Here is a 132,593-nt window from a genome sequence, read left to right as displayed (position 1 = left end):
AAGGGGAAACTATGGGGGGGAGGGGGAGGGGATTAACAGTAGCAAATATCTGTCTGGGGCTGGGAAAACACCTCTTATCAACAGGGTGTCTGAATGAAACGTAATTGTACACCTAACCCTTTAACTGTACCCCACAAAACTATAATAAAAATACTGATTAATTATTAAAAAAAAAAAAAAAAATACTTATGATCATATAGTACATATGTTTCCGCAGCATGTTTTTTAATCAACATTATGGATGAACATTTTCCTGGTTATTATAAACTTTGAAACATTATACACAACTGTATAATACTCCATCATGTAAATGTATCAAAATTAAGCACTTTCCAAACTAGTTGAAATGTAGATTTCCACTACAATTCAGATTTAGACATTTCTTAAATTCACTCTTCTCAAATAAAGAGAAATACGCAAAGGCATACCCTATCTCAAAAAAATAAAGACATCTTCCAAAGCTATACAAATTTACATATTACTTACAAATTATTCCTATACCTATAAAAATAAATGCGCTCATTACTGCATTCATGTTGATAGAGTGAAGAATTATTTCCATAATACAGGCATATTTGTTTCATAAAGCATGTTTAAGGAACCTAAAGGTCCCTTTGCTCTTCTAATTTTAATAGTGTGATATCCTGCTTTGAAATGCTCAACTCAAAACTGTACCAAAAAAGTGATATTTGAAGAGGAAAAAATTCAACACAAATAAAAAAGAGCTATATCTCAGTAAAGACCCAGGCCAGTGATTCCCAAACTTGTAGAGTTTTCAAAATAAGCATTTCCGGACTTGTAAGCCAGTTCACAATCAGAATCTTTTGAGATGGAGCCTGAGAATTTGTATTTTTAAATCCCCCCCCATCTGATAAAAGGGCTGATACGAGAGGAACACAGCTGGTTCCTACATCTATCATGGGGGGAAACGGGCCCTGATTTTTATTACCACCCATAAATGGTACATTTCTTCCCCAATTTCCCTCAATATTTTGTTCAAATGTCTCAGTATATTTAATTAATGAAGTTCTCTGGACAACAGATTCTAGAAGTAGTCTTTATATCACCTACATCCCAAATATTTGGAATGATTAATTTGAAAAATGCAAATTGCTGGGCCTATGGCAAGGTTACTTAATTGGAAATCTGTCCAGATATGTGTATTTCAAACATATGCCCCAATGGTCTAGGGGTTCTTCTCAGAGATAGTAAAGTTTAAAATCCAATTCTATAAATGATTACTATCTCACCACATTCACTTTCCTTAACTATAATTCAACAAATCAAAAAGATCTATGTGGAGTGTATGAACATTTAATCATTTATTCAATTCATTCTTTCATCAAATCTTTCTTATTCCTACCCAATTATATTGTCACTGGTTAAATCCTCTTACCCCTGGGGTCTATTCTCGTTGACACTACCAGAAATGATGAACCAAAGGGCATATTTTTTAAAGTCAGCAGTCTAAATCAAACTTTTCTTTCTTACATTACAAAAAACAAGAAATGTGTTGGAACTCACCAAGAGAAATAAAAAGCATAACTGAGAGCAACAAATAAAAAGAAATACAGAAATTTATAACCTCTGCAGAACAGCCAAGGTCTCGCTAACAAACATTTTTTTTCCATGCAGAAAATTGTGCTCGCTGTACCTGACATTGGCGAGTATGTTTACTGCAATTTAATATCCACACAAGCAGGAGAAGAAATTTAATAATTTTTCAACTGGAATAAATTGACAGCCAGTGTTAGAAAACTGCAGACTCTGCGAAATCAATAAAGGCTGCTGGCATCACATAGTAGTACTTCTGCCCAGAAAACATCTCACAAAGGTCAGGTTTACAAACCACCAGGTAGCAGTATCACTTTCACAGTTTTCCAGGGCTATTAAAATTCCATTAAACAACTTTCCAAAACCAACTTGCAGCCTTTAAAGTTCACCAACATCATCCCAGAGACAGATCAGCTTCAGTTCAAATGGGAAAACAAACACTTGGTTAACTTTAGTCCCTTGTCACCAAAAATTGCTTGTAGAATTCTATTAAATAGAAGAAAAATATCAAAGCAAATGTATATTTATCTATAACTATAAATATGTGAACCTAAGTAGATACACCCATTTAGTAAAATAAAATGTTAGATATCCATTAGGAAGTCACTTCCCAAAGTAAACTATTTCTCCTTTGCATATCTGGGAAAGCCACCACCACTAAATATCTGGTGTCATAAAACCAAGTCCATGTTATAAGACACAGTATTCAACTGTGCTGAAAGAGCAGCTGAAACTAAGCAATATCTCTTATCTGCTTTAGAAATATGGCTTTCTTAACCTATATTTTCATGATAGGTTCTAAGTCATATAGGGAATTTCATCAGACATAATCAATTCTAGATTAGCCACTCATCATTCAATATTTACTAGGTCCTGACTGAGCCCATATACACATGCCACACATGCCTGTTACCAATCCCCTGTTGGTTCAATCTTACAGTGTCCCAAAGCACAGACTGAAGTAGTAGGGAAAAATACGCTCCCCAGAAAGCAGTGTTTTTCTCTACCTCAGAGCAGATGCATGGCTTCCTACAGATACACTCAAGAGTCTTCATTTAGTACATCAGTTTCCCTCCAAAGGGCATAAACTTCATTATTTGCTTATTTGATCTCAAAAGCAGCTGAGTTTGTACTCAATCAAAACAGAGTAACAGACACCTGAGGATCTTGATAGAGAACACAGAAGTCTGCTACCCTATTCAAATAAAATGCTTGGATGAAGGAATTATGTTTAAAGTGGAAAATGGACAGGCTACTTGTTCCTCTAATTCAGTGGTCTCCACATTTTAAAATACCACTTTCCTGAATTGGTTAAAACTTAAAAATGTATTTCCATAGACGTATATTTATTAATTCTATTCATGCACTATTATACTCATATATAACATACAATATGAAACATACACACACAAAAAAAAATTTAAAGGATGAGAAAACACACCAAAAAAATGCTAATATTTTCCTCCTGCATCCCAATATATTGCCTCACAAAATGGCCTATGGTGCACAAACCACTAATCTATCAGTTTCTGTAACAGGGATCCTTAATGGTACCTAATGGCTATGGAAGGGGCCAGATAACCAGTGAGCTCCAGATACTCTGTACTGTCTTTGCCTCCCAAGAAACCCCTTCTGGGTGTTGTGCTTTTCAAGACACATCTGCAAGTTTTAACAAGGAATGCCAAAATATACAACTCTTAGAAATACAGTGAGAGTTAAACGGATGCTGTTGAGACCTACTCTATCCCTCAGTACTCCCTACATGAACTCCTATGTGAAAACACTTTCACATCCAATGCCAAGTCAATATTCTTTCCCCTTAAAGACAATAAGCTTTCCAGAAGTTCAGAATCAAAACTGCAGCTTGATTTTAGAAATCACATATGTGATTTCTGATTTTCCTGCATTTCAATTTCCCACCAAGTTTCAAATTTCTATTCTTATCTGTTTTCCCAGGGTGTCACTATTTTAAACATCTTTTATACTTAATTGCATATTTGTAAGTTGTTTTATAGAACACAACAGAGGAAGAAGTAAATAAAACTCATTAATGGGGGATGATTACACCATGATTTTCATAAGGATGGATACAAAAAGGCATTTCCAGAAGCAGTAGATTTTCTGTACCTTGGATCATATGTACTCTGAACTACAGAAACTCAGAATTATGAAGACATGCTATTCTGTAAAACAGCCTTGGGATCATGTCCTTGTTTCTCACAGCAAGGATAAGCTGTTTGCTCAATTACCAGCAATTCTTGCCTGCTGTCCTCCCCACCTTATGGGCAGAAGTAATCAAAGATTGATTGTAACAATGTATTGTTATCACAGTTTTTCTAAAGCATGTGCTTATTAGCAGAAACAGAAACTGCTTCTAATAAATGCTCAATAAATATTTTTTGAATAAAGGGAAAAATAAAAGTTCCAATAGTTACTTTGGTTACAGAGCCACTGTTTGGTTTCTTTCTTTCATAAAACTCTAACATCACTAAGCCTCAGGATTCGAAATGACAAATTTCATCTTGAATACTAAGTTTAATCCAATGGCAGCGGCTAACAAGAACTCTGTAGTGAGAGGAATTCTGAGAAGGAAATCTGACTGATTTGTAGAGAATGATTTTTGTTATCCCAAGACTTTGTTCCTATTTCTGTATACTTTAATTTTCATTAGTCTAACTTGTTGCTCTCTCTCCTTCTAAACTAGGAAGAGCTTCTTGAAGACAAGGACCACATAGTTTTCATCTTTTTTATCTTAAATCTGTAGATGCCAGCTGATCCTTTTGTGATGCTTTGGTTAATAACAAAAATAATTGAGCCTTTTAACTTAAATATGCACCTATGGATTTTGAAACCATCCATTATCTATCTAGAGTAGTATCAGCAAATCAACAACACTTTTGTCCTTCCACTTTCCCTATAAGAGCCATTGACTCAATTAATCAACCAGGATCCTGCCTCAGAATCCCTCTCACCAGAGTTGGGAGTGTCAGCTCATTTTATAGCTTCAACCAAAAAATTATCTAACCAGTGGCTCTCAGTTGTAGTTCTCAACTCTGGCTGTATCGTAGAATCACCTGTATTTTAGAAAATGCAAAGTCTCCACCCACAGAAATTGTGATTCAGTTGTCAGGAACAGAACCCAGACATAAAAAAAATTTTTTTTTGGCTTTGAAATATTTCTAAGTGATCCCAAAACAGCCAGACTGAGAACACTGATCTATTCTATATCAACTTTAGTTCATAAAGATTTTCTCATTCTCCTATGAATTTATAATATATACTGGCATATTAGAGACAACAGGAATTTCTGACATAAAGAATCTTGCTTAATTTGTTTACGTTAGCTTTCCACAAAGTTGACCATGAAACCCTTTCACCAATAACTCCTATCATAAATACAGTTTTATTGGATCACGGCCACACCCATCATTTACATATTGCCAGAGACTGCTTTCACACTACAAGGGCAGAATTGAATAACTGCAGCAGAGACCTTAAGGCCCACAAAGCCTGAATTAGTCACTGTCTGGCTGGTTTAAAGAACTACCCATCTACCACGTATGGATTAGGGTGTTAAGGAATATACCAGAGAAAATCTAACCTAAACCACCAGATTCTGACTGGATCCTAAAAGTTCTGAGGAAAGGCCCCACCTCTATTTTAACCAGGACAGTTAATCTCTACTTTTTCAAATTTCATTTGAAGAAAGGGTTCACTTTGTTGCTAAGAGAAGTTTGAATACTACTTACAGAAACTCAGATATCCGAATAAGCAAATCATACTCTGTTTTTGCCGTGGATAACCTTAATTAACATTCCCTGAAATCAAAGTGATTAATCTTAGCTTATTTAAACTGGGTATCTGATAAGTGACTATTCAGTACTGTGTCCCCTATCAAGTTATGCATGTTGTTTACATTACATTTATCTAGCTCTTGTTTTAAAATGTCTTTTTAAAGTTACATTTTAAAGTTACAATTTAGTATTATAATTTTGGGTCTTGCAAGAATCAACAGATAAAATAGCCATATAAAGAGTACCTCCAGCTGGGCTCAGTGGCTCAGCCTGTAATCCCAGCACTTTGGGAGGCTGAGGTGAGTGGATTGCCTGAGCCCATAGGTTCGAGACCCGCCTGGGCAACTTGGTGAGACCTCATCTCTATAATAAATCAAAAATTAGCCGGGCGTGGTAGCGCGTGCCTGTAGTTCCAGCTACTTGGATGGCTGAGGCAGAAGGATTGACAGAGCCCAGCAGGTCGAGGCTGCAGTGGCTAGGAGTGGCCACTGCACTCCAGTCTGGGTGACAGAGTGAGACTCCAACTCAAAAAAAAAAAAAAAAAAAAGAGTACCTCCAATTTCTACAAATCATACTATTTTCCTATTTTTCTGAAGAGCCAGGATTCACCAGTTGATGAAATTATCTTCCCTCTTTCAAAATGCAATACATTTTATACAGCTTTTATTTTCAAGGTCTATTACATATAATCATTTATTGCAAGATGACTAAACTCCTTTCTGGAAGTTGACAATGTATAACAAACATGTAAATTAATATCATTAGAGCTGGTGTGGTGGCTTACACCTATAATCCCAGCACTTTGGGAGGCCAAGGTGAGAGGCCAACCTGCGTGAGCCTACAGGTTTGAGACTTCATCTCTACAATAAATCAAGAAAAATTAGCCAGGTGTGGTGGCACAAGCCTGTAGTTCCAGCTACCTGGAAGGCTAAGGCGGAAGGATCACCTGAGTCCATCAGGCCGAGGCTGTGGTGGCTGTGAGAGTGCCACTGCCCCCCCAGCCTGGGTGACAGAGTAAGACTCCACCTCAAACAAAACAAAACAAAACAAAACAAAACAAAAAAACTCATTACCCCTGTAGAAAACATGGACTTCTCAATTTTGTTTGAATATACAAGGGGAGCTCCAAAAACCAGAATTATCTTTTGAAGAGTAGGTCCCTGTAGTACACTCGAAATTTGTTCTGCCAGATCAAATGATCAATCAAAGCTTTTAGCTGGAAGTTTTGAGAAGTTTGCCTCATGATTTGCAGAAGAAGCATCCCAAATTGTGGCAAACAGGTAACTGGTTCTTCCACCATGACAACCACCTGCCCACACAGCACTGAGTGTTCAGCAGTTTTTGACCAAAAAACGACATGACTCCGAGCCCCTCCCTTCCTATTCACCCAATCTTGCCCCAAGTGACTATTTTTTTAAGTGACTATTTTTTTTGCTTCCCCAGATGAAAAAAGTCCTCAGAAGAAAATATTTTGCCGATGTGGAAGAGGTGAAACAAAAAATGACAGAAGCACTAAAAGGCATCCAAATTGACGAATTCTAAAACTGTCTTGAGCAGTGCAAAAAGTGTCTCTATAGTGTATTACATTAAGAGGAGAGTACTTTAGGCTGGGCGCAGAGGCTCATGGTTATAATTCCAGCACTTTGAGAGGCCGAGGTGAGAGAATTGCCCAAGCCCATGGGTTCAAGATCAGCCTAGGCAACTTGGCGAGACCTCATCTCTACAATAATAAATCAAAAAATTAGGCAGGCATGGTGGCAAGTGCCTGTAGTTCCAGCTACTTGGAAGACTGAGGAGGAAGGATTGCCTGAGTCCAGCAGGTGGAGGCTGTGATGGACAGGAGCGTGCCACTGCCCTCCAATCTGGGTGATAGAGTGAGACTCCAACTCAAAAAAATAAATAAAATAAATAAATAAATGGGGAGTACTTTGAAGGTTATTGAAGTTTAAATATGTAAGAATTAATACACAATTTTTATAAATAAATTTTGGATTTTTGGGGTCCCCCCTTGCAGTACAAATGAAAAGATAAAGAAATTAAAGAGACATTTAACTGCCATACAAACTAATAGGATGCAATTATCAGCCCCCTTTTTGATCTGGGATAAAAATCAATATATACTAATCAGCACTGAAGTCAAATCGGGCTATATTAAAATGCACAACTGAAAAATATGAAGCTTCTACAACAGAAAATTAAATACTGCTCATATCATTTCCTATGTAAAAAAGGAGGAAGCAATGTCCTACAGGTACATATCATAATTAATCTTATATACAATAAACAATATCTTTCAAGACTTGAAATATAGCAGATTTCATTTTTAAAATTCCAACACTAATACTGAAATCACTAGACATCAAGAAATTTTCTTCCTGTTCTGAATATTTTATCTTAATGTATTTCACCTTTCCATAACTAGTTTATGCCACTTGTCTTGCAGGGGCTTTTCAGATTTATGAGGGAGAAAAAAAAGTAGCAACACACAAATGAGATCTAGAAAAGCACACGATAGCTATAAAAACAGTTCATCCATCATCTCTACATTTTGATTCCAGAGACAACAGTGAAAGGTGTTGTTTCCACACCACTCACCCAGCACACTTAAATAGGTTTGCTCCATCACTTATACAACTGAAACTCATTGATTAACTGCTAGAGAAAAATCAATACAAATATCCTAGAAAAACTAGCTTGTAAAATCATTCTGGTCCCAACAAAGTCCTGGTCACTGCTTGACATGTATTTCTAGATATCTAAAATGCAACCATGTCAAACTCAGCAGTCCCAGCCCCCAGATACTGTTAATCCTAGGAATTTTTAAAACCTGAGACTCAGTTGAGGGGAGGAAACAAAGAGGAAGGTTTCCCAATGGTCTGAGAAAACACTGGGATAGAACCCTGAATTTACCTGGTCAATCTTAAACTCATATGCAGAAGTCTCTCCAAAAATGAAAAATACATTGAGAAGGTAAAAATTGTCAATGAAAATGTCAAAGGGACTAGATTAAGAGAGAGAAACAAACAAAAAAGCTACGCAACCAACTAAATAGATATATTCTACGTAAAAAGAAACTGAAGTTACTATTTAAAAATAATTTTTACTTTAATGCTGTCCATTCAAAAGTTAACGAGCTCTCTTTCTCATTTTTTGGCAGCTGAATGCATGGTTGCATATCTTTAGTACTTTAGGAAACCATTTTAAATTCTGAATGATTTCATGATTATTTCAGAACCTCTTCTGAATGCTTATGTGCCTTTGGGTTGGCCTTTAGTCTCTTTATTCATTAGACCAAAAGAAATAAATTTTTATGAATATAATATGTCTCATAAATATGCTATTCAGAACAAAATTATGATCTCATTGTATATTCTATCATATGACAGGCAACTTGGGTTCTAATCCCCATTCTACAATTGGTTTACAGTTTTGAATAGGCAGGCGATCTAATCATGATAGAATACAGAATTTAAGCGTTTCTGGCCCAAAGAACACTTCTACCTGAATTAGCAAAGGACTAAATATGCAAAAATCATAGAAGAAAATGGGTTACTTCTATTGTATTTACTTTATAACTATTTTCTACAATTTTTAAGCTCAAACTTAGGACTCTTATAAGATCATTAAAATCCCGAAAAAAAGAAAAAAAAAAAGATAACGCTACTAATTCAATGTTTTTAAAATGTAAAGTTATATACTGGTATTTTCCATGGTGGAAAAAAATTATAAGGCCATCCTTAGTACGAATTTGCATTCCTTAAATTTTGAAAATGAAAAATAACCATCATACTAGTTTCTACCTACAGAAAAATTCTTCATAAGACATATTTTAGAATCAAAAGAAAAATATGTCATTTAATCTGTTATTCATGTCTCTGTTTTGGTATTAAAATATTCTAACCAAAAAATTAAGACTTCTCTTCCTCGATTCCATTTAAATTCCTTTAGTTTATATAGCATGTCTTCTTCATAATCTAGACACAGTCAGTTACTTCACTTATGTCATCTCAAATTTTTATTACAAAAAATACTAAGTGCTATTGTGATAAGAAAGCCACAGCTCGCAGAAGCCAGATGCCTTGTTCAGATCATATGATACATAAGCAACAGAGCAGTATTTCAAATCCAAACCCTGCCCTTAGCAGAGTACCAAATACTTGAGGATTGAACACACTGGCTTACCTCGAAAGTTAACTCACCAGTTCAAAAACTAGCATTCACATTCAACTCTAATACACAGATAACAAGACAACAGAAAAATCTTACACAGCAAATATTCCATGGTTGAGAATAAAAAGTGCATATCTTATTTATGATGATAAGAGTAATCTTCTAGTACAAATAGCCACTAAATCACTCCTAACCTCTGATATGCTCTTTTGAATCACTGACCTTAACTGGCCCAACTCACTTGGCTATGGCTATGACAAGGTTAACTATCTAAAGTCCTAGGGAAGCCACACTATACCCCAGTTGCTCAGAGGGAATTTTTAAAGATAACTCAGAGTGCTAAATTGGATATCTTTAGAAAAATTCTGTAATCAGTTTATAAAAACCATGGTTCTGTCTTTTTTTCTCAAGTCACAAATAATACATACATGTGTCCATATGAATCATAAAACAAGCATATCAAAATGTTAGCATAAATTATAGGTGAGGACAGATATGAAGAAGTGAAGGAAATATTTTCACTTCCTACAAAGTAATTTTATAATTGTATATTTTCTAAATGAATTTTCAGGTAAAATGAAATAGAAGATTTAAAGAAATTACATGCAGCTGCACTGAATGTTGGAAAAGTACTAATTTGTATGCCTTCCAATTTGCAGCATTGACAGATAGATCATCTATATTTACTATTCCCATTATCTGACAGATAAATGAAAAAACAAATACCAATTAAGAATACCAGTAAAGATATCATTTTTCAAATAGATTAGGTCTCAGGGAAGATATTTTGTCCCTTATTTTAAAAATCCTTAAAGTAGTAGTCATGTTGTAAAAGCAGTAACTACTGAGTCTTTTCCTTAGGACAGACAATAATCTGGCTCTAAAAATAGAACTCTGACAAGAGTTGATGAGTTTCCTTTATTTGTCTTCCAGTACTAGTTGAACATGAATGGAAGAGGGGGTTGGGTTTGAAAAATAAAAGTAGAGAAAAAAATATTGGAAGGAGCCAATAAATCAACCAAGGGTATATTTCTCTCATTAAAAGGAACATTTCAAATTCGTGTTGCCAAAAGCCTTATACAGACCATATTTAAAAAGTTTAGAACTCATAGTTTCTGAGATTCAGGGTTTGAAGTGCTGAAGGTAGCACTCCAAGTTACTTGCCAGAAGGAAAATTGCATCGCCAATAACTATTAACCTACAAGATTATGAGACAATAGGTTATCTCATGTTGGGAGAAAAAACATACCACTGTTACACAAATATATTATAAACAAAGACAAACGCGGAAGTTATGGTTTGAGCAGTTATATGTCAACACAACTGTGAGTCATGTTAAAGTAGGTCTTATTATATGCTGAGAGAGACCTAGATAATCGTATTTTCCAGCAAATGATGACTCAGAAGTAGCTGGCCACCCCATACAAAGCATTATCTCATTAGGACTCTCTCCCAACACCTCTTTTTACTGGCCTGGCAGTCCTATATATAAAAAGGGTAGTCTCCTTAATTAGGAAAATTTACCTTCTCCTTCAAAGACTCCTGGAAACACAAATTAACTTTCAAAATGGTCCAAAAATGGCAAAGAAAGGGACAAGAGATTGGAGTATTTCACTCAGTACACAAAAATCTTAACAGACACCAGAGGCTCATAGATTTCATTTTTAATTTTTGTCTTTCCCATGGAGTCTAGAGATGGATGATAGTGCTTGAAATAAGTCACTTATCTTAAAGTGATAAGAAAATGGAAGACCAGTAAAAGAAGAGTAATTAATGTAAATGTAACCTCAGTAATTAAATCTAGATACATTTTTCATCAGTAATACTGAAATATTTGTAAACTTTTCAGAAAGCTAAACAAGCAGATTGAAAGACTAATATAATTTATTAAGAAGAATAACTTCACATGTAATTCTAGAAACTCTTACCTTGAAAAGATTGCTTGGCTCTATCCACTAGTTCATCAATTGGATAACTGGCCAGATTTCCTCTGGCGTGTTTAGTTTTGCAATAGGTACAAGCATTGAGACACCTGTTGAAATGACAGCAATAAATGAAACTCAAATTTTTAAATACAGTATATACTTATGTTAGGGGGTGAGAACCCCCTCAAATTTACACTATCATGCAGTTTCAGAAACATGTGTTTAGTTTGTATAGCTACTATATCTCATATTTATTTTATTTCTACTAACAATTCAGAAATGTGCAGTTCTTTTCAGTTTCAATTACTTAAGAATGGCTGTACAAATCACATAACATTATCTAAAAATACACACATCAATGAAGAAAAAAGTTTAAAAAGGTTTACAATGGCTGGGCATGGTGGCTCACGTCTGTAATCCCAGCACTTTGGGAGGTGGAGGCAAGAGGATTGCCTGAGACCCTCGGGATCATGGCCAGTCTAGGCAACATGGTGAGATCTCGTCTCTACAATTAAAAAAAAAAAAAATCAAAAAAATTAGCTTGGTGTGGTGGCAAGTCTATGGTTCCAGTTACTTGGAGGTTGAAACAGAAGGACTGCCTGAACCCAGCAGGTCTAAGCTGCACTGGCCATGAGCCGGCCACTGCACTCTAGCCTGAGAGAAACAGTGAGGCTCAGACCAAAAAAAAAAAAAAAAAGGATTTACAATGATTAGCTGATCAAAAGAAATTCAAGGTCAGGCATGGTGGCGCAAGCCTATAATGTCAGCACTTTGGGATATCAAGGCAGGAAGATTAAGATCAGGAGTTCGAGACCAGCCTAAGCAACATAGCAAGACCTGGACTCCATTTTTTTTTTAAAGCAGAAAAATTGCCAGGTTTGGTGGTGTGTGCCTGTAATCTCAGATACTTGGGATGCTGAGGTAAAAGGACAGCCTCAGCCCAGGAGGTAGAGGCTGTGGTGAGCTGTGACTGTGCCACTGCACTCCAGCCTGGGTGACAGTGTGAGACCTGTACTCAGAAGAAAAAAAAAAGAAAGAAAGATCCACATTATTCGTTTGTGAACCACTGACGTTTCTTTGGTCATAATATAATGAGAAAATTTTAGTATCACTTATACATACTGTACTATTCAGAAATAAAGAAGCACACTCATTTAACTTTTAAAGTAATGATGTAAGAATAAATAGGTAACTTAGCATTCCCACAATACACCTTTTGAAATTTTCAGATAATATTTCTCACTCTTTGAAATCAGAGAAAAAAAGCATGTCCAATGAATGTTCTCAGGGATTACATTAGTCAAAGTAAAAAAGTAGAATGACAATATTAACTTTAAAAAATATTTTTAAAAAAGACTTATTTCCCAATAGTCTTTAGCATGATAAATAACTGTCTTTTTAAAACTAAAATTTTGGTTCTATAACTTTATAATCTAATTTAAATAAATGTATTACTTCAAAATAAAAGAAATAATACTTCTATGCCAAAAAGACATGGTTCAACAATGTTGAACAAAAAATAAAAAAGAACATCTCTTCAGTGATTCAACTGCTATAATGAATAGCAAGGTTTTAAAAGAACACCATTATATAAATGCTTTACATTTCACACTGAGAAAAACTAAACTTTTAATAATTGAACCTGATCAATGAAGAATTTTATTAAAATATGACAAAGCAGGGGTCCCTGGGCTACACAGCAGGAGGTGAGCAGCAGGCGAATGAGTGGAGCTTCATCTGTGTTTACAGCGGCTTCGCATCACTGGCATTCATGCCTGAACTCTGCCTCCTGTAAGAGATGGTGCCATTGGAGTCTTATATGAGCATGGACCCTATTGTGAACCGTGTGTGCCAAGGATCTAGGTTGCGTACTCCTTATAAGAACCTAATGCCTGGTGATCTAAGGTGGAGCTGAGGCGGTAATGCTAGCACTGAGGAAGAGCTGCAAATACAGATAAACATCAGGAGTGAGGTTTGACTGCACAGAGACCATAATAAATCAACTGCTTGAAGACTCATATCAAAACCCATTCAGTGAGTGGCAAGTGAGCTGATGTAACTCAATTGTACATTTGCATTTGGTGGTGGCAGGCTTTAAGTTAGAATTCAACACTTATTTTAGTCTGTAAGTGACCTGCCCATTAATTTATTTACCACTTCCGTCCACTTCTCTTTTTTTTAATGGTATTTTATATAGTTATTTCATTATATATTACAATGTAATAGTAACAGAAATAAAGTGCACAACAAATGTTATACACTTGAATCATCTCGAAACCATCCTCCTCCAGATCTGTGAAACAACTGACTTCCAAGTTCCTGATGCCAAAAAGGTCGGGGACTGCTGATTTAAATATGAATCACTATCCTAAGCAGTTAAATATGCAATGCTTAATTTCTGATCATTCTGATCACACATTCTGAAATGTGTTTTACTATTTAACTGACCACATAAAGCTTAACTGATGAGACTTCTTTCCTCCTAAGAAATATTTTTCAAAAAGCACAAATTGTGACCTCTCATGAATAGAGGTGCTCATCTCCCAGTTGATGTACGTCTTCTCTGCATAATCTGTTCTTTCCATAACAACAGGAAGGAAAAAACGTTTGTGTTGTCCTCTCCCTGAGAGGGTAACTCACTTTTGTTTAGCCCCAACAGAGCACTAGACACTATTATTTATATTTTACATACATTATCTTATTTAATCCTTCAGAGTTAGGTGTTCCTATCTCTCCATCTTACAGATAAGAATCTACCTCATTTAATCTTTCAGAGTTAGGTGTTCCTATCTCCATCTTATAGACAAGAATCTACCTCAAAGTATTCAGATAAGTAGCTTGCTCAAGGCTATGTAACAGCTGAGATTCAAATCCAGGTCCATCAGATTCAAACTCCAAGCTGCCTTCCCGTCCCCTGAATACACGTGTGTCAAACATCCTAGCTACATAAACATAAAATGCAAATAAGACAGGCAAATCATCTGACATGAGATATAAAACAATATAGCATATATATTCAAAGATTTGGATGGTACATATCTTCTTGTGTATGAAGATATTTATTTAAAATAAGTGCTTCTCTCCTTTATTCTTTGGAAACCTAAGGCCAGGCTTCTTGTCCAAACCTGCCATTTTCATACTTGTTGTTTGCCAGTTGTGTTTTTCAACCTCTTGCTGGTTCTGTGGCAAATATGCCACTTCATCTGACTTGCCAGATCATTTTAAATTCTTTTTCATAATGTTTTATAATATTTTTCTCATATTTATTTTAGACTTGGGGGTGTAAGAGCATGTTTGTTACATGGACAAATTGTGTAGTGCTAAGGGTTGGCTCTCAGGTGGCCCATTCTCCAGAAAGTATACACTGTACCTGATAAGTATTTCTGAACCCTAACCCTCCCTCTTCACATCCCCACTTTTAGTATTCCTAGTATTTCTACTTTTGTAGCCATTTTGTTCTCATATATAAGTGAGAACATGTAGTATTTGTATTCTCTTTCTGAGTTAGTTCACTTAGTTTCCATGCTGCTGCAAAGAACATGATTTCATTCTTTTTTATGACTGCATAGTATTCCATTATGTGCACGCGTGTGTGTGTGTGCACGAACAGGTATATCGTAAATATAATTATTTATTTTCCTTTGGGTAGATCCCTAGTAGTGGAACTGCTGGGTTATATGGTAATTCAATTTTTAGTTCTTTAAGAAATCTCCACGCTGTTTTACATAGAGGTTGAACTAGTTTACAATCCCACCAAAACTGAATGAGTATTCCCTTTTCTCTGCAACTGCACTAATATTTAACGTTCTTTGACTTTTTAAATAATAGTCATTCTGCCATGTCATGTTAAATTCTCCAGCTCAGGCTATTAAAGCTGTCTGCTACATACACTGGAAGACCAGTGTTCTCACAGCTTTTTCCTCAAAGGGTCTCCATGGTCCACTCAATGAAGCAGTCCCTGTCATTCGTCCTTGATTCCCACTCATGACTGGCATTCACACAAGTTAAATCAGCACCCTTCCATGGTATCTGCCATCTCTACCTCCTGATACTACAGTAAGCCCCCTACATACAAACAAGTTCCATTCTGAGAGCATATTTGTAAGTCCAATTTGTTCATGAGTCCAACAAAGTTAGCCTAGGTACCCAACTAACACAATTGGCTATGTAGTACTGTATTGTAATAGGTTTATAATACTTTTCACACAAATATACATAAAAGGCAAACAAAAAATAAAGAAAACACTTTTAATCTTATAGTACAGTACCTTGAAAAGTACAGTTAGTAAAACAGCTGGCATATAGAGACAGCATCAAGTAAACAGGCAAGAGGAGTTACTGGCTGGAGGAGGGAGAGGAGGTGGAAGGTGGTAGAGCCGAAGGATTGTCAGCAATAGGAGACGAAGGGCAAGCTGCAATTTCACTCATGTCTGATGCTGACGGCACGTTTGCATCTTTGAAAGTTAGCAACTTGAAGGCTCAGATGTCAGGGACTTACTGTATTTCAGGTCTTGGGATCCCGTTCCCTTATTTATCCGATTACTGAAGAAGAGCTCCATAAAGTAGGTGAACATTCTTAATGGAAACTACTGGCTGAGCATCCTTGATCTGAAATCTTTCAAAATCTGAAATTTTTTGGAGTGCCCATGGGACACTACAAGTAGATAATTCCATACTTAACCTCATCTGATGGGTTGCAGTCAAAACTTTGTTCCTTGCACAAAATTATTTTAAAATAGTATACAAAATTACATTCAGGCTATGCATATAAGGTGATATTAAACATAAATGAATTTTGTGTTTAGACTTTTGGACCTCATCTTATCTTGAGTATTCCAAGATATTTCATTATGTATACTTAAACATTTCCAAATGTAAAAAAATCTGAAATCCAACACACTTCTGGTCCTAAGCATTTCATATAAAGAATATTCAACCTGTACTAATATTTCTAACTTGGACTGTTTCATAAAAGTAACTGTCTTAAGGGACACCCGCAGTGGGAAGGGGAAGGGGAAAGAAAACAGGAAGAAGAAAGGAAGGGAAACATATTTTAAACATTTATAATACACATGAATTGATACACGCAAAACACTTAGAATAGTGTCTGTATTTATTAAGTCACCTAGCAAACTAGTTGTTTAATGTGATTAATATAACTGTTATTAAACAATTCTGTAAGGAAATAGTTATGCTTTATCATGTTCCAGGTGCACTAAACTTTATGGAACATATGTGTTGCTGAAGGCTGGCTTAAAAGTCAAATCATATTTTCCTTCTGTCTTACTTAATAAAGGTGGAAATGTATCCTCCATGGAAAATCATTCTTGAAAAATTTCTAAAAATTTTAAATAAAACAAGGTAGTTTTCTGAAACATTTATAATACTCAAAATAAGCCCGTAGGTATAAATATTACAATAAGAATTCAAGATATTCTTCACTGAACTGTTCCCCTGGGGTTATCGTTGATGTGATAGTTTTGAAGCTTTAAACTCTGAGTTGTATAAGATGGGTTCACCCTTATCCATAGTTATCATAATACTTTAAATTATTTTGAGAAAGTGAAAATTTCTAATGAGTATATTTCTTTAAGCATACTATAACAGTATCAACTCAAGCATTAAATCTGCTATATCTTACTTTTAGTAAAGGAGGGAGATGTTATTATACACAGAAAAAAAACTTGCAGTACAAAATCAGGAATTATGTTGACCAATTGTTTCAACATGACAACTTCCCATAAAATAAAGGAATTCATAATAGAAACCTTTAGTAGATAGTTTCAGTTACCTGTAACAATTAAATAATTGTCTAAGAGTAAGAACACTGAGCCAGTTTCTTCAACTGTCAAAAAACAAAAGATCTTTGAAGGTTGACTGTTGAAAGCCAAAACCAAAATGAGATGTTGAACTACAAGGGAGATGCAAAATTCTAAATAGACCTAGATTGTTGTGATGGAAGGACAATGCTAGCACACCATACCTACAAATCTTTGCACAGGCTGTTACAGAGTCAGAGATCAAGAATGGCTAAACATCTTAAAAGCAGAGACAGCTTTAAGTATTTAATTCAGTCCTTAACCCTGAAGTCTTAAAAAGCATCTGTGGTAGAATATTTTTAAATTACATAAATGAAACAAATAAGGTCAGTTTTCACAAAATAAAATATTTTCAAAGTTTTAAACACAGAATAACATGTCGACTTAATATCTGAACCATAGAAGGCAAATAAAAACTTAAAGTTTGCTGTTTTTGTTTTTTCGAGTCTCACTCTGTCACCCAGGCTGGAGTGCAGTGGCACGCTCACGGCCACCACAGCCCTCAACCTGCTGGTCTCAGGCAATTCTTCTGCCTCAGCCTTCCAAGTAGCTAGAACCACAGGCGCGCGCCACCACATCTGGCTAATTTTTTGATTTATTGTAGAGACAAGGCCTCACCATGTTGCTCGGGCTTGTCTCAAATCCCTGGACTCAGGCAATCCTCTTCTTTCTGCATCCCAAAGTGCTGGGATTACAGGCGTGAGCCACCACACCCAGCGAAAATTAAAAGTTTTAACACACCTATCCTTTTTGTAACAAGAACATCTTTAGATAGCACAAGTTCTGAAATAATTTAAAATTTGGAGTTATACACTTAAAAATTCACCATTACTGTTATTTATTTATTTTCTTATGGGGAAGAAAAAAGTCTAACGTGTTTCAGTCTTCTAATTCTTTATGCTTCAGGTCAAAGATAAATTGAATATGCAAAAAACTATTTGGACTCAAACATTAACACTTAAGCAAGCAGCTTCCTTTTCAGCCATATAGTTTAACCATTTATTTTTAATAAATTGATAGATTTTAACCTTTCCTAATACTTCAAATATTATAAAATAATAACTCATTATTAAGAGCTAAATTTTGGGCAAGGAAAAAACCATGCTGTGTCTAGTGACATTACTCCATATTGAAACAGCATCAAGCAAAGAAAAAACAACCCAAGAAACAAAGGTCACACAATGTAGGCTGTGCCAGACTTGACTGTTAAATATAGCCTATTGTAAACCCTCATCTTGGTTTTAAACATTTTTCCAGGAAAAGTACTTTTTAATCTTTCAAACAAATACAGGAGATACTCATACCAGCAGAATCTGATAAGATCTCCAAATGGTAATACCTGTTTGCCACAATCAAAATCCTGAACAAGCAAAGGAAAAACGACACACTTGAAAAGCTAACAGAATATACTTCTAAAACCCTACATTCTTTAAACTTCCTGTAGTCAAAACTCTTCTTACCTAAAATGAATCCTTCTACCTGGATTACTGACTCAATCTTCTCTCCAACTCGAGTCTTATCCTAAATAATCACCATCTCTACATCTTCAATTATGTCCTCTCTGGAGATCTTAACCTTCTGCATTAAAATATCTGTACTATATTTAAAAACAATTGCAGCTACTTTTTCCTTATTCTAACCCCATTAGCTACAACCTTTGCTTCAAAAAGATGTTCCAGTGTATTTTACCTCCCTACCTTTGTTTATCATTCTCTTTATTTGAAGGTGGCTCAGCCTGTAATCCCGCGCCTTTGGGAGGCTGAGGTGAGTGGATTGCCTGAGCCCGCGGGTTTGAGACCCGCCTGGGCAGCGAGACTTCATCTCTACAATAAATCAAAAAATCAGCTGGGCGTGGTAGCGCATGCCTGTAATTCCAGCTACTTGGAAGGCTGAGGCGGAAGGATCGCCAGAGCCCAGCAGGTCGAGGCTGCGATGGCCAGGAGCGGCCTCTGCACTCTAGTCTGGGCGACAGAGTGAGACTCCAACTCAAAAAAAAAAAAAAAAAAAAAAATTATTCTTATCACTATCACCCATCAATTCCTGTAAAAATCATCAAAACCTTTAAAATTTGTTTGAGGGGAAAAGTCACTAATAGTAGGAAAACATGGTTGCAGAGGGCTTGCCAGAGATTGTTATGTATTTTACATTAATTGTTTCTTTTACCCACAGAGCAATTTTGATCTAAGTATTATTATCCCTAACAACCATGGAAAAAAATTAAGGCTCAAAATGATTAAGAAACTTCCTCAAAGTTACACAGACAGCCAAGTCATAAACATATCAAATGTCATCTGAAATTCCTTTATCATCAACCATACTCTGTACTTTTCTTAAGATGCACTAACCTATTCTGTGTAAGAATACATGATTGAATGATTGGTTGTGTACTTATCTTAATATCCTCATTAAATAACAATTTACTTAAAGAACAGATATGTACCTTATTTTATTATCTGCAATAGCATTTAACACAGTGTCTTGTATACTACTAGAACACCAATAAATACTCAAAACTATTGGTGATTTCATAATGGATCACACTAGTTGCTAGGTCAATACTTGGTTACACAGCTAGGAGGTATGCTAAGCAGAAAGGAATCCAACAAATTACAACAAAGCAAGGAAAAAGAAGACAGGAATGTAGAAGGCACAGAGCAATGATAAAATCTTGCCAGGCAAAGGGATCAGCATCTTGTCTTAGAAGTCAGGAAGCTGGGAACAGGAAACTAAAGATTGGAGACTAGAACTGTAAGATAGGGACCCTATACCAGATAACAACATGCTAACATCTGTGTATCATTCCAAAAGACTAGATGACAAGGTAAATGAAAAGGCCCGAGTATCTGTCAAAAATTATGCATTTTCAATATTACCTGCCTTTCCAACTTCTATCAGTAGTTTCCAGACCTTGGGATAACACAGAGCAACACATTTAAAATGCACATACACAAAGCTGGACACCAAATATTTTGCCAACTGAGGACAGTTTTTAAAAAGTTAAACTATCTTGTACTTATCATTACTAATTTACAAAAAAAAGCACTATTTTAACACTAAAACAGGAGAGATGATATAATGAAGGCTCACTCATGTAGCTTCATGAAAATCTATATGAAAAACTATATTTTTCTTATATTTTTAATTTTTCTGCTGGACTTCAGACCAGCAGAAATCCATCAAGTTGTACAGAAACTGGTGCTAAAGACGAATCTTTAATATCTTTCTAAGTTTTCCTTACATTTCTATAATGCTCTTTAGAACTAAAGATGTACAAAAGAAGCAAGAAAATGGTTTTCTTTAACTGAATATTAGTCTGAAACAGCTAATATGTCAATAAATACACAATTTTAAAAATAAACAAAATTAATAAGTGCAGTGATAATTCCAGTTGGATTTTCAATGAGTTCTATTTGTAGCTAGTGTTTTACTCCCTGAGAGACAAAGTTTGACATCCATAGTAGCAACAACTGCTTTCTAAATGTGTTTACTAAAATAGCACGGTGAAAGACGATGAAATTCTGTCAACCATAAAGCTCATACTTTTCTAAAAATTTTCTTCTGTTCCACCTATATTGTTATTTTTAGTTTTATAAAGCAAAGACACCAGGCAAAAAATTAAGGCTAAGATATTATCTACATCTTTCAAACACAGTAGTGGAGACAGTTGCAGTTTCTAAATACTTCCTGGTGAAGCAAAGAGATCTGGGTGCCCATTCAAACTGGAGACCCCATACAAAGTAATATTGTGCTTTGAATTAACTTGTGAGTTTCCAAACTGAAAAAGAAACAGGGACTATGGATGCAACTAGACACCTTCTACCATAGTAGAAAATTTTATTTATGTAGTGTGTACATAAACCATACATTTAAACAGACATATAGTTTATCCTTTAAAAATTATAATAATTCTGCCATTAAGACATATCCACAATACTGTAAAGTTTAAAAAGCAGTAACAAATATCCTTTAAAACTGATATAACCAAGCAGATGTATATTTATAAAAATCATATGAATTCAAGTACACATATATACACATTTTCTTTCCACGGTCCCCAAAACGCTCTTAGAGTCTGTTTCTTTAGTTTTTAGATTGGATTTTCTTCTTTTTTTAGGTACAGATTCCTATCCCCTTTTGCCAGAGTTACTGAATCAGAACTGCAAGAATGTAAACAAGGCATATATAATTATAAAATGCAGTATTATTATATGTTGAGCTGATGCCAAATTTGTATGATGATAGTATTAGAAATAACATTTATTTCTTGTGAATTAACAGTTAACACCCATCTGCTATTACACCAAGCAAAATCAAATCTATACTTTCAAGTATTCTAAAGGTCAACATATAGGAAGTGATCTGTAACAGACTGATCTAAGGGTTAATTTGAAGATTTGACTAAACCATAAGCTAAATATACCAACCAAAAAATCTGAATAATGGATCACAAAATAAAGTTTGAAAGTAAAAGAATATCAGTGAGTAAAGCTATTGTTTTTGCTTTCTCAGTGGCTCTAGAAGCTGACGTCTGCTGAGGTGAAATCTTACAGGAAACACTGGTTGAGGCTAATTCTATAACATATAACAGGTACCATATTTTGGCGCCTGGGATAAAAGGTATTGTTCTAACGCTGGTCAAAACATCCTGGGAAAAGAAAAAAAAAATCTTATATTTCCAGGGTGTTGAAACTAGAATGCTAAATTCAGATAAATTTCTAACCTGTGTGTGGGAAAATAACTTAAATTGTTTGGGTCAAATAATGGTGTGAATAATTACATAAGAAAGAGAGATGAGGTATTTTAATTGAAATGAAAAAACAATGCCTGAGCAATTTACCCCTGTCTTAAGATCAACAAGTTCTCCAAATTTGAGAGCTATAATTCTAATTAACATTATAATAATTTCAGCAAAACTCAACTGCCCATCTCTTTTGGAGATTACTGCCTAAAACAGGGTCAAGAAAAAATAGCATTTACCCTAGAGAAAAAATGAGGGAACTAGCAAGCCCTTAACATACTATCTAGCCTACTATCAAGACATGTCCATGAGAAGAAAGCTTTCCCACTTAGACCTCAGATGCATGAGATGAGTGTTTCTTCTCCATGCACATCACATCTTATTTCCTTAGCTGACAGAAGGAAAGAATACCTGTGGATTTTGTAAGTTTTTGTTTTGTTATTGTGGTTTTTGTTTTTGTTTTTTTACTGGGAGAGTGGGAGGGGATGACAAAAACAAACAAACAAACAAACAAACAAAAAACACCCTCATTAAACACAGATTTCAACCCTTAATAAAGAACCATGCTGTTTTCAGAAACATTAGGATGGAAAAGGGAAAAAAATGTCTCTGATGGAGGAAATATATTAATTTAGGAACTTGAATGGGAACACTAAAGAACAGTATTTAGAGATGAGCATGCAATATGCCAGTCGAGAACTAATGAATCTAAGCAAACACTGGCTGCCTAGACCGCTTTTTCTTTTCAACTGTAATCCCAGTGAACTTGTAACAGTATAACGGCAGTTTAAGTTGAATTTCTACATATGCTGACCTTAGTAGTAGTGCTGCTTTTTAAAAAAGGGAAATATTTTTATACTGTGCAAACTTATTATATTTGGTACTATGTTGGCTAGAACTCAGCAAATCAAACAGCCTTTGTAATACAATCATCAGTTTGACTTACTTCAGTGCTTTTCTTTTCCCATTGCTAGGTCTTGAGGGCATGCCCAAGTTAATGACACAGTTTCTCTACACCAAGGCACTATCAAAAAGAACAGGTGTGGCCTATTCATATGAGATACATCTCATTTTCTCTTTTCATCTAAGTAGGAAAGGGGAAAATAGAGGCCTGAGGGAGCAGAAACAATCAGGAGGGAAGAGAAGAGAAAGAATAGTGGGAGGCCGAGGTGAGAGGACTGCCTGAGCCCAGGGGTTTGAGATCAGCCTGGGCAACTTGGTAAGACCTCGTCTCTACAATAAATCAAAAAATCAGCCTGGCATGGTGGCACATGCCTGTGGTTTCACCTACTTGGAAGACTGAGGCAGAAGGATCACCTGAGCCTAGCAGGTTGAGGCTACAGTGGCTGTGAGTGTGCCACTGCACTCCAGTCTGGGCAACAGAGTGAGACTCCAACTCAAAAAAAAAAAAAAAAAAAGAATAGTTGTAAATTCAGAGTACACAAAGCAAGTTCCCTCCCGCACATCTCGAGTTGAAATGTGCAGTCTCCTTACAAGGGATCTTTGGTGCAGGTGGTAGAAGCTCCATTTTTCAGATGAGAAAACTGAAACTGAAAAGGGGTTACAGAACAAAGACTAATTAGGTGCAGGTTTCATGTCTGCACTTACCTCTTCCTTATTTGTTTGTTTGTTTGGTTTTTATAGAGATGAGGTCTCACTATGTTGCCCAGGCTGGTTGTAAACTCCTGGACTCAAGCAATCTTCTCACCTTGCCTCCCAAAGTGCTGAAATTAATTACAGGCATGAGCCACCATGCTTGTCCCTTTCCCTACTTAAAAAAAAAAACCTCAAGAGGCTCTTTGGGGGGGGGGCAGGGTGTGTCTTGTTCATTGCTTAATATGTATTGTTTTAATAAATAAGCTCATTAAGAATCTTAACCAGTTTATTGAGGTAAATTCACATATAGCAAACTACATTAAGGTGTGTAATTTGTTGACATTTCAATGCATTTGTGAAACCATCATCAAAACCAAGATAATGAACATATCCATCACCTCCAAAGGTTTCCTGTGTCTCTTTGTCATCCTCCCTTCCCAGGACCTTCCACTCAAGTACCCAGGCAACCAATGTTCTTTTATCCCACTATAAATTAATATATATGATAAATTAGTTTCAATAATTTTATATTATGCAATCACAGAGTATGTACTCTTTTTGTCTGGCTTTTTTCACCTGCACTATGGGGTGTATTGGGTTCATTCACTTTGATTGCTGAGTACTATTCCACGAATTCCATGCTTTGACAACTGTTCCTTACGCAGCCATGACAGGAGGAGGAGAGTCAAACAGAAAGGCAGGACAAGAGAGAAGGAACTGCTTTTTCTCACTTGCCTCCTGTCTTCATTTATAATACCAATTTCTAACTCTGATGGGAGAGTTTACAACATCAGAAATCTTAAACAGTGAGCCGATACCTAAATTTCATGATTACTCCAAGCATTTTTTTAAATGGCTGCTTCAACTAAAAAAAAAAAAAGTAAATGTTAGAAAAATTAAGAATGATGGAATATGTTGCCTGTTTCTTCTAGTCTAGATGAAGCTAAGCTTAGGCTGATAGAGAAGGGAGAAAATATACCATGGATATGAGAGATCCTCTTTGCCTATATAACCCCCCAATGCTAAATATCTGGTGATGTGGACTCCAGTAGATTTTTTTTTTAAAGCAAACCAAACAAACAAAAAGCCAAATCACAGAACTCAAGCTTAGGTCTGTGAAAACAGAGGCTGGGAAGTTAGATTCCACACCACAGGAGATGCGATTGGAGCCCAGAGGACATCTAACCCCCACCCCCACAGATGTCCTTTCCCAAGCACAGCTAGGTATACTCTTGCCTAACACAGACAAAACAGTTCATTTTGAAAATACAGCTGAGATGTGGCCTAAAGGCAAGGGACAAGCAGAGGCCAAGACAGGGCAGTGACCTTTCAATTAAGGTCCTAGAGTATGGCTGGAGGCTTTCTACTATGACAGAAAAATTCCCAGGCTCAGAAAGGATGACCAGGCAAGGTCTCTGGCTATGGGTACTGCAAATGGAACTGACCATAAGTGAACAGAATTAATGGAGTTGATTTGTCAAAGAACCACAAAATTCTGCCATATGTCTAATGTTGGCATATGTCAGCATATGTTTGTGTTCTTAGACTAGTGCATTGGATACTCTGGGAGTTCTTGTCAAAGCAGTCTTGCTGGATCCCCTGTTCTCGTTCAGGAGAGCTGAGGTGACACCCCAAAACTTGCCATCCAAATGATGTTAATGATAATGTCCTGGGACCATGCTGAGAGCCACTGTTCTAAAGCAATCTGAGATCTCTCCTGTCCCACCTTGCATTGATTACAGACAGCTGCTAAAAGTTGCAGGTTCCAGATGAATGATCCTTCCCAAAATTAGCTCAGATGTGATATGGAAAACAAGGAAAGGGGAGATGATTCTCAGAGTTAAAAATCAGTTGTTATCAAATACACTAAGAAATTAAAAAATTAACTTCCAGCAGGGCTCGGTGGCTCAGCCTATAATCCCGCGCTTTGGGAGGCTGAGGTGAGTGGACTGCCTGAGCCCGTGGGTTCGAGACCCGCCTGGGCAACTTGGCGAGACTTCACCTCTACAGTAATACAACTACAGGCGTGGTGGCGCGTGCCTATAATTCTGGCTACTCAGAAGGCTGAGGTGGAAGGATTGCCGGAGCCCAGCAGGTAGAGACTGCGGTGGCCGGGAGCGGCCACTGCACTCCAGTCTGGGCGAGAGTGAGACTCCAACTCAAAAAAAAGAAAAAAGAAATTAACTTCCTACCAAGTATAGGGAGTTCTTAGCATTCCTGAATTATGAAAGAATGACCAGAATGTGTTGTTTTTTATTATGCTCCTTTTAAAATGGGAAATTTTATTGTAATCACCTTGGTTTTGCTCCAGCATTATAAATAGGCATACATGAGTCATTCTTCAGTTAGATTGCAAAACCATAAAGAGTCCTACCAGACCTGACAGAAAGGACTATATATGCTTTCTGTCACATATCACCCAGAGATCCTGGTCTTGGAACTGAATGAAACTTGGAGAGTCTCTGTTTAAGGAGGTGGTGAGGATGTTTCATTTGTGGACATGTATATGTACATGTATCCTTCAGAGGAAGGATGTATATGGATACCTGGGAGTAAAAGGAGTGATTATAACGCATGTAGCTACCCAGGACATATCCCCACTCCTTTTCCAAAAGAATACTGATTTTGTTCAGGCATCTACCCATTCTCTCATGCAGTCAATAAAGTTCAAGAGAAACTAAACCTAGAACCAGTTAAAGATTTTTTTTGAGTCAGAGTCTCACTCTGTCACTCAGGCTGGAGTGCAGTGACACATTCACAACCACCGCAGCTTCAACCTGCTGGGCTTAGGTGATCCTTCCACCTCAGCCTTCCAAGTAGCTGGAACTGAAGACACACATCAACACATCCAGTTAATTTTTTTTAATTGTAGAGACAAGGTCTTGCCAAGTTGCCCAGACTGGTCTCGAACCCATAAAAGCTCAGGCAATTCTCTCACTTCCACCTCCCAAAGAGCTACCACACCTGGTTCAGCATGATTAATTAAAGGGACATCTCTTTTTCTTTTCCAGTAAGTAAATGCTTAGTTCAGGAACTCACACCTATGCCAATGAGCACATAGCATTCTCATGGAAACTGGGATTAATTCTGAAATGTGCATGAGACAAAATTCCTATCAATGAAATGTGCTGAGGATTCTGGGGAAAACATTGCTTCACACTTAAAATAGAACGCTTCTCTTTTTGAGATTGCAATAAGTTTATACTTGGGACCATTTGATCCCCAGACTAAAAGCCAGAGGAGGTATTGCCAAGGAAATCACAGAAAAATGGAGTAAAGCCACTGGTCTAAGCAGCTCCTCTTAGCTTCAACTCATGTAAGTCATTATATTTCATTATCATCAGATTATATGTGATATGTAGTTAAAATATAGAAATCTAAATAACCAATATACCCACTAAAATCATTAAGCACTTCAAAGAACTACATGGTATTTGCCGCAATAATTTTATATCCTTAACCTGAACTATTTTCTTTGCATCTGCAATCTTTCTAGATGTCAGCTTCCAGAAATATCTCGTATTGGGTCATAATAGAATTTACAAGATGAATAGCTAGTAACTAGAAAAGTACGATAGGGTAGACATAATATAAAGACTCTATAAAATAGATTATGCAGGGAAATCTGTTAGGTTTCTGAATTTGGGGTTTGGTTAAGACTCAATAATGATTAAAAAAAAAACCCAAAGTTAGAAAGAACCTTAAAATATACATTTTTCTAGTTCAACCTTCTCATTTTACAGATAGAAATAAAGACTGAGTGATTTGGCTAATTAGCATGAATAAGCAAAGCCCAGGTTTTCTGAAATGCAGTTTAATACTTCCACACCAATAGTTCTCAACCTTTCTTCCTGGCCAATGACAAACACTGAGCTCTGACCCAGTCCCTTCAACAACAGTCCTTAATAGGCAAGAACAGGACAAGGGATGGAGAAGTGAAGAGAAGTGGAGTGGTACAGTGAAGAAGAGAGAGAGATGGAAGGGTGAAGTGGTGAAAAAAGAGAAGGAGGTGATGGGAGAGGAGGGTGGTGGGGGTAAGGGAGGGTGTAGTGGTGGAACACTAACAATGCTCTTGGGTGAGACAATTTTGTTTACCATGGCCTTATGACTTTAAATGTTAAATGTAATTTTCTGTGAATTTTCATTGGATTTTTAAATTTGATCCTAAAACAGATAATTCTAAAATTCATTTATTTTAAAAAATTGTGAAATATATTGTAGAAATTCTTTACTTTAGGAAACAGCATAATGAATGGATTGGTTAATAGTATCTCAGATAATTGTTCTCAATTTCATATAATCGTTATAAAGTACTATAAAGATAAGACAAAAGATACTGTTGTACTTTTATTTGTAATTGAATTACTTTTATTCATTTGACAAAAGTAAAAAGGAAGTCATACCTCTTCTATCAATTTATTTATTTATTTTTTGATAGTCTTTATTCTAAAGTTAGATTCAGGTCTAGAACAGTGGCTAACACCTGTAATTCCAGCACTTTGGGAGGCCGAGGTGAGAGGATTGCTTGAGCCCCAGAGTTCAAGGCCAGCCTAGGCAATATAATGAGACCTCATCTCTACTAAAAAAAATTAAAAATTCAGCTGGGCATGGTGATGCATGCCTGTACTCCCAGCTACTTCAGAGGCTGAGGCAGAAGGATCATCTGAGTCTAGGAGGTCGAAGTTGCGGTGAGATGTGATTGTGCCAATGCATTCTAACCTGGGAAACAGGGTGAGACCTTGACTCAAAAATTAAAAATTGAAAATAAAGTGTAGGTTCAAAAAAGGTTCAGCTATGATAATGTACCTGGAAGATAACAACTCACTTTAAAGTAAACAAACCTACTATAAAAACTCATTAGTATAAATTAATTCACATTGAAAACAGTTGATCAGGCAACCCCTTCAGGTCCTCTCCCACTGTGGGAGCTATTCTGCCATCTCAATAAATTCTGCTTTCTAAAAAAAAAAAAGAAAAGAAAGAAAATAGTTGATCAAAGTACCTAAAGGTACACACAGTAGTGTTTGTAGACCTATATATCTTCCATGAATCTGAAAAATCAAAATCAATGCCAGTCTGCCCCCAAACACTCAGTATAGAAGGATCTCAGATAAAACACTTGGTGCTACTTTTTGTTTCATCATCTCAGTCTTTTGAAGAGCTTAAAAAATAATATAGTGTTTTTCAAGATTCCCGTACTTGATTCCAACTAATCCTGAAGTTACATATTTGATGTTAACTTATATAATTACCAAGAAAGTTTGGGCAAAATAAGGAAACAAATATATAGGTCCAATATCACTAAGATCTGTGATATTCATTGTATTAAACATACAGGAGTCAAAATGAATCTACTAAGGACTAAATACTAGCACAGTGGGTCACTCTGAGGCTTTAATGGAATCTAACGATAGATTCTCAAGAAAAATATACACAACACAAAATTCTACACACAGTGGGAAGGAAAAATGGTACAGCTGCTATGGAAAACAGTATGGAAGGTCCTGAAGAAAATAAAAAATAGAATTACCACATGATTCAGTTAAATCCACTGCTGGTTAAATGCACAAAAGAATTGAAACCAGGGACTTAAACAGAGATTTGCATAGCAATGATCATAGCAAACATTATTCACAATAGCCAAAATGTGGAAGCAACCCAAATGTCAATCAACAGATGTATGCATAAACAAAACGTGGCATATACATACAATGAAATATTATTCAACCTTAAAAAACAAGATCTGACACATTACACCACAGATGAATCTTGACAACACTGTGCTAAGTGTAAAAAAGCCAGTCACACAATAACAAATACTGTATGATACTACTTATGTGAGGTACCTAAAGCAGACAAATTCAGAGACAGAAAGTGGAACAGTGTTGCCAGGGCTTGGAGGGAAAGAGATGGGAGTTACTGTTTACTGAGTACAGAGTTTCAGGTTGGAAAGGTGGAAAAGTTCTAAAGTTGGATGAAGGTAATGGTTGTACAACAATATAAATGTACTTAGTGTCACTTAATTGTATATTTAAAATGGTTAAAATAGTCAAGTTTACGTAATGTGTATTTTACCGCAATAAAAAAAGAAAGAGTAAGAGACTGTTCAATAATAGCACACCATAAAAGCTTCAAGAAAAAAATAAAATTACAGACAATTTCAAGAACTCTCTGCTTACTTCTAGATTGTCAATGAACCCCCAAGTTAAAAACAACTGTTCAATTTCAACACAAATATAATGAAACAGGCATCATCGTACTTTTTATAGAAATTAGCTTTGTGTTATAATGATTGCCAACTAAATCCCAGGCCTAAACATATTAAAAGTTTATTAAAACAGCAGAAATTGTTCTCTCTATCCTGAAGTTGTCTTTCCCACACTAAAATAGAGCAACAGCAATTCCACATTTGTTGTTTGTATTTCATCACTGTTTTCAGACAGAACAAGAGATCAGCTGCCTACACACCATTTCTCAGCATCAACACCCATTTTCTTATGCAATTTTAAGTTCTGTTGGCAGGTTAAAGACATTTTTTCCAACCACAGACAAAACTTCTTTTGATACTCTAAGTGAATGTTCAAGGAAATGTTCCCAATTAAAAAAAAAAAAAGACATTTAAAACAATGTGGAAGTGTATCAACAGTCTTCAGAAAATGTAAGTGGTAACTCAATGAAAACTTCAGTGCTAAATGGAAAACATGTAAGACTTTGTAGCTACCTCATTGAGAAAGCACCTATCTTTATGTCTTCACTTAGGAATGTAGCAAATGGTAAAAGAACACAGGCCAGAATGATGAAAATGGCAGAACCACATTGTTCTTCCATGCAACTCCATCTGTAACCTTTTTTCTTTGATGTTTAAAAAACTGCTCTGCAATAGCCCTAAGTTAAAGTGTTTAGTTTTAATTGTTCATCTAGTAAGAGTTACAGAAAACTAGCTTTTGCTGGAAATGTTTAGCTTAAAAAGACTTAAGACCTCGTACATATATTTAATATCTCATAAATAAAGGTTTCTTTCTTGTTTCAAAAAAATTGTGAAACAAATGGAGACAATCACAAAGACCAACAATAGCATCCAAGACTTATATAGCATTTACAGAATTAAGCCAGACACTGTTATAAGTACTTTACATATATTAATTAAGCTAATCCTGATAAACACCCCATGCGGTAGGGACCCCTGTAATTGCCCATTTTACAGAGGTGAATCTGAGGCATAGAGTGGTGAACTGATTTGCCAAATATTACAAACATCACAGCTGGTTAAGTGGTAAAGTCCAGACAGTCTGGCTCCAACATCCATGCTCTTAGCTATTACACACACTACTTGTCATAACATATTGGAGAAATAAAAGTGATTTTGATAATGCTGAACAAGCTCTATAATAAAAATATAATGTAAAATATTTCAATTGCCTTTTGCTCATCATATTGTTTTTGTTTTTTAATTATAAGTCACTGTACTATGAGAGTGTAATTCACATGATTAAATACACTAATAAAATTTAGATTTTTGTCCATGAATTAGGAGAAAGTGAGTCACAGATTAAGGGCTAATAGTTTTAAATATTTTGATAATATTGTGATCAATATGCAAGTACAAAAACAAACCATCAGGACTGGTAGTTTGTTCCACAAAGAAATAAATGTATCAACCTATAAGGAAATAAAAAGTGTATGTGACTAATCAGAACTTTGATAAACAGATATACAACTGAAATTTTCAACATATTAGCTTCAAGACATTGAAGTATAAGTAAACTGTCCAAAACAATCAGAGGTTTGAAGGAAGAACAGAGTTCAGGGTAAGTATGACTCACAAGCATCTCACAGCAAAACAAAAAACACCAGACGTTTATCTCTTAAAAACAAAAGACACTGAGTCTGGCACCAGCCTGCAAAGCAAGAAATACCATGTGCGAGTCAGACACTCATGTGCTGTTTAAAAATAAAGAAGTGAGCTAGGCACATGATGCGTGATGACTTCCAAACCTGACCTTCTCTGAACTATACAATTCCATTTATAACTTCCAAAAAAATTCAAAACACCTGAAAATAGCAAGTTTCATAAGACAAACAAGAAAGAAAAACTAAAAAGATAGTTTAGAAGTCAGAGGATAAAACACATTATAGTAAGAAAAAACTGTATTTAAGGAGAAAAAAACTAAGAGGATTTTTGTCATATTGACTGTATTCATGAGTGGGTTTGCCTCCTCCCCTATTAACATGAACTCAATGAGGTAAACCATCGCCTCATGAAACCACCTAGGTTAAGTCCACAAATATGGAAAATTTAAAAAAAAATTATTTTAGATTCAAGAGGTACATGCAGGTTTGTTACATGGGTATGTTGCATAATGGTAGAGTCTAGAATCCTCCTTCTCCCTCTCCCTCTCCCTCTCCCTCTCCGTCTCCCTCTCCGTCTCCCTCTCCATCTCCCTCTCCGTCTCCCTCTCCGTCTCCCTCTCCGTCTCCCTCTCCGTCTCCGTCTCCTTCTCCTTTTGAATTGGCGTCTTACTTCGTCATCCAGGCTGGAATGCAGTGGCATGCTCAAGGCCACTCCAGCATCAACCTGCTGTGCTCCAGCAATCCTTCCACCTCAGACTTCCAAGTAGCTAGAACTACAGGCACGTACTACCACACTGGCTAGTTTTTTATTTACTGTAGAGATGAGGTCTTGCCAAGTAGCCCAGGCTGGTCTCGAACCAGCAGGCTCAGGCAATCCACTTGCCTCGGGCTCCCACAGTGCTGGGATTACAGGCTGAGACACCAGCCAGGTCAGGTCTGGGCTTCAATTAAGCCCATCACCCAAGTGGTGAGCATAGTACTCAATGGGCAGTTTTTAACCCTTTCCCTCTACCCCTCTTTGGGAGACCCAGTGTCTTTTTTTCCCATCCTTATGTACATGTGTACCCAGTGTTTAGTTCCCACGTGTGAGAACGTGGTATTCAGTTTTCTGTTTCTATGTTAATTTGCTTAGAATAATGGCCTCTAGTTACATCCATGTTGTTGCAAAGGACATAATTTCAGAGAACAGACTCCTGCTTAGATAAATTGTTCCTCAAAACTCCCATTTCTACCTTAAAGGAGAAGAGCTACAGTCATATCTATTTAAACTTACATGCTGTCTGAAGGGGGCATGATATATATTAAATGTAGCAAGGACACTTCTTCTGGGGCCGAATTCAGATCCTCTTTGAGCAAAGAGAAAGTGGCTCATCTTCCAAATATGTAATGTAATGTAGTAATCTCCCCAGAATGATGTACTAAGAAGTAGAATGGAGAGGAGATACAAATTCAACAAAGAAATGTCATAACAATAAGACTTCAGGGTGCCTGGGAAGAACCTGACTATGTAGCCTGCCCATATTTGGAATTTGGCAATATTTTATTGTCACACCTAATGATCAACCTGGGTTAATATCAGTAAACTGGGACCATTTAAAATTCATTCATTATACTCTTATTGTCAGCAAGTTTTTAAAGTATTTACAGTAAAGATAGCCTGTCACTAAGGGATATGCTTTCAAGTCACAAGCACTGCCAAAAAGAATCAAGCCATACTTTATTTTTATTTATTTATTTATTTTTTGAGTTGGAGTCTCACTCTGTCACCCAGACTGGAGTGCAGTGGCCGCTTCCGGCCACCGCAGCCTCGACCTACTGGGCTCCGACGATCCTTCCGCCTCAGCCTTCCAAGTAGCTGGAACTACAGGCGCGCGCTACCATGCCCAGCTCATTTTGATCTATCGTAGAGATGAGGTCTCGCCAAGTTGCCCAGGCGGGTCTCGAACCCGCGGGCTCAGGCCATCCACTCACCTCAGCCTCCCAAATGCATGGGATTACAGACTGAGCCACGGAGCCTGGCTCAAGCCATACTTTAAAAGCTCAAAGGAGCTGCTATAAAAGCATAGGGTATGATAAAATATTTATTATTATGTAAAACTACAGTACAAAAAAATTCTCAAAAGTTTCTAATCTCTTCTTCTCTATTTCCATCTGTATCTTATTTTTGACTAGTAACAATCCTTCACAAACCAGCCCTAGTTCACATTTTGAATAGCACCAATGTACAACTCTATCTGCTTAGCTTCTCACTTCTAATCTCTAAAAACCCTGCAATCTCAACCAAATCCAGTTTGAAAACCTCAGGCTTACTAAATCGAGTTCAAAAGTATTATCTTGTCATTTACATCATACATTCAACACACAGTTACTGAGCATATAAATTGTGTATGGGGAATATAAAAGTGATTACACTACAATAATAAAAGAATCCAGGAGAGAAGAATGGAAAGGAAAAAACAAAAAGGAAAAACAAGAACCAGAAGAGGAGCTACCTGGAAGATAAAGGAAACAGTTAAAGATAGAAGAAGTAATCACAAATTAGACCATACCATGAGGTCAAGATCTGGTACATCCTTCCTCCTGCCAACTCATTAGAAGAAATGGTAGGAAACAGAAGAAACATAAATACAAATTCAACTAAAATTACTAATTAACTATACCCTGCTAGGAGAGCTAATATATCTTGCTTCTTTTACTAATTATCACAAACATACCATTTTAACACTCAAGAGTTTTAAAATAGAAATAAATGAACCACAGCACTTCTTCTAGATGAATGACTCTAATAAAAATATGTTAAGCTTACATGGGCTGCTTGACAACAGATTGTAAAATGGTCTCTATAATCCTGCCTCCTGGAATTCATGTCCTTGCATAATCCCTTCCCCTTAAGAGTGGGCAGGATCTATGACTTGCTTCTAAGTAGTAAAATATGGCAAAGGTGATAGATGTCACTTGCATTATTACATTATATAAGACTGTAACATCTGTCTAGCAAGGAAACTCTCCTTTGCTGACTTTGAAGAAAGCTGCCCTGCTGTAGGCTGCCCTACAGAGCAGGCCACATGTCAAGGAACCAAGGGTGACCTCTACCAGATAGTCATAAGAAACAGAGGCCTCCAATCCAACAGCCTATAGGAAATTAATGCTCCAGATAACTATGTGAACTTGGAAGAAGCTCTTTCCCCAGTAAGGTCTTCAGATGAGACCCTAACCCTTGAAGATACCTTGATTGCAGCTTGACTGTAAACTGTACTCAGACTCCTAATTCATAGACATAGTGAGGTTATAAATGTGTGTGGTTTCAAGAAGCAATGTCTGTGGTAATATTTTATAGTTATAGGTAATTAATTCAGGGCCTTTAAATTTGTTAAGCCTTAAGAGAAGAACATGGAGCTTGTGGCAGAGGTTCAAGAGACTTCACATAGTTTTAGTGAACTACAGACTAGACAACCTAAAAAAAATTAGTAGTGGTGGCAGCAGCAGCAGCAATATTAGATACAACACTTTGGAAGGTCTTAAATTCCCACTCTTGAATACACTTGGGGACAGACTCACAAGGGATCACAAAACTCACAACCATCCATCTTAGCCAAACATAAAAATACTTTAAAGCAGTTTTCTAAATTGTGAGCTATCAGCATTTTATTTTTTAATTATTTCTTTTTCTTTTTTTGAGTTGGAGTCTCACTCTGTCATCCAGACTGGAGTGCAGTGGCCGCTTCCAGCCACCGCAGCCTCGACCTGCTGGACTCCGGCGATCCTTCCGCCTCAGCCTTCCAAGTAGCTGGAACTACAGGCACGTGTTACCTCGCCTGGGTAATTTTTATTTATTTATTGTGGAGATGAGGTCTCGCCAAATTGCCCAGGCGGGTCTCAAACCCGCGGGCTCAGGTAATTCACTCACCTCAGCCTCCCAAAGCGCGGGATTACAGGCTGAGCCACCGAGCCCAGCTCTTATTTTTTAATTAAAATAGGCTAGAAAATATTAGAATGCATCACACATAAACATTGTTTTTTTCTTTTAAGATTGGAAAATATAGTTTATTTAGAAAGCAAAAGAGAGACAGAGGAGATTCACCTCCCCAAAGAACAGGAGAGGGCCAAAGCCAGGAAACATGGTTTGGCCAGTTCTCAAAGAGCCACGTGGTCACAACAGAGTTTAACAAAGCAATGGCCTACACTGGATATTTCAGTTCAATCCCATAATTATTGAGGATCCATTCTGTACAAAACGCTATGTCATCAGTTAGAAGAGCCTAATGAGATAGAAAAGTCAAGTGCACAGGTAACTCTATATAAGGAAATATGACATGGACCATAGGAACAGCCAAATCAAGTAAGGAAACCATCCTAACTGGAACCAGAAAAGCCTTCATAAAGGAGACAGCATTTCAGATAGGCTTTAAAGTATTTTTAAGAAGGTAGGATTTCACAAATAGATACCAAGTGTAAGGAGAGGAATGATACTCTCTCTTCCCAAGAAGACAGAGGTAGAGGCACATGCACTTAAGGGGAATATGAATGAGAATGTGAGTGTGAGTATGAAAGGGATCCTACCTCCCCCCCCCAAAAAACAAAACAAAACCAAAATTAGCTTTTGGAGGTTGAGTCCCTTGTAGTGTAGGCTTCCTCCACTAGGTAAGTGTTCTTGAAACCCATCAGTATACTGGCTAGTGTTACTGTGAGAGGCCGCATGTGGCTTCAGTGATTTTTCTGTGTGGATATTCTTTCAGTGTGCTTGCCCATTTCATGATGAATGATTTACGAGTGCACCTGCCCACACCGCACTGAGTGTTCAGCAGTTTTGGGCCAAAGATGGCATGACCCCCATGCCCCATTCTCCCTGCTTACCCAATCTCATCTTGAGCAAGGGCTTTTCTTTTTCTTTCTTTCTTTCTTTTTTTTGTTTCCCCAATTGAAAAAGTCCTCAAATGGAAAGGTTTTGCCAGTATGGAAGAAGTGGGGGGGGGGGGGGCAAAAGCACTAAAAGGCACCAAACTCGACAAGTTCAAAACTGTTTTCAGCAGTGGAATAAATGTCTCAATAGATATATTGCATCAAATGGAGAGTACTTTGAAGGTTAAGCTTAAATATGCAAGAATAAATACACAATTTTTCATAAATAAATTCCACTTTGGGGGGGTCCCTTTGCATATAAGAGATTAGGAATTTGTTAAGATACAGCCAAGCTGGAGAGGAGATTGAACAGCAGACTGAGAAGTAGGACACATTACAGTACAAATCAGAAAACTCCCTGCCCTCAAGGAGTTTGTGTTCTGACAAGTGATAATAAGTCTAATAGATGAACAAATGATACAATATATTTGCAAGTGAAAATGCTATAGAGAAAACAAACAGAGAAAAGTAACCCGGCTTGGGGATGGTAGAGAAGAAGGGGAGGGGCAATTGTAGAGTGTGGACACGTTAGGCCTGGGACATCTGGGTTTCCAGGCAGCAACTCTTCAGAGGAGGGGCTCACACTCGGATGCTAATTCCACCCTCTCTCACCTAGACTATTACAGTAGCCTCACATTCTCTCTTCCTCCATTCTGAATCCACTACAGGTATTCTTACACAGCAGCCGAACGATACTTCTAACAGGTCCATCAGGTCATGCCAATTCCCACTGCATAGTGAATAAAATGCAAAGTCTGACCTGGTTCCTGATTAACTCCCAGTCTCATTTCCTATGGCTTTCCCTCACAATACTCTGCTCAAAGTGGCTTCCTTGTATTTCCATTCCAAGGAAGCATTTCACCCAAGACCTTCTGTCTCTGCCTGAGACACTCTTCTCTGTGGTAGTGCTCAAGATATCCTCCCTCATTTCCTTCATGTCTCAGCCCAAATGTCACTACTTCAAGGGTCATCCCTAAAACTTCTCTGTCCCAAATAGGTCTACATCACCCCAGCCTGCTTTATTTTTTCTAATTACATTTTTCATTTCTGGCATTTTTATCTAGTCATCTGTTTATCTGCCTCTGCTACTAAAAACTAAACTTCATAATGACAGGGACTTTATCCTCGGCATATTATCCCTAACACCTCAAATAGTGCCTGACATATAATAGGTCCTCAGTAAACATTTCTGAATAAATGAGGAAATGTGGTACTATTTTATAAAGGAGGAATCAAAACTTTTCCAAGGTTACATGGTGAAAGAGTAGCCACGCCAGGATTTGAGCTTAAGATTGTAGACACCAGGGCCACCACTCGTCATCAATAGCCTCTTAAGGGACGTTCTTGGGTTACTCTTGAGAAGTCATTAATGAATCTATGCACATATACATGGCTAAGTCATGTTAGGAGCAAGTCAGCTTGGTGGTTAAGAACATCAGTCTCCAACCATGCTGCCCATCAAAACTGGACTGGATTTTTAAAAATGTGGTACATATAGATGAAGTCATAAAGGACAAACATACGGACTGCACATAAGTGAAGGATATGAATGAATTTAGAGTCTATAATACTCAGTGATCTATCACAGAAACAAAGAACTGATTACCACATGTTCTCAACCATAAGTGGACCCTGAACACTTATAATACTATAAGGAAGTGATTGACAGTGGTGGGATACTGCAAGAGGAGGGTGAGGAGGAACACAACATCAATAAGCATACCTGATCTCAAACCAAGCAGAGGGGCCCAAAGGAAAGCCCAAACTTTACCTGTACAATGACCACTTGTTTACCTAAACCTGAATTGCACCCCACATCTTTTAAATAAAATTTAAGCCGGGCTCGGTGGCTCAGCCTGTAATCCCACACTTTGGGAGGCTGAGGTGAGTGGATTGTCTGAGCCCGCGGGTTCGAGACCCGCCTGGGCAATTTGGCGAAACCTCATCTCTACAATAAATCAAAAATTAGCCAGGAGTGGTAGTGTGCGCCTGTAGTTCCAGCTACTTGGAAGGCTGAGGCAGATCGCCAGAGCACAGCAGGTCGAGGCTGCGGTGGCCGGGAGCGGCCACTGCACTCCAGTCCGGGTGACAGAGTGAGACTCTGACTCAAAAAAATAAAAAATAAAATAAAATTTTAAAAAATAAAATAAAGCTTTAAGGGTATTTAAATTAAAAATAAAAATAACAGTCTGGTATTGCTCTATGCTCTTAAACAAATAAATTACGGAATTGTTATTTGCTTCATCTACAAATTCAGAGTAATATGAGTCCTTAACCTCACAGGGTTATTGGGAAAGAATAAACAAGTTAATATCTATAAATTACTTAGAAAAAGTCTGAAACAGTATAGGTAGACATTAAGTGCTTAATTATTGTTATTATTAGAGAATAATGGTTTCTGGGCATGAAAACTTGGTTCTAACCAGACTGAATATACTGACGTAACCACAGGCAGCAAAAGCAAGTGTGAAGGTGTGATCACAGTCAGAAGTCTACACTCTCTTCTGCCAGCACCACTGCAATCCCTACGTGGAAGGAACTGTGGGAAGTAACAATGCTGTCAACACACTTTTAGACTCATGTCTCTCTGCTTACTTTAGGGAATTCTGGGGAGCACTGAGAGGAAGCAAGAACAAATTCTTAAAGGGAACCAAGTGGCCCCAATGGCAGGCTACACACTAGACTGTGGCCATATGAAGAGGTATACAGGAGTTCCAGATAGAGGAAACCTCCTCCAGGTGAGGCGACCATGGTTACTAAGCATGTCTCTATATCTGTGAGAGGCATTGCAGATAGGGGTTGGCACTATTATTGCTTGCTTCTAGTTCAGGGGGTGGCCCACAAGATATCTTCTTAAACATTTAACAAAAATAATAACTGTTATCTTTCTATTTCTATAATAAAAATCCATTTGTAAAGCAGAATACAAAGAAACTCATATATGCTATAAGACACCTTCATACTTTGCATTTATTTTCAAGTATAGAAAAGAGCTTGATTTGTTTACCAATCAAAACTTTCAATATACCTAAGATGACTGTGTGTTATGATTTTTAGATCACTGCATGCTTGAACATCTGGTTACCTTAGGTTAAAATCTAGCTGGTTAATTTTTTCCGACACTAAAGGTGTAGAACAAACTTCGGAAACAGGTTTGACCATCAGGAATACAGGAGACAGAAACCTAAATGAATAAAAGCCAAAACCCATCTTGCCAATAACAATATACTGCTACACTTCTTTTAGAAATTGAAAATCATCATATTCATAGAGGCTTGGAGGCAGAAGAAATCTACAAGGCACACTGAGCAGAGAGCCTCAAAAACTACACTTTAATTCTTTTGCCTATCAAAGTAAGAGAATGTTTGCTTAAAACCCAGCTAAGAATTTTTTTTTTTTTTTTTTAGTTGGAGTCTCACTCGGTTGCCCAGACTGGAGTGCAGTGGCCGCTCCCAGCCACCTCAGCCTTGACCTGCTGGGCTCAGCCTTCCGAGTAGCCGGAATTACAGGCATGCGCTACCATGCCCAGCTGATTTTTTGATTTATTGTAGAGATGAGGTCTTGCTGCCCAGGCGGCTCTCGTACCCGCGGGTTCAGGCAATCCACTCACCTCAGCCTCCCAAAGGCACGGGATTACAGGCTGAGCCACTGAGCCCGGCTCCAGCTAAGAATTTTTAGGACAGCCCAGAAGACTATCATTTTGCCAAAACTAGCCGTTACTACAGGTCAAAAATATATACTCTAGATAAGCATTTAAGCTTGGAAAATAAAGCAGCAGGCATTAAATCAAAGTACTGCAATCATGTATGTTAACTACATGGAAGGGGGAAAAATAAAACACCATGTGAAAATGGTACTCTCAGAAGTTGTTCTAAACAACCAGATCAAGTGAGCACCCTGCGAAACACAAATAACTCTATTTCAACAAAGTGATTGTTTTATTTTAAAGCATAAATCAACCAAGCATGTACTTCATCTATGAACTAAAGAAATACATACTTGCATATCAAATAAAGAGAAAATAAAGAGATTTTTTAAACATTTGTCTGTACAACCTAAATTCTAAACATAATGCAATAACCAAAATGTGTCACAAGGGGATGAACAAAGAACCTCTCTTACTACTTTCTAGAGAATTACATATGTACACACACACTGGTATGGTATAACACATTTATAAAAACCTTATGAATCCTTAAATGTTTACTTATGTTTGATGTATCTGTTCTAACTAAACCTTCTTTCATTATGAATGTTGCCTTAGAAAGCCATTGCTCTGAATGGGCAATTATAGAATCACACTTCATTATATTCAGTGGTCATAATATAGATCTTTCTTTTTAAGTAACTGATTTTAATTATAGAGGTAATGTTAGCTCAATTTTAATGAGAATAATCTTATCACTTTTCTTCAAGACAAAACACTAAAAAAAAAAAGATAATTGGTTCAAGCTGGATTGCTATTTATAATACAGACAATCGGATAATGTTATCATAACTTGAGTATATTGCTTCATAGTATATGAGTAATAACTGAAGCAACAATGTGAAACACATGATATTACTATCATTGAATAGCTAATAGAATTCAATCCAGAAACACACCTCAAGTGAAAAATGGCTCACTCCAATCTGACCCATATTTACCCAAAAAACAATAAACTGGCCCTTCACTGTGACAGTTTGCATTTGGTCCCATAAGACCATATAAGAGGTTGTGAAAGCTCTGAAATAAGCCATCATCAAGGAAATGACTCACTAGTCAGAGAGAGCACCTTTGGGCACAATGGCACCACACTATGAGCCACAGTGTAAATGAAGACTCGGTAAAGAGGATTGATGGGATTGAAAGAGGATGGGAAAGGGCAAGGCGTCTTTTCAGGAAACGGAAGCTGCGCTGAGAGTCAGACGCGTCAGGTAATACTTGTGTTCACGAAGTCTGCCATTATTATCATACAGCACTCCAGAAGGTCAAGAAAATTTTTTCACAAAAACTCTGTGATAAAAATTTCTTATTAATGCAATTCATAAAAACTCTTAGTAAATAATATTAAATCTGTGCTTTTGCGGATCACACCAAGTTATTTAGACAAATGGTGTATTTGCATGCTTGCTGGAGGTAGAAGACAACTTTATGTCACTATACCCTTCAAACAAGAATAATTAGTTAATTCTTTTTCGATTTTTAAAAATTCCTCATATCATACAATGCAATAATACAGAAAAATTCAGTAGCATAAAAATATAGCATCTACTTTCCCTGACAGCTAACAAATAGAGAATTTCTTAAAACTTATAATTTACAGCTGGGCTTGGTGGCTTAGCCTGTAATCCCGCGCTTTGGGAGGCCGAAGCGAGTGGATTGCCTGAGCCTGTGGGTTCGAGACCTGCCTGGGCAACTTGGCAAGACCTTACCTCTACAATAAATAAAAAATTAGCCAGGCGTGGTAGCACAGGCCTGTAGTTCCGGATACTTGGAAGGCCGAGGCGGAAGGATTGCAGGAGCCCAGCAGGGAGAGGCTGCAGTGGCCAGGAGTGTGCCATTGCACTCTAGTCTGGGCAACAGAGTCAGACTCCAAATCAAAAAAACAAAAACAATAATAACAACAACAACAAAAACTTATAATTTACTATGGCAGGATAGTACATAGGTGAGAATTTAAATACTTAAAAGGTTAAAAGAAAAAAAATCTATAAAATTAAAATTCCACTTTAATTTTTTAAAATGGATTGTCTTATAGAAGACTTTATAGAGAATATTTATATATATCCCTTATCTTTACATTGAACCCTGCATGTACATACAATAATAAAAAGAACTAGCACAAGGCCGGGTGCAGTGTGGCACAAGCCTGTAATCCCAGCACTTTGGGAGGCCGAGGTGAGGGGATTCTCTGAGTCCATGGGTTTGAGAACAGTCTGGGCAACTGAGCGAAACCTCATCTCTACAATAAACAAATAATTAACTGAGTGTGGTAGCACACACCTGTAGTTCCAGCTACTTGAAGGCTGAAGCAGAAGGATTGCCTGAGTCCAGCAGGTCAGTGCTGGGGTGGTTGTAGCATGCCACTGCACTCTATCCTGGGTGACAGAATGAGACTCCAACTCAAAAAAAAAAAAAGAACTAGTGCAGGCCAGGCGTGATGGCTCACATCTATAACCCCAGTACTTTGGGAGAAGGTGAAAGTATTGCCTGAGCCCGGGGTTTGAGATCAGCCTGGGCAACTTGGCGAGACCTCAACTCTACAATACATCAAAAAATTACCCAGGCATGATGGTGTATGCCTGTAGTCCCAGCTACTTTGGGAAGCTGAGGCAGAAGGATTGCCTGAGCCCATCAGGTCGAGGCTATGGTAGCTATGAGTGTGCCACTGCACTCCAGTCTGGAAGACACAGTGAGATTCCAATTAAAAAACAAAAACAAAACTAGTGCTACCAGCAAAAATCTTGGAAAATTAAGGCCTGAGTTCCAGTTCCAATTATACCAATAGTTAATGATATATGATTTTGTTTTCATTTTTCTAATATTTAAAACAGGTGTAATGCCTACCTTTCAGACGAATGAAAACTAATATGGAAATGATAGATAAACATTTGTTCAATAAATGAGGAAAATGACTAAAGGATATTGTAGTTTATGTAAGGACTAGTAAAAATTCACTAAAAAGAGCCAGGAAGGGCTTGTTAATACTAAACACCAAACAAAGGCACTCAAGTTGTTTTTGTTTTGTTTTGTTTTTTGCTTTTAAGTTTTCTGATTCAATTTGACTATTTGTTTTTTTCTGAATCTTAATTTTGGTTTGAAAAAAATACCACATTCATTCATCATCCCTGCTTAAAGATATAATGTAATTAAATTATTTTCAAGAACAATGCAAGAAAGAACATTCTCATCTTCTAAAATCAACCAGGATATAAGCTCTAAAAAATTTAATGAGTTCTGATTTTCTTTCTATAATGTACATGATGGAAATGTGTGTTTATGGATAAACTGTAAGTATAACTAACTGCTAGCACATCACAATGCTGATATACTCTAGCACTGATTTCACCTAGCAGCAGACCCTGAAATTAACTTAGATAAAAAGTGCAAATCAAGATTTAAAAATCAACAGACGGGAAAATAATAGAATATTATACTGGATTTGTTGGGAGCCGGCCACGGAGGCCCACTGATCCGTTAGGGATCAGGAAGGGCCGTTGACACCGAGACCACTAGGATGCGTTCAGGAGCTACTGACCCCATTTCCTCCCCCTTTCTACTCAGCACTAACCAGATTAAGCTCCTGTGAGCTCAAAACATAAAAACTCTTTGACCGGGACAAAACACAATCTAACTTTATAAGCTCATTGCTCCCATTCTTCCACAAACTGCAGTTTTGACTTTCACACAACTTATAATTCAAACTCGGGTCACATCTAAGAGCCTTAGTATTGGTCACAGGCTTCTGGGTCATGATCTTAGGATTTATTGAAGGTGTAAATTGTAGAATACAGTTTTAGAAGACAGCCATTTTGTTGAAAGAATGTGGCTGGGTTACTTGCAGGTAGCCCACTGTGAACTTTGGACTGGGCCACATTCCAAACATTCTGGGACAGGCCACTTTCACTTGTAAAGTAAATATTTAAGCTTCTATAGAATTGTTTAACTTGGCATAAATCAATCAGCTTAGGATGAAAAAGGTTTATAGAATATGTCAGTCACAGATTAGGTTATCCTTTGTTATGGGATTTTTAAGATTATCATATGAAAAGGGTTTAAAGGCAATCATTGATTAAATTTTCATGGATTAAGGTTTCTGGTGGGTGGGGGCCGCCCCTCCCACATCTGACTTTGTGTATAAAAGACCCGTTGTAATTCCCAATAACACACATTGCTTCTGCACTAGACTGGAGTCCAGTCTCTTTCTTTCTCTCTCTCTCTCTTTCTCTCTTCTTCCCCACAATTGCCAACGCCGTCTCCACCTTTGGGGTACCCTGAAACCAGCTGGAGGTGGTCTCCGGCATGGATTGAGTAGTATCCCTCCAATATTCACATTTGCTCAGACCTGTGCATGTGGCATTATTTGGAACAGGTTTATAATCAAATAAAATAAAGTAAAATAGAAATAAGGCAGGACCCTAATCCAATGACTCTTGTCCTCAAAAGAAAAGGAAATTTAGATATATAGAGAAAAGAAGGCCATGTGAAGATGAATGCAGAGAAAGGAACTGTGCTGTCAAAAGCCAAGGATCACCAAGGCTTACAGGCAAGTAGCAGAAGCTAGAAAAGGCAAGGAAGGATCTCCCTAGTGTCTTTGTAGGAAACATGTCATTCCCTACACTTTGGTTTCCAGTTTCTGGACTTCAGACTGAGAGAATAAATATCTGCTATTTTTAAGCCACCTAGTTTTTGGTATAGGAAATAAATGTAAGTATGTGCACAGAAAACTGATTTCAATTGTGTTAAAATTATATGCATGCTAATATATGAGAAGTTACCAAGCTGTTAATAATGGTTATCTTTGGGTGGTAGACTAGCTGTGGTTTTTCCAAATTGAGTAAACCTTTTCCTATCAAACATGCTTACTTTCAAAATCAGAACAAAACCAATAAAGATGATTCTATTTTTAAGAAGTGTACAAAGCTAAACTAGTCAGATATAAAGAGTAAAGAGAAAGATATAAAGAGAAAAACACAAAATTCAAATGGGCAAGAAGGAAATAACAATCAAAATAGAGAAAATAATTTTAAAATAAGAATTTATTTCATATATACTTGTGTAAATGATTTTGAAAACCAAAAAAAATGAATATTTTTATAGACAAACACAATTTGTCAAAATGGATCTGTGAAAAGACATCTGAAATGTACAGTTCCTACAGAACAAACAGAAAATGTAATGCACTTCTACTCAACCCTTAAAGATAGAGTGATACAAATGCCATATAAGCTATTCCTAAAAACAGAAAATATCCAATACTTTTCTTATAAAATAAGCATGATAATAATTGTGAAATCTGAAAAATTAAAAAGACAAAAACCTGCAATCATTCTTAAATATACCAATGCAAAAATGTCAAATAAAACATTGGCAGAAGACTTTTGCTTTTGGCCAAGATGGAGTGACTGGCATTGGGTTTACCCTCCCACATTTAATAACGAAAAATCGAGACAAAACATGAAAAAACAGTTCCAGCCACTGGACAAAAGGCAATGTGAAACAGTGATAACTGAGACATGGGAAATAAATGAGATGAGTTTACCAATTCTCCAAAAGACTACCTAAAGAGAATTTCAAGATCTCAACATATATAAATGGGCAACCCAAACAGAGGCTGACAGAAATGTGAAAAAAAGAGTCAGATATCAACAACACTAAGTCAGTAAGGTTGTAGGGAAGATGAACAAACTTTAATAAACTCTGGAGACTATAAAAAGTTTCTCTTAATTACTGACCAGTCAGTGCACTTGAGAAAACTACAGAGGCCAGAAAAAGAAGTGCTAGAAACAGGAAGAATAATTTCTCACCAGCATGAGGAAAAAGATTTCCTAATACATAGAACACTGAGCAGAGTCGTCAAAAGGGTTTTGCCTTAGTAGTAGAGGAATATCAGCCCTAGACAAATTGCCATTCTCTATGTGCATAACACATTATTACAAGCAAACTTTAAAAAGGCCAAACAGTTTTTCTAAGTAACTTAACGGTGCCCCAAAATATTTCCTAGAATATTTAGGGAAGTAAAAATTAAGTAACAATATACAATTTACAAAGTTTTGATTCTGATAAAAAACAACGAGGCACGCAAGAAGTAAAAAAAATGACCCATAATGAGAAGAAATATAAGTGGATGGAAAGAGAATGAAAAATGACACAGAACTTGTCATTTTTAAACAGTTCTTAACTATATATATTGAATTATGTGTGTGTGTGTGTGTGTGTGTGTGTGTGTGTGTGTGTGTGTGTGTATTACTCTATGTGTTCAAAAAGGTAGAGGAAACTATGAGCAGAATGAGAGGAATAAATATAAAAAAGACATTAAAAAGGTCCACATCAAACTTCTAGAGATTAAAAATACATTAGTAGAAAAGAAAAATACATGGCTGGGATTAATAGCATATAAAACAATACGCAAAAAGGATCAGTGAACTTGAAGACAGCAACAGAGACTATTTAAAATGAAATATGGGCTAGGCCCAGGGGCTTATGCATGTAGTCCCAGCACTTTTGGATGCCAAGGTGAGAGAACTACTTGAGCCTGGGCATTTGAAACCAGCCTAGGCAACATAGCAAAACATCTCTACAAAAAATTAAAAACTTAGTTGGGCATGGTGATGCAAGTCTGTGGTCCCAGCTACTTGGGAGGCTGAGGCAGAAGGATTTCCTAAGCCTAGGAGGTCAAGGCTGCAGTGAGCTGTGACTGTGCTACTACACTCCATCCTAAGCAACAGAGACCGTGACTCAACAAACAAACAAACAAACAAACAAACAAAATATGGAGAAAAAAGACTAAAAAACAATTAACATGGTATTAGTGAGCTGTGGGATAACATCAAGCAGACCAACAAACTATTAACACACAATTGAAGTCCCAGAAAAGAAATAAGTATTTGAAGAAATAATACCACAAAACAGCATTATTTTCAAGTGCCACGAAACATTCACCAAGGCAAAAAAAAGAAAGAAAAAAGATTTGATAAAATGAAATATAATGGCATAATAGACATTTTCTGAACACAAGAGAATTAAAATAGACATCAATAACAGAAAGACACCTCAATAATTCCCTGAAAGCTTAGAACTAAAAAATACAATTCTTAGTAACACATGGGAAAAGTATGAAATCACACAGGAAATCAGAACACGCTTTGAACTGAATAAAAATGAACACACATATCAAAAGTGTGGAATGCTCTAACAGTGCTTAAAGAAAAATCAAAAGCCTTAAACGTGTACATTAGTAAAGAAGTCTCAAATAATCTAAGCATCAACATTAAAAAACTAGAAAAAGAAGTAGTGAAATAGAAAACAAAAAAAGAAAAGATATCAATAAAACGAAAAGGTAGTTTTTTGATTAGATCAATAAACTGATAAGCCTGTAGCCAGACTGACCAGGCAAAACAGAGAGAAGACACAAAAGGCCAACATCTGCAGCACAAGCACTTACATAAATACTGAAAGAGGCTAGTAAGAAAATATTACCATTTTCTGCCATTAAATCTGACAATTAAAATAGATGAGTTCCTTGAAAAAAACACAAACTACTCAAAATGAAACAGGTCATCTGAATACGTCATATCTATTAAAAAAATTAGAACTGCTATTAAGGAAAACTCTAACTGGTGAAGAATAATACTAAGTTTACACAGATTGTTCCAGAAAAAAGTAGGAGAGGGAGCATGTCCGAGTCCATTCAATGAGGTCAGCATTTCCTTTATGTCAAAGTAGACTTTGGGAAAACTATAGATGAGTATCTCTAGTAAACATAAATTTAAAAATTCCTCGCAAACGTTTAGCAAACTTAATCCAAAAATATATAAACCAACTGAGATTTACACCAGTAATGCAAAGTTGCCTTTACATTTACGAAATCTATCAATGTAATTCACCATATTAACAGACTAAAAAAAAAAAATGCAAATGATTATCTCAATAAATACAGAAAAAGTACTTGACAAAATTAAACATTCACTAGTGATTAAAATTCTCAATTAGGAATAGAAGGAAACTTCCTCATTCAGATAAACCCCACAATTAACATCATACTAAATGGTAAAAGACCAATAATTCCCACCCAAAAACAGGAAGAATGCTAGAAAGGCTGCTGTTACAGCTATAGAGATGATAAAGAAACTGTCTTTATTTACAGACAGCATGATACTGATACAGAAAAGTCTATAAAATCTACAAAAGCCACTATACATAATAAGCTTAGCAAGTGGTAAGTAGCAACATCGACATACACAAATTAACTAACTGTACTTCTATGTAATAGTAATGAACATTTGAAAACTAACCTTTCTAAAAATACCATTTATAATAACATGAAAAGATATGAAATGCTTAAAGGTAAAACTGAAAAAAGATTTGCAAGACTTGTTAACAAGAACTACAAAACACTGTTGAATTTTTAAACAATCTAGATAAATGGAGAGATATCCATGTTTGTGGATGAGAAAACTCAATATTGCTAAGATGTCAATTTTCCCCAAAATGATCTATAAATTCATTATAATCCAAATGAAAATGATAAAAGAAGCCTTTTTTTGGTAAAAACTGGAAAGATGTTTCTGAAAAGTACAAACATTTAAATGATCTATAATTTGTCAAAGGAAGAATGAAGTTGGAAGACTTAACACTGTATGGTTTCAAGCAACATTGATCAACACAGTATGAAATCAGTATAAAGAAAGACATACAAAACAATGGAACACAATAGAGGGTCCAGAAACAGACCCACATATATAGTTAATTGATTACCGACAAATTTCTAAGACAAGGAGAATGCATTCTCTTTCAACAAATGGTGTTGGAACAATTGTATATCTATATGCAAAAGAATAAACCTCAACCCTTATCTCATACAACATGCAAAAATTAACCAAAAATGAATAACAGATCTAAATGTAAGAGCTAAAATTATAGAACTTCAAGGGTTAAAAAAAAGGAAAAATGTTCGTGGCCTTGGATTGGATATAGAACACAAAAAGTACAAATTATATTTTAAAATATGGTAAACAGTACTTCATCAAAATTTTAAATTGTTACTTTTCAAAAAGCAATGTTGGGAAAACCCAAAGACAGGTCATATGATGGAAAAAAATAATAGTGAAATACATATCCTATAAAGAACTTATATTCAGCATACAAAAGAAATCTTAGCACTAAATAGTAAGCCAAAAAATCCAATAAAAAGAAACAAAAGATTTAAGCAGGAACTTAACCTAACAAGATGTGGATTTTCTATCTCACTAATCATTAGAGAAATCCAAATTAAAACCACATCAAGGTATAATTAGATACCCACTACAATGGCTAACATTAACCGACCACATTAAGGGTTGGTGTTGATGTGAAGCCACCAGATCTCTCACAAACTGCTAGTGGAAACATGAATGTTACAACCAACTCAGCCATCTCATTCCTAGATACTTACCCAAGAAAACTGAAAGCATATGTCTACAGATAGATTCACAAATGAATGTTCAAGCGACTGTATTTGTAATCAGAAAATAGAATCAAACCAGGTATCCATCAATAGATGGATGGATAAACAAATTTTGGTATATCCCTGTCATGAAATACTACTCAGCAATAAAAGGAATAAATAATCATATTTACAATAATATAAATGAATTTAACAACCTAGGCGGCACTGAATAAACCAGAAAAAAAGGAAATATATTATATGATTTTATGAAAACTCTAGAAAATGCAAACTAATCTATAGTGACAGCAGATCAGTATTCTACAGATAGGGATGGAGAGAGGAATGGATTATAAATATACATGAAAAAATCTGGAGGGTGAAGAAAATACTCATTATCAAGATTATGGGGATGGTTTTGTGGGGGTAAATATGAGTCCAATTCTTCGTATCGTACTCTAGAAAGACTACTGGGACCAGGTCAAAAATATCTAGGAGACAACTTGAACAAGCCCCACTAATCAACATGCAATGGTTTGAAGCACATCAAGTGTGCTTTTCTAAAGAAAATATGTAAGGACATAAAAATTTCTGGTTGAAAATTAAAATAAAAAACAAAAATGCTTAACAATTACTTTTGGAGAATGCTAGAGAACCAATTCATTTTTTTTTTTAATGAAATGGAAAGAATCAGGCATTCATCCTGCCTTTCCTACAGCAACTATACAGCAAAGTAACCAAATAATTGGAAAAAAAAATATTTTCAGGGCAACATCAACTAAAAGATGAAGAAGCAATATAATTAAAATGTCAACATTTTGCAATCCTTAATAAAGTAACAGATCCAGGCCAGAGGTCGGCAAACTACAGTCAGTTGGCCAAATCTGGCATATGCCCTGTTTATAACTAGGGAACTCAGAATAGCTTTTATATGTGTAAAGGGATATAAAAAAACCCAAAATTATCTGACAGAGATTTATGTGGCCCACAAAGCCTAAAATACTTATGATCAGAGGCAGAAAATGTTTTTCTGCCTCTGATCTAGCCAACAGCCTAGCCTTTTTTTTACCATTAGGTAAAAGATAAAACTTGATAAAGACTAGCTCAAATTAACAACACATAATCCACAGATCAACAAAAGATGACAAGACATGAGTCTCCAGTTATGATGTAATAAGTAGTACACAACCCCAGCTATTAAGCATTTTTGTCAAAACTCTGAATTCTGATCAAGTGTCTAGACGAAGTTCCAGCTTACAGCAGAAAACAGGCATAAAAAAATACACTAAGTAACACCATGAGGATGCGATCAGCAAAATGCAGAATATGGAAAACTAAAGGACTAAGGAAATTATTTCCTAAAAGAAATTCGAGGGTGGGGGGAGAAAGAGGAGAAGGAAGAGGGATGGGGCAAGGGAGAGAAAGAAGGGGAAAAAATGAAACAACAGATGAAAAGATATTTAAACAATGTGAGGAAAGGGTTAACATTAGCCAGGGCTGATACCGACTTTCCAGAGAATAACCTCAGCATTCCTCTTCTCAGACTACTCTCTTTGAAAACAGAGTTGAGATAAATGCAGGATGTTATGTCTGCCTCATTTGCTGTATAGAACTGCCCCTGACGGAGGAACCTGTGAAATGGCATGCAGGCCTTGGGCCTATGTGTAACTAGAATGGTATTTTAAAAACTGGCAAAAAATTGAGGTTGGGTCTTCAATGTGTCAAGGTGACAACAACACACCTTGGCTCTCATCAATGGTAGTTGAAATACACAATTCAGGTAAAGGACAAACAGGTCTATATAATACAGTTAACTGCTATATTTTCCAATGAGATAAAGAAATTGTACTGGCTATGTCTCCTGCCTATAGTCCTTATATAAATCTAAAGGAAAATAGTATTAAAGCCATTTGAGTCTTACTAGTCAGATGGCCAACTTAGACACAGAGCAGAGCTGTGGGGGTGTAGACACATCAACCAAAGTCTTGCAAAGATCTAATTTGGATCTTGATTCAAAATAACAATTGCAAAGACTGAGGATGGGGTGGGCAGAGAAAAGAGGGAGAAGGAGAATGAACAAGACCCCCAACTGCATAAGATTAGTGACTAACTGGGTAATGTATGATATTAAGGAAATGAAATTAATTTTATTTGACAATGATATTGGGTTGTTTTGTTATTCAGAGAGAAGGAGAGAGAAAGAATGAACAAAAAGTTTTCTTTAGGGATATCACCTTTTCTACAGTTTCCCTAATTACAAAAAATAGAAGATTAAAAAATGTAGAAGAGTAAAAAGTAGAAAAACAGAACATAAAATAAAGAACCACAATCAGTCTATAGGGTTGTACAGCTAAAAGTTTAGATGTGATGCAGTACATCCTCAGAAATGTCTGCATCTATCTTTAAGCCTACTTGCTGTATGCCTTTTCATTTTGTATCTATTAAAAAAATGTTCATACTATAAAATTTGAACACTAAATATAGAAAATATTTCTGAATAATTTCTATTCATAAGATCTGAAAAATAAAAATATCCTTCTTCAGGGAATTACATGCCTTAAAAGAGGCAAAAAATCAGCTAAGAATACATAAAAATTGAGAATGAGCCAAATCAGTCTCTGGTTTTCTATCACATGATAAGAAGTAGACAACTCATCTGTATCTCTTTTCTTCCTTTCTAAAATTTACTTATTCTTTAGTTGTTAGCCCTCTATTTTGTTGATTTTATTCACTTCAACTGAACAAATATTTCCGGAGTATTCACTAGAATGACGCATTCTGAGGAGACCAAGTAAGTAAGAACTGGAAACAAAGAAGAGAAGTATGCTGACTCCTCGGGCGGGGAGGAAAGGGCTTCATCTCTGCCTACTCCAGGTTAAAAAGTTGTTCTTACTATACTAAAATAGCAACATATTAAATCCTTTGCTCACAGCTGGCTAACAAAAAGAGATACCTATTTGGCATATTGCATTTCTAAATTCGGTTTCAGAAAAAAAGCACCAAAAAAAGTTGAAAATCATTAGTGATATAAAGTAAAGCAAAATTCTTCATCATATTATTTTAAGCTAAGAAAGGTATGGCCCCTGGATGCTGACTAATAACTTGAATACACACTGCACTAAGGAAGGAATGGCCCTGTGAGTCATGGCAGGGACTGGGAGCTCCGGCTGAATATTCCTAATGAGGAAATACTGACCTTAGATGTCTGTTACAGTAAGTTGTTTTGGAAAGAGTCCTCAGGCAAAAAGATCACAGATTTTGTTATGCTTTCCATGTAAACAAGTTTTTGCTTTCCCTCTGATAAAAACACTGTGGTTTCTGCAAGCAATATTAACGAAGCCAAAATGCATGTATACTCTTTGCCTTCAAAAAAGATCTTCTGGGCTGGGCTCAGTGGCTCAGCCTATAATCCCAGCACTTTGGGAGGTCGAGGAAAGTGGATTGCCTGAGTCTGCGGGTTCGAAACCAGCCCAGGTAACTTGGTGAGACCTCGTCTGTACAATACATCAAAAAATTAGCCATGTGTGGTTGCGCGTGCAAGTAGTTCAGGCTACTTGGAAGACTGAGGCGGAAGGATTGCGGTGCCCAGCAGGTTGACACTGGGGTGGCTGTGAGCATGCCACGGCACTCCAGCCTGGGCAACGGATTGAGATTCCAACTAAAAAAAAAAAATCTTCTGGATTCTAACTCAGTATCTTAGTTAAGAATTAAAGTTTCATTTAGTGAAAAAGAATTATGCCATATACACAGTCAATAATAGAATGAAATCACCCTCAGTACAAAATCATAAGGCAGCAGTTAGGGACGAGAGTCTATTTTAAGAGCTCAATGAAAAATTAGCCTTCTTTCAAAATAGAAAAGAGGGTAGAAAACTGTATTTATTTTCTAAAGGAATGCATAATATATTAAAAATCTCACCCACAGTTTCTATTTCCATCTTGTACTAATGATAACACATCCAGTCCCAGTTTCTCTCCTGAAATCCAGATCCAAATTTGTAAATGACTGCTGAAAATCTCCCACAGGCATCTCAAACGTTGATTCAAAGTTCAACTAACTCGTCTTTGCCTTACCAACAAGCCTCCTCTTCCCTTTGAACTCTCTGCAAGAATAGTACCGTAATGTTCCAGCCAGAAGTCATGGGCATCATCTCTCCCTGTTTCTATTACCCCCTTCCCACCTCCAATCAACTAACAAAGTGGTAGCAAATTTTTTCTGTAAAGAACGAGACAGCAGATGTTTTCCTCATCGGTTTCCCAGGTCAAAATGTAGTATGAAAGTAACGGTAGATTCTTACAAATAAGAGTGAAAACAATGTTTTTCACAAGCTTTTTACTGACATAAAAAATACAGAAATAAAAATTTTAAACAGGCCAGGCACGGTGTCTCAAGCCTGTAATTTCTGCATTTTAAGAGGCCGAGGCCAGAGGATTGCCGGAGCCCAGGGATTCGAGATCAGACTGAGAAACTTGATGAGACCTCGTCCCTACAATAAAAAAAAAAAAAGCCAGGTGTGGTAGTGCGTACCTCTAGTTCCAGCTACTTGGAAGGCTAAGGTGGAAGGATGGCGTGAACCCAGCAGGTGGAGACTGTGATGGCCATGATCATGCGCATGCCACTGCACTCCAGCCTGGGCAACAGAGTTAGACTCCAACTCAAAAAAACAAGCAAGTAAGTTGGGGGGAAAATTGGAATTTTTTCTTTGTGGAAGAATAATATTTTACTTATTTGGGATCAAAGGTAAAGTCCTCTATCCACAAAATTAATTACAAATGCTCATCTGTTAATACTGGCATGCAAAGAGATTCTACTTAGGCCAGGCATGGTGGCTCACACCTATAATCTTAGCACTTTGGGAGGCTGAGGTGAGAGGACTGCCTGAGCCCACGGGTTCAAGATCAGCCCGGGCAAATTGGCAAGCCCTCAACGCTACAATAAATCAAAAAATTAGCTGAGCTTGTGGCGCATGCCTGTAATTCCAGCTCCTTGGAAGGCTGAGGCAGAAGGATCTCCTGAGCTCAGCAGGTCGAGACTGGGGTGGCTGTGAGTGTGCCACTACATTCCAGCCTGGGTGACAGAGTAAGACTCCAACTTTTAAAAAAATTGATTCTAATTAGTTCATCTTTAAAACCGTTTTTCACACAGATAGGCAATGCCAAATACTGATAACAATCAACAAGCATGTGATTTTAATTGAGCAAATTCATCATTGGGAAGGCATTTATAGAATTCTATTCTTGATATTTGCCTTTTAGCATGTCATTTACAATGCAGATTAATCACTTCCAAGAAAGGTTAGGTGAGAGCTCCTGTGGCACATTTAAATAGATTCTGAAGTATGGAAATTTACTTTGCTCTTGCATTAAGGTCCAAAAAAGAATGCTGCTAGTACTACAGTTTGAGCTCAGAATATTTATCTGCTGCAAATTTGGAAAGGAATAAAGAGCTTGCTTCTTGGTTTAACTTGAAGTATAGAAAGCAGCTTAACATTTTACAGGATACAAACATTAGTTGCTATCAAAATAACATCACTATAATAAATGTTTTACACAGAAGTGTCATTTTGCCTTTTAATTCTGGATTAATTTAATTAAGAAACAGCAACATTTCAGCAAAACCTAATTTCCAAAGCCATTTAGTGCTCAAAAACAATAGCTGAGGGCAGTTCTCATTCGGAAAAATTTCAGTTTCATCCCTGACATGGTGAGGGAGGGGATCACAGAAAAACTTTGCCATTCCTAAGCCACCAAACTGCTGTGTGTGGTAGGGCACATCAAGATATTCAGCTTTGATGTCTGACAACGATTCATGGAACTTAAAAAGTCTGTCTTCAACAGCAAATGAAGTTCACCAATGACATTATTGGTTCAACACACAACAGATGCAAGTATTTTCATGAATATCTGCTGATGCAGAATACAATGATCACAAACACAGTGAACAACTCTTTGCCTTAAAGAACCAACATTTTCACAGATACATAATCTGTCTAAAACTTTTTCTGTTCCACACATATTTTTACCATATCAGTTGTAACATATCACAGCAGATTCCACTTCAGCTTGTATAAAATTCATGTTTCAGTTTCTTTTAAATATTCTCACCTGTCTATTCAGATAAACTATTTTTCATTCGCTTCAAACTTGTCATTCACTCCTCTATTATATAACAATTGAGCAGTAATGGAAATATCTGCTGACTAATCAAGAACCAAAGAAAACCATTTGAAATCATTCAACTTGTTTTTATTTATTTATTTATTTATTTATTGAGTTGGAGTCTCACTCTGTCACCCAGACTGGAGTGTAGTGGCCGCTCCTGGTCACCGCAGCCTCGCCTGCTGGGGCCCGGCGATCCTTCCGCCTCAGCCTTCCAAGTAGCTAGAACTACAGGCATGCGCTACCATGGCCGGCTAATTTTTTTTTGGGGGGGGAGATTTATTGTAGAGATGAGGTCTCGCCAAGTTGCCTAGGCGGGTCTAGAACTCGCGGGCTTAGGCAATCCACTCACCTCAGCCTCCCAAAGGCACAGGATTACAGGCTGAGCCACGGAGCCCGGTTTCAACTTGTTTTTAAATTAGCTATTGATATATCTCCTCATATCCTCAACTCTTTGAGAAACTGCTCTCAATGGCTAAAAGTCTTGAGTTTATTTTTGCTGAACATATTTCTTCAGCTGCTATCACTAAACACGATTTAATAAAGTCACTATTGATAAATGGCTTTCCTTGCTTGGCTAACAAATGTGCCAATCACAAACTTACTTTGGTTAAAGTTCATTTTTTTGTATTTATTATTTTTACTATTATTAATTTTTTTATTTTAAAGATGTGGGGGTACAATTCAGGGTTAGGTACACAAACGTTGATTATTCAGGTACCCTTGTTCATGAGGTGCGCCCCTCCTTCCCCTAGCAGTTCCCTCAACTGCCAATCCCACCCCCTCTCCGGCAGTTTCCCACTACTGCCAATCCCTTTCTTATAGTATCATGATAATTGTTCAAGGTCCACTTATGAGTGAGAACATATGATATTCTGTTCTTTGTTTCTGTGATAGATCACTGAGTATGATTGATCCTAAATCCATCCAAGTTGCTGTGAAGTCCATATGTTTGTCCTTCTTTATGGCTGCATAATATTCCATTGTGTATATGTACCACATTTTTTTTATCCAGTCCAGCTTCGATGGGCAGCAATGGTTGGTTCCATGTTTTTGCTATCGTGAATAGAGCTGCAACAAGCATACGTATGCAGGTATCTTTTTTATAGAATGACTTGAGTTCTTCCGGGTATATTCCCAATATCCCCAGTAGGGGAATTGCTGGATCATATGGAAGGTTGATTTCTAGTTCTTTCAAAAATCGTCACACTGTCTTCCAAAGAAGTTGCACTAGTTTGCATTCTCACCAGCAGTGTAGAAGAATTCTTTTTTCTCTGCATCCTCACCACCATCTGTTGTTGTTTTATTAATGATGGCCACTCTTACTGGGGTTAGGTGGTATCTCAATGTGGTTTTGATTGGCATTTCTCTGATGATGAGTGAGGCTGAGCACTTTTCATGTGTCTGTTGGCTGCCTGTATATCTTCTTTTGAGAAGTGTCTATTCATGTCTTTTGCCCACTTTTTAATGGGGCTGTTTGTTTTTTTCCTTTCGGCACCTTTGAGTTCCTTGTGGATCCTAGATATTAGGTCTTTATCAGATATACAGTTGGCAAAAATTTTTTCCCATTCTGTGAGCTATCTCCCTGCTCTCTTGACTAAAGCTTCATTTTCATTTTTTACTTTTGTGAAGAAATTCTACTGTGAATATATTTTCCACTTTAAGTTATCTAATTTTTCTAACTATTGGCTTCCTGTGAATTAGGAATATTGTGATGCATGCTTAAGTCTGCTAACACTAAAGCACAATGTATTCTTTTACCACAGTTTAGTCACTTCAAATTAAACATAATGCTTGGCCATCTAATTTGACAACAAAGTAATCCCCACTCCATTGTGCCTTACAAGTGAGACATTCAAGGCATACTTTTTTGGTGCATGATAGGTACACCCTGCTGATAAAATAATAAAGTAAAATAAAAACAGTGATATACATCCACTCAAAACACTGTTGAGTTAGTTATAACTGCCATTTGTAGTGTACGGAACAGCAATGCAAACACTGAAAGCTCCCGTCTCAGGGCTCCTAGACAACACACGTTTGATGACTCACTAGAATGACTCAGACTTAAGAAACAGTTGCACTCATAGTTATGGTTTATTACAGGAGTAAAAGCAAGAGATGCATCAGGTGAAGTCTGGGGAAATCGAGACATAGGCTTGTATGTTTTTCCTCTCAGGAGGGGCATATAAAACATACTCCTTCCTCCAGCAGTGAAATGCAGTAACACACGTATGTGATATTCTGCCCAGACAGCCCATTTAGAGACTTTGTGTCCGGGTTTTTTTATTTTGGGCCAGTCGCAGAGGCACAATGACTAGCCACAACTATCAAAAGGGCAGACTTCCAGGAGGAAAGCAGGTGTTCAGTACCCCAGCAAGCAAAATGTTTTCATTTATTTAGGGAAATTCTTTTTTTTTTTTTTTTTTTTTGAGTTGGAGTCTCACACTCTGTTGCCCAGACTGGAGTGCAGTGGCATGCTCCCAGCCACCGTGGCCTCGACCTGCGGGTATCTAGTGATCCTTCTGCTTCAGCCTTCCAAGTAGCCAGAACTACTGGTGCATGCTACCACGCCTGGCTAATATTTAGGGAGATTCTAAGAGCCAGATTCCCAGATGCCATCCAATGGTCAACCTCACTCCCCACATCCTCAGTCCAAAGAAAGTCCTTCTAAAAATGGCAGCCCCAAAGCTGATCTATTAACTTTTCATTTTCATGACATTATATATATCCTCTCTGCTCAACTCTGCCACTGTAGCACGAAACAATTTAAAAATGAGTGAGCACGGCCATTTCTCAATAAAAAATATCCACAAACAGTTATGGCTATCGAAGTTTAAATTTCATATAATTTTCATATGTCAAAAATTATTATTTTGATTTTTTCTCCCCTAGCTGTCTAAAAATGTAAAAAAACCCATACTTAGATCACAAGCTGTACTAACAACAGCAGTAGCTGGATTTGGCCTGCAGGCTATAGTTTGCCAACACTTGAACTAATCATTCCCAGTTACCCTTGTCTCTCTCCTACTGTTTCTCCCTGAGTTAATACCTCTATTGTTTCTTTTCTGAATTTTTACAACTCACTGACAACTGTTTCTTTCTTTCATCATTGTATCTTTACACTTACCATTATAGTGGCACACTGTATGCGCTCATGAAATTTTTACTAATTGACTATACTGTAATTCTTAAACTTTTAAAAATACTTTTCAAATAAAATCTGAAGATAAGTCACTATCACGGTAAAATGGTATGGTGTAGTCACAACCAAAGATTTAACAGAATACCATAAATGTCAATAGAAAATAATAAAAAATATAATCTTGGAAAAATTTTTGACCAATGATCTTGACTCCTGGATGCAAAGTGATCCTCCTACCTTGGCATTTCAGAGTGCTAGGATAACAGGCTTGGGGCACCAAGCCTGGCAGATCAATGATTTAAATATCACATTTCATTTTCTTTTTTCCTAAAGAAGACCAAAAAAATAAAAAATAAAAATGCACTCATCCTTTTCTATTATCTTCCTGCCTTAGAGGTAGAAGTACTACACTGTCCTAAGTAAGTACTTCCACCTACATTCTTGATCCCATATGCACCAGGAACTTACTCTATCAAATAGGCTTGCTTCTTACTTGGTCTTTTTCTTTTCCCCAAAGCTGCTTCCCCTGAATATAAAATTATATTCTATCTCCACCACTCTTAAAATTACAAGAATAACTTCAACTCCCTTGATTCTCCCCCATTAGAGCCTCATTTCTACTCCTCCCAATGGCACCAAGCGTAAAAGATAATTTGTTGTCCCCTGCTTGATCACCTGCCTACTCTTCCACCTCTTTTAATTGACATTCTACCTAAACAACTCTCCTGAAACTGCTGGAAGAGGTGATCACCAATGAACTCTTTACTGTCCACTCCAATGGCTTCTTTTGAGTTTTCATCAACTGTCTGCCTTGCTGCATCTTTTGAGAATGTCTTATGATGTAAAAATTGCACAAAGTAAGATAAACACTCTTCTTTGAGAATGAAAGACGAATTCACAGAAAAGGTGACATCTGACAAAGTTTTGAAAGTCGAGTAATGATGACCAGGCAGACATCAGCAGGCCTAGCGGAAACAACAGCATACAGAAAAGCGTCGAGATGTGTTACAGAACGGTATGTTGAGATAAGCAGCCTACAATGACGAGCATTAGTTATAACATAATAAGAAGAAAGAAGGCAGGAAGAAAGCACAAGGCTTTATTCCGCCCTAAGGAGTGAGCTGCCTTGCTAACACTCTTTCTCTAACTTCTTTGGGTACTCTTCTGGAACTCCACCATGCATACCCACACATAAGCAAATATTAAAATTTTTTCATGATTTCAATGACATACATTTGAGAAATGGCAATAAGAGTGGCTTATTAATTAATATAACATTAATTTCAGATTAAGTTTAGATATTCTATCAGTTCCTTGGTGGTCAAGCCCATCATTGCCCCCAAATAATCCTGGCCTCTGACAAGATCACACGTTCGCACATCTGCCTTACATTTTAGAAACACACTCTTTTCAAGCACTTTCAGCAGTATTCTTCTCCTTCCTGTCATCCAGTTAAAAAGCTTTCTATAGACACAGAGTAGTCTATAACACTTAAGATTTCTAAGCCCCATGCATCCCATTAGCTTTCTACAGTAAGATTTCTTTTGTTTTGCTTTGGTTTGGTTTGGTTTTGGTTTTGGTTTTTTGTAGGATTCTCACTCTGTTGCCCAGGCTGGAGTACAGTAGCACTCATGGCCACCACAGCCTTGACTTGCTGGGCTCAGGTGATTCTTCTGCCTCAGTCTTCCAAGTAGCTTGGAACCACAGGCATGCAGCACCACGCCAAGCTAATTTTTTGATTTACTGTAGAGCTGAAGTCTTATCAAGTTGCCCAGGCTGGTCTCAAACCTCTGGGTTTAGGCAATTCTCTCACCTCTGCCTCCCAAAATGCCAGGATTACAGGCATGAGTCAACACGCCTTGTTTGCAGTCAGATTTCTTTACAACATTCTGTGCTCTGAAACACGTATGGGCATTTTTTAAAATGAATATCAAAAATTTCTATTGAACTATTTGTAAATGTGATTCAAGGTATTTCTAAATCAAATCTAAGTCCTCTTTTGTGGTACCCCTTGGCTATCACCCAAGTGGAAAGAATCATTTTTTTTTAAGACATATATATCATATAGACTGTAATGATCTCTTTATTTGCCTAATTAAACAACATATACAAAGGTTGAGTCTACTTTGCGAGGTCGTATTTTAGGAGGATTTTTGTTTTTCTTTTTTTTTATGTATAAAGTGAAGACAAGATTTTAGAAAGTAATATGAAGAAAATTCTTTGCTAAAGAAAAAAACTCATTCACACTTTTTAGGGATAACAAATACTGTTACAAAGGGACATATATTTAAAGAAAATATTTACTATTATTTAACTATATTTTCCAAGTCAGGCTTTGTAGGTCAAAAGGCAACGTCAAGGTTATTATGTAGGTACTTATATAACAAGAGTGAAAACAATTTTCCATAAGCTTAGTATGCTGTATAATAGCACACTTAAAAAATCCTTAACACATTTAAAGACAACATTACAAAACTGGTTAAAGTAATCTACTATTTCCAGTATTATAGGGAGGGAAGGGATTACAGTGTTTTTCCTAACACAGTAAAAAAAGAATATTTACCAATACCTCCTTTTAATTAGCGGGGCTGTTACATTTCCATTGTGAATATTACATTAATAGTATCTAGTCCACAGGTTTTTTTTGAAAATAGCAATGTGGGTTACTCAGGTATATGCACTGTTAAGACTCAGCAACATACAGCAATATGTACAACTCTTTAGATGTACATATTCCATTGTTTCTAAATTTTACACAATAAATTAAAAACAACTATTGAACTCTAGTTAATGATGTTATGTCTAAGTATTTAGAGGAAAGTGTGCTTATGTCTGTAATTTACTTTGAAATGAGTTGAAAAATAACCAAGATGGATTAACAGATGAATAGAAATGAATGGAGAAGAGATGAGACATAACAAGGATAGTAAAATGTTAGAATCTTTAGGGAGGATATACTGGTGTTCACTGTAAAATTATTTTTTTTAACTTTGCTGCCTATTTGAAATTTATCGTAATAAAATTTGGGGGGGAATACAAATAAGTCTGCTGTGATATCATCTGCATATCCTCATTAGTAAGCCTAAAAGCCTATCTTGTAGGATGTGGCATATACTCTACTAACTGCATAAAAACAAAGGTCTGGGTGCCCAAAGATATCAGCAAGGTAATGCCTCTCACGATTATACCTAATGATAACCCATGATAATGGTTTTATCTAAGCTCCCTGTAATTCTGAATTAATTTGGAAGATTTAATACCCACAGACACGGAGGATCACTCCACCAGGGTTCTTGATAATATTCCCACTACACTGAAAGCTGAGACTACCACCTGATGATTCCAAGGAAGTAGAAAGGGGACATTATGTAAGTTGAGGGAGACTGAACCTTCCCATCAAAGGAATAGGGTTGCTATGGGTAGTGGAGACTCGGGATTCTCGTTCGTACTTTTTTGTATTATTACACCTAAGGGTAAAAATTAACAGGAAGCCACAACAACCCTTCACAGGTAGGCCTACCCAAAGAACAGATTCAGAAGTATATAATCCTTGGACTTAGAACTCTGGCCAGCCAAGAAGAATAGAGAATGGGTAGAGAAGGAAAGAAATTATAAACATCACCTCCTAGGCCAGAAGTTTTATAAATAGGTTCCTGAATTCCTGAGATTCAGGGTCAAGGATTCTGTGACCCCCATCAAAATAAATAGAAACATTTAAAATGTTACATGTCGCAGTTTCTCTGTCGTCCATGCAAGCTTTGGCATACCTCCTTATCTTTCCCTCTTCTTTCTCTAAAAATCCCTGTTTTAAAACTTAAAAAATAAAATAAAATGTTATATGTCTTTTTTGTTTTCTGATGAGAGTCCACAGTAGTAATCAGGTATGAATTAAAATTGGTTTAAAAAAAGAAAGAAAGAAAAACCACAGACTAAAATGTATTCACAGATGTAGGTATATAAGTTAGAAAGGTGTTTATTTAGGAGAATGACAATAGTAGCTCCCTGTCAATAAATCAGTATGCTGAATTACTTGTGAAAGATCTTCCATTCTCTTCCTTGTACCCTCATAACAAGCATTCAGGAGTGCTAATTCGATTATAAATGAAATCTGTGAATAGAGTCAGTTATATGTGTGAAGCTAGGTGATTCAAAACAGTCACAGATATATTACCTCTAAGTGACAACCATGTGCCAATAACTGCCTAAGAGGCCTGGATACAAAAACCTGGAGAGTACACATGTACACTCATGCACACACACCCATAGCTAAGGAAAGCAAATAAAGGTCTTCTCTGATAGCCTGTTACTAACAAAATCAGATCTAGCTTACTCTGTCCTTGTTTTCTTCCTTCTTTCTCCTTTCTAATTCTTCTTCATATTCTAAGGAAGTTACTATGGTAGTAGATGAGGACAGGAAATATTTTAGAAAATAAGATGAAAGAAAAATATCAAAGTGTTAAAAAAAATTCCTGTTAAATATCAAAACAATTACAGGAGCTGAGCTTTTAGAAGTGTGTTGTGTGTGTGTGTGTATGAGTAAACGTCACCGTAATAGAGATAATGAACACATACATCACCCATCAAAGTTTCTTTGTATATCTTTGAAATCCCTCCCTTCCCCAGAAACTCTTGCCTCAGGTAACCACTGATCTGTTTCTTTAACTAGACATTTGCTTGCATTTTCTGCAATTTTATATAGACAGAATAATGCATTAGGTTATGATTTTGCCTGGGTTCTTTTACTCTGTATATTTGAGTTTTATTCATGCTTTTGTATGTATCAAGAGTTCCAGCTTTTGTATGTGGATCATGCCTGTAATCCCAGTGCTTTGGGAGGCCAAGGTGGGAAGATGGCTTGATACCAGGAGTTAGAGATCCGCCCAGGCAACACAACAAGGCCTCACACTACCACTCCACTACACACACACACAAATTAATTGCCTGGGTGTGGTGGTATGTGCCTATACTCCCAGCTACTCAGGAGGTTGAGGTAGGAGTATCTCTTGAGCCCAGGAGTTTGAGGCTACAATGAGCCATGATTACACCTCTGTGCTACAACCTGGACTTCAGAGTAAAACCCTATCTCTTTATTTTTTTAATTTTTATTTATTTATTTATTTATTGAGTTGGAGTCTCACTCTGTCGCCCAGACTGGAGTGCAGTGGCCGCTCCCGGCCACCGCAGCCTCGACCTGCTGGGCTCCGGTGATCCTTCCGCCTCAGCCTTCCAAGTAGCTGGAACTACAGGCGTGCGCTATCACACCCGGCTAATTTTTGATTTATTGTAGAGATGAGGTCTCGCCAAGTTGCCCAGGCGGGTCTCAAACCCACAGGCTCAGGCAATCCACTCACCTCAGCCTCCCAAAGCACTGGAATTACAGGCTGAGCCACCAAGCCTGGCAACTCTATCTCTTTAAAAAAAAAAAAGGGGGGGGGGAAGAGGGAGAATTAAATTCCTTTAGTTGATCTTTTCTTCTGGTGATGGATGGTGAGCTGTTTCTCGCTCTTGCTATTACAAATAAAGCTGCTATGAGCATATACTTCAAAAAACAAAAAAAGCAGTGGCGCTAGATGCTTTGAGATACTGAAGGGAACCCATGTTGTTGCTTTTCTATCATATAGATTTTCAGTCAGCCCCTGCAAAAGGGGGATTTGCAATTCTTAGAAATATACTATTAAAGTGAATAAATGGCAAATATGACCTGATTATGATTTTTACAGTATCTACTCAAATGGAAAAGGTTAAATTTAAACAAATTATCACAAGAGTTAAAGTGGCCATATACTTTTAGACTTCAACAGTTTTTATGGACACAAGTTATGCCAAAGCAATAATGATTTCTTCCCTCTGCAAAATGTAGCAAGAAAACCTGCAATATTGGTGTAAACGTGTGCATAAAAGTAAGGGAGTACATATGCATCAGCTTACTTGTAAGTCAAACCCTTGTTTCTGTGACTGAGACTTTTTTTTTTCCTAGCCAGATTCCACCCTTGCCCGTTCTCACCTCCAGTAGTAACAGAATACTTCTGAAAGTTACTTCTGATCAACAAATGGGGACTGGCAGGAATTGCCAAAATGAAACAGAGTTCTCTCTAATGGGAAATGACACCAAGTGATTAGGAAGTTTTATTTAATAAATCAAATCATGACATAATCTTGCCACTTAACTGTCTTATTATTCTTCTCATATTACCTGGAGGTGACAATATTCCATTCACGAATGAGGATTAATTCAGTAATGCTTCAGCAACTTTCCAAAGCTTGGTTCTTTTCAAATATATAGACCCAAACCCATCTCCCTCTTTGTCCAGAAGACTTTGCTTCCTATTTAAATAAGATGTGAACATTTTTACATAATTTTCATTCCACCCTGGTTCTCCACCTAAACACTTCTTTTATTTTTTAAGAGGCATACCTGAGACTTAATAAACATTTTATATATTTTTTTCTTTGCAGGATCCATTTTTTAAAAACTGTCACTAAGTAAGAGGCTCATTTTTTGGAAGGTGTACAGCTCTATAAATTTAGCACTTGTATAGATACGTGTAACAACCACCAAAAAAAGGATATAGAAAAGTTTCATTACCCCAAAACACTCCTTTATATTACCCCCTTATAAGCACACTCTGTGCCCTCTACACTGCCCAACCTTTAACCACTGAAATTTGTTGATATCTTCTCCCTCATAATAGTTTTGTCTTTCTGAGAATGTCATATAGATAAATCATATAGCATATAGCCTTTTACAACTGGCTTCTTTCACTTGGCACAAGGCTTTTGATATTCATTCAAAATGCTGAGGGCATTAATTGTTCATTCCTCTTTTTGCTTAATAGCATTCAGCACCCACAGTTTATTTTTCTATTCACCTCCTGAGAGATATAGGGATTGTTTTCAGTTTTGGTCAATTAGGAAGGGGGCTGCTATAAACATGTGTGTCTAGGTTTTTGTGTGAACTAAAGTTCTCATTTCTCATGTCCAAATTTGAGATATTGGTCGTGTGATAAGTATATGCTTAACTTTGTATTTATTTTTTATTTTTTATTTTTTTTTTGAGTTGGAGTCTCACTCGGTTGCCCAGACTGGAGTGCGGTGGCCGCACCTGCCACCGCAGCCTCGACCTGCTGGGCTCAGGTGATCCTTCCGCCTCAGTCTTCCAAGTAGCCGGAATTACAGGCATGCGCTACCATGCCCAGCTGATTTTTTGATTTATTGTAAAGATGAGGTCTCGCCAAGTGGCCCAGGCAGGTCTCGAACCTGCGGGCTCAGGCAATTCACTCACCTCGCCCTCCCAAAGCGCAGGATTACAGGGTGAGCCACCGAGGCCGGCGCCGTATTTATTTTTTTGAGTCAGGGTTTCACTCTGTTGCCGAGGACAGAGGGAAGTGGCATGATCAGGATGGTCACAACTCACAGCAGTCTCGATCTCCTGGACTCATGCAATCCTTCCACCTCAGCCTCACGAGTAGATGGGACTACTGGAACACACCACCATGCTTGGCTAAATTTCTTATCTTTTGGCAGAGACAAGATTTTGCAATGTTGCCCAGGTTTGTTTCAAACTCCTGGGCTCAAGCAATCTGTCTGCCTAGGCCTCACAAAAGATGGGATTACAGGAGTAAGTCACTGCACCGGCCTGTTTTAACTTTTTTTTTTTTTTGAGTTGGAGTCTCACTCTGTCGCCCAGACTGGAGTGCAGTGGCCGCTCCCGGCCACCGCAGCCTCGACCTGCTGGGCTCCAGCAATCCTTCCACCTCAGCCTTCCAAGTAGCCGGAATTACAGGCATGCGTTACCACGCCCGGTTGATTTTTTTATTTATTGTAGAGATGAGGTCTCGCTGCACAGGCAGGCAATCCTGTTTTAACTTTTTTAAGAAATTGCTAAACTGTTTTCCAAAATGGCTGTACCATTTGGCATCCCCACCAACAATATATGAGACTTCTGGTTGCACTGCAACCTTGCTAGCACCGGATATTGGCAATATATTTTCACCTTAACTAGTCTAATAGATGACTGTTCCTAATGGTAATAGTGATGTTGAAAAATTTTACATGCACTTATTTGCCATTTGTGTATTCTCTTTGGTGAAGTGTCTATTCAAGTCTTTGGTCCATTTTTTTTTAATTGGGAAATTTGTTTTCCTACTAAGTTTTTAGAGTTCCTTATATATTTTGGTACAAGTCGTATGCTGGGTATGTGATTTACAAATATGTTCTCCCAGGCTGTAACTTTTTGTTGTTGTTGTTGTTGTTGTTTTGGTTTTTTGTTTGTTTGTTTGTTTGTTTTTTCTCAGTAGCATCATTACCAGAGCAAATGTAGTTAATTTTGATAAAGTCTACTTTTCATCATTTTTTAGATCATAATTTGGGTGTGATATCTAAGAACTCTTTGCCTAGCCACAGGTCACAAAAATATTCTCCTATGTTTCATTCTATGATGTTTATAGTTTTACATTTCACATTTTGATCTTTAATTCCTTTGAATTAATTTTTGTATACATGGGAAGTGTGGGTCAAAGATTTTGTTCTTTTGACATATAGATATTCAATTGGTCCAGCACAATTTGATGAAAGCACTATTTTCTACCTTGAATGGACTTTGCCTTTGTCAAAAACCAATTGATCATATTTGTGTAGGTTTGTTTGAACTTGCTACATGACTTATGTTTCTATCCCTTCACCACCATCACACTGTCTTGATTGCTGCTACTTTATAAGTCTTGAAATTGGGTGGTATGATTTAACTTTTTCAAAAACGCTGCTTCAGATATTTAGGTCTTCTTAGATTTCTTCTGTTTTACAGGTTCCAACATACATATCCTACACATAATTTATTAGATTTACACTTAAGTATTCAATTTTTCTTAGTGCTATTGTATAAAATCAAAATTTTTAAATTTTATTTTACAATTATACATTGCTAATATATAGAAATATGATTGATTTTTGTGGGTTTATGTTGTTATCTTTGCTAAACTCGCTTATGAATTCTAGGATTTTTATTATAACTCAGCCCTGACACATCTAACATCGACGCCTGTGAAAATGAAAACCCAAGTAGTTCAAAGTCTTAGATGCCATGCATACATAAAGCGCTGACTCTCAAGAGTCAGTGTAGTCACCAAATCAGTGTTAGCCACGTACAATCTACTAGTTACAGTCCCCTTTCTTTTCCTTTGGGACCCTGTTGTCACAGACTTAGCACGTTTCATATGCAAGCCCATCCAAGCAATGACCAGTTCTACATTCAGGTAGTACACACTTTACATGAGAGAAAAAATAGGAACATGAGAAATCTATTGTTTATTGCCTATGTTTCTTTTTTGAGTCAGGGTCTCAGTCTGTTGCCTACGCTGTAGTGCAGTGGCAGGATCGCAGCTCACCATGGATTCAACTTCCTGGGTTTAGGCGATGCAAGATCACGGTTTACCATAGATTCAACCTCCTGGGTTTCAGCGATGCTTCCACCTGAGCCTTCCAAGTAGCTGGGACTACAGGCATGTGTCACCATAACTGGCTATGTATTTATTTACTTATTTATTTAGGTAGAGATACAGTCTCGCTATATTGCCTAGGGTGATCTTAAACTCCTGAACTCAAGATGTCCTCCAACCTCAGCCTCCCAAAGTGCTGGGATTGTAGGCATGAACCACCATGCCAAGCTCTATGTTTTCTAATGAATAAATCAAATTTACTGCAACCTCTTCAGCATATACCAACTTAGCAATGGCACTCAGAAAATGTAAAGTAAAAGATCAACTAACATTGTGGTGAAGTTGATCAATGATGTCTTTTCTTAGAAAAGTAAGCTCTAGGATGCTGATTATGAATATCTGATGAAGTGAGGTATCAGTCTTTCTCAACATGTGTTCCAAGAGAATTATATACTACAGAAAATAATGTGAGTGACTACTTTTTAATTTTCGAAGATAGTACACCAATATTATCCTTCTAGATGTCTAGGAGTAATTAATTCACTATAAACAATGAATGCCTTGGGACATTCAATCAGGTGTGAGTTTAGGCTTAATTCTCAGGGAACACCAACTGACAAAGGCTGGAATATTGATGAAGATTCAGGAAACAGTGGTCAGGTGTGGTAGCTCACACCTATAATCCCAGCACTTTGGGAGGACAAGTCAAGTGGTCTGCCTGAGACTAGGAGTTCAAGAACAGCCTGGACAACATAAAGAGACCTTGTCTCTATAAACAAAATTTAAAAATTAGCCAAGAGTGATGGTGTGAGCCTGCAGTCCCAGGGTACTCAAGAGGGAAAGGTGAAAGGATTGCCTGAGCCCAGGAGGTCAAGACTGCAGTGAGCCATGATTGAATCAATGCAATACATCCTGGGCTACCAAGTGAAACCCTGACTCAAAAGAATAAACAAACACACACACACAAAAAAGATTCAGGAAACAGCAAGAGAGACTTTAGAATGAAAACATATCACTAGCATTTGGAAACTGAGACAAAAAATTTCTTATTGACAGCTTCCATGTGCTATCGCCATTAGGTGCTAAACATACATACCTATAAGAATAAAAAGAAGGTAAATGGTAGAACCAGAAATGTAGATGGAAAAGGGAAATAATGAGTGAATAGAAGAGAAACATAAAGCAATATGAAGTCTGGAATCTTGCGACGATGAACACATATCAGAAGAAAAGTCTCAGTAGCATCCTTAGTCCAGCTAATAAAATTCACTTAATAGAAAGATAACTCACTGTTTTTCTTTGTCTATTCACCAAAGATATCATTGAGGGCCACAGTGATACCATTTTCTGTTGTTTTGACCTATATATACTACAATGCAAGCTAACAAAAAATATCATTTTTATGATGCCTTGCAGATCACAAAAGCTAATCTTTTCACCAGCCTCTAAAATCCTAGAGAGAAGATATACCTATCACCTGTCGGGTAACCCCTTTCAGTTTGTCATGTATTTATTCTCCTAAAAGTGAGTGCAATATGCAGGCCACCAAACTTTGGGATGTTAGGTCTCCTCTGGACCTCAGTTTTAATAGTTCTCGTATTTTTTAAAAGTCAGATTTTAGCCGGGCTCGGTGGCTCAGCCTGTAATCCCGCGTCTTTGGGAGGCTGAGGTGAGTGGATTGCCAGCGAGACCTCATGTCTACAATAAATCAAAAAATCAGCCAGGCGTGGTAGCGCATGACTGTAATTCCGGCTACTGGGAAGGCTGAGGCGGAAAGATCGCCGGAGCCCAGCAGGTCGAGGTTGCGGTGGCCGGGAGCGGCCACTGCACTCCAGTCTGGGCAACAGAGTGAGAATACAACTCAAAAAAAAAAAAAAGTCAGATTTTAAATTTCTAAAATCTTTTCCAGTGCTAACAGTCTATGAATACATGGATCTGCCAAAAGGACTTTTAATTATACAAAAATAGGTTTGTATTAAGAAGGTGTGTGGGCAGTTAGTATTTGGCCATGGGGCTACAAATAATAAAGGAACTTATTAAATATTTTGCAAAGTCTATCCCTAATTAAAGGGTTTTTCCCCCATCCCTTATATATATATAAAAAAGCCTCAGACCATTCTCATTAGTTGGCAAAAGATCTTAAGCAGTATAACCCATGAATACATAGCTTAAATCAAACTGCTGCTCACTCTGAAAACTATCATGTTACTTTACTATCCATCCAAACACTTGGCAAGGAAATGGTACAAAGGACAAATCCATATATTTACAGTAGATATATTTAGATTCAAATAGTTCTTTCTCATCTACTACACCAAAAGAAAAAAGAAGCTTTTAATAAGACATCATAATTATATAAAAGCCTAAAGTGTAGGTTCAAAAGGAAAGACAGGAGATATGGAAGACAGAAAAATGGGAAGTGGACAAAGCAGTAATTTAAAGAAGATAACGAGATACAAGATAAAGGACCAGAAAATATAGATATTAAAAGATTAAATCAATTAGAGTTGTCAAGGATATAGAGGATTCTAAGTTTAGGAGCCTTTCGGAACTAAGCAAAAGAGTACGAGAAAAGAAGAAGAAAGTAAGAAATCAAGCAAGTCATACTGATGGTGTTCCTAATAAGTGAAACAACCATTAGTGAAACATGACAGAAAATATGCTATGTATGAGGTCCAGTCACAGTTGGATTCTGAATCAGAGTATGTATAAATATAAGACAATCAAATTAAAAAGTATAAAAGAACAAACTCTGAAATGCTACATTATTCTTTCTTCCATCATTCATCCTTGAAATCTATCATAACAATTTAAAGTTAAAGGAGTATTACAGCATGTTAGTTATATTCCAAATAGAATATTTGCACGACAAAGCCCCAGTAAAATTAAGAAAGTTAATAGTCTGATAAATAATTATAAAAAGCAAACTATGTAAGTGCTAGTCAACGCAGTCACACCGAAGACTCTGATTATGCCAACCAGTCAACCATCACTTAGCCACTAGTAAGCATCATGTAAACAGAAAATTTGTTTTCAGCAGCAGCAGAATCTCAGCCTCATTCTTTCCTCATGGCATTTGACACAAACGTCTCCTTCCAATATGTGTTCAATGAGTCAACATCAGTGCTGCTATTGACACCTTGCCTTGTTGTTATTGTTGTTGTTGTTGTTGCTTTGCCTCTCTCTTTCTTTGTATATAACTGAGAATTAAGGTAGGAAAATTAAACCCAATAGTAGAAATAAGAATAAAAAAGAAATTAAAGTAGACAGAAAAGGGCTATAACATTTCCATTCTTCAAAGTGAAATTAGAACTGCTAATTTTGAAAAAGTAAACATAAAGTAAACATGCAAAGAATCATGGGTTTTCTGAATTCCAGAGCAATAAAAATAAGTGATGGCAGTAACTGACCCTTCAACAGTCTTACCAAAGAGGATGCTACCAGCTATCATGATACACATGTTGTACACTATTCTTGTACAAGTCCGTTTTCAGTGATTGTATATTTTTAAAGTCCTATTTTATACATTCTCCATATTTGTGGTAATTTTTAGGTACACAAATCTCAGTCCCACACATATGAAAAGAACTATTATTATATTGTATGAAGTCTAAAACAAAGTTATTTACAAGTAAACTAAACTACACCAGACTGTAAGATTCTTAACAGTAGTGATACACTATTAGGTCTTCTTTCTTTTATTGAATTTCGTACAGTGTCTGATACATATAGATGTTCTGCAAATGCTTGTTGAATGAATGAGTAAAGAATAAACAAATATGTAAACAAATACACAAAATACAGCATCAATCTTGATTGGCGATATATTCCAATTACAAGGGCTAATGGTCCTAAATAAATAAATTCTTGCTTACCTTGTTCTCATAAACTTACATAGATATATGGGGGGAGTGGAGTAACAGAGATGGGAAAAAGGAAGTGGGGGAAAACAGACTAAAAATCCCATTTGAGAAGGTTTATGTTTTCTTCGAGAACAGAAACAGAATAATACATAAAAGGTATGTAACAAGGGAAAAAGATCTTCCCAAACCCGTATTATCTCACAATTAATACTAACTTTAAGGTTAAACTAAAAAGAACCATAAAAATATACATTGCAAATCACAAAGCTACATACATGTCTAAACATTGAAACCAAGCCTTTTAAAGTGACCTTGTCTTAAACCCAGCTTCCTTAGAGGATTTACAGAAAAACAGATACTCCTTAGAGGCTGTTTCATCAGATAAAATAAATGAGGTCTTAACTACATGCACTATTGCCTTTTTAAAAAGCCAAACAAAACATTCTGCTTTGTCCGGGTTAGAAAAAAATAAAACAACTGGTGCTACCATGCTGAGATGCAGTAAAATAAAAAGCAAAGTAGTTTCAAAAATAAATATGGGATATATATTATTCTTGTATTGGAAAAACCTGACAAGCCTTCATCCACAATCACATGAATATCCAATTATACTTATTAAAGATGAACTACACAAGTTTTAGAATGTTTTTTTCCCTCTCCTGATAGGGCTGGACAACAAGCTTTCTTGAAGCAATAGGAAAAGTGACAGATGGTAGTTCCTTAGATACATTCAATCATCCACTCCTACTGTAACCTAAGTGCAACTCATTTTCATGTACCTTAACTCAAGTAAAGGTTAAAAAACAAGGGACGGAGGGAGGGAAGAAACAATAGTCATATATCTCTAATCTATATGATTAGCCCCATCCTTTAAGATCACAATAGTAGAAAACTCTAATTCAACTCCACTGGAGAAAATGAACTCATCTTAAGAGGCATCTGACACAATACAATATAAATATGCAGCGGAAATCCTCCTAGCCCACCTACACTTGAGTGACTCACTCCATTAGCCCATGTTCTCCATTCTCTCTGTAAAAACCTGGTGCCTACAATATTTCGTGGATTTCATAGGCTATCATCTTGATTAGTCTCAAACCTTAGCTCTAACTGGTTTTCCTGTCAATTAATTAAACAACTACATACAGTACCAACCCAAGAATAGAAAACAGGACTAGAAACCAATGACCTTGTGGCTTATCGGAAAAGAACTGGTCAGACAATATGGTCCAAGTCTTCACTCTGCCACTTACGATGTTAGATTATAGTTTGTTTTGTGCTTGTTTCTCTCCTTGTTCTGTCAGATTTGTCAAAGGCCACTTGAACTCCTCTTTCTATCCTCAGCACTTAATAAATGTTCAACTACATTTGCCGAACAAATCAATGTCTAGATTCAGAGCTCCTCAGTTTAATTATAGAGCAAACATAAAAGACTTTCACATATGAAAAATAAGGGAATTATTTTAAATTACAAATATAATAAGCTTTCCAAACCACAAAAGCATCTCTAAGTTGTTCTATTAATGTACAGACACACCATACAGTCTGAAAAACTAACCTAAGAAAGTGTTAACCATTCCACTCAATCAACTTCAAGTTAAGGTTTCTTTAATAATGTATCTAAATTTGAGTATCTTTAAATTTTTGCAATTTACCCAAGTTCTGAGTTATTCTCCCTTCTTCAAACTATAGCTTTGTCAGAGATAAGCAAAATTCACTTTTTAGTTAGAGCAACAGAATCCTGTAACATGCTAAAATTTGAAATGATTTTTTAAAAATCAGCCATTTCTCCATGCTAGTAACTAAGAAATTATTAAGTCCAAAGTTTATATAAAATTAGAGTTTATGAAACTTAACATTAAATTTCCATCCTAATACGACCTAAACTTTTTGACTGAGCTGCTCATTTTAAAGACATTTATTAAGGCAGCATTTGAAAGCTCTTCAATTTAAGGATAATTACACTTTGCAGGTATGAGCCAATAGTGCCATCCACTGTTCCTATGAATGATCTTCCCCAAATACAGTTTTATAACACACTAGAAATAAACATTACTTTAAAATTTCATTTGTATTATATTCAAGTGACAATAAGATATTTTGGGATTCCATTAAAGACATGAGAAGGGCTGTGAATTTCAGGACAACTGGTTTTTGGATAAAGGAGTAAAAATGCTGTAACAAGTTCAGAACTGCCATAAATATTTCAATTTCACACATTTAATTGTTTGAGATAAGTTTCACTTCATTCATAGTCCAAATTAACATATTCTTCTTTTTTCTACTAAACAATCATCTATAGCAAGAGAAGCAATTAGAACTATATCCCTGTAATCCCAGCACTTTGGGAAGCCAAGGCAAGTGGACTGCCTTCCTGAGCCCGCGGGTTTGAGACCCGCCTGGGCAACTTGGCGAGATCTCATCTCTACAATAAATAAAAAATTAGCCAGGTGTGGTAGTGCACACCTGTAGTTCTGGCTACGTGGAAGGCTGAGGCAAAAAGATCACTGGAGCCCAGCAGGGCAAGGCTGCGGTGGCCGGGAGCATGCCACTGCACTCTAGTCTGGGCAATAGAGTGAGACTCCAACTCAAAAAAAAAAAAAAAAAAAAGAACTATATCCCAGCTCAGCCAGAAAAATTTTTGTGCATTTAAGTAACGCTGCTGTTAACTGAGATACTTAACTGAGTGGATACCATGAGAAAGACATTACTAAAAACTACAGGAGAAACTAAGAGGAATTTTTTTAGAAGTTTGTTTCTCAAACATTCTCCTAAAATTGAAAAACAGGTGAAGAATCAATGATGAATAGCATAAAGTCCTAACCTAACATCCTAGTCCCAGAAAATTTCATGCCTAAATAGTAAAAAGGATGGGAAGAAATCAAGGTGGGAAGAGGTCTCAAAGAGTATCAGTAGAGTATAAGACAAAGCAACATCAAAAATCTTAAGAAAATACTTATTAATGTATGAGGCTATATATACAATAGGTAGCACTGTATCCAGAAAAAAGGCTGACTCTAAGATCTTATCTAATCTAAGTCATGTAGCTAGAAAATAGCCGTGTCCATGACTCCAAACTCCAAGGGCAGAGCTCTTTCCAATGTGCCATAGATTCTACCACCTTCTCCAGATTAGGTTGGTGTCATTCTAGGCTCATAACCAAGAGAAAAGTTTCCTGCCCTCCATAAGCTCTTAGAAGAACATGAATAACAACAACTCTGTACTCATCTTAAGGATGTGCCAATGCAACAGTTATAACGTCTAGATTTTAAATTTCATTAGAACCATGCTAGGATGTCTAAATTTACTTGTGAAAGAATATAGTGTAGAGAGCGTGACATAAATTACGTGAGTTGGTTTAAGCTACAACTCTGAGTGCATTCATTCTTTTACCTAGTATTTAATCAGATATGCCACCTTTCAGAAGAGATTACTGCACATGGTTTAGCTTTCATCTTTGGCCAACACTAGAGCTTTTGCTAATTAGCATTATAAATAATAAGTTTTCATTTTTGAAAGTAGTGGTTAACTGCTAATCACCATAAAAGACAGTAGAAATGAGATCTCATTAGCAAAATCAGAGACACTCAAGATAAGTAGATTGGCTAAAATATATTCCAGAACAGGGTAAAGAAACTTCAAGCACACTAGCCTAAACCAGTGTTTCTCAAAGCATCTACAGTGACAGACCAGGATTTTTATTTCCAACCTCTTGTAAACCAATTATCTTGTCAAATACAATGAAAATGAATTATGACACATTGCAGCAATTTAAACTGCCTTAAATGTCTTTCAAATGCTTGCTCTCAATTTCTACACTTGTTACAGACCAGCAATCAATAGTTAACAATGTGGCACTGATGCACAGAACACACTTTGGTTAGCAGTGGCCTAGAACACTAAGGATGCAATTCTGGCTTGGTCTCTGACCCACCTTCATTCCAGACACTAAGCAGAGGATTCTGGGTGCCTGAGGCTATGTTGTGTACAGTGTGACACTATATTGTCTCATCTGACTCAAGTGAGCCTTTCTTGTAAGGTTTGATTTAATTACCCAAAAAGAGAGAGTGAGGACTTCATCAAGCTTACAAGAAGCTGAACCATGCCAGCTCGCTTAATAAACTCTTATTGCAGATTTTGGACCGGGACTTGCTTTCATTATAACCTGACAGCTGGGTATAGAAAAACAACTAATTCTCATTAGTAGTTACTATTGTCTACTCTTCCACCCCTGCACACACACACTCACAAACTGTAATAATTTTACATGATAAAATTTAGTTAGTTGCAAACATCAGTGCCTAATATGTAAAAAGTGATATGGACCTATAATTTTCAAATTAGTAAATGACTATAAAGTTGGCTAAATTCTTTTTGAAAAATGTTTTATCTTGAGATATTACCTCTTGGACAAAGGTGTCACAATCTTCTAATAGTTGTCTCTGAGGAAAGCACCAAGGCTGAAGGAGTTATACCCAAGTGAGCAAATTCAAAACAGCGCCATGGTTTATATAATCAGAATATTTGAAAAATAGTCTAGGATAATCTGAAAAAATAAGAGTGTCTTTGACACCATGTTAGATATAAGGAGTCAATAAATAAGTATTAAATATAGTAAAATGCATAGCCCTTCCAAAAGGACTATAATATCAGATGAGGTTCCAAAACATTAAAAAAGATCCATCCAAGTAAAAGTGTGATACCGCATATATTCAAACTTCCGACAGGATTGCTTTGGAGGCTTGATTCTTGTTTTTAAAGAATATTTCTAATACCTCAAAGATAATAATTTTCTGGAAGCTATCATTTCAGGTAACATAAAAAGATAGCACTTGAAGTTTTTATTTTCCACATGTGTGCTGATGATGGCAGTAGTCTGGTCTGATGACAGAGGACAAGGAGAAGCCCTTTATATGGTGTTGCTGCCACTGCATCTGGTAGAGAAAGGCAGTCAGAAGACACCTGAGTATCTTAAATTGAGAGGTCTAAGGAGGCACTGCTAAGTGCCCTCACCCCTAGAAAGACAGTCATGCAGGGTCCTAAAAGCACTCTCCAAATATAGAACAAAATGAGATCCAATCAGCAATTAACAATGTTTATAGCTGCATTTTTTATTATTTCAGGTCATGTTAGCTCCCTGTTGACCTGGAAAATGTTTATCTTGTATGTATCATAATGCCTAACACAATACCTGATAATGTGGTAAGCACATAATGACCATACTCTCAAATATACTGTGACTACATCTGCTTAAAAGTCTTTCATGTTTTAATTATTAGAACCAGAAAGCTAACAAAATGTTATTAGTAGTAATCATATTTATCTAAAAACAACTTCAGTTATGTGCAATAAATTGGTATTTTTGTTCTTTCAACCACTCATTCAAATATCTACAGATAGCCTATATATCCAGCAATGGAATAGAGACTGGTAAATTCTGGACATTACAAAAAGAAAGTGGAAACATCTGTTAGTTTTCCCAAAACTAGAGTATTATGGGTGGGAGAGGGAGGGGAAGGGTAACAAATACATTTTTAAAATGATAAATTCAAGAACATAATCTCAAAGAAAATTAGATTTCCCTTAAAGGTTCCCATATACCATCATTTGACGTCTGGCCGATGGCAAATAACAAGAAAGACAAGATATATTCTAAAAGAGAAAGTATCTATAAACTATTACAGGGTCAGACAGTATTTTCTAAGATATGTTTAGCCTGGGGGAGGATTTCAAACCTTCGAACTAAGGATAACCTGATAGGAGTATCTTTAAAATGATGTAATTTATGTAAGAATTGCTAAGCAGCATCCATATCTTGGCTTTGGAAGACAAAAATTGTCAAGGAATTGTAAAAAATGACTTCAGTAGTGACAGAAAATGCAAAATAAAACACATTTTCTTTATGCTCCGATTTCCAATGTTTTACTTTTGTTCCCTACATTAACCCTACCCTTCTGACTCCACACTACATTCCCGCAGCTAGATAAAAAATAAAGCAATCACACAAATGAAGCCCCAGACAAAAACTGAGCTCTTCAACCTTAGCTCATTTATCTCATTGATGCACATGTTGACTCCCTATACTACTGACCACAACACTTGGTTGACATTTTTTTAAAACCCTGCATTGACATTCACACATACCCTACTCTGCTGTGCTCACTCAAAATTAAGCATGATCTAATGATTTCCAACTTCTTCCTTGGCTAAAGCAACTAACGTACTCCTCTCATCAAATTTCCCAAAACAGTAACTTTCTCAGATGGAATAATAATTTAAAGAACCCAGATTCAACAAATGCAAGTAAAATAAAATATGAATGAGTATAACAAGAGTTATAATTCAGAAGAACTTTAAATCAAGGTGTGGAAATTAAATCCACATTCAGTCATGATAATTTTTCAGTTTAAAGCTCATAAGAATAACATTTTAAAATACACATTTTAAAGGCGGGCTTGGTGGCTCAGCCTGTAATCCCGCGCCTTTGGGAGGCTGAGGTGAGTGGATTGCCTGAGACCGCAAGTTCGAGACCCGCCTGGGCAGCGAGACCTCACCTCTACAATAAAACAAAAATCAGCCGGGCGTGGTAGCGCATGCCTGTAATTCCAGCTACTTGAAAGGCTGAGGCGGAAGGATCGCCGGAGCCCAGCAGGTTGAGGCTGCGGTGGCCAGGAGCAGCCACTGCACTCCAGTCTGGGCGACAGTGAGACTCCAACTCAAAAAAAAAATAAAAAATAAAAATAAAAAATACACATTTTAGATAGCTAGTAATCAAAGCATGGTTAGTATCGTAAACAACATTCACTATGCTGAAAACATAGTCAAAGATGATGGCATGTTAACTATTCCACAGAATAAAAATACTCTTTTATCAAAGATTTTAACCAAGTGTATAGATGGAAAATAACATCATGTCTATTACCAAAAATGAGAATAAAGTTAATTACAGTTATTACATCATGCTGCAAATATAAATATAATTAACATACAGGAAACAGTTCAGAAAAAACCATATTCAAGTACATTTTGTGATTTTTTTCTTTCCCAAGAAAATGTTCAACTACTTTTCTATGTCACATGTTCCAGGAAAAAAAATTGAATTCCTGAAGTATACTAAATATTTTATGAGCAAGTTTGAAAGACACTTACCCAGTATTGATAGAAATGATTTCTATCAGTGGATTCTTCCTAATCTTAGGCAAATCCAATCGTGCTCCCCCCAACCGCTTTCCATTATCCTTTTTCTGACCCAGTAGTCTCACAGAGTGACCTTCAAATCAAGCATATAAATATACATTAGCATGAGTCACACACTTCACTTTAATTTAATGCTTTCAACAAATGTGTTAATGTTTGCATTTAACTTTTTTTTTCTTTTTATGGGGGAGAAAAACAACCTAGGAAATATGTTGTGATTGGAATCTAAGAAATACTTTCAAATGGGTTTAAGGCCTACAGGCAAAAGTACTTTGCTTATAATATCTGCACATTTATATTGCACAGAGGAGAAAGAGAAACAGAAATATCAAATACTATTCCACAGGTATAAATGCTCTCTAGCATAGACCAAATCTGCATGTGCAGCAGGAAACATTCGCTTTTGGCACTGGACCTGCAGTGCAGAAAAAACTAGTTTTTTGTTTTGTTTTGTTTTGTTTCGAAGTGAGAAAGGACAATTTATTGAGAGGACAGAAAAGCTCCCACAGTGGAATGGGGCCCGAAGGGGTGGTCCCTAAAACTAGTTTTTTTAAAAAGCAAAAACAGAGTATCTGCTCAAAGCAAACAAATTAAATAAGTAAATAATCAAAAAGGTGAGATAAAAACTGCATTTTTTAGAGCTGAATTTTTAAAAAACAAAACATTTAAAGTTATTTTTACGCAATGTGACAAAAAGGAAATCAGACCACTTCTATGAGTCATTTTTTTTTAAATTTTTAAATTTTAAGATAACATCAGACTTGTAGAAAAGATAGAAGAATAGTACAAAGAATTCCTGTACCCTTTAGATTCCTCATTATTATTTTACCATATTTACTTAGTCATTTGCTTTTTTACATATAGATATATATGTTTTTATAACATTACTGAAATATATTCTATAAAATTCACCCAATTGTAAGAGTACAATTCAGTGATTTTACTTTTTATTTATTTTTTATTTTTTTTGAGTTGGAGTCTCACTCTGTCATCCAGGCTGCAGTGCAGTGGTATGCTCACAGTCACTGCAGCCTCGACCTGCTGGGTTCAGGTGATCCTTCTGCCTCAGCCTTCCAAGTAGCTGGAATTACAGGCATGCACCACCACACCCGGCTAATTTTTTTGATTTACTGTAGAGATGAGGTCTAGCCAAGTTGCCCAGGCTGGTCTCAAACCCATGAGCTCAGGCAATCCTCTCACCTCAGCTTCCCAAAGTGCTGGAATTATAGGTGTGAGCCACCATGCCTCGCCAATTCAGTAATTTTAAATAGTTATACAGTTTTACAATCATCACTATAACCCTGTTTTAGAACCTTTTTATCAGCCCCCTCAAAATTCCCTCATGTTTATTATAGTCCATCTCTATTCCCGTACCAAATACAGCAATTATGGTAATCCTCTGACTAGCCAATAGGCATTTGAATTGTTTCAATTAATAGCTATTATAATAATGCTTATATGATCATTCGTCTACAAGTCTTTGTATGGACATATGCTATATTTAACTTTTTAAGAAAAAACTGTTTTCCAAAGTGATGGGTCAGGTACAGTGGTGACTCATGCCTATAATCCTAGCACTTCGGGAGCCAAGAGAAAGGACCATTGGAGGCTGGGAGTTTTAGTCTAAAGTGGTGGTACCATTTTATATTTCCATCAGAAATGTATGAGTTTCTTCCCACCAGCCAAGTTTTAAGTTTCTTCATATCCTTACCTACACCTCATACTATAACTGTTTTTTGGTAACAGCCGTTCTAACAGGTGTGCAGCTGTATATTACTGTGGTTTGAATATGCATTTCCATAATGACTAATGATGTTGAGAGCATCTTTTCACGTGACTATTAGCCAAATGTATTTCTTGTGCAGTAAAATGTTGTGATGATTAGTTTTATATGTCAACTTGACTTGGCCCACAGAGTATGCAGACATTTTGACCAAACACTGTTTATCACTGAGGGTGCTTCTAGATGAGATAACATTTGAATTGGCAGACTGCTTAAAGGAGACTGCCCTCCCAGTATGGATAGGACTTACCTAGTCAAATGAAGGTCCAAATAGCACAAAAAGGCTGAGTAAGAGTAAGTTCCCCTGACTGCATAAGCTAGAACATTGGCCCATTTTGGTCTTCAAACATACTGAAATACTGGGTCCTCCTGGAGTCTTAACCTGCCAGCTAGTGAACTATCACACAGTTGGCTTTCCTGGTTCTCAGGCATTTGGATTCAGACTGGAACCACATACCTCAGCTCTCCCAGGTTTTCAGCTTGCCAAATGCAGGTCTTGGGACTTCTCAGCCCCCATAATTGCATGTGCCAATTCCTTATAACACATCTCTTTCTATATACACATCCCAATGATCCTAATACAAATGTCTACCTTAGTATATCACCAATATTTTAATTAATTTGTTTTATGAAGCTGCAAGAATACTTTATATATTATGGTTACAAGACCTTTATCAGAAACATAATTTCTAAGTATATTCTCTAGCCTGTGGCTTATATCTTCACTCTTATGATGGTATCTCTTGAAAAGTAAATGTTTTCCAATTTAGTGAAGTTCAATTTATTAATTCTTTTCTTTTTTGGCTCATGCTTTTGGTGCCTATTCCAAGAACCCAAAGATTCTTCCTGTGTTTTATACTAGAGGTGTTATTGTTTTAGCTCTAACATGTAGTCTAGTATATACTTTGTTCCTTTTTGTGTATAGTAGGAACCTAAGTTCACTTTTTCATACGGATACCCAATTATTCCAGTGCCATTTCTTTTCCTTCTTCTTTTGTGATACTTTCACATGTTAACATATATCACTGCATATAGTAGCTCTCTCATTCATGGATTTGCTTTCCATGGTTTCAGTTATCCACAGAACAATACAATAGATTCTTAAAAGGGAGAGAAATTACATTCAGATAACTTTTATTACAGTATACTATTATGACTGTTCTATTTTCTTATTATTGTTAATCTCTCTTACTTTACCTAATTTATAAATGAAGCTTTATCATAGTTATGTAAAAGTACAGGAAAAAGCACAGTGTGTGTATATATATAATTTGGTACTCTCCATGATTTCGGGCATTCACTGGGAAGTCCTGGAACATATGCCCATGGTTAAGGAGGGACTCCTATAAAACTAAAAATATAGTGCTAGATTTATTGTTCTATATAACTATATTTCCTCCAATAAGAACAATATGAAAAACATATTTATCCACATAAATAACAGTTCTAGCACTTTCTATTACTCCTTGGTATACAAGTTATCCTTCAGTACCACTTCTTTTCTGCCTGGCAAACTTTCTCTAGTATTTCTTATGAAGCCTGCTCCAGTTTCTGCTGTGCATGTCTCCAACCTCCAGTCAACTCAAGGTATATGGAGAGCTTCTCATGCCTCCTATCATGAATTCAGGTTCCAGAATTCTCCGTTAAATCCCTGGTTGGTTTGCTTGCCCATTGTTTGCACCAAGCAGGACAGCAACTTCAGTCTGAGAGAGCTGCAGACTTTCGATTGCCATCAAAATCTTCACAGTACCTGACAATTCTCCAAATCAACTGAGCTAACCTGAGACCAGCAAAGAAGCTACTGGCCTTCACAGGCTGCTTCATCGTTGGTGAATATCCATGCCACAGAGAAGAAGAGGGAAAATTGGAAGCAGATCCAGCACAAACACCACAGACTAACACTATTCTTACCAAAGTTCAGTTGTTTTCATGAATAACCACTTCTCAGCTTATTGAATGCTTTCAGTCAATTTCCATAATACTGACATGATTTGCTTTTGATTGTTTGTCCAACTTTATTATTGCTGTTGAGGAGATTTGTTGAGCTCCTCACATAATCTAGCAAGCAGCATATCCAATGCAACTTTCTAAAAGCAATTATTAAAATAACTTCAAATACATAATTAGTAAAGACATAGGATCCTAAGTAATCATACATATTTCGTCACCCTAATTTCACAAAGATATATTGCTTAAACATCTCCCGAACAGACAGCTTTTCATGACCAGAAGTAATAAAACCATCAGTCATAGCCTTTTTGCAGTAATCACTTTAATAAGAAATATTAAGTACTTTATTCATTCTAAAAATTTTTGCTCTGACATAGAAACATGCTAGAGTCAAGCAAGCATTTGGCATACCAGATTCCACAGATTTTCAAGATAAGTTCAACTCTTCAATCAAAAGTCCAGTTAATGAAGAGGTGAGCAAGATTGGCATGATAACATAATTCTCTGAGAGATGCCAAAAGTTCAATAATGACTACGCAAAGGCATGCTATTTTCATACCTGCATGAAACAAATTTCATTATATCCTGCTGAGACTCCAGTAATATGTAGCCTGCACTAATAACATTTGATAAATTATTCATCTTCACTATCTACATGCAAATAAAGGAACATATCTCTGCCTGATAATGAGTTATTTTCCAATCCAATGATTCATTAAAGAGCAGCAGACCTAACAATAGAGTTTTTTTTTTTTAATTGAAAAATATAGCACACTAAAGACAAAGTAGGAAATAACATAAAAGTCACTTGTTATATCTGGCCAAAGATGAAAAAAAGAAAATTCAACCATAAAACAATTATTTCTTTAAAAATAAAATAGTGAAATAAAACTTTTATTTGTAATATGCTATTTCTTTCAGAAATTCTACTTCAAATGAAATTGCCATTTCAAATTAATTCCTTAAATCCATAGACTGTAGAATAAAAATATATATTATGAATCGTGACCTATTTTATCTGCAGTTATTAACAGTGTCGCCATTTCAAACAAACTGAAATTTGACAGAATAAAGAATAAAACTGAAAGAGATGTCTTAAAGAAAGTATGTCTTTGGGAAGAAAAAGAGAAAGAACAAGGACTTGGGACCAGAGAAACATGCTGAGGGAGTTGAGATGTGAAAAGTAAAAAGAAAAATTCTGGAGCAAATTTATTGTGAAAATGAACATACTATACTTATGAAGACACCATGAAGCAAATACCACAATTACAGACTCACGCATTCCTTCTTTGTTTGATCCCTTCTCATTAGCCACTGTGGCCCAGCACAGTGATGAAAAAAGAATGGCTGCTCAATGAGTACTGATTCATTGTGTGACTACTGTGAATCAGCCTGCTGGCTACAGTGAAGGGAAGGAGAGAAAAGAAAGAAACCAGGACAACAGAGTTAAAAAGAAAGAGGGAGTGAGTTTTTATATTATTTCAATAGGAACAGATGGGAAGAATGATGCTCAGTGTGACAAGATCAGCTGATAATAACATGAGACAACTAAGGAGATGCTGATAGAGATGTAAAGTGATTAAAATAGAGACATGCAATTTTACTATAAAGATAACAAGGATTGCCACAGATATAGAATGAGACATACTCAAACATTATGTTTCTGAGATCTTTTACCTTTTCCATTTTAAATGTAAATTCACATTTCATTTCCCCCAAATAATGGTCAAATGTGTCTCAGTGGGCTTATTAACCATCTTTAATAAACATTTCTCTAAGTAGTTGCTTACAAGTGTCATAAAATTCAACCTTGTTAAGACCAAATTCAATTTTAAGCCTTGAGGTTTTCAGCACCTATTTATAAATCAGCTACAAAACCCTGATTCCATGCTGGTTTTTACATTTGATCTAATCTACTAAAGAATGCTACTAAACCATTTTACCAGTGAAAATTATTATAGATTATAAAATTTTAAACCAAAAAGCTAGCATTTTATATAATTCACTACTGTGTACACATTTCTGAATTCATAATGCCTATTATGTAAAGAAAAACTAGGGCATTGTACATTATTTGTACAATAATTGCTATACTAATTGAATCAATGTTCAATGTAGTCTGTTGATCTCCAAAAGCAAAAATCTTTTCTAAGACCTAAGGTGCTAACTGTGTTGAACAGTATTACAGCTGAGGGAAAACATCTCACCCATATATGCCAGAAAGTCCAGCCTGTCAGCATATCAGGAGGTCAATCATAATAGTCATTCACAAACAGAGAGGAACTAAGCCCTGAAGCATAAGCATATATTAACTGAGTGACAGAAATATAACTACCTACAAAACATACTTACAAATTACAAAATTATGCTCCTAAACACAAACCAATCTTCCCTCTTTGGTTCTCACAAGCTAAAAAGGGTCATACACATTCGCTTCAGAATATCATTCATATTACAGAAATACAAATGATCTGGCAACTTGGACTACTATTGTTGATTTTTTTCCCTTTAATTTCTTTCTCTTTTAAAGGCTCTATAAACAGTCAGACTTTTCTTCAGGACTTTATTCAACCCACCTAATTTTAAAGACCATTCACTGTTTCCTTAATATGTGACCACCCACCTTCACTGCTACCAGGGAGGACCCATGCCAAGTTTTTTTGATGTCTTGCTGACTGCTCTCACCTTGCATAAATTCAGCTCCATTAAGTACACACTGATAAGACTGGTCTGAACCCTAAGCTCTGAGTTGGTCCACTGGAAATCTTCCTAGTAAAGCAATTCAACACAATGGTGGGGACAGAGGGCAGAAGAAGACAGGCAGAAAATTCAAGTAAAGAGAAAAAACAATGAGTAGATGCACTGCAGACATCAATTCTTACTTAAATAAATTTGATCAAAACAACTCGAATATTATCTAAGAATATTAGATAAGAGTACTCAAATTAATGTTTTTCTATAGAATGCTCACAGTTATCACTTGACACATTCCTAACCGGCATTTTTACCTACTCAATTACAAAGAAAAACAGAAATGTAGTCAAAAGTCTCTCTCTAATCTATTCCCCATCATTTCTCCTATTGTAGGCACTTCTGGGGAGGCAGGGGAGACATATTCTGATATTCATACTAAAGTACGACCCTCTCTTGAAATATGTTCATCTTGAAGAAAGGAATACAAGCCAAGGAAAGTCAGTTAAATGGAAGAAGCAGCTTTGTTACAAGTTTAAGTTGAAGAACTTTGCATGTAATTACAGAATTAACTCAAAAACATTGAATCTTCATAACTCAAGCTCTAATTCTTAGCTACCAAAATTAAACAATTTTCTCTTTTTCAGCACTCTGAAGAAGTCTGAAGAGTTAATAAGAACAATGATACTTAGACCAAGATATTAAAATGAGAAAACAATAAGAATCAATTATACAGAAAGAACTCAAAGTATAAATCAGTGTATAACTGAAGACAGCCTACTAAGGTACTGATGCTACCTAGCCACACTGCCAGAGTTTAACAAAGCATGAAGAATCCCACACCTGACCTGGGAAGCAGGTGTACTGGGGCACAGGCTAAAGTAAGATCAAAGTACACAGTCTAAATCTCTAGAAATTTGAGAATTGTTCAATATCAAAATTTCTGTTGCACAAAAAAAGTATCTACACTATAATACTAATAATGTAAAATTTATGTAGGGACAGGAGCTATGGAAGAGAACATGGGAAAATGATAACATGTTGGGATGGAATGTTCTCAGGTAATTTTTTCTTCCATTTGCACATTATTGCTGGTGTAGCTAATAATAATTATTTTAAATTAATTAAACAAAGAAAACATATAACTAATAATCCATATAAACAAAATATCCTCTTATTCTAATGGAGACAAATTCTGGGGCAAACTTCAATAAGCATTTAATTTTATGTTTTAATTACTATATATTTTGCAAGAAGATATGCCTTTTATGACAGCGGGAGGAGATTTCTGCAGTGCCTATTTATATTTTTTCGCAATTTAAGTCAAGTGAATAACAAAATAGTCAAAAGTCAAAGCATCAATAACTCAACATTTGTACTGACCCTTAAATAGAACTCAGATCATTAGCTATCTTGTTACAATAGACTCTCTTGAATTCTAAATTTGTCAAATCACTCCAGGCTTTGGTATTTACTGCAATAAAGTTATGAATGCTTTTGTTTCAGTAAGTAAAGCATCCATGGCAGCAACGCAAAGCATAATCACTTCTCATGCTCATACCTATATTCCTAAAGACACTGCAGCTGGTGATGAAAGCAGAGATAACAGAGCTTATAACAGATGGCATCCAAGTTGCTGGAAAATGAGAACAATACAATACAAGGCATAAGAAATGTGTAAGTCACAAATAACTTTTAAAACTGAAGCTCAGATTCCCATTTCCAATCATGAATGAAGACTTCAAGTCTCCTGCTATTTTTCAACTCAAGTCACTATAAAGTGTGACAGGAGAGACAGGAAGCAGAGAAAGCTGGAGAGTTGTCCCATCTATGTATCCCTAGAAATGGCCTATCTGATCTTGTTGCCCTACATTTCATCTCCAGTCAAGAGATGAATACTCTTGTGCTGTATGCAGACAGTATGAAGGCAATCTAAATAGGAAGAGGCTGGGATGAAGGGCTCACTTGGCTTTAAAAATCACACTCTTTTAGTCCTCAACTTCTGTCGTGTAATAACTGTCTTTCTACAAAAATGAAGTTTAGAAATGTAAGAAAAACAAAAAGGATGTATATTCTATATTGCAACACAGTATATTAATGCATATGCACAACTGAAACAAAATTTCTGCAATACTGTAGATGAGCTTAGGAAATGATGTATGAAATATTATTTTACCAGTATTTAAATATAACATAAAGACTCCCAAAATATCCCCCCACACCAAAAAAACCCCCACTCTATCCTTAACTACCACATTGACATTTGCCGTAAAGGGACTTCAGAGTTCATGGAAAGGAGAAAGGAGACTTAAAAAGAAGTAACTGGAATAAAGCGTAAGAGATGGTCTGATCCATGTTTCTAAGTACAGAGGGACACCATGGGGAAGTGGTAAACCATCCCAGAGAAAATCAGGACAGGCTTCATGGAGAAGTGACACTGTAATCTGGGCAGCTGCACAGGCAGGATACACTTTATATTCATGATTATACATATTTCACAGTACACTTTGCTAGAATTCCTGCTTTTGGCTGATTTTCCACTTCCTAAAAACCAATCTAGTTAAAAGCCTATCACTAAAACCAGCTTTCACTGAAAAGATTTATTAAGACTTGGCATGAAGGAGCCCCACAGTGAAAGGCCACACTTTCAAAAATGAAAATGCTCCTAAATATAATTTATGAAGTAAAAATTATGTGGGCCTGAAATTATTAGTTCTAGTCAAAAGACTAATCAAACCATTTTAAAATTTTTAAGAAATGACAGAGTTAGTTATGAAATGCTAAAGATTGCAAGTTGTCTACATCAAAATGTTTCAAGTTATAGTTGCAATACTTAACTGACCTAAATACTTAACTAGAATTTAGAATATAAAATTTAGAACATAGCCTTGAAAAATGTGGAGGATTTTCTTGACCAAATCATTGGACAGTAAAAACTGCATGAAATGTGTTTCACATTAAAACCTTCAAAAAGTATCCTGAAAACACACATACATAAGAATCTCTTCATTAGCTTTCTATTGGTTAGTTTTTTATTGATTGCTAACAGTTAAGGAACACTTTTACTTACACATTTCCTAATTTAATTGCCTTTACAGCAAAGTAAGACAAAAAACATTCTATTCAGAATTTTATTCAAAAAATTAAATAAATCTTTATTAACTCTTTACAAAAAAGCTTTTTATATTGGCACAAAATAAAATGGCCAAATAAACAGAAAGAAAGAGTAAAAAAGAAGTCAAAGAGGAAACGAGACATGCGAAGGAACAAAATACACGAGAGGATTTGACAGGATCTAGAAAAAAGTAAGCATAGTGATCTTAAACAACAGGTATGAGGAAAGAATATAATAAAAACTGGGCTGCACTTTCTCATGTCCCTCCGTTCAATATAAACAGCTTCACAATAGAAAGAACAGCATATTTGGAACAAGAGGAATAGGTTTCAAATCATAGAGTACACTGCTGCCTGGTTGCATAATCAGTAATGCCAGGCATCCTGTGGAGTATAAATAAATTAATGTATATGAAAAGGGTAAGCAACAAAGAGCTAGTCAGAAGTTAATTACAGTTGCTACTATAAAAAACACAACTGTACTTCTATGAAGACCTACAGCGCTAATGATGTTTCTCAAAAGCAAGATGGCAAGGTTTCCAAAACTTTCAAACACTAGAGAGAAAAGTCAGATTCCATTTCTTTCAAAAGCTCTGGAGGGCTAGGAAATAAGTCACAAACAATTGCACTGATAATGACAATCACGTTTTTGAACTTGTTAAATATATAAATTAGACTCAAGGTCATCCCTATGGAATCACTCACTTGCACTGTGATAATACTTTCCTGAGTGTGAGGGAAAGGGAAGAAGGCATAGTAACTGAATCCAGAACTGCACATGGTCCTCCTAAGTGTGCCTAGGAACCACAGAAGAAAACCATGGCTGTTTTTCCACCTTAGGACACTTGAGTGATACGATCCTTACCACCTATAACAGTGGCTCACAATGCCAATGAATCTAAGTTAGGGGCCACATGGCAGAATCTCCAACCACCAGCTTTCCCAAGTTCTGATCAACCAGCCTGTTACCTACCCTCTCTAGTTAGGGCCGCTCTCAGTCACATCCCTCTCTCAGCAAACACCCTTGAGAATCGCTGTTCCAGGTGATGTCTTTTATTTTACATTAAATTCTCTCAGACTACTTTTTTTCCTCAGCAACCCAAGTCACCAAGACTACAACTATTTGTCTCAAAGTCCTGAAAATAAACATACACCTTAGTAGAAATGAAAGTTGTTTCCAAGATGCACAATTTTTGAGTAACTTTGGGAAACACACTGACTATCACTGCCCTGAATTGGACCAAAACTGAACAAAGTAAAGGCAAAAGAGTCAAAGAACCTGGCTTTACTCAAGATCCTCTTCACTAGAGAATGTAGAGACATGACAAAGAAAAACACATGTTATGTCTGCCACAGAGTCTTCAGCTTCATTTTGGAAGTAGGAAGGCATAGGGATAGAAAAAGGAAAATCTGGCATGTGGATATTTGGATAAGAGAAAAAGGTCAGTCACATTCTGATAGAGATAGAACTTTTAATAGAGATCACTGTCTAAAATGTCAAAACATCATTCTAATGACAGACTCTGAAATTCAATTGTATATTACAGACTCATGAACTCCAAGAATTTCAGAGTAGAAGGGATCTTCCCCATCATACAATTTTCAATTCATAAAACTGAGGATCAATGAGGTTGCATGGGTTCTTAAAGATGACATTAATGGTAGTAGAAATAAGCATTTCAACACAGCTCTTCATGGTCTCAATCTAAGACTCTAACCTATCAGAGCAGCTGACTTCTCTGCACAACTTAAAGAAATGCTGTGCTTGATTCTTCAGTTGTAATATTTAATGTACTGAAACTATCCTTTATGAGGATGTTTCAATTACGACTTATTATTTCTCAATAAAATATATACTTTACTATAAAATAGTAGTATTGAGATAAACTTCTACCCAAAATTCATCCACAGTTGATATCCTAACTAGAGATTCTGCAAATGTGTTTTTTCCCCACAACTAATAGGTAAACGAAATTAGCATTTATTTTCTTAGTCTCAGAAATAATTGCAACATATCTGCTGTATGCTTTGTAATGTGTTACAGAATAAATTTTAAAAGCAAAAATGTGCAAATCTCTTCAAGCATGCAAATGTTAAAAATCAACTGAACATTCTTATTCTGTGACAATATCATTATTAGGTTATCTAAGGAGAGGTTCATGATATCACCAGAGAATGGTTGTCTTACCACTGATTAAGTATTCTAATAGTCACAAAAAATTTTCAAGAAAAAGAGAAAATCAGACTTAAATTTCTTGTCAACCCACACCTGAACTGTCAAATTACTGTTGTCAGTTTTTTCACTTGACTGTGATGTAACACATTATTTGTGACAATAAAATCTTTGTTTTTAAAAAAAAATGTTTTGAAGGCGATTATAATTTTTATGTATATTTATTTTCCTATCAAAGCTTTAGATATTGTATTTCTCATAGGACCTAGTTTCCACTTTATATTTCTGGTTTTAGGGAATCCAGCTATAAAGTACTAAGGGAAAATTACCAATACAACTTACTGTTGTGTTAAGAATAGTCAAAGCAAAGTAGAAAATGCCACAACACCCTACATTTGAAAAAATGCAATTAAGCTGTGAAGTATTTTTTTTTAAGTTTACAGTCTCATCTATTCTCACTACATTTTACTAATCAAAAATAGATTCTCTAAATGAAGAATAAAACCTTTCCAGTCACATAATAATGTACATATGGTATTATGCAGTGTATAAAAGCAATATGTCAAATCCATTCTTTTTATTTTTTATTTTAAAGATGTGGGAAACAATTCAGGGTTAGATATACAAATGTTCATTATGCAGATACCCTTGTTGATGAGGTGTGCCCCACCTCCCCTGGCAGTTTCCCACTACTGCCAGTCCTGCCCTTCTCCCCTTCCCCTGGCAGTTTCCCACTACTGGTAATCCCCTTCTTATAGTATTATGATAACTGTTCAAGGTTCACTTATAAGCAAGAACATGTTATTTGTTTCTGTGATAGATCACTGAGTATTATTGACTCTAATTTCATCCAAGTTACTGCGAAGTTCATAATTTTGTCCTTCTTTATGGCTGCAAAATATTCCATCATGTGTATGTACCATATTTCTTTGATCCAGTCCTCTTTTGATGGGCAGCATGGTTGGTTCCCTGCTTTTGCTAATGTGAATAATGCTGCAACAAACATGCGTGTGTAGATATCTTTTCCATACAGTGATTTGAGTTCCTCTAGGCATATTCCCAGCAGGGAGATTGTGGGGTCAGATGGAAGGAAGATTTTAAAATCTTTTAGAAATTGCCACATTGTTTTTCACAGAGGCTGTACTAGTTTATACTCCCACCAACAGTGTAGAAGCATTCTCTTTCCCCCACAGCCTCTCCAGCATCTGTTGTTTTCTGAGTTATTATAGGCTTCATCCCTGGGATACAGGGATAGTTCAACATCCTCAAGACCATAAACATAATTAAATATATCAACATGTAAAAACAAAAATCATATGATTATATCATTAGTTGCATTAAAAGCTTTCAATAAAATCCAGTACCCCTTCTTGACAAAAACCCTTGAACATCTAGGCATAGACGGAACATACCTCAAAATAGTAAGAGCCATCTATGAGAAACCTACAGCCAACATACTGCTAAACAGACAGAAATTGAAACCAATTCCCCTGAAAACCGAAATGAGACAAGGATGCTCACTCTCACCCCTCCTGTTCAACATAGTATTGGAAGTCCTAGCTAGAACAATCAGACAAGAGAAGGAAATCAGGAGCATTCAGATAGGAAAAGAGTAAGTCAAGTTAACTCTCTTTGCAGATGACATGATTCTATACCTCAAAAACGCAAGAGAATCTGTCAAAAACCTCCTTGCACTGATAAAGGACTTTGACAAAGTCTCAGGGTATAAAATAAATGTGCAAAAGACAGTCTCATTCCTATACACCAACAATAAACAAACAGAAACCCAAATAAAAAGCAAAATCCCATTCACAAAGCCCCCCCCCAAAATTTTAAATACCTTGGCATCCTCCTAACCAGAGAAGTGAAAAAAAATTTGTTTTTTTTTAAGTCAGGTTCTCGCTTGTTGCCCAAGCTGGAGTGCAGTGGCATAATCATGGTTCACCACAGCCTCCAATTCCTGGGCTCAAGCAATCTTCCTGTCTCCACCTCCCAAAGTGCTGTGATTATAGGCATGAGCCACTGTGCCCAGTCCAAAGGTCCATTATCTTATAAGTTAGTGATAACAAAGAAGAAATCCTATGGAAAAAATTTCTCTTTTTAAAAGTAGATTAAAATTCTTAAAAATATATATATGAAGTGAACATGTTTTGTATGAAATCCTCAAAATATGACTAACTGATATACTTGGTGTTTTTTACTAAATACTTTCTATTATAAAGTTTAGGTATAATATAAATTATTTCTGGTACTCATCCTTTATATTATTCATTAATTGGTAAAAATTAATGTTGAGAAATTAGAATCTTAGGACTCAGAAACTGCCATACCTGAAAATACCAAGTATCAGCAATAAAAATGATTAATATACACACTCAGGCCAGGCGAGGCGGCTCAAGCCTATAACCCCAGCACTTTGGGAGGCCAAGGAAAGAGGATTGCCTGAGTCTGCAGGTTCGAGACCTACCTGGGCAACATGGTGAGATCTCGTCTCTACAATAAATCAAAAAATTATCCAGGCATGACAGCACGCGCCTGTAGTTCCAGCTACTTGGAAGGCTGAGGCGGAAGGATCACCAGAGCACAGCAGGTTGACACTGGGGTGGCTGTGGGTGTGCCACTGCACTCCAGCCTGGGCGACAGAGTGGGACTCAACTCTCACACACACACACACACACACACACACACACACACACACACTCTCTCTCTCTCTCTCTCTCTCTCTCTCTCTCTCTCTCTCTCTCTCTCTTAAAAAGCAAGAAATTTTTCAAAGATAAATTTGTTTACATTAACAGTTTTCACTAAAGTCTAGACAAAAATCATACATTTTTTGAGAATTAACAATTCTTGCAGTCTTATAACAATACCATCATACAACCTACTGGGATTCTATCAGGATTCACAAGAGTTAACATGTAAGCCCAATTTAACAGTAGGCAAATCCTTGCTAATATTTAACAAAGAAACATGGGGCTACTTTACCAAACAGGTCAGTAGGAAGCCTGTGAGGCTGGGTCATGGGAAGCCTGTGAGGTTTAAGCCTAAAGTAATTTCCTTTCCTTGCTTACAACAATAAAGTCCAGTGAACCAATATAACAGTGTGTTATGTGAAAACTACAATAAGATTATCAACTTGAACTATCCAACACTAAACACAAGCTCCCCAAACCCCAACCCTAGGATGAAGGTTAAAAAAATACCTAAGTCCTCATATAAATTCCATTAAAGATGAAAGGTGGTTTCAAATAATAAGAAAAGGCATCTTTAAGCAGAAAAGAAAATCTAAGTGATAAATTCAGCAGTATAATTAAAGACAAACCAAAAACATATAAAACATTTCTGAAATCACCATAAAGCAGTAGAATTCACCTGGGGGACACATTTAAACATTCATTTGTGTTCTTAAAAAATATTAGATAAGGTTACTTAACCATTTTCATTTTTAAAAAATCATTAAAAAATAAAATAAAATAACCAATGACAATGTCTAAAGAAGACTTTTAGAGAACACCAATTACATACTTTGTGGCAGGTAAACACTGCTGTTCAGTATGTATGTGACTAGAAACAGGACTAATAAACTGGCTAATAAAGTTATAAAGTTACAGAAATACAGACAAGCTATGATATGCTGGTTTCTCTAATGGAGTCTTTTCCGTCCATTATTCCAAGCCAAGTTATAGAATGAAGTAATATGAAAACCTACTAAAGGTTTTACGGTTAAACTTTACAGTTTGGGATCATAAAGAAATTTGCCTACTCTTTTTTTTTTTAAATATTATTATTTGAAAAATGCTACCCAAGAGAAATACAATGAATAACAAGTTCATTCTAGAAATAATGTTATGTAGATGTATAGAATAAACTAGACTCCTATTGTTAATTTGGGAAAAGTAAAGGAGTAGATAGAAAGGAAAGAGAATAGCAAAGGGATAAAAGACTGACTGCTTTTAAGAAAGCCACCGCCTTTCAATTGCGAAATGCCATGGTTACCAAACCACAGTCACATGTTAGCATGGCACAAAAACTTAAAAAAGGTTCATTGACAACAAGTAAATACGTAATAAACTGCTCCTGTAGTTACTAGAAAGTAGAAGTTATCACCTATTTACTTACAACAGTGACAATGGAAAGTATTCTTAATATGTAAAATAATGCACAAACTTTTTCATTTTATTCATATTATTGTAACTGTATCAGAGATTACACATAATTAGAAGATGCATAAAAGTATCTTTTTAAAGTATATATTGAAAATTCATAAAATTATTTTATTGAAAAGCAAATACTGAAAAAGGAGATGTGCTTCTATTATCTAATATATCTCAGTTGCACCATGCTACATATATAAGCTTAATCACTTATTAAGTTTCGAAAACATCCTCAAGTTGAATCTGTATTGGACTCTGTAGGGTGGATACTCAGTCATTAATACTGATAAAACCACAGTTGATATAGTCCTACCTTACAGTCTATATGAAAACAGTTTATGAAGAGTTTATGTTCTGAGTAAGTACCACATGCAAAGTACAAAACCTGACAGTGAAGATTAATAGCAATGTCTTAAGTAAGAAAGCTGCTTGGTGACATACCCTGGGAATTAAGGTCAGTCTAATCCAAGATGTAATCAATTACAGAGAAATTAGGAGAAACAGAAAATCAATTAAACTTGCAGACTATACATATTGAGAAAATCCTGAATTACCATCACTGGAAGCATTTGGAATTAGAAAGAATGAAATGCCAGCAAACATATTAGTAACAATGGAGATCTCTTTTAACAGAGGTTGAGTGGGGAAGAAATATGACTTAATAGTAAAGATAGTTTGTTTACTTTTGGAGTTGGCGTCTCACTCTGTCACCCAGGCTGGAGTGCAGTGGCACACTCATGGCCACCCCAGCACCAACCTGCTGGGCTCCGGCAATCCTTCCGCCTCAGCCTTCCATAGTTTCCTAATTTCAATAGACAATATTTACTTGCAAGAATTTGTCTTAAGTTATCCAATTAGACCATCTTTTTACAAAGATGTGATTATTTTAAATGATTTTTTTGTTTAGAGGACTTCACGTACACTTTTTGGAAGAAATGCAGATTTATATTTCTTTATATCTTTCACACCAAAAAATGTTTTTAATGACAAAGATAAGCCAGACTAAGGAACATATGAATATTTGTAAAAGAAAGAAATGAATGTGAATCCTATAGACACTGTATTTCTTTCCTTAGATTCTCAGATTCGGTTCTATATCTTGCTTAATTATCAAAGTAATATAGGAAAAAATATCCTAGATTCATTAAAATTTGGTATCTTCCTCCTAAAGCAACTATAAATGGCTGGAATTTTCAGGCCACAATTAAAACAATGAGGATTAATTCCAAATAACTCAGAATTTGCCATTTTGATACGATAATAAGTGGCTCCTTTAGTTACTAGAAGGTAGAAGTCATCACCTATTTACTTACACCAGTGAGAATGAAAGAAGACAGAAACAATGAACATATGCTTTATATGGTTTTATATTAATTACAATAGATTTAAATGCTTTCAGCATCAATGTACCTTATTAATACAATTTAAAACATTATTGGGTGCAACATTAGCAGCAATAAGAACGCAAATGCACTGTTTCAGAGGCTGTTATGTCCAAAGCCCCTCCAAGGAAGAGAGATGACAAGTGCCCAAGAGGGATCAAATGCGAAAACAATGCAGTTACAGGAAAACCCTCTTATCAGGCTGTATTCCATCTAGCCCTTCTGGGCAGAACCTTGTCCATGGCTAACTTCTTATCAATCAGGGTAATGGCAAAGCAGATGACACACTGCATAACTTGAGATTTTCATAAAGGGACTACTTACTAAAATTTGGGAAGGGTTAGGAAAACCAACAAAAGACAATGCAATACTCTAAGAGCAGCAATAATGGGGTGCTGTTTCCATCCCAGAAGCAAAGGAAGGAAGCAGTTATAGGAACATGGAGAAAGAGAGAAGTTGAGAGGGACACCAGGCAAGGGCTTGTGGCCTTGAGTAAAAGAAAGCAGTCAACCCAAAACAAGCAGGGATGGAGGGAGAAAAGGGAATGGACATTCCTATCTTGTTCTCTTGTCACAGCCTTCAAATTCCAATTGGCTGAATCCAACTGGACACCTGAGGGTGAGGACCCTACTGATATAATCCATACAGGTCAGCCTCCATGGACATAGACCAAGGCAGACAGTAGTTCTGGAGGAGCAACCAGAAGATATCTACTTCTGTAGAGGACCACAAAGTGAATGTAAAACAAACTGAAAATAATATGCAAAAAACATCAAATAGTTCAGCTGGCTGGAGCAAAGAGGGTAATGTATGGCATTCATGGAAGAAAAAGTAAAAGTGACCAGGATGCAGTAGAAGACAGTTAAGATTATGCTAAGAAGTCCCAAATTAATTTGGTGAGTATTAAGCAACCAGTGAGGATACACATGCAGGAGAGCAAAATAATCCCAGATGAATGGTAGCAGTATATGCAGTCAGATGGGAAGGAGAGTCACGGACAGCAAAACTCAGTAAGATTATTCCAGCAGTCCAGGAATTAAAGAGATAGTACGAGGTAAACATTAACATGATCTGTGTCCATAATATGCTCTGGGTTTCCAGTTTAAGCTGGGAAAACTGAGCCTCAGAGAAATGACTTGCTGAAAGGGAACCAACAACGGTCAACTGCAACAAAAGTCACATTATTTCACAGACATATGCTGTCTCAATGAAGTACTGGTAGTAGAAATGGAAAGCAAAGAACAGAAGTTCATTGATAAGCACAGTTCTCTATTAGCTAAGAATTCTCAGACAAATCACTTAACGCCTTCATAGCTCAGCTTTCCCATCTGCAAACAAAGGACAGGTACCAAAATTATTCCTTGCATCTTGAAAATTCTTTCGTTACATTACTAACACTTATCAGCCTTCCCACCTTTTAACCAAACCTGCTAAGGATCACCCCCATCAGCTTCATCTTCAATTCACTCTCACAACTAAATCCAAATGCAATCTCTCTAATAAATCCACTCAAGTCCAAATCTATCAATGAGAAGCTATCCTTAATTAATCCACCCTGGGGTGACTGGTCTTCGGTGATGTCCTGTAGACATTATATCTCTCCAAGCAAATTACCAAGCACACTGTTGACTACCTAACATTAATTTTTTTAAAAATAGTTTTATTTTTAGTGCAGTTTTAGGTTCATAGCAAAATTGAGCAAAAGTACAGTACTGCCTCCCCCAACACAGTCTTCACACTATCAACGTCCTATACCAGAGTGGTATATTTGTTAACAACCAATGAACCTATACTGACACATCATGATCACCCAGTTTACACTAGGGTTCACTCTTGGTGTTGTACATTTTATGGGTTTTGACAAATGACCTGTGTCCATTACTACAGTGTCATACATGATGGTATCACTGTCATACATATCTTCTATGCTATCTATTCATCTCTCTGTACCCTCTAACTACTGGCATCCACTGATCATTTTACTGTCTCCATAGTTTTACCTTTTCTACAATTCCCTATGTTTGGAATCAAACAGTACATAGCCTTTTCAGACTGACTTCTTATTCTTTGTAATATGCATTTAAGGTCCTTCTATGTTTTTTTAATGGTTTCATAGCTCATTTCGTTTTTGTGTTGTATAATGTTCCACGGTCTGGATGTACCAGAGGTTAATTATCCACATATTTACTGACGGACATCTTTGTTGCTTCTGAGTTTTGGCAACTATGAATAAAGCAACAATAAACACTGTGTGCAGGGTTTTTTGTAGACATAAGTGTTAAATTCATTTGGGTAAATATCAAGAAGCATAAATGCTGGACTATATGATAAAACTATTTACTGTTGATTTTTAAAAATGACAAACCCTGCTGGATGTGGTGCCTCACATCTGTAATCCCAGTACTTTGGGAGGCTGAAGTGAGAGGATTGTTTGAGTCAAGGAAGTTGAGACCAGTTTGGACAACATAGCAACATGCCATCTCTATAAAAATTAAAACCAGGCATGGTGGTGCACACCTGTAGCTCCCAACTACTTGAGAGAATGAAGAGGGACGACTGCCTGAGCCCAGGAGTTTGAAGCCATGGTAAGCTGTAATCGTGCCACTACACTCCAGTGTGGGTGACAGTGAGATTCCCAACTCAAAAAAACAAACAAAACAACTGACAAACTGTCTTTCAAAGTGGCCTACTGCATTCCCATCAGCAATGAACAAGAGTTCCCATTGCTCCACATCCTTGCCAGAATTTGGTGTTGTCAATATTTTGGATATTGACCTTTGTACTATAGGAGTGTAGTGGAATATAACATTACACTGCATATTGCTTTAGTTGGCAAATCACTAGTGATATATGATGCTGAACATCTTTTTATATGCCTATTTGCCATCTGTACCTCTTCTTTGGTTAAGTGTCTGTTCAGGTCATTTCCATTTTTTAACTGGGTTGTTCATTTTCTTATTGTTGAGTAGTAAGGGTTCTTCATATATTTTGGATAATATTTCTTTAACAGATATGTGTTTTGAAAATATTTTCTTCTGTTCTGTGACTTACCTTTTTCTCATTCTAACAGTATCGTTTGTAGAGCCAAGGTTTTTCATTTTAATAACATTCAACTTATCAATTATTTCTTTTATAGATCATACTTTTGATGTTGTATCTAAAAAGTCATTGCCATAACCAAGGTCACCTAGATTTCCTCATATATTATCTTCATCACCATTAATTTTGTTAAAAAAATCACTAAGAGACCAGTACGTGCCTAGGACTTAAACCAAAAGATGAATAAGGTAACAACAACCTCAAGCATCTGAAAGCACTGCTTAACAAGCTCAATCGAAAAACCTTTATGGCCGTGAATTTTTTTTTTTTTTTTTTTTTTTTGAGTTGGAGTCTCACTGTCACCCAGACTGAAGTGCAGTGGCTGCTTCGGCCACCACAGCCTCGACCTCCTGGGCTCTGGTGATCCTTCTGCCTCAGCTTTCTGAGTAGCTGGAACTACAGGCATGTACTACCATGCCAGGCTAATTTTTTGATTTATTGTAGAGATGAGGTCTCGCCAAGTTGCCCAGGCGGGTCTTGAACCCGCGGGCTCAGGCAATCCACTCATCTCAGCCTCCCAAAGCGCGAGATTACAGGCTGAGCCACTGAGCCCGACTGGCAGTGAATTTCAACTAGGAGAGAGCAATCACAGTATAGTGTGAATCATAACACAATGTAAGAGAATAGGCTGTGTGTGGAGCCAGATTTGAGTTGGGACTCAAATCCCAACTCTATCGCACTTACTAGTTGGATGCCCTTGTGGCTCAACTTCCTCATCTGCAAAATGAGTAAATATTTATACCCACTTTGCTTCCCAATACTACTGAGAAGACTAAATGGCTTAATCCACATGAAGTGTTTAGCATAGTGTCCATCACATTGTTAAGTACAGTACACAATACAATCTAGTACTTCTAGATTCTCCATAATTGGGTTAAGGAATAGTTTGAAAAAAATATTTAAAATAATCATTGCTATAAAATTTTTAATCCTGATATTTCATTTTATTTTGGAATGTCAAAAGAAGATTAAGCTATAGTCTCATTCTCATATCCTGTAATAATTAATCACCAATAAATCAAAGATTCAAGCTTAATGAATAAAAGCATGTGAATAGTAGTAGACACAGACCAGCAGAAAAAGTATAGAGTTAAAATTTTCAATTTGGCAGATGTAAGTCTATTTGTTTTTCTTAAAACATAAATTTCTCTTTTATAACAAAACAGTAATTTTAAGTGACATTTTCAATTCATTGAGCTTAATATTCCATATCATATTATTGGTTTTCATTTATACTAATCTAACAAAGGAAAAATATCCTTTAAATATTTAAAATTAAACCACAGAATTGAATATGGCTTATTTCTCAGTGACTTCAATAAGAATGTTTCAATGACCATTGGCTAATGAAATAAAGCATAATTCTCTTTTCTAGTGCAACTATAAAAACTATACCTTAAAGAAGTAATCAAAATTAAGTACTACTTTCAAAAGTATCTTAAAAGAAAGAAACTACAACTAATTATATAATATGAAAAAAGTGCAAATAAAAAATTACATTTCTTTAAAATTCATTAAATCCTGTCTTCTGAACCAAGACTCAGTCTAAATCCATTTTTTTACAAACGTAAAATAAGACTTTTTAAAAACTGTGATATGATTGATTGATTTTTAGAGATGAGGTCTCACTCTGTCACCCAAGCTAAAGGGATTACAGCTCACTGCAGTCTCCAATTCTTGGGCTCAAGTGAACTTCCCACCTCAGGCTCCTGAGTAGCTAGAACAACAGGCATGCACCACCATGCCCAGCCTGATTCATCTATAAGACAAATAAATATTGTCAGTAGAGTTCTTGCTTCAAATATTAGATTGGCGAATGCATGAAGCCAAAGACAAAATTTTATGATTTTTATATCTAAAAGAGTAACTTTTATAATGATGTTCAGTAAGTGTTAACTAAGTGGTATTTTTATAACGTAGTTCAGAAAATATATACATGTTTACCTCACTTTCAACAATTACCTTTAATTGTTTCCTCCACAACTTCTACCACACGATCTATCTGCTGAACCTAGAAAAGAAAACAAATTACTAAAAAGCAATTTACAAAGAGAAAAAAAAATCTGTATTTATCCTTCTGCTTAGATCAGTGCTACACATTTTCTAAGCATATCAATGCAGGCTTTCTTTAATATATTTGGAGATATTATACAAAATATTCTATATTAATGTTCTGTGTTACAATGAAGTATGCAATTATAATATTACAATGAAGTATGAAATTATAAAATTCACTTGTTCTCCAATGATAAGTGAAGAAATTATACTGCATTTAAATAAACCACCAGGAGTTGTGTTAGAATAACCTATCAACATACTGAGATATAAACTTAAGTTTAATTAAGACTTCTTACACAGAGCTTCAAGAAAAAAAAATCCCGGCATAACCTACACAAAAGAACATGCTAGTATTAAGGAGATCTGTTCCAAATTCCATTCTTTATTATTTTAATATTCAGAACCCCTTGAATGAATCTCTACCATGTGCTGAGAACTGTACTCAGATTCACGAAATACAAAGTCAAATAACACAGCTCCTGTTCTGTTCACCAGAGATTAGGGAAGAATATCCAGGGTGCCATGGGAGTACAGAGGAAAGGCAATAAAATCAGATGAAATGATCCAGGAATGCTTTCTAGAGAATCAAAGATGACTCCTGAGGTTATGATAAAGAGGATTATTATAGGAGAAGCCCACTAAGAAAACTGAGTAAGCATGGCCAGAATTTAGAAGAAAAATTTAAAAAGCAAAGTAATATTATGACTTAAAAAGCTAAACGAAGAAAGTAAGACTAGATCAACGTTGATTCTCTTTTAAAAACTCTCAAATTATCAATTGTATTGCAGGAAAAAATCACCAAAAAGACCAAACAAAATAGAAATATAAAAAGGAAATAAGTTAAAGCAAACCATAACATCCTCCATCCACTATTTTCACTGCTCAGATAAAATCACTTGTAGCGGTTTGATGAATAGACACCAAGATATTTTCTGGTATCAAACATTTATATATGTCTTCTCAATAGTCCTACTCTTTTTTACAAATAATAAGGGAGAAAAAAATATATATATTTGTGTGGTGCAAATATATAAATACATACATAAAACAGACCTGTTTCTTGATTTTTTTTTCTATATGTCATCAATCTATATAGATATATTTCATTCATTTTACTAGCTGCCTAGTACATCACTGTATGGATGTACAACGATGCATTCATTTATACTACTTTTGATGAAAAAAATACAATGCTATAATGAACTCACATGAGAGAAGAATCTGTTTAAAGGATTTTACTAAAAATGTAATGGCAAGTCTCTTAAAAATATTCCTTTGTTCTCAGTGTCTTGTAGGAAATAAGACTACTGAGAGCAGAACCTGAATACCACTCTGATCCCATGATACTCTGTAGCAGCAGCAATAATTACTGAGAACCTCATGAAAGCAAAGTAAATCTCAGAGAATGTTAGGTTTTTAGTCTCCAACAAACCCACCTAACTGGAGTTACATCTACCTGGAAAGCACTGGAACCATTGGACACTGGGTTTATTAAATCTATGTGCCTTCCCTACAGAATGTGATCAAAGAAGCCAGCAGAACTAAGATTTCAAAGAGGAGGGAGTGACCAACAGTGCCAAAGGCTACAGAGATAGGTAACACAAAGACTAAAATGAGTGTGCTTGATTTAACAATAAAGGGGTCAATAAACTTAGAGGGAAAAGAGAGTTCACTAGTAATGAGTCATAAATAAGAAAATGGAGAGAGCTAATATAGACTACTCTTAAAGGGAAGGAGAAAGAGGACTCCTGATGGCTAGAGAATATTGAATATATTGAGTATATGGGTTTAAGTTAGTATATTTAACTATTTCTTATTACTATTATTATCATCCTATTATTATTGCTGTTTACATGCTGAGGAGAGAAAGTCAGTAGACAAACAGGAATTAAAGACAGAAAAAATAATTAATGGAGCAATGTCCCTCAGGAAATGGACAAGGTAAGATCCAAAACACAGATTGAGAGACAAGCCCAGAATGAGAAAAGGGCCAAGTCTTCCCCTAAAACAAGAGGTTAGGAGGAAAGCTTGAGAACAGACGCCAGTATTCTTGTAGTGGTTAGAGATGCTAAAAAAAATTCCCACCTTTGGCCTCAATTTTTCTCAGTGGAGTATGAAGCAAGTTCATCTCCTAAGAGTGGTAAAGTATATTGTGAAATAAGAACAGAGTAAATATTTAAAAATACCTGTTGCAGAGAATAAAATAGAGTGAAGGCTAGGGATGCATAAAAATTGCCAGAAGGTACTGAAAGATACCGGTTTAAATTAGAGATCATGAGCTTACAGCAATTATTCTATGTGTAGTTATAATTTTTTTCAAGGCCCAGCAATTCTGAGTAGAACCCAATCAGACAAATAGATTGATCCAAGTTTTGTTAATTCCACCATTTATTCACTCATCGTTTACCGAGCATCTGATGTACACTAGGATGGTTCAAGGGGCAGGGGAAACAGCAAAAGAGATTTATGGAGTGAACTTGAAAGAAGTAGATAAAAGAAAGTTGACTATGCATTTTGGATGAGACAAAGTTTGGAGAATACATTGGACAGTGAAAAAAAAGAAGAACCAGAAAGAAGAAATGAAGTGTCTGGGTGTTTGGAGAAGGAAAGAACAAGGGGAAAAAAGAGAAAGAATGATAAAAGGAGAAAAGAAACAAGATAGAAGTTATAATCAGAGTTACAGATACAGGCATTTAGTATTTCTGAAAAATAGCAAGTCCAAGATCTCACAATGGGAACAGATTAATAAAACAAGGTGCAAATGATGACCACTGGAATTGAGATACAACAAACTAAGATGTTATAATGTTGGTGAGACATCACATCCAGACACTCAGGCTGACCAAGGTAATAAGAGCCGTAGGAGGATAGGGAAGAGCTGGTCAAATTTTCCAGTGAATGTGGGTGAATGACCAAGAAGATATCAATAGAGGATAGAAGAAGAGAAAAACAGAAGTTAAAATGAGATGCGCATCAATGATGGAGCCAGAATAAAAATGCTTTCCTGTACAGTTAGAAATATAAAAGCTCAAAGTGATCACGGCATAGACTCTTGAAGCACATGGAATACATAAGAAGTTGCATGGAATACATAAGAAGTCGTATTCTTTCAGAAGAGTCAGAGCAGCATGTAGAGAAAGCAGTCTGTTAAAAAGTTGGAAGTAAGATAAAACTATAAAACTCTTAGAAGATATCACAGCCATAATTCTACATGAAGCTTAAATTGCACAATGCTCCTTACACTGAAACACAAGCAAAAATAACAACAGAAACAGATAAATTGGATATCATCAAAATTCAAATATTTTGGTACTTCAAAGGACACCATCAAGACAATAACAACAGAAAATGGGAGAAAATTTTTACAGATCATATATCTGGTAAAGGATTTGTATCTAGAAAATATAAAGAACTTCTAAAATTCAATAATAAAAAGACAAATAAACCAATTCAAAATGGGAAAAGAGTCTGAAGAGACACTTCTCCACAGAAGACAGAACAATAGCTTCCCCAAACACACACACACACACACACACACACACACAAAGATGCTCAATATCATCAGCCAACCAGGAAATGCATATCAAAACCACAACAGAGGAGTGGGGAGCTAATGGTTAATGGGTACTGAATTTCTGTTTGAGAAAATGAAAACATTCTGGAGATGGACGGTGATGATGGTTGCACAACAATGTGAATGTACTTAATGCCATTAAACTACAGTTAAAAATGATTAAAATGGTAAATTTTAGTGTTTGTAAATTTTACCACTATTTAACTAAACCCACAATAAGATACTAGAATGACTTTCATAAAAAAAGATAGAAAAGAACAAGTGTTGGCAAGGATGTTGAGGAATTGGAGTCTTTATATATTGCTGATGGGAATGTAATAATATGATAAAGGCCCTTTGTAAAATAGTCTGGCAGGTCCTTAAACAGTTAAACATAGAATTACCATATAATTCAGCAATATCAATCCTAGATATATAGCCAAGAAAAATGAAAATACATGTTAATGTAAAAACTTGTACACATATGTTTACAGCAGCATTATTCATAATAGTCAAAAGGTGAGAATCCAAGTGACCATCAACTGATAAACAGACAAATTGTTACACAATGTAAGTATCTAAACATACAAAAGGTACAATAAAAATACCATATTATAATCTATAGGACCTTTGCAGTATATATGTAACTGACTGAAACATCGTTATGACAGTATTATTAAGTCATAAAAGAGAATAAAATATTGTTACGTGACATAACATTATGCTACATTTAAAAAGTCAGACAAAAAGATCACGTATATGAAATGTCCAAAACAGAAAAATCTACAGAGATAATTCAGGCCAGTGACTGTCTATGGATGAGTGGTGGGAGAAATGGAAGGCAGTGCTAAGAAGTACTAGGTTTCTTTGTGGAGTGACGACAGTGTTCTAAAATTGATTGTGGTGATGGCTGCACAACTTTGTGAATAAACTAAAAACCACTGAATTATATATTTTAAGTGGGTGAACAGCATGGTGTATGAATTGTATCTCAATAAAGTTGCTATTAGTAAAAAAAAAAAAAAAAAAAAAGTTGAGAGGGGGCAAATGTTCTAATGTCAAGGTCATGAAACTCAAGGAAAACCTGAGAAAATGTTACCGATTAAATGAGACTAAAGAAACCTAACAACTGAATACAACTATAAATCTAGGATTTTTCTTTTTCTATAAAGAATATTATGGAAACAATTGGCAATATCCAAATAAAGTCTATACACTAGTTTATAGTATTGTATCAATTCTGATCATTGTACTGTAGTGATATAAAAGAATGTCCTAGTTTCTGAAATATGCCCCTTTAGAAGTAAAGGGGCATTACGCTTACAACTCACATTCAAGAGCATCCCCAAACAATGTGTATACATAAGAAAGAGAATAAGCAAATTAGTTGAAATACTAGTATATGAGAAATCCAGGTAAAGGTTTAAAGGGTATATGGAAACTCTGTTTATTTTTGTAACATTTCCATAAGTATGATATTATGTTAACATGAAAGGTTTAAGTATATATGTGTATATGTGCACATGCATGCATAAAAGAAACGAAGAGAGAGTTTCTTTTACCTTGATGGTCACATGGAATTTGCTTAAATGTATATAGCTGAAAACAGAGCCTCTAATTTAAGACAGTACTTGATTACACTTGCTTTTTATGACAGAGAAATAAGATATTACCCATGCATGATCATTTAAATCACTAGATGATAATTTTAATATTAGATGGTGTAGAGGAACTCTAAGATCTTTAAAAAGTACTTAATTACAAACAAAGAATTTTATTAAATGATTTTTTCAAAATACTGCATCCATTTCTATTTCCAGTAAGGAAGACAAAGGAGGAAGCAGTGGGGAGAAAAAAGAGAAAGAAGGGGAGACAAAGAGAGACAAGAGTCAGGGGACAAGGAGTTACACAGAGGAAGGAGAAGCTTGGAGAGCAAAAAAAAAGAAAAAGTAAAGAATGGGGGGCCAAGAAGAAGAAAAAACAATCATGAACAGGAAAACACACTCCAAATTCACATAGAGTAATGAAGAATATATTGGATTCATTCTGGAAGAAAAAGAAAGTTGTTTTTAATTAATACTATAAACTGAGGCCCTGAATACACAAGAGCTTATTCTCTGGCATATAATTCAAGAAAAATAAATAAAACAGGATCTTGTGTCCTTCAGGCACTTAGTTATAAATATACAGAAAAAAAGGACATGCAGTATGTTCTGTTACTGATCCATATGTTCTCAACAATGAAGAAAGGAATTGGCATATAAACAATTCAGAAATAACATTAATGAGTCATTCTGCGCAGAACTTTTAAAAGAAATCCATAAAAATATTCTATTCAGCTATTATGAACTACTCCAAATTTATAACTAAACATGTGTTGAAGAAACTAGCATATAAAATGACACCTAAAGCAAATAAACAGTGTTATTCTGAAGTTTCTAATTGTTTAGAGCAGTGCTGACAGTAGAACTTTCTGTAATAAAGGAAATGTGTATGTGCTGTGCTGTCCAATGTGGTAGTCACCAGTCACATGTGGTTATTACGGACTTGAAATGTGACTACTGTTACTGAGGACTTAATTTGAATTTAAATATGAATTTAAATAATTACATGTGGCTACTGACAACCACACTGAGAAGGGCAGGTTTCCGGAATGGCTCAGATAGCCACTTGGTTGCAATAATTTGTTGTGGCAGCCCTAGGAAACTAACACACATTTCAAACATGATTTTGCCAACTAGGCTGAATTAAAAAAAGAAAAAAAGTTCACTTATCTGAGGTTGTCAGAGAACAAGTTGATATTATTCTACAGTCAAAGGTTCTGCTTTAGTATGCACTTGAAGTATGTTTTTCCCTGAACAACCAGCAGCTAGATAAGTTAATGACTGGAGTAACACAGTGACAGCTAACATTTCTTAAACAATTACTTTGTTTCGTGCTCTGTGCTGACACTTCACATACCTTAGCACATTTAATTCTCACTATGCTCTTAGGCAGGAGATACTACTGTTATTTCTGAGAGTATGGGTACTGAGGCAGAAGGTTATTGAGCTAGAATTTTGTCAATTTCTCTTAGTAGATCTTGCCCAGGAACCAAATAGATGGTCCATTTGATAAGTTTCCCTTTGCTTATGCACTGGAAGGTAGTACTAAATGATTACAAAATACCAATCAAGTGATCCTGGATTTTCAAGAGACCTACGCAACAAGTACTCCCTCCAAACTCCGATAAATCACCACTGGCAGAAATGCATGCACTTAACGAATATTTGTTAAGTACTACCCATGAACTTCACACTATTCTAGGAACTTGGAACATACTGGTGAAAAATAAAACATCTCAGCTTAAAGGACCTTACATTCTAATGGAAGACAACATGAAGTAACTGAAAATCTTCATTTCCGATCATGACAAATGCTACGAAGAAAGTAAAATGTGAGAGTGGTATGAGGTGGAAAGGACAATTGTGCTACCATACATAGAAAGTCTTTTCCATCAAACATATGTTCAAATGTTTCACTCTTACCACAATGGGAGTTTGATCACAAAAAATCAGCATTTGATAGATCAATGTTCAATCATAACTTCTCTATAAAAAAAAAAACTTGCTCTAAAAATGTTGCTTCAAGTTTTTAAGAAAAGTCTTTACCTTAAATGGTACTGGGAGAGAACTCCATTTCCAAATCTTTTAAATTCAGAGAAGTTCACAGCAGTCATTAAGCTAACTTAACATGTTTCAACTAAATGTATTAGAAGAAAGATTTCTTGAACTCACAAGCCCATGAACAAGTTTGCTAATGTGTTACCCAAGAGAGCATCTGATGTAATATATGGTTTAATTCAAACGAAACTTTCTCATCTTCCAGTATATTTTAATCAACTTTCATCTTGTCATTCAAAAAGATTCTTCTCCAATGGTAGAAACAGCCCTTTCACCACAAGTTATGTGACAGCACATTCCTCATACCACTGAAAGCATATTTTCTACCTGAATGGGACCAGTGAGTAACTAACACAGAGTTAGAGATAAGAACTACTAATTGAAAGATGAGGCCAGGCTAGAAGGATGCCAGCAAAACTAAGATCAATACCAGGAACCTTTCTTTCTCTTAAATGCAACAAAAATATCCATCAAACTTTTGAGGGGTGGAGAGGGACAAAAACTCAGCAATAAAAAATAAAATGCAACAGGCTAAACTCAATCACATAGAGAAATATTGTTTGGAAAATTAGGTTACTCCTATTAAATAATAGAACATGTTATAAAGTAAAAAAAAATTTTTAAGAGTAAAAATTAAACAGAGTAATGCTAAACTGAAATAGAAATATACATTAGAGATGTAAAATATTAACAAATAAAGGAATGCTATACATTGTAGGCAGAATAACGGCCTCCCAAAGACATTCAAATCCTAATCCTTGAATATGTGAATATGCTATTTTCCATGGCAATAAGACTTTGCATATATGATTAAGATTAGAGACCTGAGATGAGATTAACTTGGATTATCTAGGAAGGTACAATTTAATCACATGAGTCTTAAAAGCCAAGAAATTTTTCCACCTGTGGACAGTGAAGCAATGACAAAACAAGCATGGGAGAGATAGAGCTTTGCTGGTTCTGAAGATGGAGGAAGGGGCCACAAGCCAAGGCTCATGGGCAACTTCTATAAGGTAGAAAAGGCAAGAAAACAAACTCCCCTAGAGCCTCAAAAAAGAATGCTGCCCTGCCAATGTCTTGATTTTAGTCCAGTAAAACCCCATGTCTGCTTTTTGACCTCCAGAACTGTAAGATAATATGTGTTGCTTTAAACCAGGTGGTCCCCAACCCCCAGGCCACAAACCAGTACTGGTGTACGGTCTATTAGGAAGCAGGCCGCACAGCAGGAGGTGAACAGCAGTCAAGCAAACAAAGCTTCATCTGTATTTACAGCTGCTTCCCATCGCTGGCTTACTGCCTGAGCTCCGTCTGCTGTCAGATCAGCAGTGGCATTAGATTCTCATAGGAGCATGAACCCTATTGTGGACTGCGCATGCGAGCAATCTAGGTTGTGTACTCCTTATGAGAAGCTAATGCCTGATAACCTGGGATGGAGCTGAGGCAGTGATGCTATATATATTTCATTATATATTACAATGTAATAATGATAGAAATAAACTGCATAATAAATGTAATGCACTTAAATCATCTTGAAATCATCCCCCAACCTCCGCTGTCTGTGGAAAAATTGTCCTCCACGAAGTCAGTCCTGATACCAAAAAGGTTGAAGGCCACTGCTTTAAATCATTACAGTTGTGATACTTTGTTAGAGCAGCATAGAAAATTAATACACTAATTAAGAAATAAACATATTATAGTGTTAACATTATAAATAGAGGAAAAGGAAAAAACTGGAAATAAATGTTGTTGGAATAACTGAAAACAATATGAAAAAATTAAAGTTAAATGTATAGCTTATATTTCAAAAATAAATAGTTATTGAGCCAGACACTCTACTAAGCAGAGAAGAAGAATGTAAAATAATAGCAAAATCTCTGGCTTTATGTATCCACAGCACACTGCAAATAGACTAATGAGTTGAATAAATCTTTTTCATACTTCAAAAGGAGAGAGAATTAGATACCTTTAAATGTTAAAACACAGAACAAATTACCCACTCACTCCTAAAAATTACAGGTTTCTACTATATCAAAATTTTAAAAAGCAATTAAAACATGATAAATATGACCCAGCAATCCCTCCTCCTTATATTGGTTCAAGGGGGATGAAATCACCATCTCATAAAGATATCTGCACTCCTATGTTCATTGCAGCATTATTAGAAATAACCAAGATAGGAAAATAACTGAAGGGTCTGTCAACAAAGGAATAAATAAAAGTAGTACATAAATACACAATGGAATATTATTCAGCCTTTAAAAAGGAGAAGTCCCTGACATTTTACCACAACAAGGATGGACCTAGAGGACATTAAACTAAGTGAAATAATCCAAACACAGAAAGAAAAATACTGCATGATCTCACTTATTTGTAGAATCTTTTTTTAAATGGGTAAGTGTATACAGATAGAGAATGAAACAGTGGGTACTAGGGGCAGGAGAGTAGTGGGTAGGAAGTGGGAGGAAGGGTATGGAAATAGGGAGACTAGGTCAAAGGATAGAAAGTACCAGATATGTAGGATAAACGAGTCTAGAGATCTAATGTACAACATGAGGACTCTAGTTAATAAAATTGTAAAGTATTACATTAGAGATTATGCTAAATAAGTCTTGTCACAAAAATAATATCTATGTGCGATGATGGATATGTTAAGCTGCTTCACTATAGTAACCATTTTACTATCTATATGTATCCCATAACATCATATCATAAGCTCTAAATATATAATAAATTTTATTTTTAACATACTTTTTAAAAAAGAAAACCATGATTTAAAAAAAATCTCTGATAAATCTTTTCCCCATGCTAAAATAGATTGACTTCCTACTAGAGTTGTGGGAGTCTTTAAAAATTCTGAGGGGGTGGGAAGGGTGTTTAAAAAAAATTCTGGACAAAAATCTTTTAGGAGATAAATATTTTGCAAATATTTCCTCTCAGTTGAGGCTTGTCTTTTCATTTTCTTAACAGAATCATTTGGGGGGGGGAAGTATTTCATTTTAATGAAGTCAAAATGATCATCTTCTTTTCTCTCATAGTTTCAGGTTTTTATGTCCACTCTAAGAAAGTTTTCTAGCTCAAGTTCACCAAAAAAAGGGGAGAAGACAGTAAAAAATTTGAACGCCTTACCAGATATATACAGATGGCAAATAAGCATGTGAAAATATGCTATACATCATTAGTTCACAGAGAAAACTACAATGAGAATATGCTATACATCATTAGTTCACAAGTTAAAACTACAGTGAGAAATCACCAACACATCTCACAAATTGCTAGAATTAAAAAAAAAAACAATAATACCAAGTACTGAGGTAGATGCAAAGCAGCAGAACTAGTGGTGGAAATGCAAAATGGTATAGTCAAGTTGGAAAACACTGGCAGTTTCTTAAAAGGCTAAAGAGAGGCTGAGGCGGAAGGATCGCCGGAACCCAGCAGGTCGAGGCTGCAGTGGCCGGGAGCGGCCACTGCACTCCAGTCTGGGTGACAGAGTGAGACTCCAACTCAAAAAAAAAAAAAAAGAAAGAAAGAAAAGGCTAAAGCGATGCCTACCATGACGAGCTCATTGCTAGGTAGTTACCTAAGAAAAAGGAAAACATACATCCACACAAAGACCTGTCCATGAATTTTATAGGAGCTTTACTCATAATGGCTTGAAACTGAAAACAACACAAATGTCCAGCCACTGGTGAAGCAATGAACTGTGATCCATCCATACAATAAAATAATCCTAGGCACTAAAAGGAACAAATTACTGATAAAACAACATGGATGAATACTGATGCTAAGTGAAATAAGGAAGACACAAGTAACATTCATTTATATGATATTCTCAAAAAGGCAAAACTATAGGGACAGAAATCACATCAACAGCTGGCAAGGATTAAACGGTGGAGGTGAGGGGAGGGCAGGGTTGACTACAAAAGGACACAGGAACTTTTTAGTGCAATGGAAATTTCTATATCATAATAGTAAAAATTCATCAAAGGTGAATTATACTATTAATTATACCTTGATATATGTGACTCATACAAAATAGGATCAGTACCGCTACCATACAAGAACAGATAATGAATAAAGGACATGAAGGACATGAAGAGACAACCACTCATGATACTGCTTCCCACCCTCACTGTTCATGCTACCCTCCCCAGCATACAGACCTCCTGTCATTCACTGAGTGCAGCCCCCTTCTCTCCACCGACACTGTCCTATTCATCACCTATCTGCATTACACCAAACTACACTTCGTAACACCCCCCCTACACTCACTTCCTGTTGTTCATTTTCTTTTCCAGGTGCCTCACACACACACACACACACACACACACACACATACACACACATAAGCATAAGCATGTTTTTGCTCCCCCCTGAAAGCCCTTTCTCCTTTCTCCACTCATCAAACCATTACTTAACCTTTGAAGCCCAACTTAAGGATGGCTTCATTCTGTGTGTACCCACAGTCCTTTGCTCCTATGTACGTTATCAAAGGATTTGCATCTTTCATCAGGTTTCATGGTCTTTAGGGAAAAGATGCTCAGTATTTCCAGAAAATAGTTTTGTTCTAGACACAGAGTAATACTCAGTGTTGATTCTACTGCTAAGTGAATTGATTAATTTTTAAAAACAGCAAACAGAGCACAATGTACCAGGCATCATGCTAAGCTCACTACACGTATTAACGGATTTCACCCTTAAAAAACTCACAATTGGGTTCTATCATTATCACCCCTTCACAGATAAAGAAATTGAGATACAGAGTGGTTATGTAACTTGTACAAGGTCACACAGTGAAGAAGAGGTAGAACAGGGACATGAATCCATGCAACTGAGCTCCTGAATCCATGCTCTTAATCACTATGATATATTACATTTCAATAACTCAGTAGGTGAAAAACATACATGTATATAGGTGCTTTCACAAAAAAGTCAAAGCAACAGGTCTAGAAAGGGAAAAACAGGAAAGAGATTTTCAATTTTCATGACATCTGTTAAAATAATGCTTTTTTTAATAATGAAGACTCAAGAAAGAGAATCTAACAAGAAGAAATAGGAATAAGAAAAGACATGAAATAGGGACAAACAGGGGAGGGGAGGGTTTTCAAGCTTTGCCCTCCTGTCGACGCCGTTGTTACTAGGGTGCTGCTCCACTTGGAGAATGTGTTTACCTCTTGCAACATAGCATACAACAGAAATGTCCTCAAATTTAGCCCCTTTCAAATTATTCACATAAAAGTGCTCATGTTTGAAATAGCCAAGTCAATCCTGTTTGACTTTTCTTTTCTTTTTTTTTGTAGTTGGAGTCTCACTCCATCATCCAGGCTGGAGTGCAGTAGCATGTTCAGAGCCACCCCAGTGTCAACCCACTGGCCTCAGGTAATCCTTCTGCCCCACAGGTGTGCACTACCATGCCTGACTGATTTTTTGATTTACTGTACAGATGGAGGTCTCCCCAAGTTTCCCAGGCTGTTCTCGAACCCATGGGCTCAAGCAATCCCCTCACCTTAGCTTCCCAACGTGCTGGGATTATAGGCTTGAGCCACTGCACCTGGCCCTGTTTGACATTTCAGGAGTAGGGTAGCCTAACTGAAAAGATGTTTAAAGCACTGCAAACCAACCTACCAATCCAAGACAAGCAGGCACCAGTGCTAAACCACATTTCTGTTCAGCTCTCCAAGGAAAATGTCCACTTGCCTGCAGGGCACACAGCTGGCACACGGGGAAGTTTTGTCATTTACAAATTTTCATTATTAAATTATATATTTTGATGTGAAGTGCATCTTTTAAAATGCTACAACCTGTGTATTAATTTGCAGTTTGTTTAGAATTTCTAGAGTTACAATTACAAAGTAAGCCTAATGAGTCAACACAAAGTTGAAATTCAAGTGTAATCTTTATTGGCAGAGAAAATCTGCACAAAATGTACAAGTTCATAACCATGCTTTCCTGTAATACAGTAAGAACCAGTTTTCCCAATAAATGTCATTCCTATTAATAATGAATACTGTACTAACTGAAAAATAGCAAACACTGTCTTAGAAGAACTCAGCAAATAAATATTTCACACATCTCTCCCTAAAAAACTCCTAACTGATAGACATAACATGAAGTGTATTTCCAACTGAGCCGTAAAGAGAAATTCCCAACTAGTTGATCTCACTGTGGTCAAGGGAACCATCCCACCAGATTCTCCATGATGCTGAAGAAGCTCTGGACTCAAACTAGATGTCTCTCCCCAAGAATTGGAGCATAAGCTCTATGAGAATAGGGATATTTCATGATTTTATATACTGCTGTATTCCCAGAACCTACAACAGTACCCAACACATAAAAGACACAAATTAGCCTAAGAGGAAAACAGTAACACTGAAAAGGTATAGTCACAGGATCATGAACTACCTACAGCTAGACAAAGAGTAAATAATGCAAACAAATAGCAGTCATAAAAAGTGGCATGAAAACTCTAAGGTAGGTAGCTAACCATAACTATTTTTCACAAGACAAAAGAAATTTTTCACTGTAAGGTAAAATGTTTCGAGATCCTGAAAAAATCTTTTCAAAAATCTGATTTTGTACCGGTCACCTAGAAGTACATCTATCCTAGATATAAAATACAAACAATTAATTTGATGCTAAGATAAAAATTTGGGTTAAAAAAGATCTTTTTACACAAGACATTTATGTTTTCAAATTTGGTCTTTCTCCTCTTCCACTGTGAAGAAATTAGACAGATTTATGTTCCATCATGGGAGAGGTTCAGAGATTATAGTCACTAAAGCCAGTGCTTCTGGACACAGAGAACAACAGGCTCTACTTCTGGTTTTGATATTCTGTTATTTTGTTTCCATGTACCATCACACAAATGACACTAATCACATGTAGGTAATTTCAGGAGACATTGGGACAGATGATAAATAAAAGGCCTGGGGTTAAATCACTGCTTATCATGTGCTCTTATCACACTGCTAGCTCTAATCACTAAAGTAAATTAAATGTCCCATTTCTACAAGTTGATATTGATGGAAATGAACACGGTGCAATGGTAGTTATCTCTCTATTTACCTATTAAGTATCTTAAATGCTTATACAAGAACACTTTCTTTTCTTTTTTTTTTTTTAGTTGAAGTCTCATTCTGTCACCCAGGCTAGAGTGCAGTGGCACATTCATGGCCCCTGCAGCCTTGACCTGCTGGGCTCAGGTGATCCTTCCACCTCGGCCTTCCAAGTAGCTAAAACTACAGGCATGTACCACCACGCCCGGCTAATTTTTTGATTTATTGTAGAGATGAGGTCTCGCCAAGTTGCCTAGTCTGATCTCAAACCCCTGGGCTCAGGCAATCCTCTCACCTCGGTCTCCCAAAGTGCCGGGATTATAGGTGTGAGCCACTGCGCCTGGCCCAAGAGCACTTTCAAACATGGGTGGGCACAGCATGTGTTTTAACTCTAATGTGCAGGAAGTGGCTTGCTCACCCACTGGTCCCCACCTCATGGCAGCTTTTAATTTCAACCACTTGCTCAAAAGAATTGACACCTTGTATTGTGGGGTGACATAGATAAATCCACACAATGTAATTATAGCTGTTCTTTCTTCTACTTCTACTAACATATTCCATCATAGAAATGTTTTGAAGAGATCACATTCTTTAGTCAGTCTGTAAATCAATCACACCATACAATTCCAAACTTCCTGCTAAAAATAGTTTCCCCAGTCAATGAATTTAAACACTGATCCTTTTTTATACTTCAGAATTGTTTTCTCTTGGTATAAAGTATAACTCATTTCTTCATTTCATTGTAAGTCATTATATTTCAGAAGGTTTTTAATTTTGTAGCAATTCTAACAATTCTACTCAGAATCAGGTCCCTCTAAACAAATTATAGAACATTTTGACTCCCTGATCTAAATTTTTCAAAATTTTCAGTTCAGTGGACATAGTTTTCATGTATGAAAAGTCAGTGATGATAAACTAAATGTCATACAACTGTCACAGGGAGAAAAATTGATAACTGACAAAGAATAATCTTATACTTTAATAACACTTAATGCTGGTAAATATATAATTAAATTAGAACTCTGAAATGTTAACAAAAATGGGATCTCACTTTCAAAAACTTTTCAAAATATACTAAATTTGAATTAAATATCCTAAAAATTAGAAAATGTTTATATCCACCGATTAAGGAATAGTTAAGTAAATTATGGTCTATCTCTCAATAGAACATTAATGTCAGATTTAAAATGGTTAAAAAGTTTGTGAAATAATATTTAAAAATAAGGATACAAAACAGTTTAACCATTACAATTAAGTAAAAGACACTAAGGTTAAGTCTAAAGGATTTATATAATAGAGCAAGATTATAATAATTGTGTTAGGGTGATAGGAGTATGAATTTTCTTCCTATTTACTTTTCAGAACATGCTCTTAAGTCATTTCTCCAACTATAAATGAACAAAACAAATCTAAGAAAGTTAATGATAATGGGACTACGCAACAAGACAAAATGGGTACTAGAATATACAGAAAAAAACGTTTATTTGCATGTGTCATAGCTTTGTATCAGCCCTGAAAATTGTCTTCCACATTGACAGCACAGGGGTCTTCCTTTATACTATATCTGGAAAATGTCCTCTATAACCTAACATATACTTTTCCCTGCAAACAATGGAGTTCAAAAAAATGTTACCATAATGTGTATGCAGAGAAGAAGCTTTCGTCATACTAAAGAAATTCTGCTATTCCAGTAACTTAATTCCTCCAAGCTTTTACCACATTCCATTTCTAAAACAGAGTTCTAACTAGTTTCCTATTTCCCTAACATAGCAGGATTATGTTTATGAAGAAAGTTAGTCTGACATAAAAAGATAAGTCAGGAGTCTCATATTCATTTCATTCCGTAAACCAAGAGAAATAAAAATGCAAACAGACAAATGGTAAAAACAAACTAAAGTTACCAAACATTCAGGTTCTGTTTGTTTAAAGTGAGAATGTTTGTTCAAAGATTAGTAAATTGGCTAGTGGGGTAAGAACTTCACAGTAGAAAACAAGTTCATTACACTGAGAACACAGTATTAGAACCTGTCAATAATATATCACATTTTTAAAAGTCCATAATAAAGCTCAATTCAGATGTCAATTATTCATGTGAACTTTTTCTATGAACACACAATATTTTTATTTAAAAGAATTAAGAAAGACTTTTGAGTCAGTCATGGTGACTCCCAACTGTAATCTCAGCACTTTGGGAAGTTGAGGCAAAAGGATTGCCTGAGTTCAGGAGTTCAAGACCAGCCTGGGCAACATGGCAAGATCTTGTCTCTACAATGAATTAAAAAATTAGCCAGGTGTGGTAGCACATGCCTGTAGTTCCAGCTACTTGGAAGCCTGAGGCAGAAGGGTTCCCTGAGCCCAGGAAGTTGAGGCTGCAGTAGGTGTGATACCATGCTACTATACTCTAGCCTGGGCAACAGAGTGAGACTTCAACTTAAAAAAAAATTTTTTTAAGTATTTTTTAAAAAAAGATTAGTGATGAGCTTACCACATAGAGCTTCAGTAGAACAGTGAGAAGGAAGAAGCACCACCATTTGATCAACCAATACTGACTGAATGCTAACTACATCAGGGTATTTTACAAATATTGATTGGCCACAAAGAATAAGAGAGAGCATAGACAGTAGTCTCCACAGAGCTGATTGTCCAACAGGAAAAAAGGCCAACAATAAAAATACAATGGGAAGATTCTTTCAGTCAGTCAGTCAACAAACATTTATTGAGTGTCTACTACCATGCGCTGAGGGAAAGGTTGGGGAAACATGATAAGAGTTTAAAAAGAAACATTGAAAAGCTGCCCTTGTCAGTCTAACAATTTAAATAAACAAGGAGCTTTATTCAACAAGTAATATAAGTAAAATAAGCTAGGCATGGCGGTTCCAGCTACTTAGGAGGCTGAGGCAGAAGCAATGCCTGAACCCAGGAGTTCAAAGCCGTGGTGAGTCATGATTGTGCCACTGCACTCTAGCCTGGGTGACAGAGTGAAGTCTCTGACTCAAAACAAAAAAAAAAAACCCAAAGAATTATATAAGTAAACCTAAAATCAACAACTCTATGCTAAGAGAGCAAATGACAGGGAATTGCAGAGTCAATAAAGAGAACCCAGAGAAAGGGTTATAGAAGACTCAAAAGAGTGGTCAAAGAAGGCTTTCCAGGATGTTATGCTAGAGCTGAAACTTGAGGGTTAGGCAAAAGAGAGATGAGGCATTCCAAAACAGGCATCTGTACAAGGGATGACAAGTACAAGTTGAGTAAGTTGGGAAAGTTATAATGATATGGAAAGAGATGGTAATGAACAGCCAGACAAAGACCAGGTTCTTAAAAGATGCAAATTCTATACTACGGCTTTTTATTGTGTTATTCTTCCTTAAATAAGAGAACCTAGAACATGTTTTTGTACTAGCTGAAAAAGTTACAAAGAAATGACAAAGTTAGGCCATAAGAGATAAGACAGACAAGTGGAACCTCATTAAACTGACAAGCTTCTACAAAACCAAAGAAACCATCAAGAGAGCAGGGAGACAGCCCACAGACTGGGAAAAAGTATTTGCCAACTCCAGGTCTGACAAAGGCTTAACATCTTGGATCTACAAGAAACTCAAATGTGCTGAAAAGAAAAAAACAGACAACCCCATTATAAAATGGGCAAAAGATATGAACAGACACGTCACAAAGGAAGACATCCGAGCAGCCAACAGACACATGAAGAAATGTTCCACCTCACTAATCATCAAGGAGATGCAAATCAAAACCACACTGAGATACCACCTAACTCCAGTCAGAATGGCATTATCAATAACTCAAAAAATAACAGTGGCTGGAGAGGGTGTGGCGAAAAGGGAACTCTTCTACACTGTTGGTGGGAGTGTAAACTAGTGCAATCTCTGTGGAAAGCAGTGTGGAGATTCCTAAAAGCTCTAAATATCAACCTCCCATATGACCCCACAATCCTCCTACTGGGACTATACCCTGCAGAACTCAAATCACTCTATCAAAAAGATACCTGCACACGTATATTTATTGCAGCATTGTTCACAATAGCAAGAACCTGGAAGCAAGCATGCTGCCCATCAAAAGAGGACTGGATTTAAAAAAATGTGGTACATATACACGATGGAATACTACACAGCCATAAAAAAGAACAAAATCATGAATTTCGCAGCAACCTGGATGGAACTAGAGTCTATAATACTGAGTGACCTCTCACAGAAACAAAGATCTGAGTATCACATGTTCTCACTCATATAGTGAACCTTGAACATCCAATGTAATACTATAAGAAAATGACTGACAGTAGTGGGAAACTATGGAGGGAGAGGGCAAGGGAGATGGACTTAATGGTAGTAAATATCTGTCTGGGGATGAGGAGACACCTCATATCAAGAAGGGTGCCTGAACGAAGCATATTTGTATACCTAACCCTTAACTGTACCTTACAATATCATAATAAAACATATTGATTATAAAAAAAAAAAAAAAAAGACAAAGTTTCAGGGAGAATAAGGAACGGATGTCTAAGACACCCTTAAGTATAACATAGCTCGTGAATAACCTAGAAATAGAAAATAAGCTATGGAGCTGTTACATGTGTTAGCAGAATGAGATTTTCTTTTTTCCTGTAAGGTACAAGCTTACCCCGATGACACTCAGGCCTTTAAGGTAGTCCTGACGAGGTTGGGCTTGCGGAACACATCCAGCCAGCACTACTTTCTTGTTGTCCTCTTGAGCTTTTCTGAAAGATTGAAGAGAAAGCAGTGTCAATTCATTTGCTCAAAAGGATACTCCTGGAAACTGCTATTAGTGCTTATAAGTTCTCCAAATAATAGGTCCATCTAGCGTGAAACAGGATTTTCTTACAACTGCTTAAAGAAAACAGAGTTAGAACTTTTGTACTATATGGCTATTTGTCATACTATTAAAGAACATAATAGCAGTCCAATCTGATAATGGCTTTCATTATCATCTCATTTCAAAACAAAAACATCATTTTGACATTATTTTCAAGGATATGAATCACTCTTGAAAACCACATTTTCCAGACAGACAAGCTAAACCTCCAAATGAGTTACTTATTTAAAATATTAAAGAAAACAAGCCTAAAACTTAGTATATTTTTACAAGTCTTTTGACAACATAAAAGTAAAATATATTTTTTAAAATTCAAACAGGAGAGAAGAGTAAATCAAAGGTATAATACCCTATATCCTAGGAATTTCCACATTTTCGCAGTCCTGCTCCCATGAGATGACCTACAGTTACTGACTACATATGCTTCCTTTCAGATGCCAGACCATACCTCAGATGCCAGACACTTGTGTCTTATACATGTATACATATTTGAATATTTAAGAAAGTATTTATGGATTATAGAAACCTAGATGTGAAATCTATGCTCAGTTGCGTAATTATTTCCCCAACATAAATTCTAAGAATTAGAAACGCTGGTACTAAGATTTTATTAAGCATTTCTTTACTTAGGAGGGAGCTGGCAATATATCTTTACGGATATTATTTATTCATTCAGACACGCATATTTATAGCAAACACTGAAGACAACAGTAAACAAAGCAGAAATTAAATCTTTTCCTAGAAACTATTCATATCCTTTGCCCATTTAAAAATTATATTTTCAAGTCTTCAATTCTTTCTCATGTATATGAGTTTTGAGGTGTTTAGATGTTTTGTTTACTTTCATTTCTCAGTCTTTGGGTACTGAGTTTTACCACCAAACTGAGTCCCTCGCCCACCCCACTTCCCCAGAATTTTAAGTTTCTGAAAACAACAGAGAAAGCAGAGGATATCCATAGTCCAGTTTCTAAACATGTGACTTTAAACTGCTATGAAGTGAAAAGTCTATGTACCTAGCATACTTTTCTGTTTTTGACTCTTTTTCAAGAGTACAAATCCAAAACTGGAAGCCAACAAAAAATTGGCATTACCAGGACTAGCTCTTTGTGATAAATAATCACATCAAAATGTTCTGGGATGCACATAAAGGATAACTAAATGAATGAATGCAAAGTACAAAATACTATTTTAACAACACCCATGTTTCATTTCAATAACTTCTTAGAACACTTTTATCATATTTCCACCCAGAATCTTGAGAAAACTTGTTAATGATCTTTGTTTTATTAATCTGACTTTGGTAGATTGCATAACACATCCAAGAGAATTATTGCCTGGCTCTGCCACCTGCTTTTACTATTTATCAGTATCCAGCACATTGTTGCACATAAATACTTTCTTTGTAGTAAATGTGAAATATCAAACAAACAAACAAACATCTTTCTATTTTCACTAGCAAACTATACAAAGAAGTTAACATCTGGTTTGTTCAGAATCTTTAGTTATAACACCCAGAATGACTGCCAAACATCCCAGAGAAACTTCAACATCACTAATAATTAAATCCAAATGAAAAAAGCCAGCCTTCTATAACATAATTTAATTACTTATTAAGAATATCTGAGAAATAATGTTGTGTTTAAGTGAACATAGTAATGAAGAAGACAAGTGCCCTGTGCTCAATAAGTTTATTGGTTTACATTTGATATAAAAGAACATAAGCAATACAGCATCAAGTAAGATGCCCTTAATGAGAGAGACAAGGTACAGCTAACATATCATGAAGGGAAAAAGAATGTGCAGAAAGGAAAACACAGGGGAAAGTTTCACAAAGAAATCTGGGAGGATTTTTACTGACAGATGGGAGTAGGAAAGGGTGGAAATGGAAGCAAAATTAAAGCTCTAGTAAGTTGTCACAACATAAACAAAAGTAAGGAGGGGGAAAGTATGTCATCATAAAAATAATGTCTTATATGGGAGAATGATGGGGCTTATATTGTGGAAGAAGCCTTAAGGAAGAGGATGGAAAATTTCTAGTTGAGTGGGCAGATAAAGGAAATCTGTTCTGGTAGCAGAGTGGACATAGAGGAACCAAACTTTGAGAAACGACACTGGTGACACTATGTAAAAATAAAAACAAGGGGAAAGAAGCCATGCAGTGGGGAAACTGACTTAATGCAGAAGGTAAAAATAATGGGAGAACCAGAATGTGTGAAAGATTTTAAAAAATAATAATACTTAAAGAAAAGGTGATTCGTTCTCTTGCTAGAATATACTTGGAAAATACCAAAAGAGGAGTCAAAAGTGATGTCAAGGTTTTAGTCTAAGGCAAGGGTCAGCAAATTTTCTATAGAGGGCCAGACAGTAAATATTTTAAACTCTGCTTGCCATAGGTGTCAAAGGCAACTACATAAATAACTCTACCACTTTAATGCAAAAGCAGGTTAAGACAGTACTTAAATGGGTATGTCACGTGTCAATAAAACTTTATTTCTAAAACACCACAGTTTGCTGATCCCCATCTGAAGAAAAAAGAAAAACAGTGGTACCATCGGCCATCAGAACTGACTGAGTACTGGGATAAAAGATAATAAATTCACACTAAATCTGAGGTTCTTGTAATGTCCATCAAACATCTGGAAATACAATTAGCTGACTTTGGATAAAGCTGAAGGGTAGGTTTTAGAAATAAATGTCTACCAGAGGCTAATTAGAACTGATAATCCTACAGTCTCAAATTAAAATGAGTTTTTTTCTCTCAGATTTTCTCATGTTATGCCTTGCATTTATATATCTAACTGTTAATTCACACAAAGGATGGTTCACTGTATAATAAAGGGAGCAAGATGGAAAAAAAAATGCCTTCCAGAGTGATAGGTGGGGAAATGCCTTCTCAGCACCTAAAGGTGTAGAGAAAATCCAAATGAATATAAAACTTTACAGTTCTTCAGAGACGTAGAAACATTTCCACAGGAGCAAAATAAAAGTGTACAAACAAAAATCATATTGTAACAGTAACAATCATGATTAGCACTCACATGGCCCTTCTAAAGTACCAACCACTATGCAGTTAGCTATGCAGGATATTTGAAAACAGTACAGTCTCTGGCAATAGAAAACGATCTACAAAAAAAAAAAGCCCTGGACTGGAGGGCTTTCCAGCAGAATTCTACAAAACATACAAGGAAGAGCTGATACCTAATCCTACTGAAAGTATTCAAGGTAATTGAGAAAGACAGAATTCTCCCCAAATCATTTCACAAAGATAACATCACACTGATATCAAAACTGGGTAAAGACCCAACAAAAAAAGAGAACTACAGATATCCCTTATGAATATAGATGCAAAAATCCTCAACAAGATTTTAGCAAATCATATTCAAAAACACATCTCAAAAATCATCCACCATGCACAAGTAGGCTTCATCCCCAGGATGCAGGGCTGGTTCAACAACTGCAAGACCATAAATGTAAGTAAATACATCAACAGATGTAAAAACAAGAACCACATGATTATATCATTAGATGCAGAAAGCTTTTGATAAAATTCAGCATCCCTTCTTAATAAAAACTCTCAAATACCTAAGGTATAGAAGGAACATACTTCAAAACAGTAAGTGCCATCTACAGTAAACCCACAAGCTTACATATTGCTAAATGGACAGAAACTGGAAACATTTCCCCTGAAAACTGGAACAAGACAAGGCTGCCGACCTTACCCTTCTTGTTCAACATTGTGTTCAAAGTCCAAGTAGGGCAAATAGACAAGAGAAAGAAATCAGGGGTATTCAAATAGGAAAAAGGGAAATCAAGTTAATCCTCTTGGCTGACAATATGGTCCTAGAACTTGAAAAACCAAAAGAATCTGTCAAAAACCTGCTTGCACTGATAAAGGACTTTGGCAAAGTCTCAGGGTACAAAATAAATGTGCAAAAGACAGTTGTACTTTTATACACCAACAACAAGAAAGCAGAGAACCAAATAAAAAGCACAATCCTATTCACAATAGCTACAAAAAAAAAGAAATACCTCAGCATCTTTCTAACCAGAGAAGTGAAAGACCTTTACAATGAGAACTACAAAACACTGCTCAAAGAAATCCAAGACACAAACAAATGGAAAAATATTCCATGCTCATGGACTGAAAGAATCAACATTGTTAAGATGTCCATCCTACCAAAGGCAATCTACAGATTCAACAAAATACCCATTAAATTACCAACTTCATTCTTCTCAGACCTGGAAATGACAATACATAAATTCACATGGAAACATAAATGACCACATATAGCCAAAACAAACCTAAACAAAAGAAACAATGCAGGAAGTATCACACTTCCAGACTTCAAACTTTACTATAAGGCTACAATAATCAAACAGCCTGGTATTGGTACAAGAACAGGCATATAGACCAATGGAACAGGATAGAGATTTTAGAAGCAAAGCCTCAATTTCTCAACCAACTCATATTTAACAACCACTGAGGAAAGGAGAACCTATTCAGTAAACGGTGCTGGGAAAACTGGCTGATCACATGCAGAAAACTGAAACAGGACCCCTACCTATCACCATACCCAAAAATTAACTCTAAATGGATCAAAGACCTAAACGTAAAACTTCAAACTATAAGAATCTCAGAAAATGTAGGAGACACCTTTATGGAAATTGGAACTGGCAACCAATTCCTGATCAAAATCCTAAATGCCCATACCACAAGAAATAAGATAGACAAGTGGGATCTCATCAAATTGATGAGTTTTTGCATGACAACAGAAACCATCAAGAGAGCATGGGAGATATCCCAGAGAATGGGAAAAAATATTTGCCAACTGTATATCTGACAAAAGCCTAACATCTAACATCTACAAGGAACTCAAACATACAAAAAGGAAAAAAAAACAGACAGCTCCATTAGAAAGTGGGCAAGACATAAAGAGACACTTCTCAAAAGAAGTGCAGCCAACAGACACATGAAAAAGTGTGTCTCACTCATCATCATCATCAGAGAAATGCAAATCACAACCACACTGAGATACCACTTAACCCCAGTAAGAATGGCCATCATTAATAAAACAAACAACAGATGCTGGCGAGGATGTGGAGAAAAAGGAATGCTTCTACACAGCTGGTGGGGAATGCAAACTAGTGTAACCTCTTTGGAAGACGGTGTGGCAATTTCTGAAAGAACTAGAAATTGACCTTCCATATGATCCAGCAATCCTCCTAGTGGGAACATACCCAAAGGAACTCAAATCATTCTACAAGAAAGATGCCAGCATATTCATGTTTGTTGCAGCTCTATTCATAATAGCAAAAACACGGAATCAACCATGCTGCTTATCAAAGCTGGAGTGGATTTTAAAAATGTGGTACATGTACACAATGGAATATTATGCAGCTATAAAGAAGCACAAACATATGGACTTTACAGTAACCTGGATGGATTTAAAGTCTATCATACTCAGTGATCTATCACAGAAAAAAAGAACAGAGCACCATATGTTCTCAATCATAAACTGACCTTGAACAATTATCATACTACTATAAGAAAGGGATTGGCAATAGTGGGAAACTGCTAGGGGAGGGAGGGGCACACCTCATCAACAGGGTACCTGCATAATGAACACTTTGTTGTTGTTGTTGCTGTTGATGTTCCTGCATAATGAACACTTTGTTGATGTTGTTGTTGTTTTTGAGGTGGAGTCTTACTCCTTTGCCCAGGCTTGAGTTCAGTGGCATGCATGCTCACGGCCACCCCAGCATCAACCTTCTGAGCTCCAGTGATCCTTCCGCCTCAGCCTTTCACATAGCTGGAACTACAGATGTGTGCTACCACGCCTGGCTATTTTTTATTTTATTGTAGAGATGAGGTCTCACCAGGTTGCCCGGGCTGGTCTCGAACCAGAGTCTCAAGCAATCCACTTGCCTCGACCTCCCAAAGTGCTAGGATTACAGGCTGAGCCACCGAGCCCAGCCCATAATGAACAATTGTATACCTAACCCAGAATTGTACCTTACATCTTTAAAATAAAATTTTAAAAAGCTTAAAAAAAAAAATTACGGTCAATATACCAGAGGAAGGGCAAAAACAACTAGAATTATATTTTGGAGGATGGGCTCCTTGTAGTATAGGCTTGCCTCTCTAGGTAAGTGTACCATCGGCATCAGTGTACCAGCTAGCATTGTTGTGAGGGGCTGAACTCGGCTTCAGTGAATTTTTATTTTTAATTTTTTTCGGAGATTTTTTCAATGTGTTTGCCCATTTCATGATGGGTGATTTACACAAACAATATGCAGCAGTGAAACTTGTTTTTCGGTTGGGGAAAAATACAGTGAAAATGGTTGCTATGCTATAGACGGCTTACAAAGACACTGTTCTGGGCAAAACAAAGTTTACAAAAGGTTTTCTCATTTTAAACAAGGTGAAAAGTCGACTGATGATCAACCTCATTCTGGGCATCCTTTAACCAGCCAAACTGAATAAAATGTGGTAAGAATTCGTCAAGCCATCTTGGAAGACTGCCATCAGACTACTGATCAACTTGCTGACTAAGGTATCATCATGTTCCTCCCAGCAAATTATATCTAAAAATTTGAGCATAAAACAAGTTTCAGCTACATCTGAAGTATTGAAGGTCATGTGTTTGTTCTTTGATCCAAAAATTCAGCATCAAGACAAGTTAATGGCAAGTCAGTCGATACCAAGTTCATCTTCCAATTCTTCCCCAAACTCTTGGAATTACTCTACACATAACTTATTTTTTCACACACAATCCATCAGCAAATCTCGTTGACTGCACCTTGGAAGTATGTCCAGGTTTCAATCTCTTTTTGCCACCTCCACTGCTATGACCCTGGTCTAAGCCACTAATACATCTCCCCTCCTGCCTTCCACCTTCATTCCCTTAGAGTTTAGTCACACCCCTCTCCTCAAAATCTTCTCACGGGGCCGGGCTCAGTGGTTCAGCCTGTAATTCCAGCACTCTGGGAGGCCGAGGCAAGTGGATTGTCTGAGATGATGTTGTATTGTTTGAGACCACCCTAAGTAACTTGGCAAGACCTCATCTTTACAATAAATCAAAAATTAGCCGGGCATGGTAGCGTGCGCCTGTAGTTCTGACTACGTGGAAAGGTGCAGCGGAAGGACACCAGAGCCCAGCAAGCAGATGCTGGGGTGGCCATGAGCATGCCACCGCACTCCAGCTTGGGAGGCGGAGTGAGACTGCAACTCAAAAAAAAAAAAAATCTTCTCATGGATCATAATCTCACAGAGATTACAAGTTCTTAAGAATGGCCAACAAGGCTCTAACTACCTGGGCATTCTTCCCTCTTCTCTCCTCTGCAACTACTCCTGCCACACATGCCTTCTAACTATTGCTGGAAAATGCCAAAGCATGTGCCCACCTTAATCCTTGGAACCTGTGGTCTACTCTGCTCATACATTTTTACCCAGATGTCCATGCGACTGACTTCCTTTCCCTCGCCTAGACATTGCTCACATGTCAGCTCCTCCTCAATTAAAACTATTATACTCTACAACATCATCACTGTTGCTTCCTTGCTTTACTTCTTCTTCATACTACCTCTCACCTGTTCCTCTACTATGCAATTTTCTTAACTTTTTAATAGTTTGTCTCCACCACATCCACCGGAGGGAAAAAAAAAGTGTGAATTTTATAACGATGAAGATTTTTGTGTTTTGATTCACAGAGATATCAGAACATGCCTGGTACACTGCAATAGCAAAAAGGAGGTGGCGGGCACTGAAAATCCAACTGTGGCGAACAACTCAAATGAATCAATGGCATAAGCATAAATGGACACTATAGTCATATGAGAAACAAGGTAGTGAAATGGTTTTGAGCCCAGACTTGAGTTGGATGGCATGGGTTCTAATACTGTCTCTGCTATGTACACCCTATGTAAAAGCATAGTGGAATTACTTAACCTCTCTCTGCTTCAGTTCTCAAACTGTAATACAAGTGCCTACTTCAAGAGATTGTTGTGAGGGTTAAATACTGTTAATATATGAAAAGCACTCTTTAAAGTACTGGCACATGTACTTTATAAGCATTCATTCAATTAAGACAACTATGGAGAGCTACAGATACTGACAAGGAAAGACATACAACAATACATAGCTACAAGAAAGCAAAAGTTAAAGAACATAAGCTATGACCTATTTTCATAATGAAGACACTTCCACTTATTGATCCAAATTTGCCTTCTTTTAAACTTTTTAAAACTAAAATCCCGGCTGGGTGCAGTGGCTCATGACTATAATCCTAGCACTTTGGGAGGCTGAGGTGAGAGGATTACCTGAGCCTATGGGTTCGAGACCAGTCTGGGCAACTTGGCGAGACCTCATCTCTACAATAAATCAAAAAATTAGCTGGGGCATTGTGACACACACCTGTAGTTCCAGTTACTTGGAAGGCTGAAGTGGAAGGATCACCTGAGCCCAGTAGGTTGAGGCTGCAGTGGCCATTAGCATACCACTGCACTGTAGCCTGGGCAACAGTGAAAATCTGACTCAAAAAACTCACAAAAAAACTAAAATCCCCTACACTGGGCTACATCCCAAATAATTTTTGGTCAAAAAAAAAAAAAAAGGAATCATTCTAAGGGAAATGTTTCTAAAATATATGGCACGCTTGCTTATTACACAGAATAGAATGAATCTATAATTGAATTTATAATTGACCACTTTAGATAGTCATGGTGGATATAGAATTTAAAGTCTGTGGGAGATATGCAAAACTTTCTAGCCCTGGCATTATGTTTTATAAAAGAGGAAACTGAGGATCAGAAAGATTAAATAGCTTGCCCAAGGTCCAAAGAAAAGACAGAATCAGTACTGGAAGTCATCCATTACTGCCCTTTGCTTCAATATATAATGCCCTAAGCTAGGGGTTACCAAGATCCATAAAGCTGTGTGGCCTCATAATAAATAATCTCAGTAGGCCTTATATATTGATTCTTGTCTTTCTTTTCTAAGTGTCAGCTATTCTTTCTCAACATGTCAACTTCTAACTTGTCTACTCAATCTACCACCACCATTTCTAACTTCTGTGTAGCGAATCTATGAAAATTTCTGGAGTAAATAATGAAAATCAACAACTTCATTTTACGTATGATTTTTGCAAAATCATTAATGAAATATTTATATTATGCCTATTATGTATATAATATAGGCTTAGATGCCTGTCAGATACCAGGAGGAATTTGTACCTGAAAGAACACATATAAAATTGAAAAGACATCCAAATTAAAGATGTGAATTCCACAGAAATGTCAATGAATATTTTAAGAATAAGATTAGTATGTTATTTGGACATTAATAAGTCCAGGAGGAAGCGGCAAGATGGCGACAGGGCAACCCGGTCTCTGAAGCCCTCTGCAAAGGAGATCTGCAGTGGGTCTCTGACTCTCGCCCCAGGGGTCTGGGGATCCCAACATCACAACCGGCTCTTCATACAGAGCTTGGCCGTTGCCACCGCTGGGACATCGCAATGGACTGGACAGTTACTGTGGCGCAAACAGTGCCGCTGCCACCGCTGCCCCTCCCCCCGCCACCGCTGCTGTCGCCACCACTGCCTCTGTGACAGGTAGCATATCACACCACCCAGGTCCGAGGGGATGCACATCAAACCCCTTCAGGGAAGATCTGCTGGGATCCCTGCCACCTCTCCTGAGTCTGAGACTGTCCGGCCCACCGGTGTAAGGCTCCTATTGCCTGCTCAGAGGCAGGTAGCCATCTTGTTCCTGTCTGGCCCCACCCCCTCTGGGGCGAGCAGCTGAGATAGAACCACCTGCTGGCGATTCAATGTAACAACACTGAAACGGGAGAAACAAGCTTGATAAAGTCATAGGCCAGCGTGCTGAACGAGGGTAATCTGAACTGTCCTTCACAGCAGACCAGGGGCAACCGACCCTAACTGCAAACTAATTTACCAGCTTGAAAAGAAAACTAGAAATCAGACCTGAAAGGACATTGGACTTAAACGAAATGTCTCAGAGTGTGCTTCATTGATTCTATTAGTTTAATGACTTAATTCTATTCCTACTGTATTGTACCCTTTTTTCTCTTTTCCTTTTCCTTTTTTTCTCTTTTCTTCTGTCTGTAAACCATGTCTTTGTATAGAGGAACAGCACACTAATAAGGTGGTTGGATAGCTGGTATGTTAGCATCACTATATGTTTTATTTTTGTTTGTATGAGAGTTGGTTCGTCTGTAGCTGTGGTCTATTGTTTTTATCTGTTTCAGTATAGGCCTCTCTCTCTATTTGTTGGCACACTCGTTTGTTTCCCCCCTTACTCCTCTATCTCTCCACTCCTCTCTTCAACCCACTATCTGCTCCATTCTCTCCCTTCTCCTAACCACATTTTATTTCAGGGAGTAAACATATAGTCCCACTGCACAGACAGATTCCAGGGCAATGGGATGTGGGTTCCACATTATCCACACACCTCTCAGCGAATACCAGGACATGCAGACAGATTTTGAATCACAGCTCTCCCCTTAAGTAAATCTCAAAACTGCAAAACTGACCACCTCCAACCTACAGTGCAACTTCAGAATTGAACAAAGTAAGAGGACATACATAAAGAATAGGAGATTGAACAAACAGAAGTAAAACCAATCCCTTTACCCCTGAATAAAAGAATTAAAGAAGACGGTGACATGGAAGGAAGGAAAAAGTAGGGAGGGGGGAAAAATCGCACAAATGAAGAAAAACCAAAAGAAGAATATAGGCCTTACACAGACCCCTGGGAAATCAGACACTGAGAGAACAGATTCTGGAACACAGACAATGAAGAGTCCCAGAATGACTGGTTACATGCAACAAACCCAGAGATCAAGACATTAATGGAGAGAATTTAAAAAATTGAGGAGAGACAAGAGGAAAATAGGAAGGAGCTGATGTCAGAAATGACAGCAGTAAAGAATACTGTGATGGAAATGAACAACAGACTAATAAGCATGGAAAGCAGAATTAGCCAAGTAGAAGAGAGAATCTCAGAGCTCGAAGACCAAAACACAGAACTAACCCAAACTGTCAAAAGCATAGAAAAGAAGCTCAAAAACACAGAACAAAACGTGCAAGAGATGAATGATCACTTCAAGAGACCAAACCTAAGAGTAACTGGGCTTCCTGAGGCAGAAAGAGAAACAAAAGGCACATTGGAACAAACATTTCATGAAATCATTCAAGAAAACTTCCCTCATCTCACTAAGGATGAAAAAATTCAAACACGAGATTCAGAGAACCCCTGCAAGACAACAAATAATTCGCCTAAACAAAGCAGCTAAGAAAGGAAAAATCCTAAAGGCAGCAAGACAAAAAGGCCAGACTACCTACCAGGGAAAACCAATTAGAATAGCAGCAGATTTATCCGCAATAACCCTTCAGGCCAGGAGAGCCTGGAGCCCTATCTTCAAAGTTCTAAAAGAGAAACAATTTCAACCAAGAACAACCTACCCAGCCAAACTAAGCTTCATTAGTGAGGGAGAATTGAAATATTTTCCAGACATCGAAGCCCTAAGATCCTACGCTGCCACCAGACCACCTCTACAAGAAACACTTAGAAAGTACTGAACACAGAAGAAAAAGAAAAAAGAAAAACAGCATTCTTCACAAGAGTACAGGCAAAATATTAAAAACAAACATGATCCAACTCCAAAACCCAAAGAAAGACAACAAACAAACAGGAAGAACTCTGTAAGAACCTTATGACAGGGATCAACTCTTGCATTTTAATTATTAGCCTAAATGTGAATGGACTAAATGCACCACTGAAAAGATACA

The 132,593-nt window shown here is 36.5% G+C and overlaps 1 long non-coding RNA gene across 1 annotated transcript; it reads right to left on the bottom strand.

Moving 5' to 3' along the window:
- Positions 1–11,312: 11,312 nt before the first annotated feature.
- Positions 11,313–120,667, bottom strand: LOC110596651. The gene is made up of 4 exons (XR_002482610.1): positions 120,571–120,667; positions 101,576–101,624; positions 79,223–79,343; positions 11,313–11,550 (listed from the first exon to the last, which is right to left on the bottom strand). It is a non-coding gene; the product is annotated as an uncharacterized LOC110596651 (long non-coding RNA).
- Between the last annotated feature and the right edge of the window lie 11,926 nt (positions 120,668–132,593).

This window comes from Carlito syrichta, unplaced genomic scaffold (assembly GCF_000164805.1).
Source record: "Carlito syrichta isolate Samal-C Ts95f unplaced genomic scaffold, Tarsius_syrichta-2.0.1 Scaffold311943, whole genome shotgun sequence".
In the NCBI taxonomy this organism is placed as follows: Eukaryota; Metazoa; Chordata; class Mammalia; order Primates; family Tarsiidae; genus Carlito; species Carlito syrichta.
Note: the sequence above shows the minus strand (reverse complement) of the source record. Positions and strands in the feature narration are given on the sequence as shown.